A 127,743-nucleotide genomic window follows, 5' to 3' on the forward strand; every position below is an offset into this window, starting at 1 on the left:
TATTTTTGGTAGTGGATGTTGTTAGAGAAGCTGGGTTAAGTTGTATTCGGACTACAATTTGTGGGCAACCAGCCTGTAATACTTGACACATAACTAGCCTTGGATAGTTCCAATCTGCGCATGTTGATGCCTTTTCTGTGTACACAAATAGATAAGGTCGCTTGTTTTGTCCTGAAGCTGAATCTTTGGTATGCTGAGCTAGTAATACCACAGATAAAACCAAGAATGCAGGTCTTGGAGAAAGTGATGTCATACTGAGCTGAGCTTAAAAGTGAGATGATTGTAAGAAAGTGAGGGAAGTTCGGGTTGTCTGTGAGCCCAGCAACTGGAACGGGGGGCCTCCACAATCTTTGCGTTGCTGTCTGTAAGTATCATTCCGAATAAAATCTTTAAGGCTCTCCTGCTCTTACCAGATATTTTAATTGACTAATTGCCAACTAATATCTTAGTAACTTCTGTAGCGCACATGAATAATCTCTGTAATTACAAAAAAAGACTTGCATTTATCATCATCATGAATAATCTCTGTAATTAGAAAAAACGACCGCAAGACATCCCAAAGTGCTTTACAGCCAATGAATTTTACTAGGGCTCCTTTGTGCCACACTCAGTCAAATGCTGCTTTGATGTCAAGGGCAGTCACTCTCACCTTACCTCTAGATTTCAGCTCTTTTGTCCACGATTGGACCAAGGCTGTAATGAGGTCTGGCAGAACCGAAACTGAGCATCGGTGAGCAGGTTATTCGTGAGTAAGTGTCACTTGCTAGCACAGTTGATGACACCTTCCATCACTTTGCTTATGATTGAGAGTAGACTGATGCGGCGGTTCCCTGGGAGGACAGACGCACCAACATTAGCGTCCTCGACCAGGCCAACATCCCCAGCATTGAAGCACCGACCGCATTTAATCAGCTCCATTGGGCAGGCCACATTGTCCGCATGCCAGACACGAAACTCCCAAAGCAAGCGCTCTACTCGGAACTCCTTCACGGCAAACGAGCCAAAGGTGGGCAGAGGAAACGTTACAGGGACACACTCAAAACCTCCCTGATAAAGTGCAACATCCCCACCGACACCTGGGAGTCCCTGGCCAAAGACCGCCCTAAATGGAGGAAGTGCACCGGGAGAGCGCTTAGCACCTCGAGTCTCATCTTCGAGAGTATGCAGAAATCAAGCCCTTTCCCTTAACGACTATCTGTGCCACCTGTGACAGGGACTGTGGTTCTCGTATTGGACTGTTCAGCCACCTAAGGACTCATTTTTAGAGTGGAAGCAAGTCTTCCTCGATTCCGAGGGACTGCCTATGAAGATGATGATGATAATGAATGTGGCGGTAATTAGCTGGATTGGATTTGTCCTGCTTTTTGTGAACAGGACATACCTGGGCAATTTTCCACTTTGTCGGGTAGGTGCCAATGTTGTAACTGTACTGGAACAGCTTGGCTAGAAGTGCGGCTAGATCTGGAGCATAAACCTTCAGCATGGCAACCAGGGATGTTGTCGGGACCCATAGCCTTTGCTGTATCCAGTGTGCTCAGTCATTTCTTGATATCATGTGGAGTGAATTGAATTGGCTGAAGACTGGCTTCTGTGATGGTGGGGACCTTAGAAGGAGGCCAAGATGGATTATCCACTCGGCACGACTGGCTGAAGATGGTTGCGAGCGCCTCAGCCTTGTCTTTTGCACTCACGTGCTGGGCTCCACCATCATTGATGGGGGTGTTCATGGAGCCTTCTCCTCCCGTTAATTGTTTAATTGTCCACCATTGATTGGATGTAGCAGGACTGCAGAGCTTTGATCTGATCCATTGTGGAATCGCTTGGCTCTGTCTCTAGCATCCTGCTTCCGTTGTTTAGCATGCATGTTAGTCTAGTGTTGTAGCTTCCCCAGGTTGATACTTCGTTTTTAGGTATGCCTGGTGTTTCTCCAGGCATGCTCTTCTACACTCCTCATTGAACCAGCGTTGGTCCGCTGGCTTGATGGTAATGGTAGAATGAGGGATATGCTGGGCCATGAGGTTACAGATTGTGCTGGAATACAATTCTGATGCTGCTGATGGCCCATAGTGCCTGATGGATGTCCAGTTTTGAGCTGCTAGATCTGTTCTGAATCTGTCTATTAGCACGGTGGGAGGTGGGGGATGTCCTCAGTGTGACGACGGGGCTTCGTCTCCACAAGGACTGTGCAGTGTTCACTCCTACCAATACTGTCATGGACAGATGCATCTTCGACAGGGAGATTGGTGAGGCCAAGGTCAAGTAGGTTTTTCCCCTCGTGTTGGTTCTCTCACCAGCTGTCGCAGGCCCAGTCTGGCAGCTATGTCCTTCAGGACTCGGCCAGCTCGGTCAGTAGTGGTGCTACCGAGCCACTCTATGTGATGCACATTGAAGTCCCCCACCCAGAGTACATTCTGTGCCCTTGCTATTCTCAGTGCTTCTTCCAAGTGGTATTCAACATGGAGGAGCACTGATTCATCAGCTGAGGGAGGGCGGTAGGTGGTAATCAGCAGGAGATTTCCTTGCCCATGCTTCACCTGAGACTTCATGGGGTCCGGAGTAAATATTGAGGACTCCCAGGGCCACTCTCCTCTGACTGTAAACCACTGTGCTGCCATCCCTGGTGGGTCTGTCCTGCCGGTGGAACAGGAGTCTGGTGATAGAGGAGTCTGGAACATTGGCGGAAAGGTATAATTCTGCGATTATGACTATGTCAAGCTCTTGCATGACAGCTCTCCCAATATCGGCACAAGTCCCCAGCTGTTAGTGAGGAGCACTTTGCAGAGTTGATTGGGCTGGGTGTGCCTTTGTCTTGTCCAAATCCAATTCCTTGATCGATGCTGGGTGGTCCGTCCAGTTTTATTCTTATGATGTTTTTTTGTAGTGGTTTGATACAACTGATTGGCTCGCTGGGCCATTTATGAGTCAACCACATTGCTGTGGGTCTGGAGTCACATATAGGCCAGACCGGATAAGGATGGCAGGTTTTCTTCCCGAAAGGACATTAGCGAACCAGTTGGATTTTTATGACAACCCAATAGTTTCATGGTCACCATTCGTGATACCAGCTTTTTAATTAACTGAATGCAAATTCACAAATTGCCATGATGGGATTTGAACATACATCTCTGGATTGCTGTCCAGTAACAAAACTATTATTCTATCGTTCCCTCCAAAGCAGACCGGAACCTCGGGTTAACATCTCATCCAAATGACAGCACCTCCGACAGTGCGGCACTCTCTCAGCACTGCACTAGAGTGTCAGTCTAGAGTTATGTGCTAAAGTCCCTGGAGTGGGACTTGAACCCATGACCTCTAACTCAGAGGCAAGAGTGCTACCCACTGAGCCACAGCTGGCACCTTAGACCTTTATATTTATTAATCACTAAATTTATTTATTTCCTAAAATCAAGTTCTCTCTTTTAAATACGAAAGTTGATTTCACGGCTTTTACGTGCAAAGTGGCCATTTTATAATATTCATAATATTTCAAATGTAAAACCTTCACCGCGGAGAGTGGTGGACCCAACAACAGTTGGTTCAAAGCACTTCGCCTGCTTTCGTAACATCTTGAGATTGTGCTTTCCTCCATGTCTCCCACCTTAATAATACGAGTTCTGTCTGCAGGTGCCAATTGTTGGGTAACACTGCTGGAGAGACCATTGTCCCTGTGCCAGGAGTTAAGGTTCTAAAAGCAGAGTCTTAGTTGTACAGGTTTTATTATGAATGATGCCCACAACATCATGGAGACCCACACCTTCCAGTCACTGAGCCCAAGCTGCAAGACAGCACCTGCTCGATTGCCCTCACTTCCTTGCAATGATCGTGCTTTTTAAGCTCAGCTAAAAGGCTTTCTCCATGACCGCCACTCTTGGTTTTGCATTCAGTATTATTAGCACAACATAACAAAGACTTAAGGGGAGAAATTCGGGAGCGCCCCGTTTGGAGCACCAACTTTTAACAGTTGAAAAAATTAGCGGCAGGCGCTAATGATTTTCAACTGAAAAAAAATGAGGTGTTTGCGCTCCAGGAAGGAAGTGGAGCGCTAAATCAAGCCATCCACTTCCATCCTGGAGCGCTACAGGCCGCAGGCGGGGCGGTCATGGTGCAGCGCTGCACAATGGGCCGTGCAGTGCTGTCGTGTTCCGAGGCTGCTTCCCTCCCTTAAAGGGAAGGCCCATTGCTGCCAGCTCTGTATTGGGCACAGTGAGCTGGTCCCCGACGGCAGCCACGATCCGGCCCGATCAGCAGAGTGCCAGGCTGATCAGTCCCATGCACTGCAGCAGAGTGCCAGGCTGATCAGCCCCATGCACCGCAGCAGAGTGCCAGGCTGATCAGCCCCATGCACTGCAGCAGAGTGTCAGGCTGATCAGTCCCATGCACTGCAGCAGAGTGCCAGGCTGATCAGTCCCATGCACTGCAGCAGAGTGTCAGGCTGATCAGTCCCATGCACTGCAGCAGAGTGCCAGGCTGATCAGTCCCATGCACTGCAGCAGAGTGCCAGGCTGATCAGTCCCATGCACTGCAGCAGAGTGCCAGGCTGATCAGTCCCATGCACTGCAGCAGAGTGCCAGGCTGATCAGTCCCATGCACTGCAGCAGAGTGCCGGGCTGATCAGTCCCATGCACTGTAGCGGAGTGCCGGGCTGATCAGTCCCATGCACTGTAGCGGAGTGCCAGGCTGATCAGCCCCATGCACTGCAGCAGAGTGCCAGGCTGATCAGTCCCATGCACTGTAGCGGAGTGCCAGGCTGATCAGCCCCATGCACTGCAGCAGAGTGCCAGGCTGATCAGCCCCATGCACTGCAGCAGAGTGCCAGGCTGATCAGCCCCATGCACTGCAGCAGAGTGCCAGGTTGATCAGCCCCAGGCACTGCAGCAGAGTACCGGGCGGATGGATCGCGGCCAAAACAAAATCGCCCAAAAAGTGAAAAACAGAAGTACAAAATTTTTTCCACGTATCTTGGCCACCTCCCCTTTAAACTTCACCCCAAAGCACCCGGTCTCCCGATCCATACCTCCTGCAGCTGCCGGTGTTTTTGCCTGGCGCTGTTGCAGGGGCTGGAACCCAAGTTCGGGTCCTGGGTGTTACCGGGGCGATGCGCAAGGCAATGATGTCACAATTTCCGGGCGCAGGAGATCGAGGCGCAACGCCCTCCCGCCGCGTGCTAATTTCCCGCCGAAGTTAGCGGGAGTTGTTCATCTCACGGCGCCCGGTCGGTTGGTCATTAGTGTCCTGTTAGCGCCCCCCGGAGGCGGTAATGGGAGGCACTAAGGAGGCCAATTTCTAAGCCAAACTTTCTCGTGGTATCAGAAGCTTAAAAGGCTACACAGTATGGTCTCGGGACATATCATAAACGACATATATATTTACATGTACAGAAAAGAATAAGTCTGTAGATGCATCCATGAAAATAATAGAACTAACCTATGTTATGACTGATATCAATGGTCAGGACTCAGAAATCATAAAATCTTTGAAATTTATGGCACAGAAGGAGGTCATTTGGCCCATCGTGTCCGCGCCGTCAAAAAAGAACCATCCAGCTGAATCCCACTTTCCAGCTCTTGGTCCATAGCCCTGCAGGTTACGGCACTTCAAGTGTACATCCAAGTACTTTTTAAATGTGGTGAGGGTGTCTGCCTCTACCATCCTTTCAGGTAGTGTGTTCCAGACCCCCACCACCCTCTGGGTGAAAACATTTCCTCTCAAATCCCCTCTAAACATCCTACCAATTATTTTAAATCGATGCCCCCTGGTTATTGACCTCTCTGCTAAAGGAGCTTCCTATCCACTCTATCTAGGCCCCTCATAATTGTATACACTTCAATTAAATCTCTCCTCAGCCTTCTCTGTTCCAAAGAAAACAACCCCAGCCTATCCAATCTTTCCTCACAGCTAAAATTCTCCAGCCCTGGCAATATCCTCGTAAATCTCCTCTCTAGCCTCTCTAGTGCAATCACATCTTTCCTGTAATGCGGTGACCAGAACTGCATCCAGTACTCTAGCTGTGGCCTAACTAGTGTTTTATACAGTTCAAGCATAACCTTTCTGCTCTTATATTCTATGCCATGATGAATAAAAGAAAGTATACCAGTCTTGCTACCTTCAGAAATCTGTGGACATGCACTCCAATGTCCCTCTGTTCCTCTAAATTTCTTAGCTACCATTTATTGTGTATTCACTTGCTTTGCTGACCCTCCCCAAATGCATTATCTCACACTTCTCCGGATTGAATTCCATTTGCTACTGTTCTGCCCACCTGACCAGTCACTTGATATCTTCCTGCAGTCCACAGCTTTCTTCCTCACTATCAATCACATGGCCAATTTTTGCATCATCTACATACTTCTTTATCAAGCCCCCTACATTGACGTCTAATTAATTGATATATAGCACTAAAGCAAGGGAGCTAGTACTGAGCCTTGTGGAACCCCACTGAAAACAGCCTTCCTGTCACAAAAACACCCATTGGATGTTAGCTTCCTACCACTGAGCCAATTTTGGATCCAGCTTGCCACTTTCCCTTGGATCTTGTGGGTTTTTACTTTTTTGACCAACCTGCCATGTGGGACCTTGTCAAAGGCCTTGGTAAAATCCTTGTAGACAACATCAAATGCACGACCATCATCGACCCTCCTTGCTACCTCCTCAAAAGTGTCAATCAAGTTAGTCAGACACGACCTTCCTTCAACAAATCCTAAGAGGGAGAAATTCATTATCGCCCTGTTTGGGAGCGGTAACTTTTGAAAGCCGGGAAACTTAACGCCAGGTCTTTCGTGCTCCAGGAAGGAAGGGGAGCACTAAATCAAGCATTCCACTTCCTTCTTGGAGTGCTACAGGACGCAGGTGCGGTGGACACCTCGGCAGTGTTGCACACTGGGCCGTGCAGCGCTGCCGCTTTCAAAGGGCCCCTCCGCTCCTTATAGGGAAGGGCGATTGGTGCAGGCTCTGCAATTTAGAACACACCTTCCTGGCCCACCAAGGGAGCGGGGCACCCGTGCGATCAGCCCGACACTCAAGCAGAGCATCGGGCTGAACGATCGCGGCAGGAACCCGCTAAGAAAACGGTATCAACAAATGCACGTTCTTTTTTACCTACCTCAGCCACCTCGCCTTTAACCATCGCCCCGGTAGTGGCCGGCCGCTGCACGACTCCTGCAGCTGTCGGTGTTTTCACCGGCGCTGCTGCAGGGGGCGGAAGTGAATTTTGGGGCCGGGATGCTAACGGGACGATGAGCACGCCGGTGATTTCACGATCTCCGGGCGCAGGAGATCGGGGCGCAACGCTGTAGCGCCGTCGCTAAACTCACGCCCGATATGGCGGGAGTCGTTAACAGCGTAGATTCCTCCATTTCATTACGTGGGATATACGACACAGAAACAAGCCATTCGGCCCAAACAGTCCATGACCGCGTTTATTCTTCACTCGAGCCTCCTCCCATCTTTCCTCATCTAAATCTATCAGCATAATTCTCAATTCCCTTCTCCTTCATATGCTTGTCTAGCGTCCCATTTAATGCATCTATACTACTCGCTTCAACCACTCCCTGTGGTAGCGAGTTCCACATTCTCATCGCTCTCTGGGTAAAGAAGTTTCTTCTGAATTCCCTATTGGATTTCTTGGCGACTATCTTATATTGATGGCCTCTAGTTGTGCTCGTCCCCACAAATGGAAGCATTCTCTCTGTACCCATTCTTTCAAAACCTTTCATAATTTTAAAGACCTCTATTAGGTCACCCCTCAGCCTTCTCTTTTCAAGAGAAAAGTGACCCAGCCTGTTCATCCTTTCTTGATAGGTATAATCTTGCATTTCTAGTATCACAGAAGATGATTGGTGCAAAGAAGATGATTCAGCCCATTGTATCTGTGCTGGCTGAAAAGGAGCCTGATTATTAAGTGACTTTTTAAATATTTTTCACAGGCAATGGCTTCCATTAAGATCGAGTGTGTCGTGAAGGACAAGAGTAGAATTGGAGAGAGCCCAGTTTGGGAAGAAAAGCACGGTTGCCTTGTGTATGTGGATATCACAGGACAGAAGGTGTGCTGCTGGAATGCAGCCACCAAACAAGTAAAAACCGTACACGTTGGTAAGCAAAGGTTGTCTTCACATGGGACAGTTCCATTCCTAGCCATATATATGGCAATTGTTACTTCCTTTTATTAAAATGTGCATAAACCTTCCCCTTCAGAAAGAAAGAAAGACTTACATTTATATAGCGCCTTTCACGACCACCGGATGTCCCAAAGCACTTTACAGCCAATGAAGTACTTTTTAAGTGTAGTCACTGTTGTAATGTAAGAAACGCGGCAGCCAATTTGCGCACAGCAAGTTCCCACAAACAGCAATGTGATAATGACCAGATAAGCTGTTTTCGTTATGTTGATTGAGGGATAAATATTGGCCAGGACACGGTGAGATATAGGAGCCCAGTTATTGCCCGTGATAGAAATTTAGATTTTTTTTTCCTCTAAAATGAAGAATAGGAGGACTAACCAAACTGCCTGGGACATTCTCTCCATTGAATTCTCTCCTCTCTATAGCTGCTAGACGATAAAAGTATTGCATCTAAAATGCATTTTTCCCATCAAACTTTTGATGTCCTCATTTTCTGTCACACTGGCACCTGATTGGTTGAGATTTCATATTCACAAAACAGCAGTAAATCATACATGGAGAAGTAGGTAACATAATTATTAAACATGCAGAGTGTGGGTAAATGGGCTTGAACCCAGCTATTTACAATATATATAAATGATTTAGACGAAGGCATTGAATGTAATATCTCCAAATTTGCAGATGATACTTTGGTGGCAAAAACAGGAAGGCAGATTATTATCTGAATGGTGACAGATTAGTAAAGGGGAAGTGCAACGAGACCTGGGTGTCATGGTACATCAGTCATTGAAAGTAGGCATGCAAGTACAGCAGGCAGTTATGTTGGCCTTCATAGGAGCAGGGAGGTCTTGCTGCAGTTGTACAGGGCCTTGGTGAGACCACACCTTGAGTATTGTGTGCAGAGATGGTCTCCTAATCTGAGGAAGGACGTTCTTGATAGTGAAGGTTCACCAGACTGATTCCCGGGATGGCAAGACTGACAAATGAAGAAAGACTGGATCGACTAGGCTTATATTCACTGGAATTTAGAAGAATGAGAGAATATGTGGAGAGAGAAAGAGAATTGTTCCGATGGAAGGTCATCGAGCTGAAACATTAAATCTGTTTCTCTTTCCACAGATGCTGCCTGACGTACTGAGTGTTTCCCGCATTTTCTGTTTCAAAAAAAACTTTAACCGATTTCACACATTTCCGAAGCAGAGAGTGGCCTTTGTGTTCCACCGGGCGATCAGTCCGTCGTACTCAAGGCTGTTGCATCTTCTTCCATTCTCCTGCCGCTCTAACCTCCGACTGCAGTGCTCTTTCGTCCCCGACGCCCTCTCCTTATACATTCTTCCTGGTTGGGGCGTGAGTACCATTCGTTCTGCCTCAATGATTGGTAGAGTAGGCTTCGATCATGAGCTTACCTTAAATGATTGACAGGTCAGGCGATTGAGGCCTGGTGCACCAATTCCATGTGACTCATCAAACTGACATGTCAAACCCATCTTTCGTTTAGGCACTCAACATCGAGTCCAACAATTTCAAACCAGAACTACTTCCCATATTTTTTTCCCCATTCCTCTTTTTTTTACAAACGCCATCTTTTTATTCTCTTTCCTGGGGCAGCAGGTGATAATTCCGCCATTCACACCCCCTCTTGACTCATCTTTTGTTGCCTAACTTGTACCATTACCATCTCATTTTTGCCCATCTACCCTTTTGTCTCTCTGATCTCTCCTGCCTTCCACCCTATCACAGACCTTCCCTTTTGTTCTTTCCTCCCCTCTCCTTTTCCCTGCCCCTGCACTTCCTTCAGAATCTGTTACATCTCGAACTTTTCCAGTTCTGAAAAAAGGCTCACAGACCCAAAACGTTAACTCTGTTTCTCTCCACAGATGCTGCCTGACCTGCTGAGATTTCCAGCATTTTCTGTTTTTATTTCAGATTCCAGCGTCCGCAGTATTTTGCTCTTGTGGTAGGTCCTGCCTCTGTTTCACATTTCTACAGCCCAATCATTCTTTTCAATCACCTTTTTTTGTTGACTATTTCTGTGGCCTCTTAATCGATGCTTGCCTCATCATTCCTTTTGTTATTTAATCACTCCTGCCTTCCTTCCCTTCCCCACTTTCCCTGCCTCTGTACACTTGCTTATCATCATAGGCAATCCCTCGAATCGAGGATGACTTGCTTCCACGTCAAAAAGTTCACAGGTGTTTCAATGAAGGACCTAATAGTCCAGATCCCGAACTGAATCTTGAAGGATGGAAGATGCTTGTGCGGGGATTATTTTTAACGTGTGGTGACTGTTGCACACCAGCCACCACACGGGCTTGACAGAGCTAGGCCTTGGTCGAGTGGCAAGGATTACCCTGTACTATGTGGGAAGTCAGGGATGCTTCCGGTGTCCCTGATGACTACATATGCGGGAAGTGCATCCGCCTGCAGCTGCTGACGGACCGCATTGCGGCACTGGAGTTGCAGGTGGATTCATTCTGGAGAATCCACGATGCTGAGAATGACGTGAATGGCACATTTAACGAGTTGGTCACACCGCAGGTAAAGGGTACTCAGCCAGATAGTAAATGGGTGACCAGCAGGAAGAGCAGTGTAAGGAAGGTAGGGCAGGGGTCCCCTGCGGTCATCCCCCTGCAAAACAGATACACCGCTTTGGGTACTGTTGAGGGGGATGACTCTTCAGGGGAGGGCAGCAGCAGCCAAGTTCATGGCACCGTGGGGGGCTCTGCTGCACAGGAGAGCAGGAAAAAGAGTGGGAGAGCGATAGTGATAGGGGATTCGATTGTAAGGGGAATAGATAGGCGTTTCTGCGGCCGCAACCGAGACTCCAGGATGGTATGTTGCCTCCCTGGTGGAAGGGTCAAGGATATCTCGGAGTGGGTGCAAGACATTCTGAAAAGGGAGGGTGAAAAGCCAGTTGTCGTTGTACACATAGGTACCAACGATATAGGTCCTACGAGACGAATTTAGGGAGCTAGGAGCTAAAGTAAAAAGTAGGACCTCAAAAGTAGTAATCTCAAGATTGCAACCAGTGCTACATGCTAGTCAGAGTAGGAATCGCAGGATAACTCAGATGGATACGTGGCTTGAGCAGTGGTGCAGAAGGGAACGATTCAAATTCCTGGGGCATTGGAACCGGTTCTGGGGGAGGTGGGACCAGTACAAACCGGACGGTCTACACCTGGGCAGGACCGGAACCAATGTCCTAGGGGGAGTGTTTGCTCGTGCTGTTGGGGAGGAGTTGAACTAATATGGCAGGGGGATGGGAACCTATGCAGGGAGGCAGAGGGAAATAAAAGGGAGACAGAGGCAAAAGATAGAAAAGAGAATAGTAAAAGTGGAGGGCAGAGAATCCCAAGGCAAAAAACAAAAAGGGCCACATTACAGCAAAATTCTAAAGGCACAAAGTGTGTTTAAAAGACAAGCCTGAAGGCTCTGTATCTTAATGCAAGGAGTATCCGTAATAAGGTGGATGAATTAACTGTGCAAATAGATGTTAACAGATATGATGTGATTGGGATTACAGAGACGTGGCTCCAGGATGATCAGGGCTGGGAACTCAATATCCAAGGGTATTCAACATTCAGAAAGGATAGAATAAAAGGAAAAGGAGATGGGGTAGCATTGCTGGTTAAAGAGGAGATTAATGCATAGTTAGGAAGGACATTAGCTTGAATGATGTGGAATCTATATGGGTAGAGCTGCAGAACACCAAAGGGCAGAAGACTTTAGTGGGAATTGTGTACAGACCTCCAAACAGTAGTAGTGATGTTGGGCAGGGCATCAAACAGGAAATTAGGGGTACATGCAATAAAGGTGCAGCAGTTATCATGGGTGACTTTAATACGCATATAGATTGGGCTAACCAAACTGGAAGCAATACGGTGGAGGAGAATTTCCTGGCGTGCATAAGGGATGGTTGTCTAGACCAATATGTCGAGGAACCAACTAGGGAGGAGGCCACCTTAGACTGGGTGTTGTGTAATGAGAGAGGATCTCATGTGCGAGGTCCTTTGGGGAAGAGTGACCATAATATGGTGGAATTCTACATTAGGATGGAGAATGAAACAGTTAATTCAGAGACCATGGTCCAGAACTTAAAGAAGGATAACTTTGAAGGTATGAGGCGTGAATTGGCAAGGATAGATTGGCGAATGATACTTAAGGGGTTGACAGTGGATGGGCAATGGCAGACATTTAGAGAACGCATGGATGAACTGCAACAATTATACATCCCTGTCTGGCGTAAAAATAAAAAAGGGAAGGTGGCTCAACCGTGGCTATCAAGGGAAATCAGAGATAGTATTAAAGCCAAGGAAGTGGCATAAAAATTGGCCAGAAATAGCAGTGAACCTGGGGACTGGGAGAAATTTAGAACTCAGCAGAGGAGGACAAAGCGTTTGATTAGGGCAGGGAAAATAGAGTACGAGAGGAAGCTTGCAGGGAACATTAAGATGGACTGCAAAAGCTTCGATAGCTATGTAAAGAGAAAGAGGTTAGTAAAGACAAACGTAGGTCCCCTAAAGTCAGAATCAGGGGAAGTCATAATGGGGAACAAAGAAATGGCAGACCAATTGAACAAGTACTTTGGTTTGGTATTCACTAAGGAGGACATAAACAACCTTCCGGATATAAAAGGGGTCAGAGGGTCTTGTAAGAAGGAGGAACTGAGGGAATCCTTCTTAGTCGGGAAATTGTGTTCGGGAAATTGATGGGATTGAAGGCCGATAAATCCCCAGGGCCTTATGGTCTGCATCCCAGAGTACGAAAAGAAGGTGGCCTTGGAAATAGCAGATGCATTGACAGTCATTTTCCAACATTCCATTGACTCTGGATCAGTTCCTCTGGAGTGGAGGGTAGCCAATGTAACCCCACTTTTTAAAAAAAGGAGGGAGAGAGAAAACAGGGAATTATAGACTGGTCAGCTTGACATCGGTAGTGGGTAAAATGGTGGCATCAATTATTAAGGATGTCATAGCAGCGCATTTGGAAGAGGTGACATGATAGGTCCAAGTCAGCATGGATTTGTGAAAGGGAAATCATGCTTGACAAATCTTCTGGAATTTTTTGAGGATGTTTCCAGTAGAGTGGACAAGGGCGAACCAGTTGATGTGGTGTATTTGGACTTTCAGAAGGCTTTCGACAAGGTCCCACACAAGAGATTAATGTGCAAAGTTAAAGCACAAGGGATTGGGGGTAGTGTGCTGACGTGGATTGAGACTGGTTGGCAGACAGGAAGCAAAGAGTAGGAGTAAATGGGTACTTTTCAGAATGGCAGGCAGTGACTAGTGGGATACCGCAAGGTTCTGTGCTGGGGCCCCAGCTGTTTACATTGTGCATTAATGATTTAGACGAGGGGATTAAATGTAGTATCTCCAAATTTGCGGATGACACTAAGTTGGGTGGCAGTGTGAGCTGCGAGGAGGATGCTATGAGGCAGCAGAGTGACTTAGATAGGTTTGGAGAGTGGGCAAATACATGGCAGATGAAGTATAATGTGGATAAAAGTGAGGTTATCCACTTTGGTGGTAAAAACAGAGAGACAGACTATTATCTGAATGGTGACAGATTAGGAAGAGGGGAGGTGCAACGAGACCTGGGTGTCATGGTACATCAGTCATTGAAGGTTGGCATGCAGGTACAGCAGGCGGTTAAAAAGAAAATGGCATGTTGGCCTTCATAGCAAGGGGATTTGAGTACAGGGGCAGGGAGGTGTTACTATAAGTTGTACAGGGCCTTGGTGAGGCCACACTTGGAGTATTGTGTACAGTTTTGGTCTCCTAACTTGAGGAAGGACATTCTTGCTATTGAGGGAGTGCAGCGAAGGTTCACCAGACTGATTCCCGGGCTGGCAGGACTGACATATCAAGAAAGACTGGATCAACTGGGCTTGTATTCACTGGAGTTAAGAAGAATGAGAGGGGATCTCATAGAAACATTTAAAATTCTGACGGGTTTAGACAGGTTAGATGCAGGAAGAATATTCCCAATGTTGGGGAAGTCCAGAACCAGGGGTCACAGTCTAAGGATAAGGGGTAAGCCATTTAGAACCGAGATGAGGAGAAACTTCTTCACCCAGAGAGTGGTGAACCTGTGGAATTCTCTACCACAGAAAGTTGTTGAGGCCAATTCACTAAATATATTCAAAAAGGAGTTAGATGTAGTCCTTACTACTAGGGGAATCAAGGGGTATGGCGAGAAAGCAGGAATGGGGTACTGAAGTTGCGTGTTCAGCCATGATCTCATTGAATGGCAGTGCAGGCTCGAAGGGCCAAATGGCCTACTCCTGCACCTATTTTCTGTGTTTCTATGTTTCTTAGATGATTGGAGACCTTCTGTGACTTGCTTAAAACCTGTTACATCTCTAACTTTTCCCAGTTCTCATGAAAGGTCATCGACCTGAAACGTTAACTCTGTTTCTCTCAGATGCTACCTGGCCTGCTGAGTATTTCCAGCATTTTCTGTTTTTATAATTGCAATCTCTGAATTGCTTCACCTGGTGGCCCCCTATGGCGACGGCATCAAAACCTGTTAGAGCACGACTGGTAGTCTCTGTTGGCAGTTTTGAATTGGCTGTAGCCTGTAGGCATGTCTCGCTTTCAACAGCATTGTCTGGTTTTGAGATGGCTGTTCCTTTGTTCAATCTGTGCACCAGACGAACAGTCTGCATGCGAGCCATTGTCTATTGTGATCGGGGCTGCTTCTTAATTGTCTGCACCTTGAGTGATGTTGCTGCATCTATAACAGCATCAGTATTTGCAGGATGAGCCACGTTATTGAATTGTACACGTCTATCTTCCCTCAGATGCTCCTGTTGGATCAGTGGTCCCTCGGAGATCAGGGGGATATGTTCTGGCAGTTGGAAAAAGGTTTGCCTTTCTCGACTTTGAAAAGGAAACCGTTACTGACATAGCCCTGGTCGACCAAGATAAAGCAAACAACAGATTTAATGATGGCAAAGTGGACCCTGCTGGACGTTTCTTTGCAGGTTAGTCACAACCAATTTTGCATTTTACATCTCCGTCCACATACAGCTTTGCTGAAATTGGCTTTCACCATTTTACCCTTGTGTTGATCAGGTCTACTTTAATCTACCTTAGGTAAGGTACTTTAGACTTAAAAAGGCAGTTGGATGACGGCGGAATGGATCACCAATTTAGGACTGAGATGTGGAGACATTTCTTCACTCAGAGGGTGGTGAATCTTTGAAATTCTCTATCCCAGAGGGCTGTGGAAGCTCAATTGTTGAGTGTATTCACCACAGAGATCGATAAATTTTTGGACATTAAGGGAATCAAGGGATGTGGGAATAGTGCGGGAAAGTGGAGTTGAGGTAGAAGATCTGTCATGATCTTATTGAATGGTGATGCAGGCTTATGGGGCCCTATGACCTACTCCTGCTCCTATTTCTTAGTAAGGTGTGTGACTTGAAGGTGGTGGTGTTCTCATGCACCTGCTGCCCATGTCCTTCTAGATGGTGGAGGTTGCCGGTTTGGGCAGTAAACGAATCAAGAGGTTTCGAAGATTTATCCATAGAATTTAATCATCATAGACATTCCTCGAATTCGAGGAAGACTTGCTTCCACTCTAAAAGTGAGTTCTTAGGTGACTGAACAGTCCAATTTAAAAGGCAGTAATGAAAGGGTACAAGTGATATCCTAAAGCACAACTCTGAAGATCAAGTAAATTACAAAGCTTGCTAGATTTTCTACCCATTGACTATGAATATCTCGACTAATAACTAGATTATGTGACAGACTTGAAATTATGTTCTGATATTTTAACTTAAAAAAAGGTATCATACACACAAGGGGTACGATAGCATAGTGGTAATGTTGCTGGACTAGTAATCCATAGGTCTGGATTAATGATCCAGAGACATGAGTTCAAATCCCACCAGGGCAGCTGGGGAATTTAAATTTAGATAAATCTGGAATAAAAAGTGAATTTCAGTAATGGTGACCAGGAAACTACTGGACTGTTGTAAAAACCCATCTGGTTCACTAATGTCCTTTAGCGAAGAAAATCTGCTGTCGTTATCCAGTCTGGCCCATCATCATCAGAGGCAGTCCCTTGAAATCGAAGAAGACTTGCTTCAACTCTAAAAGTGAGTTCTCAGGTGACTGTACAGTCCAATATGGGAATTACAGTCTCTGTCACAGGTGGGAAAGGGTGGGGTGGGTAGTCTGGTTTTCCGCACACTCCTTCCGCTGCCTGCGCTTGTTTTCTGCATGCTCTCGGCGACGAGACTCGAGGTGCTCAGCACCCTCCCAGATGCTCTTCCTCCACTTAGGGCGATCTTTGGCCAGGGACTCCCAGGTGTCAGTGGGGATGTTGCACTTTATCAAGGAGGCTTTGAGGGTGTCCTTAAAATGTTTCCTCTGCCCACCTGGGGCTCGCTTGCCATGTAGGAGTTCTGAATAGAGCGCTTGCTTTGGGAGTCTCGTGTTGGGATGCGGACATTGTGGCCCGCCCAACCAAGCTGGTCGTGTGTGGACAGTGCTTCGATGGTGGGGATGTTGGCCTGATTGAGAACACTGACGTTGATTTGCCTACCCTCCCAGTGGATTTGCAAGAGGTTGTAGGTAGGTGACCCCAGACCCACAGCAATGTGGTTGACTCTTTACTGCTCTCTGAAATGGCCTACCAAGCCACACGGTTATGTTCAAGAAGGTGATTCACTGCCACCTTCTCAAGGGCAATTAGGGATGGGTAATAAACTTTGGCCTTGTTGACAAAACCCACATCCCGTGAATGAATACAAAATATGATTTAATTTAATTTTTATATGTTCTTAAGTCTTGAATCCATTTTTTTGCTGGTGGTGATATGACCCTTTTTGATATATCAAGAAATGCAAGGGTATACCTATTTGGAAAGGATGAACAGGCTGGGTTTCTTTTCTCTTGAAAGTGACCTAGTATGACCTAATAGAGGTCTTTAAAATTATGAAAGGTTTTGATAGAGTAGATACAGCAAGTGTTTCCACTTGAGGGGAAGAGCAAACCTAGAGGCCATCAGTATAAGATAGTCAGCAAGAAATCCAATCGGGAATTCAGAAGAAACTTCTTTACCCAGAGAGTGGCGAGAATGTGGAACTCACTACCACAGGGAGTGGTTGAAGCGAATAGTATAGATGCATTTAAGGGGAGGCTAGACAAGCACATGAGGGAGAAGGGAATAGAGAGTTAAGCTGATAGAGTTAGGTGAGGAAAGATGGGAGGAGGCTCGAGTGGAGCATAAACTCCGACATGGACTGATTGGGCCGAATGGCCAGTTTCTGTGATTATGACATATTATAGAATATAATGGAGTTATTCTGTGATCCCAACTTATATTATCTCTACCTCACACTCCCTATGAATGTGACTCCTCTATTGGAAGCATGGAATTGTGGAATCATCCCTATATTCTCAATATCAGAAATTACTGCATACTCTTTGCATGTGCTATTAATGTATTAGGAAAACTTCAATGGTTAGTATTTACAGGGCTAACACTGACTTCTGCTACAGGGACCATGGCAATGGAGACTCGTCCAGCTGAAGTCGAAAGGCAGCAGGGATCTCTCTATGCTCTGCAGTCTGATCACTCTGTGGTCAAGCACTTTGACCAAGTGAACATTTCTAATGGTCTGGACTGGTCACTGGATCACAAGACCTTTTATTATATAGACAGCTTATCTTTTGCTGTGGATGCGTTTGACTATGACCTACACTCAGGAAAGATCTGTAAGTATATTTTAAAACGTACTTGGTCACATGTTGGAATGAGCCATTTTGTGATGTGTACATTTTTTTCTAGAAAGGTATATTCTTGGCCTCTCTGTTGCTGTGCAATAAATTATAGTTGGCTGCAAGGACAAATGGGCAAAGCTATTCCTGAGCCTCTCTCTGTGCTGACAGGGTGTGTGTGGGAAAGGCACTGGGTTGACTCTTCCTCTGATTTGCCCCTCCATGCCCAGGGAGAAATGCCCGATTGCCTCTTGGTGTCTCGCTATAGTGACACAGATGAGATAGGGAAGTCAACAATGCAAAGTTAGTGTGTAGGAACCTGAGTCCTACCGATCTCAGGCAGCACATTGAGACTCCAGCACCCTGTGCTGCTCCCTAATATTGCTTATATTCATTGATTTGGTCCATGACTAACGTTCATCTTTTGTTAATGGCAATAGGGTTTTAACTAAAGACTTGCATTTATATAGCGCCTTTCACGACCACTGGACATCGCAAAGTGCTTTACAGACAATTAAGTACTTTTGAAGTGTAGTCACTGTTGTAATGTGGGAAACACGGCAGCCAATTTGCGCATAGCAAGCTCCCAAAAACAGCAATGTGATAATGATCAGATAATCTGTTTTGTTATGTTGACTGAGGGATAAATATTGGCCAGGACACCAGGGATAAGACCCCTACTTATCTTTGAAATATTGCAATGGGATCTTTTACATCCACCTGAGAGAGCAGTTGGGGCCTCGGTTTAACATCTCATCTGGCACCTCTGACAGTACAGCATTCGTTCAGTACTGCACTGGAGAGTCAGCCTAGCTTTAAGTGCTCAAGTTCCTGGAGTGGGACTTGAGCCCACCACCTTTTGACTCAGAGGTAAGTGTACTACTCACTGAGCCACAGCAGACACATACATGTAAACACTTTTTAGACAAACTTTTGTTGAAGTTTCTTTTGCTTACTTGCCCCCACTTCAGCCCTGCCATGTTATGTCAGCTTGGCTCCGTTAGTAGCACTCGTATCTCAGGTTGTGGGCCCGGGACTTTAGTATATGATCTAGGCTGGGATTCCAGTGCAGGACTGAGGGAGTGCTATACTTCCAGCGGTGCTATCCTTTGATTAGGTGTTGAACCAAAATCCTGTCTTGTTTGTTCCAGTGGTTCAGGTAGATGATAATGGCTCCATGGCACTAATCTCAGAAGAATAGGCAGTTCTGCCAGAGTTTAGGCCAACTTTCATCCCTCAACCAACATCACTAAAACAGATTGCGCCGCTGTGTTTGCTGATGTGACAACGGCGGTTGAAATTCTTCTACGCGGTATAATTAGCGACGTGCTTATTTGTACTGCAAAAATGGCCAACATGCTCCATCCTTTGTTTCTGATTGGTCCCCTTGGAAGATAAGCCACACCCTGAGGTTTCACAGGAATGTGTAACTGGAACTGTCCATCCCAAGATCTCACTGACTTTGCAAATTGTAACTCGATTCACATTGACTTTCTGAAGCGACAGGGGACAGAGCTCCCCAGAAGACAGCAAGGGCCAGCCAAAGTGCCTTATCTCAGTGCAAGTGCATCCTCCTGCCCCCCTCCACCCCAACATTGATGGGCAGGCATTGTGTACGGATTGTTAACAGGTTTATTGGGTATGAAGTGAATAGTGACAGTGTCATGACTTCTGGATATCATCCACTCGAACGATGTCCCTTATAGAGGTTTGGATGAACGTGATCCGTCATCCCCCCCACCTGTGTCTCACCCCCCCAACCCCCCCACCAGTATTTCTCTCTCTCTCCCCCCAGTCTCTCTCTCCCCTCCAGACTCTCTTTCTCTCTTACCCCCCAGCCTCTCTCTCCACCCCCCTGCCTCTCTCTTCCCTCGTCTCACTCTCCCCCCCCCGCCCCTCCCCCGCAGCCTCTCTCTCCCCCACAGCCTCTCTCTCTACCCCCAGCCTCTCTCCCCTCCCCCCAGCCTCTCTTTCCTCCTCCCCCCAGCCTCTCTTTCGCTGGCGGGCCCAGGCCGGCCGGGGTGGTGGGTTGAGTCAGAGCTTCAGGTCCTGCTTCTCGGCACCACGCACATGGAATGATTCAGGCCGGGAGGTGGAGGGGGGGGGGGGGGCGGAGTTTGAGGGGGCGGGGCTTGTCGCCTCTCAGTCAAAAAGGTGCAGTACAAATAGTTACATCGTATAATTAGTGCACCAGTTAACGCATTTACATCAAGCTCTCGTGTCCGTTATTTTAATAACATCATTAACCCGTAGCACGCACAGGAATTTGACGGTAAATGGTCAAAATAATACACGGGCATTTCTACCCCCATGAAGGAGGCAACTTGTAATTTCTCCAATTGAATATTGGGAAGACCGAAGCCATTGTTTTCAGTCCCCGCCACAAACTACGTTCCTTAGGCACTGACACCATCCCTCTCCCCAACTTCTGTCTGAGGCTGAACCAGACTGTTCAGAACCTTGGTGTCATATTTGAACCTGAAATGAGCTTTCGACCACATATCCGCAGCATAACTAAGACCGCCCATTTCCACCTCCGTCTCATCACCCGTCTCCGCTCTTGCTTCAGCTAATCCATTGCTGAAACCCTCATCCATGTCTTTGTTACCTGTAGACTTGACTATTCTAACGCACTCTTGGCTGGCCTTCCACATTCTATTCTATGTAAACTAGAGGTGATCCAAAACTCGGCTGCCCGTGTCCTAACTCGCACCAAGTCCTGTTCATCCATCACCTCTGTGCTCGCTGACCTACATTGGCTTCCCGTTAAGCAACACCTCGATTTCAAAATTCTCATCCTTATTTTCAAATCCCTCCATGGCCTCGCCCCTCCCTATCTCTCCCCTCAGCACCACAACTCCCCAAGATGTCTGCGCTCCACTAATTCTGCCCTCTTGAGTATCCCTGATTATAATTGGTCGACCATTGGTGGCCGTGCCTTCTGTTGCCTCGGCCCCAAGCTCTGGAGCTCCCTCTCAAAACCTCTCCACCTCTCTCCCTCTCTTTCCTCCTTCAAGACACTCTAAAACCTACCTCTTTGACCAAGCTTTTGGTCACCTGCACTAATTTGTACATATGCGGCTCGATGTCAAATTTTTTGTCTTATAATACTCCTGTGAAGTGCCTTGGGAAGTTTCACTACGTTAAAGGCGCTATATAAATACAAGTTGTTGTTGTTGTCATCTATGTTCCCTTTAATTATTTTTTGTGGGCAAGTAGCCCATTCAAATTTCCACGCATGCACAGCTTTTCCCATTGTGAAGCTGGCAAGCGACCTGCATGGGACCTGCAGAGCACTGCTCGGCCGCACAGTTTAACAGGAACATTGCTCATCGCCACCTTGTTCATGGATGCCATGTTTCAGATTGTAATTCTTTAAAGGAAGGGATGTGCGTTCGTAATGAATAAGACTTTATTTTTTTACATTACTGTATAGCAAATCGAAGACTTATGTACAAGCTTGAACAAGCGGAGGCTATTCCAGATGGACAATGCATCGATGCAGAGGGAAAACTTTGGGTTGCCTGTTACAAGGGTGGACGAGTCCTGCGTATTGACCCAGAAACAGGTAAATCAATTAAATATGTAAACGGCGATGTCCAATTTTGTGCTTGAAAAAACTATAATTTCCCATTTTGACACTTCAATACCAGTATCAGAATTCATTATTATATTTTTTACACCAGTCTATTGTTATCTTTTTCCTTTAATCTTCTGCATAACATTCTCTAGCCAGCAATGCATCTGTTGGTCTGATGCAGAATGTTATTAGTGCTGAGGGTGAGCCACTCACAAGCCACTTTTGAACCACATGTCAATGTCCAATATCTCTTCCCATCATCCCCACTAGGAAAATTCTCCGGTTAACTTGGCTGAGATCATTAACTCACCGTGTGGGCTATTGTGGATTCTAACCCAAGTTCTACCACACCATGGTAGCTTCATACATCCCTCCGTACTACCAGACAAGGCAAATCTACAATTACAACAACAATGCCTTTTGTAGTTCATCAGAATTACTTCATGCATATATATCTATAGACCATGCCCTACTTTAAGATCATAATCTATAGGATCGCCATTTTAACCCCGGTTTTGACTGTCTGCATTGGGTATGTTTTGCCAATTCCTGCATGATTGCAATACCGAGTACCACAGCGTCCTCAAATGCAGGAAGGAAAGATAATTGGTAAAACATGTCGTTCATTATATAAGTCAGTCATGAAAATTGGATTTATATAAGTGCCATTAATGAAAAAAATGTCTGAAGACATTTCACAAATGGAAGTCGCTATGGGGAATGGATGCTTTGCCATAGAAGATTAGGAAGGATAATTTAAAAAAAGATGGGTTGAAGAAAGGTTTTCAAAGGCGGAGAGAGAAAATGAAAGGTTTAGGGAGGGAGATACTGAGAGAAGGTCTGAGAGGCTTAAAACTCCACCACCATGGTAGACGAAGGCTACAAAAGTCAGAGGGCTGAAGGATATGTGAGGGTTACAAGACTGGAGGACGTTGCAGAGAGAAGATGAGGAAAAACCATGGAAAAGATATGAAGATAAGGATGAGTATTTTAAATTTAATGTATTGGGGACCGAGAGCCAATGTAGGCCAGCAAAAATGGGGAGATTGGGACTAGAGGTTATGTACTTTGGCAGAAAAAAAATCAAAGAGCAAGTTATTATTTAAATGGAGAAAGATTGCAAAGTGCCACAATACAGCGGGATCTGGGGGTACTTGTGCATGAAACACAAAAGGATAGTATGCAGGTACAGCAAGTGATCAGAAAGGCCAATGGTATCTTGGCCCTTATTGCAAAGGGATGGAGTATAAAAGCAGTGAAATCTTGCTACAGCTGTACAAGGTATTGGTGAGGCCACACCTAGAATACTGCGTGCAGTTTTGGTTTCCATATTTACGAAAGGATATACTTGCTTTGGAGGTAGTTCAGAGAAGGTTCACTCGGTTGATTCTGAGGATGAGGGGAGGAAAGGTTGAGTAGGTTGGGCCTCTACTCATTGGAATTCAGAAGAATGAGAGGTGACCTTATCGAAACGTATAAGATTATGAGGGGGCTTGACAGGGTGGATGCAGAGAGGATGTTTCCACTGAAGGGGGAGCCTAGAACTAGAGGGCATGATCTTAGAATAAGGGGTCGCCCATTTAAAACAGAGATGAGGAGAAATTTCTTCTCTGAGGGTTGTAAATCTTTGGAATTCGCTGCCTCAGAGAGCTGTGGAAGCTGGGACATTGAATAAACGTAAGAAAGAAATAGACAGTTTCATAAACAACAAGGGGATAAGGGGTTATGGGGAGCGGGCAGGAAAGTGGATCTGAGTCCATGATCGGATCAGCCATGATCTTATTGAATGGCGGTGCAGGCTCGAGGGGCCGTATGGCCTACTCCTGTTCCTATTTCTTATGTTCTTATGTTCTTATATTCTAGAACAGGAGATGGGTGTCTTAGTTTTGGATAAGTTGTAATTTCTGGATGTTAAAGGATGGGGGACCAACAAGGAGGGCTTTGGAATAATCAAATGTGGAAGTGATGAAAGGATAAGTGTTTCGGTGGAAGGACTGACATGGAGCATTGTTGCAGAGGTGAATTAAGTGATCTTGGTAATGGTTAAGAGGTAGGGTTCGAAGCTCAGCTCTGTGTTGAACAGACACTTTGGGCTGGATTTTCATTTTGATTGCGCCTCTGTTTGCGCCCCAGAGGGGGCGGTAATGGGTCACAAAATGCTGAGCACCTGGACGGCCAGCTTCCAGCACCCCACCGGCAAATTTGGTGGCGGTTTTGCGGCTGCACTGAGCAGTACCGCCCAGGAGTGTCACGCCGCTCTGCAACAACCCAGTTTTGACAGCGATGCGATATTTATTTGGAGCGGCACTCGTAGCGCTCCCTAGTGACACCGCCAGAGAAAGCAGGCGGTCCGAGCTGTCCTGGGGCGCTAAGGGAAGAAATGATTGCAAAAGATAAGTGAAATTGATATTGCTTTGTGTTTTTTTTTGCCATCCACATTTATTTGGGGGGAGTAGTTCGTCGGGAATGTTTTATGTGTTTTTTGTCCCGATTTTTTTTTTCTCGCAGGGAGGCCTCTCTTCGGACGGTCCGAAGCTGGCTCTTCAGCAACAGATTTTCAGTTGCTCACCCGGCCTAGCGTCCTAAGAGACGTGTGGAACGCCTCCCTTAGCGCTCCGCTCCAGAATCAGGGCGCAGCAACCGAATTTTCTGGCTGCCGTCGCAAACCATTTCTCGCCGCAAAATTTACCGACCCACCGACATTAGCGCCCGAAGAAGCCTCCAACCAAAAATCCAGCCCAAAGATTTTGCTCAGTCTGACTTAACCAGAGTGAGAGGTTGAGGTAGGGGATGGAATCAGTGGCAAAGGAGGTTGTGGCAGGAGCGGGTGAATACAATCACTCACTAATACTCAGTTGGTGGAAGCTGTGACTCTTCAATGACTTCTTGGTGAACAGTCTGGCTGCTATGGAGTCAAGAGACGTGGTGAAGAGGTCGAGCTGGACATCAGCAGCATATAAATGAAAGCTGATTCTGTGCTGAGGAAGATGTCACCGAGGGGCAGCATGTAGATGAGGATGAGGAGAGGGTCAAGGGAAGCTACTCATAGGATTCAAGAGATGAAAGTGGTAGGTGGGAAGAGAAGCCATTGCTGAAGATGTCGGGTTGCAGTGGAATCACATGAGGTCTACCTTAAGGAGCTAGACAACGGAGTTCTCTAGTAACTTATTATGGCAGATGATTGCAGTCAAAGAAAGTTCATTCCTTGTTTGCGCTCCATTTTAGAATTTTGCACCTGGAATTTCCGTGGTTACTCTTCCGATCTCCCCCTAACACTGAAATAACATAAATATCTAAAAATGGCACTTCATGATATTTCTTCGGGATTACACCTATGTTACGGTGGAGCATGGGAGAACCCAGTGCAACTCCCCTCCCCCTTCACCCTTAGATCCACACTCAGTAAATCCAATGCTAGGAGACTCTGAATCCAGTCTGAATCCATCCAAATCCTCATTTTGCTCATCGTCATCATCATCGACAGTCCCTCGAAATTGAGGGAAGACTTGCTTCCACTCTAAAAGTGAGTTCTCAGGTGACTGAACAGTCCAATACGGGAATTATAGTCTCTGTCACAGGTGGGACAGACAGTCATTGAAGGAAAGGGAGGGTGGGACTAGTTTGCCGCACACTCCTTCCGCTGCCTGCGCTTGATTTCTGCACGCTCTCGACGACGAGACTCGAGAGCTCAGCGCCCTCCTGGATGCACATCTTCCACTTAGGGAGGTCTTTGGTCAGGGACTCCAAGGTATATCTGGGGATGTCGCACTTTATCAAGGAGGCTTTGAGGGCATCCTTGAAATGTTTCCTCTGCCCACCTGGGGCTCGCTTGCCGTGTCGGAGTTCCGAATAGAGCGCTTGCTTTGGGAGTCGTTTTGCTCACAACGACAGTGAAGTCTAAAGCCCAGAAATCACAGATAAGAATCTTTCCTTCAGGTAAGAGGATCCAGACAGTGAAGCTGCCCGTTGACATGACCACATCTTGCTGCTTCGGAGGAAAGGATTACTCCGAACTTTATGTAACATCAGCTGTGGACGGGATGGATGAAGAATGGAAACAGAGACAGCCGCAAGCAGGCGGCATTTTTAAGGTCGGTCGATAGAATGCGATAATTGCCGATAATATCGCGATAGTGCTGGAGCTGTGAATCACAATTGCAAACTTTCTGATCTGCCATGCCACTCCCCTCTCAGCTGGCGAGAGTTCCGCCCAGACCATATGGAGGGCCGACTGGGTAGAATTTCCCGGCTAGCTCTAGAACTCCTTCGGACACAACTCCACAATAGCTTTTAAAAAGGATGTGGATACAAATTTGATAAGTATTCGGTGCTGTAAAATCCTATGATTCTAATATTTTTTGGCAAAGGATACTTTACCAAATTGTGCATGTACAACACAACAACTTGTATTTATATAGCGCCTTTAACGCATTAAAACGTCCCAAGGCGATTCACAAAAGTGTTAGCAGACAAAAATTTGACACTGAGCCACATAAGAAGAAATTACAGCAGATGACCAAAAGCTTGGACAAAGAGGTAGATTTTAAGGAGGAAAGAGAGAAGCAGAGCCGGAGAGGTTTAGGGAGGGAATTCCAGACCTTAGGGCCTAGGCAGTTGAAAGCATGGCCACCAATGGTTGAGTGCTTATAATCAGGGATGCTCAAGAGGGCAGAATTAGAGGAGCGTAGATCTAATTTATTAACAGCCTACATAACAGTACTACTGTTATCTCATGGATACATGTTGATGTTGACAAATGTGCTGACTCCCCAGGGGCCATGTATGAAAACGCAGTCATCCCTGGGAATAACAAAACCGCCTAAGTGTCACGGTCAAGCTTTGTTTACACGCCTTGAGTGTTTAGCAACGGCTCTCCTGTCTGTGTAGTAGCCTGAGGAACTGCTTTCTTTTTCTTTTTCTCCTGAGCTTACGGCTTGTAACTAGCAGATATGCTACAATCAGGAGTTGGCCGATTACTAAGGCATGCGATCCCACCCGGATCCATGCAGGTATGTCTGCCCGTATCCCCAAATCCCACCATGCTGGGGGTTTAATCTGGGCAATCTCCCCTGCTAGAATTTCAGTTTTCTGCTCCATGGTGTAAAAATGTTTTTGCGACAAATCCACTGCCTGGAGGAGGGCTGTAAGTTTCTCAGGTAGTGGGGCAGTGGGATAGCCAAACTGGGCGGCATATTGTTGTAGGTGGCTGAGGTTGTTTTGTACCGTGAGGTGAATCGTGGAAGGTTCAGGGATGGGTGTGATTCTGGTGTGTGCCACTTGAACCTCTGCCCTGGGTTTAAAGCAAAAGCTGCTGTACGGTATTGGACACCACCTTCCCAGTCCGTGTTCATACCATTGGGCACTTGTGGTGACACAATATGTCCCATCGCCTACATATGCTACCTGTGGAGGCATGTGGTTAGGGGCCATTAACTCCATTGTGCAATTGATAGGCTCTGCCCCAGCAGTGCTGAACCCGCATTGTGGCCTTGCAAAAGCGTTCAAGTGCTGGGGGCACAGGATTACCTGTGCTCCCCTGCTCCGACAACCCGAGAGGTCTGTACCTGTCACAGTGTGCTCCCACATTGTGACATAAGGTGGGACCTCTTGGAATCGCCCATACCACCCCATCCCCGACATCCTGCCACCACCTATAGAAAGCAATGGAGACCCCCTCTGAACACACGCGAGTGGATCCCCACATACACAAATAAATTCCTTGGTCGTACGCCCACCATTTCTCCCAGCACACCATTACCCCGCCAGATGACCCCATGATGGTTCGGTAGGTATCATTATCCAGACGTTTCCAGTCCGAGTGTCGGTCTCCCTCGTCCCTCTTGAGCTTTCTGAGCCACCACCACCGTCTCAGAGGTATGTCCCCTTGCCAAGTTAGGCATACCTTCCTGCCTTCTGACACTCTCACTCTGGAAGTGGCCACAGTGATCTCCGGGAATTGGATGGAGACCTCTCCGTAGGTAAAGTCCTTATGGTTGGAGTACTTGGTGGAGTTCGATCCCAACCACCCAGGCCATCTCCCCTCGTGGGAGTAGGTGACCCGGCCATCTGCCGCCGGAGTCCTTTCTCCTGTGGTCACTGTCGGCGCTTTGCCCCCGGAGCATCCGAAAACCAGGGAGTCCTCGGTGTCCCCTCGGTGCCCGGTGCAGATCCTTAGCGATACCAGCATCACTAACGTCCAGTAGGGAGGTGTTGACATCTGAAAGGCAAGAAGAATATGGCCTTGCCTTGAGAGACCTCTCCAGGCTCGGCCCACTTAACATGTTCTGAACATAACATGCTGTACCCAACCGTCACTGCCTTACCTAAACACATATGCACAGAACACAAAGTAACAAAACAGGAAGGGAAAATATATACACCGCCACCCGTCCCTGATTGGCACGGTGCTATTTACCCATGTTGTTGGCCGCCTGCCAGTGAATCTGTTGAAGCTGTTCAAACAGATTCCTGACGAAGTGGTCCCGGTTCACTTCTCGAAGCTGCCCTTCGGTGAGAACCGGCGCCAACACATGCACTGGGGTTCTCATGATCCGGCCTGTCATCAGCTCATGGGGTGAGTACCCTGTGCTCTTTGACTGACTGGCCCGGATTCCCATGAGGACCAACGGTAAGACTTCCACCCACTTGTTCGGTGAGTCTCCCGTCTCCTTCCGCAGCCTTTCCTTTAGGGTCCGGTTCAGGTGTTCTACGGGGCCTGAGGACTGAGGGTTGTTTGCAGTGCAAACCAGACAGCCCGCACAGAAGTTGCGGACGTCTTCCCGGAGGCCTGGCCACCACCCTGCCTTTTCTACCCGTTGCCAGGTAGATTCCGGCCCGGGGTGTCCCGCACCTGGACCCTCATGGGCCAGCTGAAGGAATTCCCTCCGGTGTTGTGGCGGCACTACCCATTTGTCCCCTTTAAACAACATGCCTTCCCGCACTGCAATATCTGCAGCACTGTATGGGCCCTCCGCCTTTTCCTCCTTTTTGATAGCAGCCAAGGCAGCCTTCAGGATCGGATCCTGCATCTGGACTACTTTAAGATCTGGGGCCGCAGCCGCCCCTACGCTCCCTTGTGTCCCTGGCTTGCTTCTTGCTGCTGCTATCCTGCCTGCCTCGTATGGGTCCCATGGGCGACCTGTACGAGCACCTTCCCTTGCCAGCAGGTCTGCCTGCTGGTTACCTTCCCCCCGTGGCTCAGTTTTGGAGTGGGCCTTTACCTTATGGATATATACATCCCCGGTTTCTCCCACTGCAGCCACGATCTTTTCTAGCAGGGGTTTGGTCACAAGGGGCTTCCCATCCGCAGAGGTGTACCCCCGGCGTGACCAAATCGCCAGATACTCTGTTCACGAATTGCAAGTGAACATGCTGTCCGAGCAAATCGTGTATGGGGTAGGGAATTCCTCGGGGTGTGTGACCACATACATCACCGCCGAGAGTTCCGCCTGCTGGGCGCTCAGGGTGCATGGGAGTTTAAGAGCCAAGGCAATCCCTGCCTTGGGATCCCAAACTCCGCAGCCCATGAGTCTTGTACCCGCGGACACTGAACTGGAGCCATCAACGTAGATCTCGCGGCCTGTGGGGTGTATCCCTGTCCGAAATCCAAAGTTGATGTCCCATACCCCCTCCACAGAGCATCTATGCGGCTGCCCTGGATAGATTAAATTTTCTGCGAGCCTGGGCTCACAGAGGCCATTGACCTTTAAAGTCATTTGGGAGAGGAGGAGGGTCCAGTGAGTGATTCTAGCACTGCTCACTGTCCCGTCCTTAATCCTCCCGTCCTACAGCATCTGCGTCGGGGTATGGTGGGTGAGGAGTGTAATGGGGGATATTCCGGTAAAGATCTAAGCTCTCTTTACTGCCCAGTGGGTGGCCAGTAAGTGCCTCTCACAATTGGAGTATCCCTTTTCTACCTCCGTGAGGACCCTGGAAGAGTGCACCACTGGTCTCAGCTGACCGTTTCGCCCCTGGAGCAACACTGCACTTAAGCTGTCGCCACTAGCTGCCACCTCCAGGAAGAATTCCTCCCCCCCATCAATTGCCCCTAGGGCTGGTGCTATCTGCAGGTCTCTCTTAAGACGGACAAATGCTGCCTCACAGCCCTCATCCCATTCCCACTCGACCCCCTTATGTAGGAGTCTGAGCAGAGGGGCGGCTGTGGCTGCATAGTCCTCGATGAAGTCCCTACAGTAGCCAGTGATTCCCAGGAAAGAACTTACCCCCGACACATCCCTAGGGACAGGGAGTTCCTGCACTGCCTTTCTTCTAGCCTCATCAATGGCCCTTTCTCCTGCCCTTATCGTCAGGCCCAGGAATTTTACCTCCATTAGACCTATCTGGGCTTTCTTGGGGTTAACTTTAAAACCCCCTTCCTTCAGTAAGACCAGCAGTTCGGCCAGCAGTGGACCGTGTTCCTCACTGCTGTCTGTGAACAACAACAGGTCGTCCATATACTGGACCAGCTGGTGTGGTTGGCTGAAGCCTTTTAAGCAGTTCGCCATGCATTGGTGAAAGATGCTGGGACTATTATGAAAGCCCTGTGGGAGGCAGCTCCATGTATACTGCTGTTCCCGGAAGATGAAGGCAAACTTGTACTGGTCTTCCCTCCGTACAGGGATAGACCAGAACCCGTTGGATATGTCCAACACTGTGAACGTGGTTGCGGATGCAGGGATTTCCCCTATCAGATCCGCAACCGCCGCTACTGTGGGAGCACAAGCTGGGATGTTTTTATTGAGCACCCTATAATCCACCGTAGCCCTCCAAGAATTGTCCGGTTTCCTAACCGGCCAAAGCGGGGAGTTGACATGGGTGCTATGGGTCTCAAAACACCCTGCTCGACAAGTGAGCTTAAAGCTGTCTCCAAATCTGCTTCTGCCTCTCGGGGAAAGCCATACTGCATTTGCGGGCGGGACATGGAATCCCCATCTATTCTAACCTCCACTCCTGTGACTCTCCCACAATCGTGTTTATGGGTGGCAAATGCTGCAAGATTTGCTTGCACATAGGCCCGGTACTCGGCCGGGGGTTACCGACCAGAACCTCCAGATCGTAACCCACTTTTAGCTTCATTGTACACAGAGTCCCTTTTCCCTGTTTCTTATCAATAACCATGACTTTTCCCTCTGCTCCCGTGCCCACTGTGCCCCATAGACAGTGATTCCTCAAGTCTACTAGGATCTGGCGAGCGATGATGAAATCAGCCCCCAAGATCCCTTTTCCCACCTGCTCCCAGTTCATCAGGACGCACTTCCATTGTGCTCCTAAACGAACTGCGAGCGGGACTGAGAAAAACCCAGCCTTCTCATTTCCTGTGAACCCAACTAGTTGATACGACACCCCGTTTGATAGAGGTGAGGTTGCGGGGTCCTCCGAATGGACTATCGTGCTGGAAGCACCAGTGTCCAAAAGGTAAGTACCCAATACACCCTCAACCTCCATCTTGACCCAGGGCCGTCCCCAGGGGTCGTATTCTAGTGGGCACAGGTATACAGGCTGGGTCTGGGCTAGTCATGGCCTCTGTACTGGCAGGGTTGCTGGTGCTTCCCTGCCTATTGCCGTGGCTACCTTCCCAATCCCCTCCAGCGCTGTCCTCACTGCAGCTACTATCTCATCAAGGAATGGTGAGGAGCTCCCTCTACTACCCCCACTCTGGGCGGCTCCTAAAGAACTTCTCCCCCCATATCTCTTTACTGGGCTCCTGCAATCCCTTTTAAAATGCCCAGCTTTCCCGCACCCGTAGCACACTCCCTCCTTATCAATCGAGCGGCCACTCTCCTTGTGCCATTCCCTTTTGGGAATGGAGTTGGGTTTTACTTCATTTACCCGACCTTTGGAGGTTTTCTCCTCCTCCCCTCCTCCATTCCATTGGACCAGTGCCAGTTGCCTGACCACTGCTTCCTCGGTGAGGTTGGGGTCCCAGGAATCGAACCACAGTTCTGCCCTGGCCTTGAGCCGGGGCAAGCAGTTTGCCACCAGCATCCTCAGCCAGCGGCCAGTCTGTACCGCGGAAAGATTCGCCCGGTCGAGGAGCTCCCCACAGGCTGCGTGGTATACCACCCACAGCCTGTCCGCAAACGACTGCGGGGTTTCCCCTGCGAGCTGCCTTGTCCTTTCGACCCGTTCTGCCCGAGTGAGGGCTTGCACCCAAGGTTTGGTGAGGTTCACCTTGCCAAAAATGTATGAGGAAATTCTCTCCTCCATTTTAGTTTCCTCTCTTATCACCTCTTCTGTTATATTAACATCTCCTGTTTGCTTATGTCTTGCCGCGGTCACCATGTTCTGTAAGGGGTTCCCAGGGAGTGTTGTTGTGCCTTGGGTGTCTCTCTCTGGGCTTCTGCCCTCACAGCTTATGCCTGGCCTGTGAGGTACCCTGAGTGCTGCAAGAGCACCCCTGGAGAGATTGTGTCCACAGCTTATGAACGGGGGTTTTGAGATTCTTGCATCCCCTGTGAGGCACCTGTGAGTGTCAAACACTCCTAACCCCTTCTTCCCTAGCCTGTGACACACAGTTGAGCGTTTTCGAGCCGCTCCTAGCTTCCCTTACACTGTTCTGACATAAGACTCACGATCAGGAGATGTAATACAATAGAACTGAGACAAGGTGATTCCAAGAGGAACTTTAGGCTTCCAATTTATTTGACAAGGTGTATCTCAACAAACAGCAATACATCAACAAAACAATCCCCCTAAATCCTACTAAACGGACACAACGAAAATCTTTACACAAGTTTAGCAGTACAATGTCCAACCTCCCACCTTTCCTGGCCTAACTGAGTTGGGAGTTCCGGGGACCAGAGGTTATACTCACTCCTGTGCCTTTCTGCAGTCTGGTGGTTTGTTTCTTCTATCTTCGGTGTCTTCGGACACTGGTTTTCCTTCAGCGTCGAGAGGCTTGCTGGTTGTTGGATCACGAAAGCACGGAACCACACACACTACGTCAGAAACCCCTTTTTATAGCCAGATTATACAGTCCGCCTCTCCTGCTGAAATCGATTCTTCCCATTGGTGGGCTTTGTGATTTTGAAAAATGCAGCAGTTTTAGATTATTGCGGGTTTTTTCCACTGATGTTAACCTACTCAAGGTTTGAATGGGTGATGATTGCGTTGGCCTCCTGTAGCCATTGTGTAGGCCCTTGGGTTGTTTTGGGTTCCCTGGTTTCTGAAGGTCTGCATAATTTTCCTCCAATTCAGGTTTTCTAACCTACTCAAGGTTTGAGTAGGGGTTGATTGGGTTGGCCTCCTGTAGCCATTGTGTAGGCCCTTGGTTTGTTTTGGGTTCCGTAGTTTTCTGAAGATCTGCATAATTTCCTTCCATAGTGTAAACATGGGGAAGACAATAGCCCAATAATGGCTGTGAGTCAGTCCCAGTTTTCGAGCAAGTGCTCTCCCATTGGCTTGAAAGCCCCATGCTTCGGGCTGACTCTGTCTCACCATTGGCCCTCCGATGTCCTCCCCCGTCCAATCACTGCTCTGCCAAGGTCAAACTGTATCGGTTTCAATTCACAGCACAGACTGATCCCACAGCCCTTTTCCTTCTGGGTAAAATGAGTGGGTTTTCGTCCTCCCCTACATAATCGATGCTGTAAAATGCACGTGTCGATCTGGTTCGGTCCCGACGCTATCACTATCTCTGCTCAGACATAAATAATGATCAGAGAGGTCATGGAGGGCAGCGATGCCCATGGAACAATATCCAGCGCAAATCAGAATCTGTAGCGGCAGACAGGAGATAACTGGACATAAAAATTAACGTTGAGTCCATATTCCTTTCTGTTTCAGATTACTGGACTTGGGGTGAAGGGAATACCACCATATTCATATGCAGGATAAAACACATCTTCAACAACCTTAAGCCTGCATTCCGTGCAGTTATGAGGCTTACTTGATCAACTGCTTTAAGCTACTATAACAGCAAGCTTTACAACATACCATTTTATAGATGCACTGATAAATTGTTAGGCTCTTTTGCCACACAAGATCTTTTTCACGTTTTCCACATTCTAATTATTGTTTAATATTTAATTCTAATTATACTCAAATGTTGGCCATCTGGCTATACTATGAAACAATAAAAATTATTTCTTCAGCACTATGCACTGTGTTGTTTTATGTTTTAATGGCTGATGTTGGACATCCTGGAGAGATGTGTTGGATGCAGAACTTCTTGGGGAGATGAGGGTTAAAAGTCGAACTTCTTTGTGTCTTGAAGGAACAGGCTTTCCAATATAAACAGGAAGAGTTTGACGTGCTTTGAGGAGAAAGCATGCCTTGTCTTCTGATATCTAAAGTGCTTGTGTAAAGAAAGAAACACTATCATTTATATAGCGCCTTTCACGACCACTGGCCGTCCCAAATGCTTTACAGCCAATGAAGTACTTTTGGAGTGTAATAACTGTTGTAATGTGGGAAACACAGCAGCCAATTTGCACACAGCAAGCTCCCACAGTCAGCAATGTGCTAGTGACCAGATAATCTGTTTGTGTTAAGTTGGTTGAGGGATAAATATTGGCCAGGACACCGGGGATAACTCTCCTGCTCTTCTTCGAAATAGTGCCGTGGGACCTTTTACGTTCACCTGAGAGAGCAAATTGGACCTTGGTTTAACGTCTCATCTGAAAGACAGCACTTCCAGCAGTGCAGCGCTCCCTCAGTACTGCTCTGGAGCATCAGCCTAGATTTTTGTGCTCGTCTCTGGAGGGGTGTTAGAACCCACTCAGAGGTGAGGGTGGCAGCAAGTGAGCCACCAGCTGTCACCGAGCCAAGGTCTTGTGTGTGCCTAATACCCATTTAGAACATAAGAACATAAGAAATAGGAACAGGAGTAGGCCATACGGCCCCTCGAGCCTGCTCTGCCATTCAATAAGATCATGGCCGATCCGATCACGGACTCAGGTCCACTTTCCTGCCCGCTCCCCATAATCCCTTATTCCCTTATCATTTAAGAAACTGTCTATTTCTGTCTTAAATTTATTCAACGTCCCAGCTTCCACAGCTCTCTGAGACAGCAAATTCCACAGATTTACAACCCTCTGAGAGAAGAAATTTCTCCTCATCTCAGTTTTAAATGGGCGGCCCCTTACTCTAAGATCATGCCCTCTAGTTCTAGTCTCCCCCATCAGTAGAAACATTCTCTCTGTATCCACCCTGTCAAGCCCCCTCATAGTCTTATATGTTTCGATAAGATCATCTCTCATTCTTCTGAATTCCAATGAATAGAGGCCCAACCTACTCAACTTTCTTCATAAGTCAACCCCCTCATCCCCGGAATCAACCTAGTGAACCTTCTCTGAACTACCTCCAAAGCAAGTATATCCTTTCGTAAATATGGAAACCAAAACTGCACGCAGTATTCCAGGTGTGGCCTCACCAATACCCTGTATAGCTGTAGCAAGACTTCCCTGCTTTTATACTCCATCTCCTATGCAATAAAGGCCAAGATACCTTAGGCCTTCCTGATCACTTGCTGTACCTGCATACTATCCTTTTGTGTTTCATGCACAAGTACCCCGAGGTCCCACTGTACTGCGGCACTTTGCAATCTTTCTCCATTTAAATAATAACTTGCTCTTTAATTTTTTTCTGCCAAAGTGCATGACCTCACACTTTCCAACATTATTCTCTATCTGCCAAATTTTTGCCCACTCACTTAGCCTGTCTATGTCCTTTTGCAGATTTTTTGTGTCCTCATACATTTGAGATCTATTAACTCCTGTTTTTAAAGCCTGTGCTGGTTTCAAACCAAATCCAATTCATAGGGAGGCCTCAAACGAGAAAATGTACAAAAAGTCAAATACTAAACCCTAAGCACATGTGCAAATAAAGATAAGATAAAAAGTTGCTTGCTAAAGCGCACATACTGTGTTGTGATCATGGAGATATAATATATCAACAGCTGTAGACTGGATGGCTTGATGTTGGAGGATTGTCCATATTTGGTTCAGTAAATTATTTTAGCCAGGTTACTGCCTTCTCAGTGAGTATTAGACCAGTAATTTATTAGGCACAATCCAATGTCACCATGGATGTCTACAAGTGCCCCACCTCCTCCAAACAATCAGGACACCAATAAAAAGATAGTCTGCTCAAACTAAAATCCCCCGCAAAAATGGGTGGGAAAACTAATTGTGAGGAGAAGACAAAACATCTGCAGAGGGACATAGACAGACTAAGTGAGTGGGCAAAAATTTGGCAGATGGAGTATAATGTGGGAAAGTGTGAGGTTATCCACTTTGGCAGAAATAATAGAAAAGCAAATTATAATTTAAATGGAGAAAAATTGCAAAGTGCTGCAGTACAGAGGGACGTGGGGGTCCTTGTGCATGAAACACAAAAAGCTAGTATGCAGGTACAGCAAGTAATCAGGAAGGCAATTGGAATGTTGGCCTTTATTACATTTGGGATAAAGTATAAAAACATAGAAGTCCTGCTACAACTTTTCAGGGTATTGGTGAGGCCACACCTAGAGCACTGCGTACAGTTTTGGTCTCCGTATTTAAGGAAGGATATACTTGCAGTGGAGGCAGTTCAGAGAAGGTTCACTAAGTTGATACCAGAGATGAGGAATAGGTTAAGTAGGTTGGGCCTAAACACATTGGAGTTCAAAAGAATGAGAGATGATCTTATCAAAACATATAAGATAATGAGGGCGCTTGACAAGGTGGATGCAGAGAGGATATTTCGACTCACAGGGGAAACTAAAACTAGGGGACATAGTCTTAGAATAAGAAGCCGCCCATTTAAAACGGAGGTTTGTAAATCTGTGGAATTCTTTGCAGAGCTGTGGAGGCTGCGTCATTGAATATATTTAAGGCGGAGATAGACAGATTTTTGAAGGACGAGGGAATAAATGATTATGGGGAGCGGGCAGGGAAGTGGAGCTGAGTCCATGATCGGATCAGCCATGATCTTATTAAGTGGCGGAGCAGGCTCGAGGGGTCAAATGGTCTACTCCTGCTCCTATTTCTTATTTCTTATGAATGTACGACAGCTCCGAAATTGCAAGACTGGGAAGGGTGGAAGATCAGCATGCCCTATTCCTTTTAATGACCAGAAATTGCAAATACTTCAAATCAGGCATGGTAAGCTCCATGTTGTGGGATTATCTGATCAGTTAACTGCCGTCGGGTCTGATTCCACACTGGGAATGGAGTCTCGGGGCGAATAACTAAAATCACAAGTGTCAGTTCAGGTTGGAGGAAATAGTCAATCCCGTGTGGTACTCACTGGTTACCTGGAGCGTTACTGGGACAACCAGTCATAGTGTGCTTGCACTCCAGAGTCATGTGGTCAACAACTATAACTTGCATTTACATAGCGCCTTTAACGTAGCAAAACGTCCCAGTGGCGCTTCACAGGAGCGTTAGTAAATAACATTTGGCACCGAGCCACAGAAGGAGATATGAGGGCAGTTGAAGAGGTAGGTTTTAAGGAGCGTTTTAAAGGAGGAGAGAGAGGCGGAGAGGTTGGGAGGGAATTCCAGACAATTCAAGCTCCAAACATGGGATAATGTGTAAAATTACATTTATAAGAAAAGTCTTTTCAGTTCCAGTTGGACAATAAATGTGCTGTGAGATTTAGGGAGATCCAGCACAGACAGACATAGAATCAGGCCAAGTCACCTATGTCTAAAAGATAATCTAAAGTGCTGACAGGGATAAACGTAACAAAATATTCCCATTAATGATTGACCAACCTCTTCATGGGTTTGTTTTTTCAACTGAAATCTGTTCACATCGATCTAAAGCAGCGGAGGAAACGTACAGCCACCAGGTACTTACCATTATCTTTTCGGTTTTCTTTCCTCCCCTTCTGTAAATGTTCAGGGGCATGTTTCCCCATGTGTTTCCCTTGTAATGTTACTGTGTGGATACTGGTGGGCTGAGGCAGTGTCTATTCTCTGGCTGGGGTCACAACTAAACAACAGTAAAATTGCCCAATGGACTTGAAAGCAAATCTCTGAGTGTCTCGAACAAGGGAGGTTGAAGGCAGCCCCCATCTCTTGAAAAGGGAGTTCCGCATTGGTGGCCTGGGCTCCAAGGAAGATTCGGGGCCAGGTCCAAGCTCTCAGGACGGCCTCTTTGCCACTGTGTGTGTATGTCATCAAAACCCAGGTCGCCGTTTGGAGCGTGGGCAGGAACATTGGTGAAGCCTTGGAACAGCGGAACAGCGGGAAGGTCGGGGCGGATGAGCGGCGAGAGATTGTGGCGAACGTACGGCGAGTGATTGAGGCGGAGGAGCGGTGCGGGATCATGGCGGAGGTACGGCGAGTGATTGAGGCGGAGGGGCGATGAGAGATCGTGGCGGAGGTACAGCGAGTGATTGAGGCGGAGGAGCGGTGCGGGATCATGGCGGAGGTACAGCGAGTGATTGAGGCGGAGGGGCGATGAGAGATCGTGGCTGAGATTCGGCGAGTGTTCGTGGCGGAGGTTCGGCGAATGTTTGATGCGGCAGTGTGGTGAGAGATCGTGGCGGAGGTGCAGCGAATGTTTTCGTGGCAGAGGAGCGGAGAGAGGTCATGGCAGAGATATGGCAAGAGATTGTGGCGGAGGAGCGGAGAGAGGTCATGGCTGAGATATGGCAAGAGATTGTGGCGGAGGAGCGGAGAGAGGTCATGGCTGAGATATGGCAAGAGATTGTGGCGGAGGTGCGGTGAGAGATCATGGCAGAGGTGCGGTGAATGAGGGTATGGGGCCCAGAAGAGCCGAGGGCCCAGGGGCAGCACGGGCCAGCCCACACTGCGATATGTGCGCGCACTAGGTCCGTGCAGCAGAGCAGGTTTCCAGTTGTCCTGGTTATTCCTTGCTACTGGATAAAAGCCTAGCTCTGTCAAGCCCGTGTGGTGGCTGATGTGCAATGGTCACCACATGTTAAAAAAATCCACGCACAGGCATCTTCCACTCCTTCAATTGGAGTTCAGGACTAGAATATCGGGTCCTTCATTGAAACATCTGTGAACTCATGTGAAAGCAAGTCATCCTCGTTCGAGGGACTGCCGATGATGATGACGATGTATTTGTTTGTGAGTGTTTGTGAGTGTTCTCAACTCCATCCCGCAGCATGCGACCCGCCACCACCTCAGTGAAACCCCACCGTTGCACAAGGTAGGAAAAGCCATGAAACAGCTCAAGAATAAGAAGGCTACGGGAGTAGATGGATTCCCTGCTGAGGTGCGAAATGGCAGAGAGGCGCTGTTGGCGCGGATACATGACCTCATCTCTCTCATCTGAGAAAGGAGAACGTGCCAGGAGATCTCAGAGATGCAGTGATCGTGACCATCTTTAAAAAAGGGGGACAAGTCCGACTGCGGCAACTACAGGGGAATCAGCCACTGGGAAAGTTGTCGCTAGAGTTCTCCTCAACCGCCTTCTCCCTGTGGCCGAGGAGCTCCTCCTGGAGTCACAGTGTGGATTTCGTCCCCTGCGGGGCACAATGGACATGATTTTTGCAGCGCAACAGCTGCAGGAAAAATGCAGGGAGCAGCACCAGCCCTTATTCATGGCCTTTTTTGACCTTACAAAGGCGAGGGTCTATGGAGCATCCTCCTCTGTTTCGGATGCCCCCAAAAGTTTGTCAACATCCTTCGCCTGCTCCACGATGACATGCAGGCTGTGATCCTTACCAACGGATCCATTACAGACCCAATCGACGTCCAGACCAGGGTCAAACAGGGCTGCGTCATCGCCCCAACCCTCTTCTCAATCTTCCTCGCTGCCAACAAGCTCCCTGCTGGAGTGGAATTAAACTACATAACCAGTGAGAAGCTGTTTAACCAAGCTGCCTCCAGGCCAGGTCCAAGATCACCCTAACCTCTGTCGTTGAGCTACAGTACGCGGACGACGCCTGCTTCTGCGCACATTCTGAGACTGAACTCCAGGATATAGTCAATGTAGTTACTGAAGGATATGAAAGCACGGGCCTTACGCTAAACATCTGTAAAACAAAGGTCATTCACCAGCCTGACCTCACCGCACAGCACTGCCCCCCAGTCATCAAGATCCATGGCGCAGCACTCGACAACGTGGACCATTTCCCATACCTCGGGAGCCTCTTATCAACAAGAACAAACATTGATGTGGAGATTCAACACTGCCTCCAGTGCACCAGTGCAGCCTTCGGCCGCCTGAGGAAAAGAGTGTTTGAAGGCCAGGCCCTCAAATCTACCATCAAGCTCATGGTCTACAGCGCTGTAGTAATAGCCGCCTCCTGTATGGCTCAGAGGCATGGACGATATACAGAAGACACCTCAAGTCGCTGGAGATATATTACCAACGATGTCTCCACAAGATCCTACAAATCCCCTGGGAGGATAGGCGCACCAACATCCGTATCCTCGTCCAGGCTAACATCCCCAGCATTGAAGCACTGACCACACTCGACCAGCTTCGCTGGGCAGGCCACATAGTTCGCATGCCAGACACGAGACTCTCAAACGAGCCAAATGGGCAGCGAAAATGTTACAAGGACACCCTCAAAGCCTCCCTGATAAAGTATGACATCACCACTGACACCTGGGAATCCCTGGCCAAAGACCACCCTAAGTGGAGGAAGTGCATCCGGGAGGGCATTGAGCATTTCAGTCTCAACGCCGAGAGCATGCAGAGGTCAAGCGCAGGCAGCGGAAGGAGCGTGCGGCAATACAGTCCCACCTACCCCCTTCCCTCGGTGACTCTCTGCCCCACCTGTGACAGTCTGTGGCTCTCGTATTGAACTGTTCAGCCACCAAAGAACTCGCTTCAGGAGTGGAAGCAAGTCTTACTCGATTCCGAGGGACTGCCTATGATGATGAGTAGAGGCAGTTTAATCTGTTTTCAGATCACTCATTCTATAGCAGCTGTTTTCCCTATGAAATGAACTGTGAATACTTCCCTTTCTTTCAGAGAGAAGGGAACCGGGTTGATTGACAAATACCGGGAATGACTTCCCTGAGTAGGGCAATAAAGGCCAGCATTCTGGAGTCATTCAAGATGCTGTTGGGCACTCTGATCATAAGATACATACAGATAAGGAAAAAAGAAAGACTTGTATTTATATAGCACCTTTCATGACCACCGGACATCTCAAAGCACTTTACAGCCAATTAATTACTTTTGGAGTGTAGTCACTGTTGTCATGTGGGAAACAAGGCAGCCAATTTGCACACAGCAAGCTCCCACGAACAGCAATGTGATAATGACCAGATAATCTGTTTTTAGTGATGCTGATTGAGGAATAAATATTGGCCAGGACTCCAGGGATAACTCCAATGTTCTTCTTCAAAATAGTGCCAGAGGATCTTTTACATCCACCTGAGAGGACAGACAGGGCCTTGGTTTAATGGCTCATCCGAAAGACAGCACCTCTGACAGTGCAGCACTCTCTCAGCACTGCACTCGAGTTTCAGCCTAGATTTATATGCTTAAGTACCTGGAGTGGGACTTGAACCCACAATCTTCTGACTCAGAGACGAGGGTGCTACCCACTGAGCCACAGCTGACACACGAGGAGTGCTATTTGGCCTATCATAATCCAAAAAGACGCTACAGCCTCCAACCCCACTGTAGCATCTGATTGTTTCTCAAAAGATCCCAAAGTTTTTGTCTCATAGATCACTCTTTGAGTGAAGAAGGACCTTCTGATATCAGTCCTAAATTGGTCTTTTCCTAGCTTGAACCGCTACCTCCTTATGCTTTTCCCACAGTTGAATTCAAAATAGTATTCCGGATTAACCTTTTCCATTCAGATTGATCACCTGGACTAGTTTCGATTGCCTAGATGGGTCGGACAGGAATTTCCCAGTTTTTCGCCCCCAAATTGGCCTGGGTTTTTAATCTGGTTTTTCACCTCTCCCAGGAGATCACATGGTTTCAGGTGGGGTAGAGGGTATATGTTGTGATACACAAGGTATCGCAATGGGCCAGAGTGTCTTTACCTGTCTGTCATTGTGTGTATGATCGTATTCCCTTTTCCTATATACCTCTATAAGATGTCTTCATCTCATTTCCAGACTGAAAATTGTAGGTTTCTTCTGTCTTATCCTCATGACTCAGACCTTTGAAACTAGGGGTCAGCCTTGTGGTTATTCTCTCTACCATTTCCCTTATTTCTTGGTGACCACATCTGGACACAGTACTCACTCAGTCTGACCAGAGCACTGTATTGTTTTATCTTGATGGTACTCAAAATTATATATTAATGATGGGAATACATCATCCGACATATTGCCCATTACTGACATCCAGTGTTATTAAGGCCGTGGATGGGGTGGGGCAGGGGTTCAAATTTAAAGGGTCTATTACAAGGTGGGAGATTTTATTTTAAAGATTTTTTTCTCTGCCAACTTTGCTAGCCATGCTATGTTGAATCAGTGGTAAAGGTAAATGGTTGCTACTGGTGCTGATTGCCATCAGGGATGTCATTTTGTTCTGGTTGTTAAAGCTGCCCTTTTCACATTATTACAACATAAGAACATAAGAAATAGGAGCAAGAATAGGCCATTCGGTCCCTCGAGCCCGCTCTGCCATTCAATAAGATCATGGCTGATCTTCTACCTCAACTCCACTTTCCTGCACTATCCCCATATCCAAAAATCTATTGATCTCTTTCTTGAATATATTTAAAGACTGAGACTCCACAGCCCTCTGGGGCAGGGAATTCCAAAGATTCACCATCCTCTGAGTGAAGAAATTTCTCCTCGTCTCAGTTCTAAATGACCGACCCCTTATTCTGAGACTGTGATCCTTGGTTCTAGATTCCCCAGCCAGAGGAAACATCCTCCCTGCATCAACCCTGCCAAGCCCTGTAAGAATGTTGTATGCTTCAAAGAGATCACCTCTCATTCTTCTAAAAGCTAGAGAATATAGGCCTAGTCAACGCAATCTCTCCTCATAGGGCAATCCCCCCATCCCAGGAATCAGTCTGGTGAACGTTCGTTGCACTCCTTCGATGGCAAGTATATCCCTCCTTAGGTAAGGAGACCAAAACAGTGCACAATACTCCAGGTGTAGTCTCACCAGGGCCCTATATAATTGCAGTAAGATGTCTTTACTCTTATACTCAAATCCTCTTGTAATAAAGGCGAACATCTTAATTGCTTGCTGCACCCGCACGTTAACTTTCAGTGATTTGTGATATGAACCTTCACCTTCCCTTCCACCCCTCCATCATCATCGCAGAAAGTCTGCAGCTTGAATTGCGGTGTCAAGAAAAATACTTTGTGGTATTTGTGAATGTACAAAATCTTTCAAACGTGCAGTTGTTCTGGTATAAACGCTGGCCTCCAAATCCAACTCACAGTTCCAGGATTTCGGATCAGCTTCTGCGATATCAATGGGGATTGGATTCCAGGGCTGAACACATTGCAAGTGTAAGCCTTTCGGGCAACCCAGAGAGCTCAGCTGCCTGCCTCGGGGGTTTGTTTAATTAACAGTAAGGCTATGACCTGAAAACTTTGAATTTGGTTTGGGATTTGCGGTGATTGACTCCAGTGCCAGTACTGATTCACAAATTGCCATGATGGGATTTGAACATACATCTCCGGATTGCTGTCCAATAACAAAACTACTATTCTACCTTTCCCTCCAGAGCAGACCGGAACCTCAATTTAACATCTCATCTAAATGACGGCACCTCCGACAGTGCGGCACTCTCTCAGCACTGCACTGGAGTGTCAGTCTAGATTTATGTGCTAAAGTCCCTGGAGTGGGACTTGAACCCACGATCTCTAACTCAGAGGCAAGAGTGCTACCCACTGAGCCACAGCTGGCACCTTAGACCTTTATATTTATTAATCACTATATTTATTTATTTCCTAAAATCAAGTTCTCTCTTTTAAATGCTAAAGTTGATTTCACGTTTTGACGTGCAAAGTGGCCATTTTATAATATTAATAATATTTCAAATGTAAAACCTTCACCGCGGAGAGTGGTGGACCCAACAACAGTTGGTTCAAAGCACTTTGCCTGCTTTCGTAACATCTTGAGGTTGTGCTTTCCTCCATGTCTCCCACCTGAATAACACGAGTTCCTATAGTGTTTCTATAGTCCTTACTACTCGGGGGATCAAGGGGTATGGCGAGAAAGCAGGAATGGGGTACTGAGGTTGCATGTTCAGCCATGAACTCATTGAATGGCGGTGCAGGCTCGAAGGGCCGAATGGCCTACTCCTGCACCTATTTTCTATGTTTCTATGTTTCGATGTTTCTGACTGCAGGTGCCAATTGTTGGGTAACACTGCTGGAGAGACCATTGTCCCTGTGCCAGGAGTTAAGGTTCTAAAAGCAGAGGCTTAGTTGTTCATGTTTTATAATGAATGATGCCCACAACATCATGGAGACTCACACCTTCCAGTCACTGAGCCCAAGCTGCAAGACAGCACCTGCTCGATTTCCCTCACTTCCTTACAATGGTCGTGCTTTTTAAGCTCAGCTAAAAGGCTTTCTCCATGACCGCCACACTTGGTTTTGCATTCAGTATTATTAGCACAACATAACAAAGACTTAAGGGGAGAAATTCGGGAGCGCCCCGTTTGGAGCACCAACTTTTAACAGTTGAAAAAATTAGCGGCAGGCGCTAATGATTTTCAACTGAAAAAAAATGAGGTGTTTGCGCTCCAGGAAGGAAGTGGAGCGCTAAATCAAGCCATCCACTTCCATCCTGGAGCGCTACAGGCCGCAGGCGGGACGGTCATGGTGCAGCGCTGCACAATGGGCCGTGCAGTGCTGTCGTGTTCCGAGGCTGCTTCCCTCCCTTAAAGGGAAGGCCCATTGCTGCCAGCTCTGTATTGGGCACAGTGAGCTGGTCCCCGACGGCAGCCACGATCCAGCCCGATCAGCAGAGTGCCAGGCTGATCAGTCCCATGCACCGCAGCAGAGTGCCAGGTTGATCAGCCCCATGCACCGCAGCAGAGTGCCAGGTTGATCAGTCCCATGCACCGCAGCAGAGTGCCAGGCTGATCAGCCCCATGCACTGCAGCAGAGTGCCAGGCTGATCAGCCCCATGCACTGCAGCCGGGCCGATCAGCCCCATGCACTGCAGCAGAGTGCCAGGCTGATCAGCCCCATGCACTGCAGCCGGGCTGATCAGCCCCATGCACTGCAGCAGAGTGCCAGGCTGATCAGCCCCATGCACTGCAGCAGAGTGCCAGGTTGATCAGCCCCAGGCACTGCAGCAGAGTACCGGGCGGATGGATCGCGGCCAAAATAAAATCCCCCATAAAGTGAAAAACAGAAGTTCAACATTTTTTCCACTTATCTTGGCCACCTCCCCTTTAAACTTCACCCCCAAAGCACCCGGTCTCCTGATCCATGCCTCCTGCAGCTGCCGGTGTTTTCGCCTGGCGCTGTTGCAGGGGCTGGAACCCAAGTTCGGGTCCTGGGTGTTACCGGGGCGATGCGCAAGGCAATGATGTCACAATTTCCGGGCGCAGGAGATCGAGGCGCAACGCCCTCCCGCCGCGTGCTAATTTCCTGCCAAAGTTAGCGGGAGTTGTTCATCTCACGGCGCCCGGTCGGTTGGTCATTAGTGTCCTGTTAGCGCCCCCCGGAGGCGGTAATGGGAGGCACTAAGGAGGCCAATTTCTAAGCCAAACTTTCTCGTGGTGTCAGAAGCTTAAAAGGCTACACAGTATGGTCTCGGGACGTATCATAAACGACATATATATTTACATGTACAGAAAAGAATAAGTCTGTAGATGCATCCATGAAAATAATAGAACTAACCTATGTTATGACTGATATCAATGGTCAGGACTCAGAAATCATAAACTCTTTGAAATTTAAGGCACAGAAGGAAGTCATTTGGCCCATTGTGTCCGCGCCGGTCAAAAAAGAACCATCCAGCTGAATCCCACTTTCCAGCTCTTGGTCCATAGCCCTGCAGGTTACGGCACTTCAAGTGTACATCCAAATACTTTTTAAATGTGGTGAGGGTGTCTGCCTCTACCATCCTTTCAGGTAGTGTGTTCCAGACCCCCACCACCCTCTGGGTGAAAACATTTCCCCTCAAATCCCCTCTAAACATCCTACCAATTATTTTAAATCTATTCCCCCTGGTTATTGACCTCTCTGCTAAAGGAGCTTCCTATCCACTCTATCTAGGCCCCTCATAATTGTATACACTTCAATTAAATCTCTCCTCAGCCTTCTCTGTTCCAAAGAATATAACCCCAGCCTATCCAATCTTTCCTCACAGCTAAAAGTCTCCAGCCCTGACAACATCCTCGTAAATCTCCTCTCTAGCCTCTCTAGTGCAATCACATCTTTCCTGTAATGCGGTGACCAGAACTGCATCCAGTACTCTAGCTGTGGCCTAACTAGTGTTTTATACAGTTCAAGCATAACCTTTCTGCTCTTATATTCTATGCCATGATGAATAAAAGAAAGTATACCTGTCTTGCTACCTTCAGAGATCTGTGGACATGCACTCCAATGTCCCTCTGTTCCTCTAAATTTCTTAGCTACCATTTATTGTGTATTCATTTGCTTTGCTGACCCTCCCCAAATGCATTACCTCACACTTCTCCGGATTGAATTCCATTTGCTACTGTTCTGCCCACCTGACCAGTCACTTGATATCTTCCTGCAGTCCATAGCTTTCTTCCTCACTATCAATCACATGGCCAATTTTTGCATCATCTACATACTTCTTTATCAAGCCCCCTACATTGATGTCTAATTAATTGATATATAGCACTAAAGCAAGGGACCTAGTACTGAGCCTTGTGGAACCCCACTCAAGCAGAACGATCGCGGGCAGGAACCCGCTAAGAAAACGGTATCAACAAATGCACGTTCTTTTTTACCTACCTTGGCCACCTCGCCTTTAACCATCGCCCCGGTAGTGGCCGGCCGCTCCACGACTCCTGCAGCTGTCGGTGTTTTCACCGGCGCTGCTGCAGGGGGCGGAAGTGAATTTTGGGGCCGGGATGCTAACGGGACGATGAGCACGCCGGTGATTTCACGATCTCCGGGCGCAGGAGATCGGGGCGCAACGCTGTAGCGCCGTCGCTAAACTCACGCCCGATATGGCGGGAGTCGTTAACAGCGCCACGCCTGGTCACAAAGGCATTTGCGCCCCGTTACCCCTTCCCGGGGGTGTTAACGGGAGGTGCAAATGCACCCAATTTTAGTCCTAAACGTACTCACAAACTATTTACTGAAAGGCCACACCTGGAACACTAACTGTAGGATCATCAGAATTAAGTCTGTGCTGGATTCGTGGAAAAGTAGATTCCTCCATTTCATTACGTAGGATATACGACACAGAAACAAGCCATTCGGCCCAAACAGTCCATGACTCGTTTATTCTTCACTCGAGTCTCCTCCCATCTTTCCTCATCTAAATCTATCAGCATAATTCTCAATTCCCTTCTCCCTCATATGCTTGTCTAGCCTCCCATTTAATGCATCTATACTACTCGCTTCAACCACTCCCTGTGGTAGCGAGTTCCACATTCTCTTCGCTCTCTGGGTAAAGAAGTTTCTTCTGAATTCCCTATTGGATTTCTTGGCGACTATCTTATATTGATGGCCTCTAGTTGTGCTCGTCCCCACAAATGGAAGCATTCTCTCTGTACCCATTCTTTCAAAACCTTTCATAATTTTAAAGACCTCTATTAGGTCACCCCTCAGCCTTCTCTTTTCAAGAGAAAAGTGACCCAGCCTGTTCATCCTTTCTTGATAGGTATAATCTTGCATTTCTAGTATCACAGAAGATGATTGGTGCAAAGAAGATGATTCAGCCCATTGTGTCTGTGCTGGCTGAAAAGGAGCCTGATTATTAAGTGACTTTTTAAATATTTTTCACAGGCAATGGCTTCCATTAAGATCGAGTGTGTCGTGAAGGACAAGAGCAGAATTGGAGAGAGCCCAGTTTGGGAAGAAAAGCACGGTTGCCTTGTGTATGTGGATATCACAGGACAGAAGGTGTGCTGCTGGAATGCAGCCACTAAACAAGTAAAAACCGTACACGTTGGTAAGCAAAGGTTGTCTTAACATGGGACAGTTCCATTCCTAGCCTTATATATGGCAATTGTTATTTCCTTTTATTAAAATGTGCATAAACCGTCACCTTCAGAAAGAAAGAAAGACTTACATTTATATAGCGCCTTTCACGACCACCGGATGTCCCAAAGCACTTTACAGCCAATGAAGTACTTTTTAAGTGTAGTCACTGTTGTAATGTAGGAAACGCGGCAGCCAATTTGCGCACAGCAAGTTCCCACAAACAGCAATGTGATAATGACCAGATAAGCTGTTTTCGTTATGTTGATTGAGGGATAAATATTGGCCAGGACACGGTGAGATATAGGAGCCCAGTTATTGCCCGTGATAGAAATTTAGATTTTTTTCCCTCTAAAATGAAGAATAGGAGGACTAACCAAACTGCCTGGGACATTCTCTCCATTGAATTCTCTCCTCTCTATAGCTGCTAGACGATAAAAGTATTGCATCTAAAATGCATTTTTCCCATCAAACTTTTTATATCCTCATTTTGTGTCACACTGGCACCTGATTGGTTGAAATTTCATATTCACAAAACAGCAGTAAATCATGCATGGAGAAGTAGGTAACATAATTATTAAACATGCAGAGTGTGGGTATATGGGCTTGAACCCAGCTATTTACGATATATATAAATGATTTAGACGAAGGCATTGAATGTAATATCTCCAAATTTGCAGATGATACTTTGGTGGCAAAAACAGGAAGGCAGATTATTATCTGAATGGTGACAGATGAGTAAAGGGGAAGTGCAACAAGACCTGGGTGTCATGGTACATCAGTCATTGAAAGTAGGCATGCAAGTACGGCAGGCAGTTATGTTGGCCTTCATAGGAGCAGGGAGGTCTTGCTGCAGTTGTACAGGGACTTGGTGAGACCACACCTTGAGTATTGTGTGCAGTTTTGGTCTCCTAATCTGAGGAAGGACGTTCTTGATAGTGAAGGTTCACCAGACTGATTCCCGGGATGGCAGGACTGACAAATGAAGAAAGACTGGATCGACTAGGCTTATATTCACTGGAATTTAGAAGAATGAGAGGGGATCTCATAGAAACATATAAAATTCTGATGGGATTGGACAGGTTAGATGCAGGAAGAATGTTCCCGATGTTGGGGAAGTCCAGAACTAGGGGTCACAGTCTAAGGATAAGGGGTAAGCCATATAGGACTGAGATGAGGAGAAACTTTTTCACCCAGAGAATTGTGAACCTGTGGAATTCTCTACCACAGAAAGTTGTTGAGTCCAGTTCGTTGGATATATTCAAAGGGGAGTTAGATGTGGGCCTTACAGCTAAAGAGATCAGTGGGTATGGAGAGAAGGCAGGAGTGGGGTACTGAAGTTGCATGATCAGCCACGATTATATTGAATGGTGGTCCAGGCTCGAAGGGCCGAATGGCCTGCTCCTGCACCAATTTTCTATGTTTTTATGTTTCTATGTTGAACCCACAACCTTCTGACTCAGAGGCGAGAGTGCTACCCACTGAGCCACTGCTGACATAATTCGAGGTTCTGGAGGGCTGCCAATACCCATGGAAAGGGAAGAACATGAGGTGGGGAAGAGGGCAGGATGAGTCACGTTATAGAATTGTACACGTCTATCGTCCCGCAGATGCTCCTGTTGGCTCTGTGGTCCCTCGGCGATCAGGGGATATGTTCTGGCAGTTGGAAAAAGGTTTACCTTGCTAGATGGGGAGAAGGAAACCGTTACCAACTGTAGGGCTTGTCTTCACAATCCAAATACCAGCCCTTATAAAGGGTTGATAATCTCTGGTCGGGTAACTTCGGACAAGTACTACACAAACAAATCAGATTAAGGCTAAACATCTTTCTTTAAATACGAAAGCAAAATAATGCCGATGCTGGAAATCTGAAATACAAACAGAAAATGCTGTAAATGCACAGCATATGTGGAGAGAGAAAGAGAATTGTTCCGATGGAAGGTCATCGAGCTGAAACATTAAATCTGTTTCTCTTTCCACAGATGCTGCCTGACGTACTGAGTGTTTCCCGCATTTTCTGTTTTAAAAAAAACTTTAACCGATTTCACACATTTCCGAAGCAGAGAGTGGTCTTTGAGTTCCACCGGGCGATCAGTCCGTCGTACTCAAGGCTGTTGCATCTTCTTCCATTCTCCTGCCGCTCTAACCTCCGACTGCAGTGCTCTTTCGTCCCCGACGCCCTCTCCTTATACATTCTTCCTGGTTGGGGCGTGAGTACCATTCGTTCTGCCTCAATGATTGGTAGAGTAGGCTTCGATCATGAGCTTACCTTAAATGATTGACAGGTCAGGCGATTGAGGCCTGGTGCACCAATTCCATGTGACTCATCAAACTGACATGTCAAACCCATCTTTCGTTTAGGCACTCAACATCGAGTCCAACAATTTCAAACCAGAACTACTTCCCATATTTTTTTCCCCATTCCTCTTTTCTTTTTACAAACGCCATCTTTTTATTCTCTTTCCTGGGGCAGCAGGTGATAATTCCGCCATTCACACCCCCTCTTGACTCATCTTTTGTTGCCTAACTTGTGCCATTACCATCTCATTTTTACCCATCTACCCTTTTGTCTCTCTAATCTCTCCTGCCTTCCACCCTATCACAGACCTTCCCTTTTGTTCTTTCCTCCCCTCTCCTTTTCCCTGCCCCTGCACTTCCTTAAGAATCTGTGCATCTCGAACTTTTCCAGTTCTGAAAAAAGGCTCACAGACCCAAAACGTTAACTCTGTTTCTCTCCACAGATGCTGCCTGACCTGCTGAGATTTCCAGCATTTTCTGTTTTTATTTCAGATTCCAGCGTCCGCAGTATTTTGCTCTTGTGGTAGGTCCTGCCTCTGTTTCACATTTCTACAGCCTAATCATTCTTTTCAATCACCTTTTTTTGTTGACAGACTCCACTATTTCTGTGGCCTCTTAATCGATGCTTGCCTCATCATTCCTTTTGTTATTTAATCACTCCTGCCTTCCTTCCCTTCCCCACTTTCCCTGCCTCTGTACACTTGCTTATCATCATAGGCAATCCCTCGAATCGAGGATGACTTGCTTCCACGTCAAAAAGTTCACAGGTGTTTCAATGAAGGACCTAATAGTCCAGATCCCGAACTGAATCTTGAAGGATGGAAGATGCTTGTGCGTGGATTTTTGTTAACGTGTGGTGACCGTTGCACACCAGCCACCACACGGGCTTGACAGAGCTAGGCCTTGTTCGAGTGGCAAGGATTACCCTGTACTATGTGGGAAGTCAGGGACGCTGACGACTACATATGTGGGAAGTGCATCCGCCTGCAGCTCCTGACGGACTGCATTGCGGCACTGGAGTTGCAGGTGGATTCATTCTGAAGAATCCACGATGCTGAGAATGACGTGAATAGCATGTTTAGCGAGTTGCTCACACCGCAGGTAAAGGGTACTCAGCCAGATTGCAAATGCGTGACCAGCAGGAGGAGCAGTGTAAGGAAGGTAGGGCAGGGGTCCCCTGCGGTCATCCCCCTGCAACACAGATACACCGCTTTGGGTACTGTTGAGGGGATGACTCATCAGGGGAGGGCAGCAGCAGCCAAGTTCATGGCACCGTGTGGGGCTCTGCTGCACAGGAGGGCAGGAAAAAGAGTGGGAGAGCTATAGTGATAGGGGATTCAATTGTAAGGGGAATAGATAGGCATTTCTGCGGCCGCAACCGAGACTCCAGGATGGTATGTTGCCTCCCTGGTGCAAGGGTCAAGGATGTCTCGGAGTGGGTGCAAGACATTCTGAAAAGGGAGGGTGAAAAGCCAATTGTCGTTGTACACATAGGTACCAACGATATAGGTAAAAAACAGGATGAGGTCCTACGAGACGAATTTAGGGAGCTAGGAGCAAAAGTAAAAAGTAAGACCTCAAAAGTAGTAATCTCAGGATTGCTACCAGTGCCACATGCTAGTCAGAGTAGGAATCGCAGGATAGCTCAGATGAATATGTGGCTTGAGGAGTGGTGCAGAAGGGAACGATTTAAATTCCTGGGTCATTGGAACCGGTTCTGGGGGAGTTGGGACCAGAACAAACCGGACGGTCTACACCTGGGCAGGACCGGAACCAATGTCCTAGGGGGAGTGTTTGCTCGTGCTGTTGGGGAGGAGTTGAACTAATATGGCAGGGGGATGGGAACCTATGCAGGCCGCAGAAATGCCTATCTATTCCCCTTACAATCGAATCCCCTATCACTATAGCTCTCCCACTCTTTTTCCTGCCCTCCTGTGCAGCAGAGCCCCCCACTGTGCCATGAACTTGGCTGCTGCTGCCCTCCCCTGATGAGTCATCCCCTCAACAGTACCCAAAGCAGTGTATCTGTGTTGCAGGGGTTGACCGCAGGGGACCCCTGCCCTATCTTCCTTACACTGCTCTTCCTGCTGGTCACGCATTTGCAATCTGGCTGAGTACCCTTTACCTGCGGTGTGAGCAACTCGCTAAACGTGCTATTCACGTCATTCTCAGCATCGTGGATTCTCCAGAATGAATCTACCTGCAACTCCAGTGCCGCAATGCGGTCCGTCAGGAGCTGCAGGCGGATGCACTTCCCGCATATGTAGTCGTCAGCGTCCCTGACTTCCCACATAGTACAGGGTAATCCTTGCCATTCGACCAAGGCCTAGCTCTGTCAAGCCCGTGTGGTGGCTGGTGTGCAGAGGGAAATAAAAGGGAGACAGAGGTAAAAGATAGAAAAGAGAATAGTAAAAGTGGAGGGCAGAGAATCCCAAGGCAAAAAAGAAAAAGGGCCACATTACAGCAAAATTCTAAAGGAACAAAGTGTGTTAAAAAGACAAGCCTGAAGGCTTTGTGTCTTAGTGCAAGGAGTATCCGTAATAAGGTGGATGAATTAACTGTGCAAATAGATGTTAACAAATATGATGTGATTGGGATTACAGAGACGTGGCTCCAGGATGATCAGGGCTGGGAACTCAACATCCAAGGGTATTCAACATTCAGAAAGGATAGAATAAAAGGAAAAGGAGGTTGGGTAGCATTGCTGGTTAAAGAGGAGATTAATGCAATAGTTAGGAAGGACATTAGCTTGGATGATGTGGAATCTATATGGGTAGAGCTGCAGAACACCAAAGGGCAGAAGACGTTAGTGGGAGTTGTGTACAGACCTCCAAACAATAGTGGTGATGTTGAGGAGGGCATCAAACAGGAAATTAGGGGTGCATGCAATGAAGGTGCAGCAGTTATCATGGGTAACTTTAATACGCATACCGATTGGGCTAACCAAACTGGAAGCAATACGGTGGAGGAGGATTTCCTGGAGTGCATAAGGGATGGTTTTCCAGACCAATATGTCGAGGAACCAACTAGGGGGGAGGCCACCTTAGACTGGGTGTTGTGTAATGAGAGAGGATTAATTAGCAATCTCGTTGTGCGAGGCCCTTTGGGGAAGAGTGACCATAATATGGTGAAATTCTACATTAGGATGGAGAATGAAACAGTTAATTCAGAGACCATGGTCCAGAACTTAAAGAAGGGTAACTTTGAAGGTATGAGGCGTGACTTGGCTAGGATAGATTGGCAAATGATACTTAAGGGGTTGACAGTGGATGGGCAATGGCAGTCATTTAGAGAACGCATGGATGAACTACAACAAATGTACATCCCTGTCTGGCGTAAAAATAAAAAAGGGAAGGTGGCTCAACCGTGGCTATCAAGGGAAATCAGAGATAGTATTAAAGCCAAGGAAGTGGCATACAAATTGTCCAGAAATAGCAGCGAACCCGGGGACTGGGAGAAATTTAGAACTCAGCAGAGGAGAACAAACGGTTTGATTAGGGCAGGGAAAATAGAGTACGAGAGGAAGCAGCAGGGAACATTAAGACGGACTACAAAAGCTTCTATAGATATGTAAAGAGAAAGAGGTTAGTAAAGACAAATGTAGGTCCCCTGCAGTCAGAATCAGGGGAAGTCATAACGGGGAACAAAGAAATGCAGACCAATTGAACAAGTACTTTGGTTCGGTATTCACTGAGGAGGACACAAACAACCTACCGGATATCAAAAGGGTCAGAGGGTCTTGTAAGAAGGAGGAACTGAGGGAAATCCATATTAGTCGGGAAATTGTGTTGGGGAAATTGATGGGATTGAAGGCCGATAAATCCCCAGGGCCTAATGGTCTGCATCCCAGAGTACTTAAGGAGGTGGCCTTGGAAATAGCAGATGCATTGACAGTCATTTTCCAACATTCCATTGACTCTGGATCAGTTCCTATGGATTGGAGGGTACCCAATGTAACACCACTTTTTAAAAAAAGAGGGAGAGAGAAAACAGGGAATTATAGACCGGTCAGCTTGACATCGGTAGTGGGTAAAATGGTGGCATCAATTATTAAGGATGTCATAGCAGCGCATTTGGAAAGAGGTGACATGATAGGTCCAAGTCAGCATGGATTTGTGAAAGGGAAATCATGCTTGACAAATCTGGAATTTTTTGAGGATGTTTCCAGTAGAGTGGACAAGGGCGAACCAGTTGATGTGGTATATTTGAACTTTCAGAAGGCTTTCGACAAGGTCCCACACAAGAGATTAATGTGCAAAGTTAAAGCACAAGGGATTGGGGGTAGTGTGCTGACGTGGATTGAGACTGGTTGGCAGACAGGAAGCAAAGAGTAGGAGTAAATGGGTACTTTTCAGAATGGCAGGCAGTGACTAGTGGGGTATCGCAAGGTTCTGTGCTGGGGCCCCAGCTGTTCACTTTGTACATTAATGATTTAGACGAGGGGATTAAATGTAGTATCTCCAAATTTCGGATGACACTAAGTTGGGTGACAGTGTGAGCTGCAAGGAGGATGCTATGAGGCAGCAGAGTGACTTGGATAGATTAGGAGAGTGGGCAAATGCATGGCAGATGAAGTATAATGTGGATAAATGTGAGGTTATCCACTTTGGTGGTAAAAACAGAGAGACAGACTATTATCTGAATGGTGACAGATTAGGAAGAGGGGAGGTGCAACGAAACCTGGGTGTCATGGCACATCAGTCATTGAAGGTTGGCATGCAGGTACAGCAGACGGTTAAGAAAGCAAATGGCATGTTGGCCTTCATAGCGAGGGGATTTGAGTACAGGGGCAGGGAAGTGTTACTATAAGTTGTACAGGGCCTTGGTGAGGCCTTGGAGTATTGTGTCTCCTAACTTGAGGAAGGACATTCTTGCTATTGAGGGAGTGCAGCGAAGGTTCACCAGACTGATTCCCGGGATGGCGAGACTGACATATCAAGAAAGACTGGATCAACTGGGCTTGTATTCACTGGAGTTCAGAAGAATGAGAGGGGATCTCATAGAAACGTTTAAAATTCTGATGGGTTTAGACAGGTTAGATGCAGGAAGAATGTTCCCAATGTTGGGGAAGTCCAGAACCAAGGGTCACAGTCTAAGGATAAGGGGTAAGCTATTTAGGACCGAGATGAGGAGAAACTTCTTCACCCAGAGAGTGGCGAACCTGTGGAATTCTCCACCACAGAAAGTTGTTGAGGCCAATTCACTAAATATATTCAAAAAGGAGTTAGATGTAGTCCTTACTACTAGGGGGATCAAGGGGTATGGCGAGAAAGCAGGAATGGGGTACTGAAGTTGCGTGTTCAGCCATGAACTCATTGAATGGCGGTGCAGGCTAGAAGGGCCGAATGCCTTACTCCTGCACCTATTTTCTATGTTTCTATGTTTCTAAGCCGATTGGAGACCTGCTCTGACTTGCTTAAAACCTGTTACATCTCTAACTTTTTCCAGTTCTCATGAAAGGTCATCGACCTGAAACGTTAACTCTGTTTCTCTCAGATGCTACCTGACCTGCTGAGTATTTCCAGCATTTTCTGTTTTTATAATCGCAATCTCTGAATTGCTTCACCTGGTGGCCCCCTATGGCGACGGCACCAAAACCTGTTAGAGCACGACTGGTAGTCTCTGTTGGCAGTTTTGAATTGGCTGTAGCCTGTAGGCATGTCTCGCTTTCAACAGCATTGTCTGGTTTCGAGATGGCTGTTCCTTTGTTCAATCTGTGCACCAGACGAACAGTCTGCATGCGAGCCATTGTCTATTGTGATCAGGGCTGCTTCTTAATCGTCTGCACCTTGAGTGATGTTGCTGCATCTATAACAGCATCAGTATTTGCAGGATGAGCCACGTTATTGAATTGTACACGTCTATCTTCCCTCAGATGCTCCTGTTGGATCAGTGGTCCCTCGGAGATCAGGGGGATATGTTCTGGCAGTTGGAAAAAGGTTTGCCTTTCTAGACTTTGAAAAGGAAACCGTTACTGACATAGCCCTGGTCGACCAAGATAAAGCAAACAACAGATTTAATGATGGCAAAGTGGACCCTGCTGGACGTTTCTTTGCAGGTTAGTCACAACCAATTTTGCATTTTACATCTCTGTCCACATACAGCTTTGCTGAAATTGGCTTTCACCATTTTACCCTTGTGTTGATCAGGTCTACTTTAATCTACCTTAGGTAAGGTACTTTAGACTTAAAAAGGCAGTTGGATGACGGCGGAATGGATCACCAATTTAGGACTGAGATGTGGAGACATTTCTTCACTCAGAGGGTGGTGAATCTTTGAAATTCTCTATCCCAGAGGGCTGTGGAAGCTCAATTGTTGAGTGTATTCACCACAGAGATCGATAAATTTTTGGACATTAAGGGAATCAAGGGATGTGGGAATAGTGCGGGAAAGTGGAGTTGAGGTAGAAGATCTGTCATGATCTTATTGAATGGTGATGCAGGCTTATGGGGCCCTATGGCCTGCTCCTGCTCCTATTTCTTAGTAAGGTGTGTGACTTGAAGGTGGTGGTGTTCTCATGCACCTGCTGCCCATGTCCTTCTAGATGGTGGAGGTTGCCGGTTTGGGCAGTAAACGAATCAAGAGGTTTCGAAGATTTATCCATAGAATTTAATCATCATAGACATTCCTCGAATTCGAGGAAGACTTGCTTCCACTCTAAAAGTGAGTTCTTAGGTGACTGAACAGTCCAATTTAAAAGGCAGTAATGAAAGGGTACAAGTGATATCCTAAAGCACAACTCTGAAGATCAAGTAAATTACAAAGCTTGCTAGATTTTCTACCCATTGACTATGAATATCTAGACTAATAACTAGATTATGTGACAGACTTGAAATTATGTTCTGATATTTTAACTTAAAAAAAGGTATCATACACACAAGGGGTACGATAGCATAGTGGTAATGTTGCTGGACTAGTAATCCATAGGTCTGGATTAATGATCCAGAGACATGAGTTCAAATCCCACCACGGCAGCTGGGGAATTTAAATTTAGATAAATCTGGAATAAAAAGTGAATGTCAGTAATGGTGACCAGGAAGCTACTGGACTGTTGTAAAAACCCATCTGGTTCACTAATGTCCTTTAGCGAAGAAAATCTGCTGTCGTTACCCAGTCTGGCCCATCATCATCAGAGGCAGTCCCTTGAAATCGAAGAAGACTTGCTTCAACTCTAAAAGTGAGTTCTCAGGTGACTGTACAGTCCAATATGGGAATTACAGTCTCTGTCACAGGTGGGAAAGGGTGGGGTGGGTAGTCTGGTTTTCCGCACACTCCTTCTGCTGCCTGCGCTTGTTTTCTGCATGCTCTCGGCGACGAGACTCGAGGTGCTCAGCACCCTCCCAGATGCTCTTCCTCCACTTAGGGCGATCTTTGGCCAGGGACTCCCAGGTGTCAGTGGGGATGTTGCACTTTATCAAGGAGGCTTTGAGGGTGTCCTTAAAATGTTTCCTCTGCCCACCTGGGGCTCGCTTGCCATGTAGGAGTTCTGAATAGAGCGCTTGCTTTGGGAGTCTCGTGTTGGGATGCGGACATTGTGGCCCGCCCAACGGAGCTGGTCGTGTGTGGTCAGTGCTTCGATGGTGGGGATGTTGGCCTGATTGAGAACACTGACGTTGATTTGCCTACCCTCCCAGTGGATTTGCAAGAGGTTGTAGGTAGGTGACCCCAGACCCACAGCAATGTGGTTGACTCTTTACTGCACTCTGAAATGGCCTACCAAGCCACACGGTTATGTTCAAGAAGGTGATTCACTGCCACCTTCTCAAGGGCAATTAGGGATGGGTAATAAACTTTGGCCTTGTTGACAAAACCCACATCCCGTGAATGAATACAAAATATGATTTAATTTAATTTTTATATGTTCTTAAGTCTTGAATCCATTTTTTTGCTGGTGGTGATATGACCCTTTTTGATATATCAAGAAATGCAAGGGTATACCTATTTGGAAAGGATGAACAGGCTGGGTTTCTTTTCTCTTGAAAGTGACCTAGTATGACCTAATAGAGGTCTTTAAAATTATGAAAGGTTTTGATAGAGTAGATACAGCAAGTGTTTCCACTTGAGGGGAAGAGCAAACCTAGAGGCCATCAGTATAAGATAGTCAGCAAGAAATCCAATCGGGAATTCAGAAGAAACTTCTTTACCCAGAGAGTGGCGAGAATGTGGAACTCACTACCACAGGGAGTGGTTGAAGCGAATAGTATAGATGCATTTAAGGGGAGGCTAGACAAGCACATGAGGGAGAAGGGAATATAGAGTTAAGCTGATAGAGTTAGGTGAGGAAAGATGGGAGGAGGCTCGAGTGGAGCATAAACACCGACATGGACTGATTGGGCCGAATGGCCAGTTTCTGTGATTATGACATATTATAGAATATAATGGAGTTATTCTGTGATCCCAACTTATATTATCTCTACCTCACACTCCCTATGAATGTGACTCCTCTATTGGAAGCATGGAATTGTGGAATCATCCCTATATTCTCAATATCAGAAATTACTGCATACTCTTTGCATGTGCTATTAATGTATTAGGAAAACTTCAATGGTTAGTATTTACAGGGCTAACACTGACTTCTGCTACAGGGACCATGGCAATGGAGACTCGTCCAGCTGAAGTCGAAAGGCAGCAGGGATCTCTCTATGCTCTGCAGTCTGATCACTCTGTGGTCAAGCACTTTGACCAAGTGAACATTTCTAATGGTCTGGACTGGTCACTGGATCACAAGACCTTTTATTATATAGACAGCTTATCTTTTGCTGTGGATGCGTTTGACTATGACCTACACTCAGGAAAGATCTGTAAGTATATTTTAAAACGTACTTGGTCACATGTTGGAATGAGCCATTTTGTGATGTGTACATTTTTTTCTAGAAAGGTATATTCTTGGCCTCTCTGTTGCTGTGCAATAAATTATAGTTGGCTGCAAGGACAAATGGGCAAAGCTATTCCTGAGCCTCTCTCTGTGCTGACAGGGTGTGTGTGGCAAAGGCACTGGGTTGACTCTTCCTCTGATTTGCCCCTCCATGCCCAGGGAGAAATGCCCGATTGCCTCTTGGTGTCTCGCTATAGTGACACAGCTGAGATAGGGAAGTCAACAATGCAAGGTTAGTGTGTAGGAACCTGAGTCCTACCGATCTCAGGCAGCACATTGAGACTCCAGCACCCTGTGCTGCTCCCTAATATTGCTTATATTCATTGATTTGGTCCATGACTAATGTTCATCTTTTGTTAATGGCAATAGGGTTTTAACTAAAGACTTGTATTTATATAGCGCCTTTCACGACCACCGGACATCGCAAAGTGCTTTACAGCCAATTAAGTACTTTTGAAGTGTAGTCACTGTTGTAATGTGGGAAACACGGCAGCCAATTTGCGCACAGCAAGCTCCCAAAAACAGCAATGTGATAATGATCAGATAATCTGTTTTGTTATGTTGATTGAGGGATAAATATTGGCCAGGACACCAGAGATAACTCCGCTACTTATCTTTGAAATAGTGCAATGGGATATTTTACATCCACCTGAGAGAGCAGTTGGGGCCTCGGTTTAACATCTCATCTGGTACCTCTGACAGTACAGCATTTGTTCAGTACTGCACTGGAGAGTCAGCCTAGTTTTAAGTGCTCGAGTTCCTGGAGTGGGACTTGAGCCCACCACCTTCTGACTCAGAGGTAAGTGCACTACTCACTGAACCACAGCTGACACATACATGTAAATGCTTTTTAGACAAATTTTTGTTCAAGTTTTCTTTGCTTACTTGCCCCCACTTCAGCCCTGCCATGTTATGTCAGCTTGGCTCCATTAGTAGCACTCGTATCAGGTTGTGGGCCCGGGACTTTAGTATATGATCTCGGCTGGGATTCCAGTGCAGTACTGAGGGAGTGCTATACTTCCAGCGGTGCTATCCTTTGATTAGGTGTTAAACCAAAATCCTGTCTTGTTTGTTCCAGTGGTTCAGGTAGATGATAATGGCTCCATGGCACTAATCTCAGAAGAATAGGCAATTCTGCCAGAGTTTAGGCCAACTTTCATCCCTCAACCAACATCACTAAAACAGATTGCGCCGCTGTGTTTGCTGATGTGACAACGGCGGTTGAAATTCTTCTACGCGGTATAATTAGCGACGTGCTTATTTGTACTGCAAAATGGCCAACATGCTCCACGCTTTGTTTCTGATTGGTTCCCTTGGAAGATAAGCCACAACCTGAGGTTTCACAGGAATGTGTAACTGGAACTGTCCATCCCAAGATCTCACTGACTTTGCAAATTGTAACTCGATCCACGTTCAGTTTCTGAAGCAACAGAGGGCAGAGCTCCCCAGAAGACAGCAAGGGCCAGCCAAAGTGCCTTACCCCAGTCCAAATACATCCCTCCCCCAGCCGAAGTGCCTTACCCCAGTCCAAGTACATCCCTCCCCCAGCCAAAGTGCCTTACCCCAGTCCAAGTACATCCCTCCCCCAGCCGAAGTGCCTTATCCCAGTCCAAGTACATCCCTCCCCCAGCCAAAGTGCCTTACCCCAGTCCAAGTACATCCCTCCCCCAGCCGAAGTGTCTTATCCCAGTCCAAGTACATCCCTCCCCCAGCCGAAGTGCCTTACCCCAGACTAACTACATCCCTCCCCCAGCCGAAGTGCCTTACCCCAGACTAACTACATCCCTCCCCCAGCCAAAGTGCCTTACCCCAGTCCAAGTACATTCCTCCCCCAGCCGAAGTGCCTTATCTCAGCTCAAGTGCATCCTCCCTCCAACCCACCATAGATGGGGCATTGTGTATGGATTGTTAACAGGTTTATTGGTTATGAAGTGAATAGTGACAGTGTCATGACTTCTGGATATCATCCACTCCAACGATGTCCCTTATACCTGTGTCTCACCCCCCCATCCCCCCACCAGTGTCTCTCTCTCTCCCCCCAGTCTCTCTCTCCCCCCAGTCTCTCTCTCCCCACCCAGCCTCTCTCTCTCTCCCCCCCAAGCCTCTCTGTCCATCCCCCTGCCTCTCTTTTCCCTCGTCTCTCTCCCCCACAGCCTCTCTCTCCCCACAACCTCTCTCTCGATCTGACAGCCTCTCTCTCTACCCCCAGCCTCTCTCCCCTCCCCCCAGCCTCTTTTTCCTCCTCCCTGCCTCCCCCAGCCTCTCTCTCGCTATCGGGCGGGCCCAGGCCGGCTGGCGGGCGGGGGGGGGGGGTCGATGGGAAGAGTCAGAGCCTCAGGTCCTGCTTCTCGGCACCACGCGCATGGAATGATTCAGGCCGGGAGTGGGGGGGGGGGGGGGGGCGGAGTTTGAGGGGGGTGGGGCTTGTCACCTGTCAGTCAAAAAGGTGCAGTACAAATAGGTACATTGTATAATTAGTGCACCAGTTAACGCATTTACATCAAGCTCTAGTGTCCATTATTTTCATAACATTATTAACCCGTAGCACGCACAGGAATTTGATGGTAAATGGTCAAAATAATACACGGGCATTTCTACCCCCATGGAGGAGGCAACTTGTAATTTCTCCAATTGAATATTGGGAAGACCGAAGCCATTGTTTTCAGTCCCCACCACAAACTACGTTCCTTAGGCACTGACACCATCCCTCTCCCCAACTTCTGTCTGAGGCTGAACCAGACTGTTCGGAACCTTGGTGTCATATTTGAACCTGAAATGAGCTTTCGACCACATATCCGCAGCATAACTAAGACCGCCCATTTCCACCTCCGCTCATCACCCGTCTCCGCTCTTGCTTCAGCTAATCCACTGCTGAAACCCTCATCCATGTCTTTGTTACCTGTAGACTTGACTATTCTAACGCACTCTTGGCTGGCCTTCCACACTCTACTCTATGTAAACTCGAGGTGATCCAAAACTCGGCTGCCCGTGTCCTAACTCGCACCAAGTCCTGTTCATCCATCACCTCTGTGCTCGCTGACCTACATTGGCTTCCCGTTAAGCAACACCTCGATTTCAAAATAAAGGAAGGGATGTGCGTTCGTAATGAATAAGACTTTATTTTTTTACATTACTGTATAGCAAATCGAAGACTTATGTACAAGCTTGAACAAGCGGAGGCTATTCCAGATGGACAGTGCATCGATGCAGAGGGAAAACTTTGGGTTGCCTGTTACAAGGGTGGACGAGTCCTGCGTATTGACCCAGAAACAGGTAAATCAATTAAATATGTAAACGGCGATGTCCAATTTTGTGCTTGAAAAAACTATAATTTCCCATTTTGACACTTCAATACCAGTATCAGAATTCATTATTATATTTTTTACACCAGTCTATTGTTATCTTTTTCCTTTAATCTTCTGCATAACATTCTCTAGCCAGCAATGCATCTGTTGGTCTGATGCAGAATGTTATTAGTGCTGAGGGTGAGCCACTCACAAGCCACTTTTGAACCACATGTCAATGTCCAATATCTCTTCCCATCATCCCCACTAGGAAAATTCTCCGGTTAACTTGGCTGAGATCATTAACTCACCGTGTGGGCTATCGTGGATTCTAACCCAAGTTCTACCACACCATGGTAGCTTCATACATCCCTCCGTACTACCAGACAAGGCAAATCTACAATTACAACAACAATGCCTTTTGTAGTTCATCAGAATTACTTCATGCATACAGTCCAGGCCAGAATATATCTATAGACCATGTCCTATTTTAAGATCATAATCTATAGGATCGCCATTTTAACCCCGGTTTTGACTGTCTGCATTGGGTATGTTTTGCCAATTCCTGCATGATTGCAATACCGAGTACCACAGCGTCCTCAAATGCAGGAAGGAAAGATAATTGGTAAAACATGTCGTTCATTATATAAGTCAGTCATGAAAATTGGATTTATATAAGTGCCATTAATGAAAAAAATGTCTGAAGACATTTCACAAATGGAAGTCGCTATGGGGAATGGATGCTTTGCCATAGAAGATTAGGAAGGATAATTTAAAAAAAGATGGGTTGAAGAAAGGTTTTCAAAGGCGGAGAGAGAAAATGAAAGGTTTAGGGAGGGAGATACAGAGAGAAGGTCTGAGAGGCTTAAAACTCCACCACCATGGTAGACGAAGGCTACAAAAGTCAGAGGGCTGAAGGATATGTGAGGGTTACAAGACTGGAGGACGTTGCAGAGAGAAGATGAGGAAAAACCATGGAAAAGATATGAAGATAAGGATGAGTATTTTAAATTTAATGTATTGGGGACCGAGAGCCAATGTAGGCCAGCAAAAATGGGGAGATTGGGACTAGAGGTTATGTACTTTGGCAGAAAAAAAATCAAAGAGCAAGTTATTATTTAAATGGAGAAAGATTGCAAAGTGCCACAATACAGCGGGATCTGGGGGTACTTGTGCATGAAACACAAAAGGATAGTATGCAGGTACAGCAAGTGATCAGAAAGGCCAATGGTATCTTGGCCCTTATTGCAAAGGGATGGAGTATAAAAGCAGTGAAATCTTGCTACAGCTGTACAAGGTATTGGTGAGGCCACACCTAGAATACTGCGTGCAGTTTTGGTTTCCATATTTACGAAAGGATATACTTGCTTTGGAGGTAGTTCAGAGAAGGTTCACTCGGTTGATTCTGAGGATGAGGGGAGGAAAGGTTGAGTAGGTTGGGCCTCTACTCATTGGAATTCAGAAGAATGAGAGGTGACCTTATCGAAACGTATAAGATTATGAGGGGGCTTGACAGGGTGGATGCAGAGAGGATGTTTCCACTGAAGGGGGAGCCTAGAACTAGAGGGCATGATCTTAGAATAAGGGGTCGCCCATTTAAAACAGAGATGAGGAGAAATTTCTTCTCTGAGGGTTGTAAATCTGTGGAATTCGCTGCCTCAGAGAGCTGTGGAAGCTGGGACATTGAATAAACGTAAGAAAGAAATAGACAGTTTCATAAACAACAAGGGGATAAGGGGTTATGGGGAGCGGGCAGGAAAGTGGATCTGAGTCCATGATCGGATCAGCCATGATCTTATTGAATGGCGGTGCAGGCTCGAGGGGCCGTATGGCCTACTCCTGTTCCTATTTCTTATGTTCTTATGTTCTTATATTCTAGAACAGGAGATGGGTGTCTTAGTTTTGGATAAGTTGTAATTTCTGGATGTTAAAGGATGGGGGACCAACAAGGAGGGCTTTGGAATAATCAAATGTGGAAGTGATGAAAGGGTAAGTGTTTCGGTGGAAGGACTGACATGGAGCATTGTTGCAGAGGTGAATTAAGTGGTCTTGGTAATGGTTAAGAGGTAGGGTTCGAAGCTCAGCTCTGTGTTGAACAGACACTTTGGGCTGGATTTTCATTTTGATTGCGCCTCTGTTTGCGCCCCAGAGGGGGCGGTAATGGGTCACAAAATGCTGAGCACCTGGACGGCCAGCTTCCAGCACCCCACCGGCAAATTTGGTGGCGGTTTTGCGGCTGCACTGAGCAGTACCGCCCAGGAGTGTCACGCCGCTCTGCAACAACCCAGTTTTGACAGCGATGCGATATTTATTTGGAGCGGCACTCGTAGCGCTCCCTAGTGACACCGCCAGAGAAAGCAGGCGGTCCGAGCTGTCCTGGGGCGCTAAGGGAAGAAATGATTGCAAAAGATAAGTGAAATTGATATTGCTTTGTGTTTTTTTTTGCCATCCACCTTTATTTGGGGGGAGTAGTTCGTCGGGAATGTTTTATGTGTTTTTTGTCCCGATTTTTTTTTTCTCGCAGGGAGGCCTCTCTTCGGACGGTCCGAAGCTGGCTCTTCAGCAACAGATTTTCAGTTGCTCACCCGGCCTAGCGTCCTAAGAGACGTGTGGAACGCCTCCCTTAGCGCTCCGCTCCAGAATCAGGGCGCAGCAACCGAATTTTCTGGCTGCCGTCGCAAACCATTTCTCGCCGCAAAATTTACCGACCCACCGACATTAGCGCCCGAAGAAGCCTCCAACCAAAAATCCAGCCCAAAGATTTTGCTCAGTCTGACTTAACCAGAGTGAGAGGTTGAGGTAGGGGATGGAATCAGTGGCAAAGGAGGTTGTGGCAGGAGCGGGTGAATACAATCACTCACTAATACTCAGTTGGTGGAAGCTGTGACTCATCAATGACTTCATGGTGAACAGTCTGGCTGCTATGGAGTCAAGAGACGTGGTGAAGAGGTCGAGCTGGACATCAGCAGCATATAAATGAAAGCTGATTCTGTGCTGAGGAAGATGTCACCGAGGGGCAGCATGTAGATGAGGATGAGGAGAGGGTCAAGGGAAGCTACTCATAGGATTCAAGAGATGAAAGTGGTAGGTGGGAAGAGAAGCCATTGCTGAAGATGTCGGGTTGCAGTGGAATCACATGAGGTCTACCTTAAGGAGCTAGACAACGGAGTTCTCTAGTAACTTATTATGGCAGATGATTGCAGTCAAAGAAAGTTCATTCCTTGTTTGCGCTCCATTTTAGAATTTTGCACCTGGAATTTCCGTGGTTACTCTTCCGATCTCCCCCGTAACACTGAAATAACATAAATATCTAAAAATGGCATTTCATGATATTTCTTCGGGATTACACCTATGTTATGGTGGAGCATGGGAGAACCCAGTGCAACTCCCCTCCCCCTTCACCCTTAGATCCACACTCAGTAAATCCAATGCTAGGAGACTCTGAATCCAGTCTGAATCCATCCAAATCCTCATTTTGCTCATCGTCATCATCATCGACAGTCCCTCGAAATTGAGGGAAGACTTGCTTCCACTCTAAAAGTGAGTTCTCAGGTGACTGAACAGTCCAATACGGGAATTATAGTCTCTGTCACAGGTGGGACAGACAGTCATTGAAGGAAAGGGAGGGTGGGACTAGTTTGCCGCACGCTCCTTCCGCTGCCTGCGCTTGATTTCTGCACGCTCTCGACGACGAGACTCGAGAGCTCAGCGCCCTCCTGGATGCACATCTTCCACTTAGGGAGGTCTTTGGTCAGGGACTCCAAGGTATATCTGGGGATGTCGCACTTTATCAAGGAGGCTTTGAGGGCATCCTTGAAATGTTTCCTCTGCCCACCTGGGGCTCGCTTGCCGTGTCGGAGTTCCGAATAGAGCGCTTGCTTTGGGAGTCGTTTTGCTCACAACGACAGTGAAGTCTAAAGCCCAGAAATCACAGATAAGAATCTTTCCTTCAGGTAAGAGGATCCAGACAGTGAAGCTGCCCGTTGACATGACCACATCTTGCTGCTTCGGAGGAAAGGATTACTCCGAACTTTATGTAACATCAGCTGTGGACGGGATGGATGAAGAATGGAAACAGAGACAGCCGCAAGCAGGCGGCATTTTTAAGGTCGGTCGATAGAATGCGATAATTGCCGATAATATCGCGATAGTGCTGGAGCTGTGAATCACAATTGCAAACTTTCTGATCTGCCATGCCACTCCCCTCTCAGCTGGCGAGAGTTCCGCCCAGACCATATGGAGGGCCGACTGGGTAGAATTTCCCGGCTAGCTCTAGAACTCCTTCGGACACAACTCCACAATAGCTTTTAAAAAGGATGTGGATACAAATTTGATAAGTATTCGGTGCTGTAAAATCCTATGATTCTAATATTTTTTGGCAAAGGATACTTTACCAAATTGTGCATGTACAACACAACAACTTGTATTTATATAGCGCCTTTAACGCATTAAAACGTCCCAAGGCGATTCACAAAAGTGTTAGCAGACAAAAATTTGACACTGAGCCACATAAGAAGAAATTACAGCAGATGACCAAAAGCTTGGACAAAGAGGTAGATTTTAAGGAGGAAAGAGAGAAGCAGAGCCGGAGAGGTTTAGGGAGGGAATTCCAGACCTTAGGGCCTAGGCAGTTGAAAGCATGGCCACCAATGGTTGAGTGCTTATAATCAGGGATGCTCAAGAGGGCAGAATTAGAGGAGCGTAGATCTAATTTATTAACAGCCTACATAACAGTACTACTGTTATCTCATGGATACATGTTGATGTTGACAAATGTGCTGACTCCCCAGGGGCCATGTATGAAAACGCAGTCATCCCTGGGAATAACAAAACCGCCTAAGTGTCGCGGTCAAGCTTTGTTTACACGCCTTGAGTGTTTAGCAACGGCTCTCCTGTCTGTGTAGTAGCCTGAGGAACTGCTTTCTTTTTCTTTTTCTTTTTCTCCTGAGCTTACGGCTTGTAACTAGCAGATATGCTACAATCAGGAGTTGGCCGATTACTAAGGCATGCGATCCCACCCGGATCCATGCAGGTATGTCTGCCCGTATCCCCAAATCCCACCATGCTGGGGGTTTAATCTGGGCAATCTCCCCTGCTAGAATTTCAGTTTTCTGCTCCATGGTGTAAAAATGTTTTTGCGACAAATCCACTGCCTGGAGGAGGGCTGTAAGTTTCTCAGGTAGTGGGGCAGTGGGATAGCCAAACTGGGCGGCATATTGTTGTAGGTGGCTGAGGTTGTTTTGTACCGTGAGGTGAATCGTGGAAGGTTCAGGGATGGGTGTGATTCTGGTGTGTGCCACTTGAACCTCTGCCCTGGGTTTAAAGCAAAAGCTGCTGTACGGTATTGGACACCACCTTCCCGGTCCGTGTTCATACCATTGGGCACTTGTGGTGACACAATATGTCCCATCGCCTACATATGCTACCTGTGGAGGCATGTGGTTAGGGGCCATTAACTCCATTGTGCAATTGATAGGCTCTGCCCCAGCAGTGCTGAACCCGCATTGTGGCCTTGCAAAAGCGTTCAAGTGCTGGGGGCACAGGATTACCTGTGCTCCCCTGCTCCGACAACCCGAGAGGTCTGTACCTGTCACAGTGTGCTCCCACATTGTGACATAAGGTGGGACCTCTTGGAATCGCCCATACCACCCCATCCCCGACATCCTGCCACCACCTATAGAAAGCAATGGAGATCCCCTCTGAACACACGCGATTGGATCCCCACATACACAAATAAATTCCTTGGTCGTACGCCCACCATTTCTCCCAGCACACCATTACCCCGCCAGATGACCCCATGATGGTTCGGTAGGTATCATTATCCAGACGTTTCCAGTCCGAGTGTCGGTCTCCCACGTCCCTCTTGAGCTTTCTGAGCCACCACCACCGTCCCAGAGGTATGTCCCCTTGGCAAGTTAGGCATACCTTCCTGCCTTCTGACACTCTCACTCTGGAAGTGGCCACAGTGATCTCCGGGCAGGGGATGGAGACCTCTCCGTGGGTAAAGTCCTTATGGTTGGAGTACTTGGTGGAGTTCGATCCCAACCACCCAGGCCATCTCCCCTCGTGGGAGTAGGTGACCCGGCCATCTGCCGCCGGAGTCCTTTCTCCTGTGGTCACTGTCGGCGCTTTGTCCCCGGAGCATCCGAAAACCAGGGAGTCCTCGGTGTCCCCTCGGTGCCCGGTGCAGATCCTTAGCGATACCAGCATCACTAACGTCCAGTAGGGAGGTGTTGACATCTGAAAGGCAAGAAGAACATGGCCTTGCCTTGAGAGACCTCTCCAGGCTCGGCCCACTTAACATGTTCTGAACATAACATGCTGTACCCAACCGTCACTGCCTTACCTAAACACATATGCACAGAACACAAAGTAACAAAACAGGAAGGGAAAATATATACACCGCCACCCGTCCCTGATTGGCACGGTGCTGTTTATCCATGTTGTTGGCCGCCTGCCAGTGAATCTGTTGAAGCTGTTCAAACAGATTCCTGACGAAGTGGTCCCGGTTCACCTCTCGAAGCTGCCCTTCGGTGAGAACCAGCGCCAACACATGCACTGGGGTTCTCATGATCCGGCCTGTCATCAGCTCATGGGGTGAGTACCCTGTGCTCTTTGACTGACTGGCCCGGATTCCCATGAGGACCAACGGTAAGACTTCCACCCACTTGTTCGGTGAGTCTCCCGTCTCCTTCCGCAGCCTTTCCTTTAGGGTCCGGTTCAGGTGTTCTACGGGGCCTGAGGACTGAGGGTTGTTTGCAGTGCAAACCAGACAGCCCGCACAGAAGTTGCGGACGTCTTTCCGGAGGCCTGGCCACCACCCTGCCTTTTCTACCCGTTGCCAGGTAGATTCCGGCCCAGGCTGTCCCGCACCTGGACCCGCATGGGCCAGCTGAAGGAATTCCCTCCAGTGTTGTGGCGGCACTACCCATTTGTCCCCTTTAAACAACATGCCTTCCCGCACAGCAATATCTGCAGCACTGTATGGGCCCTCCGCCTTTTCCCCCTTTTTGATAGCAGCCAAGGCAGCCTTCAGGATCGGATCCTGCATCTGGACTACTTTAAGGTCCGGGGCCGCAGCCGCCCCTACGCTCCCTTGTGTCCCTGGCTTGCTTCTTGCTGCTGCTATCCTGCCTGCCTCGTATGGGTCCCATGGGCGACCTGTACGAGCACCTTCCCTTGCCAGCAGGTCTGCCTGCTGGTTACCTTCCCCCCGTGGCTCAGTTTTGGAGTGGGCCTTTACCTTCTGGATATATACATCCCCGGTTTCTCCCACTGCAGCCACGATCTTTTCTAGCAGGGGTTTGGTCACAAGGGGCTTTCCATCCACAGAGGTGTACCCCCGGCGTGACCAAATCGCCAGATACTCTGTTCACGAATTGCAAGTGAACATGCTGTCCGAGCAAATCGTGTATGAGGTAGGGAATTCCTCGGGGTGTGTGACCACATACATCACCGCCGAGAGTTCCGCCTGCTGGGCGCTCAGGGTGCATGGGAGTTTAAGAGCCAAGGCAATCCCTGCCTTGGGATCCCAAACTCCGCAGCCCATGAGTCTTGTACCCGCGGACACTGAACTGGAGCCATCAACGTAGATCTCGCGGCCTGTGGGGTGTATCCCTGTCCGAAATCCAAAGTTGATGTCCCATACCCCCTCCACAGAGCATCTATGCGGCTGCCCTGGATAGATTAAATTTTCTGCGAGCCTGGGCTCACAGAGGCCCTTGACCTTTAAAGTCATTTGGGAGAGGAGGAGGGTCCAGCGAGTGATTCTAGCACTGCTCACTGTCCCGTCCTTAATCCTCCCGTCCTACAGCATCTGCGTCGGGGTATGGTGGGTGAGGAGTGTAATGGGGGATATTCCGGTAAAGATCTAAGCTCTCTTTACTGCCCAGTGGGTGGCCAGTAAGTGCCTCTCACAATTGTAGTATTCCTTTTCTACCTCCGTGAGGACCCTGGAGGAGTACACCACTGGTCTCAGCTGACCGTTTCGCCCCTGGAGCAACACTGCACTTAAGCTGTCGCCACTAGCTGCCACCTCCAGGAAGAATTCCTCCCCCCCATCAATTGCCCCTAGGGCTGGTGCTATCTGCAGGTCTCTCTTAAGACGGACAAATGCTGCCTCACAGCCCTCATCCCATTCCCGCTCGACCCCCTTATGTAGGAGTCTGAGCAGAGGGGCGGCTGTGGCTGCATAGTCCTCGATGAAGTCCCGACAGTAGCCAGTGATTCCCAGGAAAGAACTTACCCCCGACACATCCCTAGGGACAGGGAGTTCCTGCACTGCCTTTCTTCTAGCCTCATCAATGGCCCTTTCTCCTGCCCTTATCGTCAGGCCCAGGAATTTTACCTCCATTAGACCTATCTGGGCTTTCTTGGGGTTAACTTTAAAACCCCCTTCCTTCAGTAAGACCAGCAGTTCGGCCAGCAGTGGACCGTGTTCCTCACTGCTGTCTGTGAACAACAACAGGTCGTCCATATACTGGACCAGCTGGTGTGGTTGGCTGAAGCCTTTTAAGCAGTTCGCCATGCATTGGTGAAAGATGCTGGGACTATTATGAAAGCCCTGTGGGAGGCAGCTCCATGTATACTGCTGTTCCCGGAAGATGAAGGCAAACTTGTACTGGTCTTCCCTCCGTACAGGGATAGACCAGAACCCGTTGGATATGTCCAACACTGTGAACGTGGTTGCGGATGCAGGGATTTCCCCTATCAGATCCGCAACCGCCGCTACTGTGGGAGCACAAGCTGGGATGTTTTTATTGAGCACCCTATAATCCACCGTAGCCCTCCAAGAATTGTCCGGTTTCCTAACCGGCCAAAGCGGGGAGTTGACATGGATGCTATGGGTCTCAAAACACCCTGCTCGACAAGTGAGCTTAAAGCTGTCTCCAAATCTGCTTCTGCCTCTCGGGGAAAACCATACTGCATTTGCGGGTGGGACATGGAATCCCCATCTATTCTAACCTCCACTCCTGTGACTCTCCCACAATCGTGTTTATGGGTGGCAAATGCTGCAAGATTTGCTTGCACATAGGCCCGGTACTCGGCCGGGGGTTACCGACCAGAACCTCCAGGTCGTAACCCACTTTTAGCTTCATTGTACACAGAGTCCCTTTTCCCTGTTTCTTATCAATAACCATGACTTTTCCCTCTGCTCCCGTGCCCACTGTGCCCCATAGACAGTGATTCCTCAAGTCTACTAGGATCTGGCGAGCGATGATGAAATCAGCCCCCAAGATCCCTTTTCCCACCTGCTCCCAGTTCATCAGGACGCACTTCCATTGTGCTCCTAAACGAACTGCGAGCGGGACTGAGAAAAACCCAGCCTTCTCATTTCCTGTGAACCCAACGACACCCCGTTTGATAGAGGTGAGGTTGCGGGGTCCTCCGAATGGACTATCGTGCTGGAAGCACCAGTGTCCAAAAGGTAAGTACCCAATACACCCTCAACCTCCATCTTGACCCAGGGCCGTCCCCAGGGGTCGTATTCTAGTGGGCACAGGTATACAGGCTGGGTCTGGGCTAGTCATGGCCTCTGTACTGGCAGGGTTGCTGGTGCTTCCCTGCCTATTGCCGTGGCTACCTTCCCAATCCCCTCCAGCGCTGTCCTCACTGCAGCTACTATCTCATCAAGGAATGGTGAGGAGCTCCCTCTACTACCTCCACTCTGGGCGGCTCCTAAAGAACTTCTCCCCCCATATCTCTTTACTGGGCTCCTGCAATCCCTTTTAAAATGCCCAGCTTTCCCGCACCCGTAGCACACTCCCTCCTTATCAATCGAGCGACCACTCTCCTTGTGCCATTCCCTTTTGGGAATGGAGTTGGGTTTTACTTCATTTACCCGACCTTTGGAGGTTTTCTCCTCCTCCCCTCCTCCATTCCATTGGACCAGTGCCAGTTGCCTGACCACTGCTTCCTCGGTGAGGTTGGGGTCCCAGAAATCGAACCACAGTTCTGCCCTGGCCTTGAGCCGGGGCAAGCAGTTTGCCACCAGCATCCTCAGCCAGCGGCCAGTCTGTACCGCGGAAAGATTCGCCCGGTCGAGGAGCTCCCCACAGGCTGCGTGGTATACCACCCACAGCCTGTCCGCAAACGACTGCAGGGTTTCCCCTGCGAGCTGCCTTGTCCTTTCGACCCGTTCTGCCCGAGTGAGGGCTTGCACCCAAGGTTTGGTGAGGTTCACCTTGCCAAAAATGTATGAGGAAATTCTCTCCTCCATTTTAGTTTCCTCTCTTATCACCTCATCTGTTATATTAACATCTCCTGTTTGCTTATGTCTTGCCGCGGTCACCATGTTCTGTAAGGGGTTCCCAGGGAGTGTTGTTGTGCCTTGGGTGTCTCTCTCTGGGCTTCTGCCCTCACAGCTTATGCCTGGCCTGTGAGGTACCCTGAGTGCTGCAAGAGCACCCCTGGAGAGACTGTGTCCACAGCTTATGAAGGGGGGTTTTGAGATTCGTGCATCCCCACAGCTTATGCCTAGCCTGTGAGGCACCTGTGAGTGTCAAACACTCCTAACCCCTTCTTCCCTAGCCTGTGACACACAGTTGAGCGTTTTTGAGCCGCTCCTAGCTTCCCTTACACTGTTCTGACATAAGACTCACGATCAGGAGATGTAATACAATAGAACTGAGACAAGGTGATTCCAAGAGGAACTTTAGGCTTCCAATTTATTTGACAAGGTGTATCTCAACAAACAGCAATACATCAACAAAACAATCCCCCTAAATCCTACTAAACGGACACAACGAAAATCTTTACACAAGTTTAGCAGTACAATGTCCAACCTCCCACCTTTCCTGGCCTAACTGAGTTGGGAGCTCCGGGGACCAGAGGTTATACTCACTCCTGTGCCTTTCTGCAGTCTGGTGGTTTGTTTCTTCTATCTTCGGTGTCTTCGGACACTGGTTTTCCTTCAGCGTCGAGAGGCTTGCTGGTTGTTGGATCACGAAAGCACGGAACCACACACACTACGTCAGAAACCCCTTTTTATAGCCAGATTATACAGTCCGCCTCTCCTGCTGAAATCGATTCTTCCCATTGGTGGGCTTTGTGATTTTGAAAAATGCAGCAGTTTTAGATTATTGCGGGTTTTTTCCACTGATGTTAACCTACTCAAGGTTTGAATGGGTGATGATTGCGTTGGCCTCCTGTAGCCATTGTGTAGGCCCTTGGGTTGTTTTGGGTTCCCTGGTTTCTGAAGGTCTGCATAATTTTCCTCCAATTCAGGTTTTCTAACCTACTCAAGGTTTGAGTAGGGGTTGATTGGGTTGGCCTCCTGTAGCCATTGTGTAGGCCCTTGGTTTGTTTTGGGTTCCCTAGTTTTCTGAAGATCTGCATAATTTCCTTCCATAGTGTAAACATGGGGAAGACAATAGCCCAATAATGGCTGTGAGTCAGTCCCAGTTTTCGAGCAAGTGCTCTCCCATTGGCTTGAAAGCCCCATGCTTCGGGCTGACTCTGTCTCACCATTGGCCCTCCGATGTCCTCCCCCGTCCAATCACTGCTCTGCCAAGGTCAAACCGTATCGGTTTCAATTCACAGCACAGACTGATCCCACAGCCCTTTTCCTTCTGGGTAAAATGAGGGGGGTTTTCGTCCTCCCCTACATAATCGATGCTGTAAAATGCACGTGTCGATCTGGTTCGGTCCCGACGCTATCACTATCTCTGCTCAGACATAAATAATGATCAGAGAGGTCATGGAGGGCAGCGATGCCCATGGAACAATATCCAGCGCAAATCAGAATCTGTAGCGGCAGACAGGAGATAACTGGACATAAAAATTAACATTGAGTCCATATTCCTTTCTGTTTCAGATTACTGGACTTGGGGTGAAGGGAATACCACCATATTCATATGCAGGATAAAACACATCTTCAACAACCTTAAGCCTGCATTCCGTGCAGTTATGAGGCTTACTTGATCAACTGCTTTAAGCTACTATAACAGCAAGCTTTACAACATACCATTTTATAGATGCACTGATAAATTGTTAAGCTCTTTTGCCACACAAGATCTTTTTCACGTTTTCCACATTCTAATTATTGTTTAATATTTAATTCTAATTATACTCAAATGTTGGCCATCTGGCTATACTATGAAACAATAAAAATTATTTCTTCAGCACTATGCACTGTGTTGTTTTATGTTTTAATGGCTGATGTTGGACATCCTGGAGAGATGTGTTGGATGCAGAACTTCTTGGGGAGATGAGGGTTAAAAGTCGAACTTCTTTGTGTCTTGAAGGAACAGGCTTTCCAATATAAACAGGAAGAGTTTGACGTGCTTTGAGGAGAAAGCATGCCTTGTCTTCTGATATCTAAAGTGCTTGTGTAAAGAAAGAAACATTATCATTTAAATAGCGCCTTTCACGACCACTGGCCGTCCCAAATGCTTTACAGCCAATGAAGTACTTTTGGAGTGTAATAACTGTTGTAATGTGGGAAACACAGCAGCCAATTTGCACACAGCAAGCTCCCACAGTCAGCAATGTGCTAGTGACCAGATAATCTGTTTGTGTTAAGTTGGTTGAGGGATAAATATTGGCCAGGACACCGGGGATAACTCCCCTGCTCTTCTTCGAAATAGTGCCGTGGGACCTTTTACGTTCACCTGAGAGAGCAAATTGGACCTTGGTTTAACGTCTCATCTGAAAGACAGCACTTCCAGCAGTGCAGCGCTCCCTCAGTACTGCTCTGGAGCATCAGCCTAGATTTTTGTGCTCGTCTCTGGAGGGGTGTTAGAACCCACTCAGAGGTGAGGGTGGCAGCAAGTGATCCACCAGCTGTCACCGAGTCAAGGTCTTGTGTGTGCCTAATACCCATTTAGAACATAAGAACATAAGAAATAGGAACAGGAGTAGGCCATACGGCCCCTCGAGCCTGCTCTGCCATTCAATAAGATCATGGCCGATCCGATCACGGACTCAGGTCCACTTTCCTGCCCGCTCCCCATAATCCCTTATTCCCTTATCATTTAAGAAACTGTCTATTTCTGTCTTAAATTTATTCAACGTCCCAGCTTCCACAGCTCTCTGAGACAGCAAATTCCACAGATTTACAACCCTCTGAGAGAAGAAATTTCTCCTCATCTCAGTTTTAAATGGGCGGCCCCTTACTCTAAGATCATGCCCTCTAGTTCTAGTCTCCCCCATCAGTAGAAACATTCTCTCTGTATCCACCCTGTCAAGCCCCCTCATAATCTTATATGTTTCGATAAGATCATCTCTCATTCTTCTGAATTCCAATGAATAGAGGCCCAACCTACTCAACTTTCTTCATAAGTCAACCCCCTCATCCCCGGAATCAACCTAGTGAACCTTCTCTGAACTACCTCCAAAGCAAGTATATCCTTTCGTAAATATGGAAACCAAAACTGCACGCAGTATTCCAGGTGTGGCCTCACCAATACCCTGTATAGCTGTAGCAAGACTTCCCTGCTTTTATACTCCATCTCCTATGCAATAAAGGCCAAGATACCTTCGGCCTTCCTGATCACTTGCTGTACCTGCATACTATCCTTTTGAGTTTCATGCACAAGTACCCCGAGGTCCCACTGTACTGCGGCACTTTGCAATCTTTCTCCATTTAAATAATAACTTGCTCTTTAATTTTTTTCTGCCAAAGTGCATGACCTCACATTTTCCAACATTATTCTCTATCTGCCAAATTTTTGCCCACTCACTTAGCCTGTCTATGTCCTTTTGCAGATTTTTTGTGTCCTCATACATTTGAGATCTATTAACTCCTGTTTTTAAAGCCTGTGCTGGTTTCAAACCAAATCCAATTCATAGGGAGGCCTCAAACGAGAAAATGTACAAAAAGTCAAATACTAAACCCTAAGCACATGTGCAAATAAAGATAAGATAAAAAGTTGCTTGCTAAAGTGCACATACTGTGTTGTGATCATGGAGATATAATATATCAACAGCTGTAGACTGGATGGCTTGATGTTGGAGGATTGTCCATATTTGGTTCAGTAAATTATTTTAGCCAGGTTACTGCCTTCTCAGTGAGTATTAGACCAGTAATTTATTAGGCACAATCCAATGTCACCATGGATGTCTACAAGTGCCCCACCTCCTCCAAACAATCAGGACACCAATAAAAAGATAGTCTGCTCAAACTAAAATCCCCCGCAAAAATGGGTGGGAAAACTAATTGTGAGGAGAAGACAAAACATCTGCAGAGGGACATAGACAGACTAAGTGAGTGGGCAAAAATTTGGCAGATGGAGTATAATGTGGGAAAGTGTGAGGTTATCCACTTTGGCAGAAATAATAGAAAAGCAAATTATAATTTAAATGGAGAAAAATTGCAAAGTGCTGCAGTACAGAGGGACGTGGGGGTCCTTGTGCATGAAACACAAAAAGCTAGTATGCAGGTACAGCAAGTAATCAGGAAGGCAATTGGAATGTTGGCCTTTATTACATTTGGGATAAAGTATAAAAACATAGAAGTCCTGCTACAACTTTTCAGGGTATTGGTGAGGCCACACCTAGAGCACTGCGTACAGTTTTGGTCTCCGTATTTAAGGAAGGATATACTTGCAGTGGAGGCAGTTCAGAGAAGGTTCACTAAGTTGATACCAGAGATGAGGAATAGGTTAAGTAGGTTGGGCCTAAACACATTGGAGTTCAAAAGAATGAGAGATGATCTTATCAAAACATATAAGATAATGAGGGCGCTTGACAAGGTGGATGCAGAGAGGATATTTCGACTCACAGGGGAAACTAAAACTAGGGGACATAGTCTTAGAATAAGAAGCCGCCCATTTAAAACGGAGGTTTGTAAATCTGTGGAATTCTTTGCAGAGTTGTGGAGGCTGCGTCATTGAATATATTTAAGGCGGAGATAGACAGATTTTTGAAGGACGAGGGAATAAAGGATTATGGGGAGCGGGCAGGGAAGTGGAGCTGAGTCCATGATCGGATCAGCCATGATCTTATTAAGTGGCGGAGCAGGCTCGAGGGGTCAAATGGTCTACTCCTGCTCCTATTTCTTATTTCTTATGAATGTACGACAGCTCCGAAATTGCAAGACTGGGAAGGGTGGAAGATCAGCATGCCCTATTCCTTTTAATGACCAGAAATTGCAAATACTTCAAATCAGGCATGGTAAGCTCCATGTTGTGGGATTATCTGATCAGTTAACTGCCGTCGGGTCTGATTCCACACTGGGAATGGAGTCTCGGGGCGAATAACTAAAATCACAAGTGTCAGTTCAGGTTGGAGGAAATAGTCAATCCCGTGTGGTACTCACTGGTTACCTGGAGCGTTACTGGGACAACCGGTCATAGTGTGCTTGCACTCCAGAGTCATGTGGTCAACAACTATAACTTGCATTTACATAGCGCCTTTAACGTAGCAAAACGTCCCAGTGGCGCTTCACAGGAGCGTTAGTAAATAACATTTGGCACCGAGCCACAGAAGGAGATATGAGGGCAGTTGAAGAGGTAGGTTTTAAGGAGCGTTTTAAAGGAGGAGAGAGAGGCGGAGAGGTTGGGAGGGAATTCCAGACAATTCAAGCTCCAAACATGGGATAATGTGTAAAATTACATTTATAAGAAAAGTCTTTTCAGTTCCAGTTGGACAATAAATGTGCTGTGAGATTTAGGGAGATCCAGCACAGACAGACATAGAATCAGGCCAAGTCACCTATGTCTAAAAGATAATCTAAAGTGCTGACAGGGATAAACGTAACAAAATATTCCCATTAATGATTGACCAACCTCTTCATGGGTTTGTTTTTTCAACTGAAATCTGTTCACATCGATCTAAAGCAGCGGAGGAAACGTACAGCCACCAGGTACTTACCATTATCTTTTCGGTTTTCTTTCCTCCCCTTCTGTAAATGTTCAGGGGCATGTTTCCCCATGTGTTTCCCTTGTAATGTTACTGTGTGGATACTGGTGGGCTGAGGCAGTGTCTATTCTCTGGCTGGGGTCACAACTAAACAACAGTAAAATTGCCCAATGGACTTGAAAGCAAATCTCTGAGTGTATCGAACAAGGGAGGTTGAAGGCAGCCCCCATCTCTTGAAAAGGGAGTTCCGCATTGGTGGCCTGGGCTCCAAGGAAGATTCGGGGCCAGGTCCAAGCTCTCAGGACGGCCTCTTTGCCACTGTGTGTGTATGTCATCAAAACCCAGGTCGCCGTTTGGAGCGTGGGCAGGAACATTGGTGAAGCCTTGGAACAGCGGAACAGCGGGAAGGTCGGGGCGGATGAGCGGCGAGAGATTGTGGCGAACGTACGGCGAGTGATTGAGGCGGAGGAGCGGTGCGGGATCATGGCGGAGGTACGGCGAGTGATTGAGGCGGAGGAGCGGTGCGGGATCATGGCGGAGGTACGGCGAGTGATTGAGGCGGAGGGGCGATGAGAGATCGTGGCTGAGATTCGGCGAGTGTTCGTGGCGGAGGTTCGGCGAATGTTTGATGCGGCGGTGTGGTGAGAGATCGTGGCGGAGGTGCAGCGAATGTTTTCGTGGCAGAGGAGCGGCGAGAGATCATGGCAGAGATATGGCAAGAGATTGTGGCGGAGGAGCGGAGAGAGGTCATGGCTGAGATATGGCAAGAGATTGTGGCGGAGGAGCGGAGAGAGGTCATGGCTGAGATATGGCAAGAGATTGTGGCGGAGGTGCGGTGAGAGATCATGGCAGAGGTGCGGTGAATGAGGGTATGGGGCCCAGAAGAGCCGAGGGCCCAGGGGCAGCACGGGCCAGCCCACACTGCGATATGTGAGCGCACTAGGTCCGTGCAGCAGAGCAGGTTTCCAGTTGTCCTGGTTATTCTTTGCTACTGGATAAAAGCCTAGCTCTGTCAAGCCCGTGTGGTGGCTGATGTGCAATGGTCACCACATGTTAAAAAAATCCACGCACAGGCATCTTCCACTCCTTCAATTGGAGTTCAGGACTAGAATATCGGGCCCTTCATTGAAACATCTGTGAACTCATGTGAAAGCAAGTCATCCTCGTTCGAGGGACTGCCGATGATGATGACGATGTATTTGTTTGTGAGTGTTTGTGAGTGTTCTCAACTCCATCCCGCAGCATGCGACCCGCCACCACCTCAGTGAAACCCCACCGTTGCACAAGGTAGGAAAAGCCATGAAACAGCTCAAGAATAAGAAAGCTACGGAGTGGATGGATTCCCTGCTGAGGTGTGAAATGGCGGAGAGGCGCTGTTGGCGCGGATACATGACCTCATCTCTCTCATCTGAGAAAGGAGAACGTGCCAGGAGATCTCAGAGATGCAGTGATCGTGACCATCTTTAAAAAAGGGGGACAAGTCCGACTGCGGCAACTACAGGGGAATCAGCCACTGGGAAAGTTGTCGCTAGAGTTCTCCTCAACCGCCTTCTCCCTGTGGCCGAGGAGCTCCTCCTGGAGTCACAGTGTGGATTTCGTCCCCTGCGGGGCACAATGGACATGATTTTTGCAGCGCAACAGCTGCAGGAAAAATGCAGGGAGCAGCACCAGCCCTTATTCATGGCCTTTTTCGACCTTACAAAGGCGAGGGTCTATGGAGCATCCTCCTCTGTTTCGGATGCCCCCAAAAGTTTGTCAACATCCTTCGCCTGCTCCACGATGACATGCAGGCTGTGATCCTTACCAACGGATCCATTACAGACCCAATCGACGTCCGGACCAGGGTCAAACAGGGCTGCGTCATCACCCCAACCCTCTTCTCAATCTTCCTCGCTGCCAACAAGCTCCCCGCTGGAGTGGAATTAAACTACATAACCAGTGAGAAGCTGTTTAACCAAGCTGCCTCCAGGCCAGGTCCAAGATCACCCTAACCTCTGTCGTTGAGCTACAGTACGCGGACGACGCCTGCTTCTGCGCACATTCTGAGACTGAACTCCAGGATATAGTCAATGTTGTTACTGAAGGATATGAAAGCACGGGCCTTACGCTAAACATCTGTAAAACAAAGGTCATTCACCAGCCTGACCTCACCGCACAGCACTGCCCCCCAGTCATCAAGATCCATGGCGCAGCACTCGACAACGTGGACCATTTCCCATACCTCGGGAGCCTCTTATCAACAAGAACAAACATTGATGTGGAGATTCAACACTGCCTCCAGTGCACCAGTGCAGCCTTCGGCCGCCTGAGGAAAAGAGTGTTTGAAGGCCAGGCCCTCAAATCTACCATCAAGCTCATGGTCTACAGCGCTGTAGTAATAGCCGCCTCCTGTATGGCTCAGAGGCATGGACGATATACAGAAGACACCTCAAGTCGCTGGAGATATATTACCAACGATGTCTCCGCAAGATCCTACAAATCCCCTGGGAGGACAGGCGCACCAACATCCGTATCCTCGTCCAGGCTAACATCCCCAGCATTGAAGCACTGACCACACTCGATCAGCTTCGCTGGGCAGGCCACATAGTTCGCATGCCAGACACGAGACTCTCAAACGAGCCAAAGGGGCAGCGAAAATGTTACAAGGACACCCTCAAAGCCTCCCTGATAAAGTATGACATCACCACTGACACCTGGGAATCCCTGGCCAAAGACCACCCTAAGTGGAGGAAGTGCATCCGGGAGGGCATTGAGCATTTCGAGTCTCAACGCCGAGAGCATGCAGAGGTCAAGCGCAGGCAGCGGAAGGAGCGTGCGGCAATACAGTCCCACCTACCCCCTTCCCTCGGTGACTCTCTGCCCCACCTGTGACAGTCTGTGGCTCTCGTATTGAACTGTTCAGCCACCAAAGAACTCGCTTCAGGAGTGGAAGCAAGTCTTCCTCGATTCCGAGGGACTGCCTATGATGATGAGTAGAGGCAGTTTAATCTGTTTTCAGATCACTCATTCTATAGCAGCTGTTTTCCCTATGAAATGAACTGTGAATACTTCCCTTTCTTTCAGAGAGAAGGGAACCGGGTTGATTGACAAATACCAGGAATGACTTCCCTGAGTAGGGCAATAAAGGCCAGCATTCTGGAGTCATTCAAGATGCTGTTGGGCACTCTGATCATAAGATACATACAGATAAGGAAAAAAGAAAGACTTGTATTTATATAGCACCTTTCATGACCACCGGACATCTCAAAGCACTTTACAGCCAATTAATTACTTTTGGAGTGTAGTCACTGTTGTCATGTGGGAAACAAGGCAGCCAATTTGCACACAGCAAGCTCCCACGAACAGCAATGTGATAATGACCAGATAATCTGTTTTTAGTGATGCTGATTGAGGGATAAATATTGGCCAGGACTCCAGGGATAACTCCAATGTTCTTCTTCGAAATAGTGCCAGAGGATCTTTTACATCCACCTGAGAGGACAGACAGGGCCTTGGTTTAATGGCTCATCCGAAAGACAGCACCTCTGACAGTGCAGCACTCTCTCAGCACTGCACTCGAGTTTCAGCCTAGATTTATAAGCTTAAGTACCTGGAGTGGGACTTGAACCCACAATCTTCTCAGAGACGAGGGTGCTACCCACTGAGCCACAGCTGACACACGAGGAGTGCTATTTGGCCTATCATAATCCAAAAAGACGCTACAGCCTCCAACCCCACTGTAGCATCTGATTGTTTCTCAAAAGATCCCAAAGTTTTTGTCTCATAGATCACTCTTTGAGTGAAGAAGGACCTTCTGATATCAGTCCTAAATTGGTCTTTTCCTAGCTTGAACCGCTACCTCCTTATGCTTTTCCCACAGTTGAATTCAAAATAGTATTCCGGATTAACCTTTTCCATTCAGATTGATCACCTGGACTAGTTTCGATTGCCTAGATGGGTCGGACAGGAATTTACCAGTTTCCCCCCCCCAAATTGGCCTGGGTTTTTTTATCTGGTTTTTCACCTCTCCCAGGAGATCACATGGTTTCAGGTGGGGTAGAGGGTATATGTTGTAATACACAAGGTATCGCAATGGGCCAGAGTGTCTTTACCTGTCTGTCATTGTGTGTATGATCGTATTCCCTTATCCTATATACCTCTATAAGATGTCTTCATCTCATTTCCAGACTGAAAATTGTAGGTTTCTTCTGTCTTATCCTCATGACTCAGACCTTTGAAACTAGGGGTCAGCCTTGTGGTTATTCTCTCTACCATTTCCCTTATTTCTTGGTGACCACATCTGGACACAGTACTCACTCAGTCTGACCAGAGCACTGTATTGTTTTATCTTGATGGTACTCAAAATTATATATTAATGATGGGAATACATCATCCGACATATTGCCCATTACTGACATCCAGTGTTATTAAGGCCGTGGATGGGGTGGGGCAGGGGTTCAAATGTAAAGGGTCTATTACAAGGTGGGAGATTTTATTTTAAAGATTTTTTTCTCTGCCAACTTTGCTAGCCATGCTATGTTGAATCAGTGGTAAAGGTAAATGGTTGCTACTGGTGCTGATTGCCATCAGGGATGTCATTTTGTTCTGTTTGTTAAAGCTGCCCTTTTCACATTATTACAACATAAGAACATAAGAAATAGGAGCAAGAATAGGCCATTTGGTCCCTCGAGCCCGCTCTGCCATTCAATAAGATCATGGCTGATCTTCTACCTCAACTCCACTTTCCTGCACTATCCCCATATCCAAAAATCTATTGATCTCTTTCTTGAATATATTTAAAGACTGAGACTCCACAGCCCTCTGGGGCAGGGAATTCCAAAGATTCACCATCCTCTGAGTGAAGAAATTTCTCCTCGTCTCAGTTCTAAATGACCGACCCCTTATTCTGAGACTGTGATCCTTGGTTCTAGATTCCCCAGCCAGAGGAAACATCCTCCCTGCATCAACCCTGCCAAGCCCTGTAAGAATGTTGGATGCTTCAAAGAGATCACCTCTCATTCTTCTAAAAGCTAGAGAATATAGGCCTTGTCAACGCAATCTCTCCTCATAGGGCAATCCCCCCATCCCAGGAATCAGTCTGGTGAACGTTCGTTGCACTCCTTCGATGGCAAGTATATCCCTCCTTAGGTAAGGAGACCAAAACAGTGCACAATACTCCAGGTGTAGTCTCACCAGGGCCCTATATAATTGCAGTAAGATGTCTTTACTCTTATACTCAAATCCTCTTGTAATAAAGGCGAACATCTTAATTGCTTGCTGCACCCGCACGTTAACTTTCAGTGATTTGTGATATGAACCTTCACCTTCCCTTCCACCCCTCCATCATCATCGCAGAAAGTCTGCAGCTTGAATTGCGGTGTCAAGAAAAATACTTTGTGGTATTTGTGAATGTACAAAATCTTTCAAACGTGCAGTTGTTCTGGTATAAACGCTGGCCTCCAAATCCAACTCACAGTTCCAGGATTTCGGATCAGCTTCTGCGATATCAATGGGGATTGGATTCCAGGGCTGAACACATTGCAAGTGTAAGCCTTTCGGGCAACCCAGAGAGCTCAGCTGCCTGCCTCGGGGGTTTGTTTAATTAACAGTAAGGCTATGACCTGAAAACTTTGAATTTGGTTTGGGATTTGCGGTGATTGACTCCAGTGCCAGTACTGATTCACAAATTGCCATGATGGGATTTGAACATACATCTCCGGATTGCTGTCCAATAACAAAACTACTATTCTACCTTTCCCTCCAGAGCAGACCGGAACCTCAATTTAACATCTCATCTAAATGACGGCACCTCCGACAGTGCGGCACTCTCTCAGCACTGCACTGGAGTGTCAGTCTAGATTTATGTGCTAAAGTCCCTGGAGTGGGACTTGAACCCACGACCTCTAACTCAGAGGCAAGAGTGCTACCCACTGAGCCACAGCTGGCACCTTAGACCTTTATATTTATTAATCACTATATTTATTTATTTCCTAAAATCAAGTTCTCTCTTTTAAATGCTAAAGTTGATTTCACGTTTTGACGTGCAAAGTGGCCATTTTATAATATTAATAATATTTCAAATGTAAAACCTTCACCGCGGAGAGTGGTGGACCCAACAACAGTTGGTTCAAAGCACTTTGCCTGCTTTCGTAACATCTTGAGGTTGTGCTTTCCTCCATGTCTCCCACCTGAATAACACGAGTTCCTATAGTGTTTCTATAGTCCTTACTACTCGGGGGATCAAGGGGTATGGCGAGAAAGCAGGAATGGGGTACTGAGGTTGCATGTTCAGCCATGAACTCATTGAATGGCGGTGCAGGCTCGAAGGGCCGAATGGCCTACTCCTGCACCTATTTTCTATGTTTCTATGTTTCGATGTTTCTGACTGCAGGTGCCAATTGTTGGGTAACACTGCTGGACAGACCATTGTCCCTGTGCCAGGAGTTAAGGTTCTAAAAGCAGAGGCTTAGTTGTTCATGTTTTATAATGAATGATGCCCACAACATCATGGAGACTCACACCTTCCAGTCACTGAGCCCAAGCTGCAAGACAGCACCTGCTCGATTTCCCTCACTTCCTTACAATGGTCGTGCTTTTTAAGCTCAGCTAAAAGGCTTTCTCCATGACCGCCACTCTTGGTTTTGCATTCAGTATTATTAGCACAACATAACAAAGACTTAAGGGGAGAAATTCGGGAGCGCCCCGTTTGGAGCATCAACTTTTAACAGTTGAAAAAATTAGCGGCAGGCGCGAATGATTTTCAACTGAAAAAAAATGAGGTGTTTGCGCTCCAGGAAGGAAGTGGAGCGCTAAATCAAGCCTTCCACTTCCATCCTGGAGCGCTACAGGCCGCAGGCGGGACGGTCATGGTGCAGCGCTGTACAATGGGCCGTGCAGTGCTGTCGTGTTCCGAGGCTGCTTCCCTCCCTTAAAGGGAAGGCCCATTGCTGCCAGCTCTGTATTGGGCACAGTGAGCTGGTCCCCGACGGCAGCCACGATCCAGCCCGATCAGCAGCGTGCCGGGCTGATCAGTCCCATGCACTGCAGCAGAGTGCCAGGCTGATCAGCCCCATGCACTGCAGCAGAGTGCCAGGTTGATCAGCCCCATGCACTGCAGCAGAGTGCCGGGCTGATCAGTCCCATGCACTGCAGCAGAGTGTCAGGCTGATCAGTCCCATGCACTGCAGCAGAGTGCCAGGCTGATCAGTCCCATGCACTGCAGCAGAGTGCCAGGCTGATCAGTCCCATGCACTGCAGCAGAGTGCCAGGCTGATCAGTCCCATGCAATGCAGCAGAGTGCCGGGCTGATCAGTCCCATGCACTGTAGCGGAGTGCCGGGCTGATCAGTCCCATGCACTGCAGCAGAGTGCCAGATTGATCAGCCCCATGCACTGCAGCAGAGTGCCAGGCTGATCAGTCCCATGCACTGTAGCGGAGTGCCAGGCTGATCAGCCCCATGCACTGCAGCAGAGTGCCAGGCTGATCAGTCCCATGCACTGTAGCGGAGTGCCAGGCTGATCAGCCCCATGCACTGCAGCAGAGTGCCAGGCTGATCAGCCCCATGCACTGCAGCAGAGTGCGAGGCTGATCAGCCCCATGCACTGCAGCAGAGTGCCAGGTTGATCAGCCCCAGGCACTGCAGCAGAGTACCGGGCGGATGGATCGCGGCCAAAACAAAATCGCCCAAAAAGTGAAAAACAGAAGTACAACATTTTTTCCACTTATCTTGGCCACCTCCCCTTTAAACTTCACCCCAAAGCACCCGGTCTCCCGATCCATACCTCCTGCAGCTGCCGGTGTTTTTGCCTGGCGCTGTTGCAGGGGCTGGAACCCAAGTTCGGGTCCTGGGTGTTACCGGGGCGATGCGCAAGGCAATGATGTCACAATTTCCGGGCGCAGGAGATCGAGGCGCAACGCCCTCCCGCCGCGTGCTAATTTCCTGCCGAAGTTAGCGGGAGTTGTTCATCTCATCGCCCGATCGGTTGGTCATTAGTGTCCTGTTAGCGCCCCCCGGAGGCGGTAACGGGAGGCACTAAGGAGGCCAATTTCTAAGCCAAACTTTCTCGTGGTGTCAGAAGCTTAAAAGGCTACACAGTATGGTCTCGGGACGTATCATAAACGACATATATATTTACATGTACAGAAAAGAATAAGTCTGTAGATGCATCCATGAAAATAATAGAACTAACCTATGTTATGACTGATATCAATGGTCAGGACTCAGAAATCATAAAATCTTTGAAATTTATGGCACAGAAGGAGGTCATTTGGCCCATCGTGTCCGCGCCGGTCAAAAAAGAACCATCCAGCTGAATCCCACTTTCCAGCTCTTGGTCCATAGCCCTGCAGGTTACGGCACTTCAAGTGTACATCCAAGTACTTTTTAAATGTGGTGAGGGTGTCTGCCTCTACCATCCTTTCAGGTAGTGTGTTCCAGACCCCCACCACCCTCTGGGTGAAAACATTTCCTCTCAAATCCCCTCTAAACATCCTACCAATTATTTTAAATCGATGCCCCCTGGTTATTGACCTCTCTGCTAAAGGAGCTTCCTATCCACTCTATCTAGGCCCCTCATAATTGTATACACTTCAATTAAATCTCTCCTCAGCCTTCTCTGTTCCAAAGAAAACAACCCCAGCCTATCCAATCTTTCCTCACAGCTAAAATTCTCCAGCCCTGGCAATATCCTCGTAAATCTCCTCTCTAGCCTCTCTAGTGCAATCACATCTTTCCTGTAATGCGGTGACCAGAACTGCATCCAGTACTCTAGCTGTGGCCTAACTAGTGTTTTATACAGTTCAAGCATAACCTTTCTGCTCTTATATTCTATGCCATGATGAATAAAAGAAAGTATACCAGTCTTGCTACCTTCAGAAATCTGTGGACATGCACTCCAATGTCCCTCTGTTCCTCTAAATTTCTTAGCTACCATTTATTGTGTATTCACTTGCTTTGCTGACCCTCCCCAAATGCATTATCTCACACTTCTCCGGATTGAATTCCATTTGCTACTGTTCTGCCCACCTGACCAGTCACTTGATATCTTCCTGCAGTCCACAGCTTTCTTCCTCACTATCAATCACATGGCCAATTTTTGCATCATCTACATACTTCTTTATCAAGCCCCCTACATTGACGTCTAATTAATTGATATATAGCACTAAAGCAAGGGACCTAGTACTGAGCCTTGTGGAACCCCACTGAAAACAGCCTTCCTGTCACAAAAACACCCATTGGATGTTAGCTTCCTACCACTGAGCCAATTTTGGATCCAGCTTGCCACTTTCCCTTGGATCTTGTGGGTTTTTACTTTTTTGACCAACCTGCCATGTGGGACCTTGTCAAAGGCCTTGGTAAAATCCTTGTAGACAACATCAAATGCACGACCATCATCGACCCTCCTTGCTACCTCCTCAAAAGTGTCAATCAAGTTAGTCAGACACGACCTTCCTTCAACAAATCCTAAGAGGGAGAAATTCATTATCGCCCTGTTTGGGAGCGGTAACTTTTGAAAGCCGGGAAACTTAACGCCAGGTCTTTCGTGCTCCAGGAAGGAAGGGGAGCACTAAATCAAGCATTCCACTTCCTTCTTGGAGTGCTACAGGACGCAGGTGCGGTGGACACCTCGGCAGTGTTGCACACTGGGCCGTGCAGCGCTGCCGCTTTCAAAGGGCCCCTCCGCTCCTTATAGGGAAGGGCGATTGGTGCAGGCTCTGCAATTTAGAACACACCTTCCTGGCCCACCAAGGGAGCGGGGCACCCGTGCGATCAGCCCGACACTCAAGCAGAGCATCGGGCTGAACGATCGCGGCAGGAACCCGCTAAGAAAACGGTATCAACAAATGCACGTTCTTTTTTACCTACCTCAGCCACCTCGCCTTTAACCATCGCCCCGGTAGTGGCCGGCCGCTGCACGACTCCTGCAGCTGTCGGTGTTTTCACCGGCGCTGCTGCAGGGGGCGGAAGTGAATTTTGGGGCCGGGATGCTAACGGGACGATGAGCACGCCGGTGATTTCACGATCTCCGGGCGCAGGAGATCGGGGCGCAACGCTGTAGCGCCGTCGCTAAACTCACGCCCGATATGGCGGGAGTCGTTAACAGCGTAGATTCCTCCATTTCATTACGTGGGATATACGACACAGAAACAAGCCATTCGGCCCAAACAGTCCATGACCGCGTTTATTCTTCACTCGAGCCTCCTCCCATCTTTCCTCATCTAAATCTATCAGCATAATTCTCAATTCCCTTCTCCTTCATATGCTTGTCTAGCGTCCCATAAAATGCATCTATACTACTCGCTTCAACCACTCCCTGTGGTAGCGAGTTCCACATTCTCATCGCTCTCTGGGTAAAGAAGTTTCTTCTGAATTCCCTATTGGATTTCTTGGCGACTATCTTATATTGATGGCCTCTAGTTGTGCTCGTCCCCACAAATGGAAGCATTCTCTCTGTACCCATTCTTTCAAAACCTTTCATAATTTTAAAGACCTCTATTAGGTCACCCCTCAGCCTTCTCTTTTCAAGAGAAAAGTGACCCAGCCTGTTCATCCTTTCTTGATAGGTATAATCTTGCATTTCTAGTATCACAGAAGATGATTGGTGCAAAGAAGATGATTCAGCCCATTGTATCTGTGCTGGCTGAAAAGGAGCCTGATTATTAAGTGACTTTTTAAATATTTTTCACAGGCAATGGCTTCCATTAAGATCGAGTGTGTCGTGAAGGACAAGAGTAGAATTGGAGAGAGCCCAGTTTGGGAAGAAAAGCACGGTTGCCTTGTGTATGTGGATATCACAGGACAGAAGGTGTGCTGCTGGAATGCAGCCACCAAACAAGTAAAAACCGTACACGTTGGTAAGCAAAGGTTGTCTTCACATGGGACAGTTCCATTCCTAGCCATATATATGGCAATTGTTACTTCCTTTTATTAAAATGTGCATAAACCTTCCCCTTCAGAAAGAAAGAAAGACTTACATTTATATAGCGCCTTTCACGACCACCGGATGTCCCAAAGCACTTTACAGCCAATGAAGTACTTTTTAAGTGTAGTCACTGTTGTAATGTAAGAAACGCGGCAGCCAATTTGCGCACAGCAAGTTCCCACAAACAGCAATGTGATAATGACCAGATAAGCTGTTTTCGTTATGTTGATTGAGGGATAAATATTGGCCAGGACACGGTGAGATATAGGAGCCCAGTTATTGCCCGTGATAGAAATTTAGATTTTTTTTTCCTCTAAAATGAAGAATAGGAGGACTAACCAAACTGCCTGGGACATTCTCTCCATTGAATTCTCTCCTCTCTATAGCTGCTAGACGATAAAAGTATTGCATCTAAAATGCATTTTTCCCATCAAACTTTTGATGTCCTCATTTTCTGTCACACTGGCACCTGATTGGTTGAGATTTCATATTCACAAAACAGCAGTAAATCATACATGGAGAAGTAGGTAACATAATTATTAAACATGCAGAGTGTGGGTAAATGGGCTTGAACCCAGCTATTTACAATATATATAAATGATTTAGACGAAGGCATTGAATGTAATATCTCCAAATTTGCAGATGATACTTTGGTGGCAAAAACAGGAAGGCAGATTATTATCTGAATGGTGACAGATTAGTAAAGGGGAAGTGCAACGAGACCTGGGTGTCATGGTACATCAGTCATTGAAAGTAGGCATGCAAGTACAGCAGGCAGTTAAGAAAGCAAATGGCATGTTGGCCTTCATAGGAGCAGGGAGGTCTTGCTGCAGTTGTACAGGGCCTTGGTGAGACCACACCTTGAGTATTGTGTGCAGAGATGGTCTCCTAATCTGAGGAAGGACGTTCTTGATAGTGAAGGTTCACCAGACTGATTCCCGGGATGGCAAGACTGACAAATGAAGAAAGACTGGATCGACTAGGCTTATATTCACTGGAATTTAGAAGAATGAGAGAATAAGTGGAGAGAGAAAGAGAATTGTTCCGATGGAAGGTCATCGAGCTGAAACATTAAATCTGTTTCTCTTTCCACAGATGCTGCCTGACGTACTGAGTGTTTCCCGCATTTTCTGTTTCAAAAAAAACTTTAACCGATTTCACACATTTCCGAAGCAGAGAGTGGCCTTTGTGTTCCACCGGGCGATCAGTCCGTCGTACTCAAGGCTGTTGCATCTTCTTCCATTCTCCTGCCGCTCTAACCTCCGACTGCAGTGCTCTTTCGTCCCCGACGCCCTCTCCTTATACATTCTTCCTGGTTGGGGCGTGAGTACCATTCGTTCTGCCTCAATGATTGGTAGAGTAGGCTTCGATCATGAGCTTACCTTAAATGATTGACAGGTCAGGCGATTGAGGCCTGGTGCACCAATTCCATGTGACTCATCAAACTGACATGTCAAACCCATCTTTCGTTTAGGCACTCAACATCGAGTCCAACAATTTCAAACCAGAACTACTTCCCATATTTTTTTCCCCATTCCTCTTTTTTTTACAAACGCCATCTTTTTATTCTCTTTCCTGGGGCAGCAGGTGATAATTCCGCCATTCACACCCCCTCTTGACTCATCTTTTGTTGCCTAACTTGTACCATTACCATCTCATTTTTGCCCATCTACCCTTTTGTCTCTCTGATCTCTCCTGCCTTCCACCCTATCACAGACCTTCCCTTTTGTTCTTTCCTCCCCTCTCCTTTTCCCTGCCCCTGCACTTCCTTAAGAATCTGTGCATCTCGAACTTTTCCAGTTCTGAAAAAAGGCTCACAGACCCAAAACGTTAACTCTGTTTCTCTCCACAGATGCTGCCTGACCTGCTGAGATTTCCAGCATTTTCTGTTTTTATTTCAGATTCCAGCGTCCGCAGTATTTTGCTCTTGTGGTAGGTCCTGCCTCTGTTTCACATTTCTACAGCCCAATCATTCTTTTCAATCACCTTTTTTTGTTGACTATTTCTGTGGCCTCTTAATCGATGCTTGCCTCATCATTCCTTTTGTTATTTAATCACTCCTGCCTTCCTTCCCTTCCCCACTTTCCCTGCCTCTGTACACTTGCTTATCATCATAGGCAATCCCTCGAATCGAGGATGACTTGCTTCCACGTCAAAAAGTTCACAGGTGTTTCAATGAAGGACCTAATAGTCCAGATCCCGAACTGAATCTTGAAGGATGGAAGATGCTTGTGCGTGGATTTTTTTTAACGTGTGGTGACCGTTGCACACCAGCCACCACACGGGCTTGACAGAGCTAGGCCTTGTTCGAGTGGCAAGGATTACCCTGTACTATGTGGGAAGTCAGGGATGCTTCCGGTGTCCCTGATGACTACATATGCGGGAAGTGCATCCGCCTGCAGCTGCTGACGGACCGCATTGCGGCACTGGAGTTGCAGGTGGATTCATTCTGGAGAATCCACGATGCTGAGAATGACGTGAATGGCACATTTAACGAGTTGGTCACACCGCAGGTAAAGGGTACTCAGCCAGATAGTAAATGGGTGACCAGCAGGAAGAGCAGTGTAAGGAAGGTAGGGCAGGGGTCCCCTGCGGTCATCCCCCTGCAAAACAGATACACCGCTTTGGGTACTGTTGAGGGGGATGACTCATCAGGGGAGGGCAGCAGCAGCCAAGTTCATGGCACCGTGGGGGGCTCTGCTGCACAGGAGAGCAGGAAAAAGAGTGGGAGAGCGATAGTGATAGGGGATTCGATTGTAAGGGGAATAGATAGGCATTTCTGCGGCCGCAACCGAGACTCCAGGATGGTATGTTGCCTCCCTGGTGGAAGGGTCAAGGATATCTCGGAGTGGGTGCAAGACATTCTGAAAAGGGAGGGTGAAAAGCCAGTTGTCGTTGTACACATAGGTACCAACGATATAGGTCCTACGAGACGAATTTAGGGAGCTAGGAGCTAAAGTAAAAAGTAGGACCTCAAAAGTAGTAATCTCAAGATTGCAACCAGTGCTACATGCTAGTCAGAGTAGGAATCGCAGGATAACTCAGATGGATACGTGGCTTGAGCAGTGGTGCAGAAGGGAACGATTCAAATTCCTGGGGCATTGGAACCGGTTCTGGGGGAGGTGGGACCAGTACAAACCGGACGGTCTACACCTGGGCAGGACCGGAACCAATGTCCTAGGGGGAGTGTTTGCTCGTGCTGTTGGGGAGGAGTTGAACTAATATGGCAGGGGGATGGGAACCTATGCAGGGAGGCAGAGGGAAATAAAAGGGAGACAGAGGCAAAAGATAGAAAAGAGAATAGTAAAAGTGGAGGGCAGAGAATCCCAAGGCAAAAAACAAAAAGGGCCACATTACAGCAAAATTCTAAAGGCACAAAGTGTGTTTAAAAGACAAGCCTGAAGGCTCTGTATCTTAATGCAAGGAGTATCCGTAATAAGGTGGATGAATTAACTGTGCAAATAGATGTTAACAGATATGATGTGATTGGGATTACAGAGACGTGGCTCCAGGATGATCAGGGCTGGGAACTCAATATCCAAGGGTATTCAACTTTCAGAAAGGATAGAATAAAAGGAAAAGGAGATGGGGTAGCATTGCTGGTTAAAGAGGAGATTAATGCATAGTTAGGAAGGACATTAGCTTGAATGATGTGGAATCTATATGGGTAGAGCTGCAGAACACCAAAGGGCAGAAGACTTTAGTGGGAATTGTGTACAGACCTCCAAACAGTAGTAGTGATGTTGGGCAGGGCATCAAACAGGAAATTAGGGGTACATGCAATAAAGGTGCAGCAGTTATCATGGGTGACTTTAATACGCATATAGATTGGGCTAACCAAACTGGAAGCAATACGGTGGAGGAGAATTTCCTGGCGTGCATAAGGGATGGTTGTCTAGACCAATATGTCGAGGAACCAACTAGGGAGGAGGCCACCTTAGACTGGGTGTTGTGTAATGAGAGAGGATCTCATGTGCGAGGTCCTTTGGGGAAGAGTGACCATAATATGGTGGAATTCTACATTAGGATGGAGAATGAAACAGTTAATTCAGAGACCATGGTCCAGAACTTAAAGAAGGATAACTTTGAAGGTATGAGGCGTGAATTGGCAAGGATAGATTGGCGAATGATACTTAAGGGGTTGACAGTGGATGGGCAATGGCAGACATTTAGAGAACGCATGGATGAACTGCAACAATTATACATCCCTGTCTGGCGTAAAAATAAAAAAGGGAAGGTGGCTCAACCGTGGCTATCAAGGGAAATCAGAGATAGTATTAAAGCCAAGGAAGTGGCATAAAAATTGGCCAGAAATAGCAGTGAACCTGGGGACTGGGAGAAATTTAGAACTCAGCAGAGGAGGACAAAGCGTTTGATTAGGGCAGGGAAAATAGAGTACGAGAGGAAGCTTGCAGGGAACATTAAGATGGACTGCAAAAGCTTCGATAGCTATGTAAAGAGAAAGAGGTTAGTAAAGACAAACGTAGGTCCCCTAAAGTCAGAATCAGGGGAAGTCATAATGGGGAACAAAGAAATGGCAGACCAATTGAACAAGTACTTTGGTTTGGTATTCACTAAGGAGGACATAAACAACCTTCCGGATATAAAAGGGGTCAGAGGGTCTTGTAAGAAGGAGGAACTGAGGGAATCCTTCTTAGTCGGGAAATTGTGTTCGGGAAATTGATGGGATTGAAGGCCGATAAATCCCCAGGGCCTTATGGTCTGTATCCCAGAGTACGAAAAGAAGGTGGCCTTGGAAATAGCAGATGCATTGACAGTCATTTTCCAACATTCCATTGACTCTGGATCAGTTCCTCTGGAGTGGAGGGTAGCCAATGTAACCCCACTTTTTAAAAAAAGGAGGGAGAGAGAAAACAGGGAATTATAGACTGGTCAGCTTGACATCGGTAGTGGGTAAAATGGTGGCATCAATTATTAAGGATGTCATAGCAGCGCATTTGGAAGAGGTGACATGATAGGTCCAAGTCAGCATGGATTTGTGAAAGGGAAATCATGCTTGACAAATCTTCTGGAATTTTTTGAGGATGTTTCCAGTAGAGTGGACAAGGGCGAACCAGTTGATGTGGTGTATTTGGACTTTCAGAAGGCTTTCGACAAGGTCCCACACAAGAGATTAATGTGCAAAGTTAAAGCACAAGGGATTGGGGGTAGTGTGCTGACGTGGATTGAGACTGGTTGGCAGACAGGAAGCAAAGAGTAGGAGTAAATGGGTACTTTTCAGAATGGCAGGCAGTGACTAGTGGGGTACCGCAAGGTTCTGTGCTGGGGCCCCAGCTGTTTACATTGTGCATTAATGATTTAGACGAGGGGATTAAATGTAGTATCTCCAAATTTGCGGATGACACTAAGTTGGGTGGCAGTGTGAGCTGCGAGGAGGATGCTATGAGGCAGCAGAGTGACTTAGATAGGTTTGGAGAGTGGGCAAATACATGGCAGATGAAGTATAATGTGGATAAAAGTGAGGTTATCCACTTTGGTGGTAAAAACAGAGAGACAGACTATTATCTGAATGGTGACAGATTAGGAAGAGGGGAGGTGCAACGAGACCTGGGTGTCATGGTACATCAGTCATTGAAGGTTGGCATGCAGGTACAGCAGGCGGTTAAAAAGAAAATGGCATGTTGGCCTTCATAGCAAGGGGATTTGAGTACAGGGGCAGGGAGGTGTTACTATAAGTTGTACAGGGCCTTGGTGAGGCCACACTTGGAGTATTGTGTACAGTTTTGGTCTCCTAACTTGAGGAAGGACATTCTTGCTATTGAGGGAGTGCAGCGAAGGTTCACCAGACTGATTCCCGGGCTGGCAGGACTGACATATCAAGAAAGACTGGATCAACTGGGCTTGTATTCACTGGAGTTAAGAAGAATGAGAGGGGATCTCATAGAAACATTTAAAATTCTGACGGGTTTAGACAGGTTAGATGCAGGAAGAATATTCCCAATGTTGGGGAAGTCCAGAACCAGGGGTCACAGTCTAAGGATAAGGGGTAAGCCATTTAGAACCGAGATGAGGAGAAACTTCTTCACCCAGAGAGTGGTGAACCTGTGGAATTCTCTACCACAGAAAGTTGTTGAGGCCAATTCACTAAATATATTCAAAAAGGAGTTAGATGTAGTCCTTACTACTAGGGGAATCAAGGGGTATGGCGAGAAAGCAGGAATGGGGTACTGAAGTTGCGTGTTCAGCCATGATCTCATTGAATGGCAGTGCAGGCTCGAAGGGCCAAATGGCCTACTCCTGCACCTATTTTCTGTGTTTCTATGTTTCTTAGATGATTGGAGACCTTCTGTGACTTGCTTAAAACCTGTTACATCTCTAACTTTTCCCAGTTCTCATGAAAGGTCATCGACCTGAAACGTTAACTCTGTTTCTCTCAGATGCTACCTGGCCTGCTGAGTATTTCCAGCATTTTCTGTTTTTATAATTGCAATCTCTGAATTGCTTCACCTGGTGGCCCCCTATGGCGACGGCATCAAAACCTGTTAGAGCACGACTGGTAGTCTCTGTTGGCAGTTTTGAATTGGCTGTAGCCTGTAGGCATGTCTCGCTTTCAACAGCATTGTCTGGTTTCGAGATGGCTGTTCCTTTGTTCAATCTGTGCACCAGACGAACAGTCTGCATGCGAGCCATTGTCTATTGTGATCGGGGCTGCTTCTTAATTGTCTGCACCTTGAGTGATGTTGCTGCATCTATAACAGCATCAGTATTTGCAGGATGAGCCACGTTATTGAATTGTACACGTCTATCTTCCCTCAGATGCTCCTGTTGGATCAGTGGTCCCTCGGAGATCAGGGGGATATGTTCTGGCAGTTGGAAAAAGGTTTGCCTTTCTCGACTTTGAAAAGGAAACCGTTACTGACATAGCCCTGGTCGACCAAGATAAAGCAAACAACAGATTTAATGATGGCAAAGTGGACCCTGCTGGACGTTTCTTTGCAGGTTAGTCACAACCAATTTTGCATTTTACATCTCCGTCCACATACAGCTTTGCTGAAATTGGCTTTCACCATTTTACCCTTGTGTTGATCAGGTCTACTTTAATCTACCTTAGGTAAGGTATTTTAGACTTAAAAAGGCAGTTGGATGACGGCGGAATGGATCACCAATTTAGGACTGAGATGTGGAGACATTTCTTCACTAAGAGGGTGGTGAATCTTTGAAATTCTCTATCCCAGAGGGCTGTGGAAGCTCAATTGTTGAGTGTATTCACCACAGAGATCGATAAATTTTTGGACATTAAGGGAATCAAGGGATGTGGGAATAGTGCGGGAAAGTGGAGTTGAGGTAGAAGATCTGTCATGATCTTATTGAATGGTGATGCAGGCTTATGGGGCCCTATGACCTACTCCTGCTCCTATTTCTTAGTAAGGTGTGTGACTTGAAGGTGGTGGTGTTCTCATGCACCTGCTGCCCATGTCCTTCTAGATGGTGGAGGTTGCCGGTTTGGGCAGTAAACTAATCAAGAGGTTTCGAAGATTTATCCATAGAATTTAATCATCATAGACATTCCTCGAATTCGAGGAAGACTTGCTTCCACTCTAAAAGTGAGTTCTTAGGTGACTGAACAGTCCAATTTAAAAGGCAGTAATGAAAGGGTACAAGTGATATCCTAAAGCACAACTCTGAAGATCAAGTAAATTACAAAGCTTGCTAGATTTTCTACCCATTGACTATGAATATCTCGACTAATAACTAGATTATGTGACAGACTTGAAATTATGTTCTGATATTTTAACTTAAAAAAAGGTATCATACACACAAGGGGTACGATAGCATAGTGGTAATGTTGCTGGACTAGTAATCCATAGGTCTGGATTAATGATCCAGAGACATGAGTTCAAATCCCACCAGGGCAGCTGGGGAATTTAAATTTAGATAAATCTGGAATAAAAAGTGAATTTCAGTAATGGTGACCAGGAAACTACTGGACTGTTGTAAAAACCCATCTGGTTCACTAATGTCCTTTAGCGAAGAAAATCTGCTGTCGTTATCCAGTCTGGCCCATCATCATCAGAGGCAGTCCCTTGAAATCGAAGAAGACTTGCTTCAACTCTAAAAGTGAGTTCTCAGGTGACTGTACAGTCCAATATGGGAATTACAGTCTCTGTCACAGGTGGGAAAGGGTGGGGTGGGTAGTCTGGTTTTCCGCACACTCCTTCCGCTGCCTGCGCTTGTTTTCTGCATGCTCTCGGCGACGAGACTCGAGGTGCTCAGCACCCTCCCAGATGCTCTTCCTCCACTTAGGGCGATCTTTGGCCAGGGACTCCCAGGTGTCAGTGGGGATGTTGCACTTTATCAAGGAGGCTTTGAGGGTGTCCTTAAAATGTTTCCTCTGCCCACCTGGGGCTCGCTTGCCATGTAGGAGTTCTGAATAGAGCGCTTGCTTTGGGAGTCTCGTGTTGGGATGCGGACATTGTGGCCCGCCCAACCAAGCTGGTCGTGTGTGGACAGTGCTTCGATGGTGGGGATGTTGGCCTGATTGAGAACACTGACGTTGATTTGCCTACCCTCCCAGTGGATTTGCAAGAGGTTGTAGGTAGGTGACCCCAGACCCACAGCAATGTGGTTGACTCTTTACTGCTCTCTGAAATGGCCTACCAAGCCACACGGTTATGTTCAAGAAGGTGATTCACTGCCACCTTCTCAAGGGCAATTAGGGATGGGTAATAAACTTTGGCCTTGTTGACAAAACCCACATCCCGTGAATGAATACAAAATATGATTAATTTAATTTTTATATGTTCTTAAGTCTTGAATCCATTTTTTTGCTGGTGGTGATATGACCCTTTTTGATATATCAAGAAATGCAAGGGTATACCTATTTGGAAAGGATGAACAGGCTGGGTTTCTTTTCTCTTGAAAGTGACCTAATATGACCTAATAGAGGTCTTTAAAATGATGAAAGGTTTTGATAGAGTAGATACAGCAAGTGTTTCCACTTGAGGGGAAGAGCAAACCTAGAGGCCATCAGTATAAGATAGTCAGCAAGAAATCCAATCGGGAATTCAGAAGAAACTTCTTTACCCAGAGAGTGGCGAGAATGTGGAACTCACTACCACAGGGAGTGGTTGAAGCGAATAGTATAGATGCATTTAAGGGGAGGCTAGACAAGCACATGAGGGAGAAGGGAATAGAGAGTTAAGCTGATAGAGTTAGGTGAGGAAAGATGGGAGGAGGCTCGAGTGGAGCATAAACTCCGACATGGACTGATTGGGCCGAATGGCCAGTTTCTGTGATTATGACATATTATAGAATATAATGGAGTTATTCTGTGATCCCAACTTATATTATCTCTACCTCACACTCCCTATGAATGTGACTCCTCTATTGGAAGCATGGAATTGTGGAATCATCCCTATATTCTCAATATCAGAAATTACTGCATACTCTTTGCATGTGCTATTAATGTATTAGGAAAACTTCAATGGTTAGTATTTACAGGGCTAACACTGACTTCTGCTACAGGGACCATGGCAATGGAGACTCGTCCAGCTGAAGTCGAAAGGCAGCAGGGATCTCTCTATGCTCTGCAGTCTGATCACTCTGTGGTCAAGCACTTTGACCAAGTGAACATTTCTAATGGTCTGGACTGGTCACTGGATCACAAGACCTTTTATTATATAGACAGCTTATCTTTTGCTGTGGATGCGTTTGACTATGACCTACACTCAGGAAAGATCTGTAAGTATATTTTAAAACGTACTTGGTCACATGTTGGAATGAGCCATTTTGTGATGTGTACATTTTTTTCTAGAAAGGTATATTCTTGGCCTCTCTGTTGCTGTGCAATAAATTATAGTTGGCTGCAAGGACAAATGGGCAAAGCTATTCCTGAGCCTCTCTCTGTGCTGACAGGGTGTGTGTGGGAAAGGCACTGGGTTGACTCTTCCTCTGATTTGCCCCTCCATGCCCAGGGAGAAATGCCCAATTGCCTCTTGGTGTCTCGCTATAGTGACACAGATGAGATAGGGAAGTCAACAATGCAAAGTTAGTGTGTAGGAACCTGAGTCCTACCGATCTCAGGCAGCACATTGAGACTCCAGCACCCTGTGCTGCTCCCTAATATTGCTTATATTCATTGATTTGGTCCATGACTAACGTTCATCTTTTGTTAATGGCAATAGGGTTTTAACTAAAGACTTGCATTTATATAGCGCCTTTCACGACCACTGGACATCGCAAAGTGCTTTACAGACAATTAAGTACTTTTGAAGTGTAGTCACTGTTGTAATGTGGGAAACACGGCAGCCAATTTGCGCATAGCAAGCTCCCAAAAACAGCAATGTGATAATGATCAGATAATCTGTTTTGTTATGTTGACTGAGGGATAAATATTGGCCAGGACACCAGGGATAACTCCCCTACTTATCTTTGAAATATTGCAATGGGATCTTTTACATCCACCTGAGAGAGCAGTTGGGGCCTCGGTTTAACATCTCATCTGGCACCTCTGACAGTACAGCATTCGTTCAGTACTGCACTGGAGAGTCAGCCTAGCTTTAAGTGCTCAAGTTCCTGGAGTGGGACTTGAGCCCACCACCTTTTGACTCAGAGGTAAGTGTACTACTCACTGAGCCACAGCAGACACATACATGTAAACACTTTTTAGACAAACTTTTGTTGAAGTTTCTTTTGCTTACTTGCCCCCACTTCAGCCCTGCCATGTTATGTCAGCTTGGCTCCGTTAGTAGCACTCGTATCTCAGGTTGTGGGCCCGGGACTTTAGTATATGATCTAGGCTGGGATTCCAGTGCAGGACTGAGGGAGTGCTATACTTCCAGCGGTGCTATCCTTTGATTAGGTGTTGAACCAAAATCCTGTCTTGTTTGTTCCAGTGGTTCAGGTAGATGATAATGGCTCCATGGCACTAATCTCAGAAGAATAGGCAGTTCTGCCAGAGTTTAGGCCAACTTTCATCCCTCAACCAACATCACTAAAACAGATTGCGCCGCTGTGTTTGCTGATGTGACAACGGCGGTTGAAATTCTTCTACGCGGTATAATTAGCGACGTGCTTATTTGTACTGCAAAAATGGCCAACATGCTCCATCCTTTGTTTCTGATTGGTCCCCTTGGAAGATAAGCCACACCCTGAGGTTTCACAGGAATGTGTAACTGGAACTGTCCATCCCAAGATCTCACTGACTTTGCAAATTGTAACTCGATCCACATTGACTTTCTGAAGCGACAGGGGACAGAGCTCCCCAGAAGACAGCAAGGGCCAGCCAAAGTGCCTTATCTCAGTGCAAGTGCATCCTCCTGCCCCCCTCCACCCCAACATTGATGGGCAGGCATTGTGTACGGATTGTTAACAGGTTTATTGGGTATGAAGTGAATAGTGACAGTGTCATGACTTCTGGATATCATCTACTCCAACGATGTCCCTTATAGAGGTTTGGATGAACGTGATCCGTCATCCCCCCCACCTGTGTCTCACCCCCCCAACCCCCCCACCAGTATTTCTCTCTCTCTCCCCCCAGTCTCTCTCTCCCCTCCAGCCTCTCTTTCTCTCTTACCCCCCAGCCTCTCTCTCCACCCCCCTGCCTCTCTCTTCCCTCGTCTCACTCTCCCCCCCCCGCCCCTCCCCCGCAGCCTCTCTCTCCCCCACAGCCTCTCTCTCTACCCCCAGCCTCTCTCCCCTCCCCCCAGCCTCTCTTTCCTCCTCCCCCCAGCCTCTCTTTCGCTGGCGGGCCCAGGCCGGCCGGGGTGGTGGGTTGAGTCAGAGCTTCAGGTCCTGCTTCTCGGCACCACGCACATGGAATGATTCAGGCCGGGAGGTGGAGGGGGGGGGGGGGGCGGAGTTTGAGGGGGCGGGGCTTGTCGCCTCTCAGTCAAAAAGGTGCAGTACAAATAGTTACATCGTATAATTAGTGCACCAGTTAACGCATTTACATCAAGCTCTCGTGTCCGTTATTTTAATAACATCATTAACCCGTAGCACGCACAGGAATTTGACGGTAAATGGTCAAAATAATACACGGGCATTTCTACCCCCATGAAGGAGGCAACTTGTAATTTCTCCAATTGAATATTGGGAAGACCGAAGCCATTGTTTTCAGTCCCCGCCACAAACTACGTTCCTTAGGCACTGACACCATCCCTCTCCCCAACTTCTGTCTGAGGCTGAACCAGACTGTTCAGAACCTTGGTGTCATATTTGAACCTGAAATGAGCTTTCGACCACATATCCGCAGCATAACTAAGACCGCCCATTTCCACCTCCGTCTCATCACCCGTCTCCGCTCTTGCTTCAGCTAATCCATTGCTGAAACCCTCATCCATGTCTTTGTTACCTGTAGACTTGACTATTCTAACGCACTCTTGGCTGGCCTTCCACATTCTATTCTATGTAAACTAGAGGTGATCCAAAACTCGGCTGCCCGTGTCCTAACTCGCACCAAGTCCTGTTCATCCATCACCTCTGTGCTCGCTGACCTACATTGGCTTCCCGTTAAGCAACACCTCGATTTCAAAATTCTCATCCTTATTTTCAAATCCCTCCATGGCCTCGCCCCTCCCTATCTCTCCCCTCAGCACCACAACTCCCCAAGATGTCTGCGCTCCACTAATTCTGCCCTCTTGAGTATCCCTGATTATAATTGCTCGACCATTGGTGGCCGTGCCTTCTGTTGCCTCGGCCCCAAGCTCTGGAGCTCCCTCTCTAAACCTCTCCACCTCTCTCCCTCTCTTTCCTCCTTCAAGACACTCTAAAACCTACCTCTTTGACCAAGCTTTTGGTCACCTGCACTAATTTGTACATATGCGGCTCGATGTCAAATTTTTTGTCTTATAATACTCCTGTGAAGTGCCTTGGGAAGTTTCACTACGTTAAAGGCGCTATATAAATACAAGTTGTTGTTGTTGTCATCTATGTTCCCTTTAATTATTTTTTGTGGGCAAGTAGCCCATTCAAATTTCCACGCATGCACAGCTTTTCCCATTGTGAAGCTGGCAAGCGACCTGCATGGGACCTGCAGAGCACTGCTCGGCCGCACAGCTTAACAGGAACATTGCTCATCGCCACCTTGTTCATGGATGCCATGTTTCAGATTGTAATTCTTTAAAGGAAGGGATGTGCGTTCGTAATGAATAAGACTTTATTTTTTTACATTACTGTATAGCAAATCGAAGACTTATGTACAAGCTTGAACAAGCGGAGGCTATTCCAGATGGACAATGCATCGATGCAGAGGGAAAACTTTGGGTTGCCTGTTACAAGGGTGGACGAGTCCTGCGTATTGACCCAGAAACAGGTAAATCAATTAAATATGTAAACGGCGATGTCCAATTTTGTGCTTGAAAAAACTATAATTTCCCATTTTGACACTTCAATACCAGTATCAGAATTCATTATTATATTTTTTACACCAGTCTATTGTTATCTTTTTCCTTTAATCTTCTGCATAACATTCTCTAGCCAGCAATGCATCTGTTGGTCTGATGCAGAATGTTATTAGTGCTGAGGGTGAGCCACTCACAAGCCACTTTTGAACCACATGTCAATGTCCAATATCTCTTCCCATCATCCCCACTAGGAAAATTCTCCGGTTAACTTGGCTGAGATCATTAACTCACCGTGTGGGCTATTGTGGATTCTAACCCAAGTTCTACCACACCATGGTAGCTTCATACATCCCTCCGTACTACCAGACAAGGCAAATCTACAATTACAACAACAATGCCTTTTGTAGTTCATCAGAATTACTTCATGCATATATATCTATAGACCATGCCCTACTTTAAGATCATAATCTATAGGATCGCCATTTTAACCCCGGTTTTGACTGTCTGCATTGGGTATGTTTTGCCAATTCCTGCATGATTGCAATACCGAGTACCACAGCGTCCTCAAATGCAGGAAGGAAAGATAATTGGTAAAACATGTCGTTCATTATATAAGTCAGTCATGAAAATTGGATTTATATAAGTGCCATTAATGAAAAAAATGTCTGAAGACATTTCACAAATGGAAGTCGCTATGGGGAATGGATGCTTTGCCATAGAAGATTAGGAAGGATAATTTAAAAAAAGATGGGTTGAAGAAAGGTTTTCAAAGGCGGAGAGAGAAAATGAAAGGTTTAGGGAGGGAGATACTGAGAGAAGGTCTGAGAGGCTTAAAACTCCACCACCATGGTAGACGAAGGCTACAAAAGTCAGAGGGCTGAAGGATATGTGAGGGTTACAAGACTGGAGGACGTTGCAGAGAGAAGATGAGGAAAAACCATGGAAAAGATATGAAGATAAGGATGAGTATTTTAAATTTAATGTATTGGGGACCGAGAGCCAATGTAGGCCAGCAAAAATGGGGAGATTGGGACTAGAGGTTATGTACTTTGGCAGAAAAAAAATCAAAGAGCAAGTTATTATTTAAATGGAGAAAGATTGCAAAGTGCCACAATACAGCGGGATCTGGGGGTACTTGTGCATGAAACACAAAAGGATAGTATGCAGGTACAGCAAGTGATCAGAAAGGCCAATGGTATCTTGGCCCTTATTGCAAAGGGATGGAGTATAAAAGCAGTGAAATCTTGCTACAGCTGTACAAGGTATTGGTGAGGCCACACCTAGAATACTGCGTGCAGTTTTGGTTTCCATATTTACGAAAGGATATACTTGCTTTGGAGGTAGTTCAGAGAAGGTTCACTCGGTTGATTCTGAGGATGAGGGGAGGAAAGGTTGAGTAGGTTGGGCCTCTACTCATTGGAATTCAGAAGAATGAGAGGTGACCTTATCGAAACGTATAAGATTATGAGGGGGCTTGACAGGGTGGATGCAGAGAGGATGTTTCCACTGAAGGGGGAGCCTAGAACTAGAGGGCATGATCTTAGAATAAGGGGTCGCCCATTTAAAACAGAGATGAGGAGAAATTTCTTCTCTGAGGGTTGTAAATCTTTGGAATTCGCTGCCTCAGAGAGCTGTGGAAGCTGGGACATTGAATAAACGTAAGAAAGAAATAGACAGTTTCATAAACAACAAGGGGATAAGGGGTTATGGGGAGCGGGCAGGAAAGTGGATCTGAGTCCATGATCGGATCAGCCATGATCTTATTGAATGGCGGTGCAGGCTCGAGGGGCCGTATGGCCTACTCCTGTTCCTATTTCTTATGTTCTTATGTTCTTATATTCTAGAACAGGAGATGGGTGTCTTAGTTTTGGATAAGTTGTAATTTCTGGATGTTAAAGGATGGGGGACCAACAAGGAGGGCTTTGGAATAATCAAATGTGGAAGTGATGAAAGGATAAGTGTTTCGGTGGAAGGACTGACATGGAGCATTGTTGCAGAGGTGAATTAAGTGGTCTTGGTAATGGTTAAGAGGTAGGGTTCGAAGCTCAGCTCTGTGTTGAACAGACACTTTGGGCTGGATTTTCATTTTGATTGCGCCTCTGTTTGCGCCCCAGAGGGGGCGGTAATGGGTCACAAAATGCTGAGCACCTGGACGGCCAGCTTCCAGCACCCCACCGGCAAATTTGGTGGCGGTTTTGCGGCTGCACTGAGCAGTACCGCCCAGGAGTGTCACGCCGCTCTGCAACAACCCAGTTTTGACAGCGATGCGATATTTATTTGGAGCGGCACTCGTAGCGCTCCCTAGTGACACCGCCAGAGAAAGCAGGCGGTCCGAGCTGTCCTGGGGCGCTAAGGGAAGAAATGATTGCAAAAGATAAGTGAAATTGATATTGCTTTGTGTTTTTTTTTGCCATCCACATTTATTTGGGGGGAGTAGTTCGTCGGGAATGTTTTATGTGTTTTTTGTCCCGATTTTTTTTTTCTCGCAGGGAGGCCTCTCTTCGGACGGTCCGAAGCTGGCTCTTCAGCAACAGATTTTCAGTTGCTCACCCGGCCTAGCGTCCTAAGAGACGTGTGGAACGCCTCCCTTAGCGCTCCGCTCCAGAATCAGGGCGCAGCAACCGAATTTTCTGGCTGCCGTCGCAAACCATTTCTCGCCGCAAAATTTACCGACCCACCGACATTAGCGCCCGAAGAAGCCTCCAACCAAAAATCCAGCCCAAAGATTTTGCTCAGTCTGACTTAACCAGAGTGAGAGGTTGAGGTAGGGGATGGAATCAGTGGCAAAGGAGGTTGTGGCAGGAGCGGGTGAATACAATCACTCACTAATACTCAGTTGGTGGAAGCTGTGACTCTTCAATGACTTCTTGGTGAACAGTCTGGCTGCTATGGAGTCAAGAGACGTGGTGAAGAGGTCGAGCTGGACATCAGCAGCATATAAATGAAAGCTGATTCTGTGCTGAGGAAGATGTCACCGAGGGGCAGCATGTAGATGAGGATGAGGAGAGGGTCAAGGGAAGCTACTCATAGGATTCAAGAGATGAAAGTGGTAGGTGGGAAGAGAAGCCATTGCTGAAGATGTCGGGTTGCAGTGGAATCACATGAGGTCTACCTTAAGGAGCTAGACAACGGAGTTCTCTAGTAACTTATTATGGCAGATGATTGCAGTCAAAGAAAGTTCATTCCTTGTTTGCGCTCCATTTTAGAATTTTGCACCTGGAATTTCCGTGGTTACTCTTCCGATCTCCCCCTAACACTGAAATAACATAAATATCTAAAAATGGCACTTCATGATATTTCTTCGGGATTACACCTATGTTACGGTGGAGCATGGGAGAACCCAGTGCAACTCCCCTCCCCCTTCACCCTTAGATCCACACTCAGTAAATCCAATGCTAGGAGACTCTGAATCCAGTCTGAATCCATCCAAATCCTCATTTTGCTCATCGTCATCATCATCGACAGTCCCTCGAAATTGAGGGAAGACTTGCTTCCACTCTAAAAGTGAGTTCTCAGGTGACTGAACAGTCCAATACGGGAATTATAGTCTCTGTCACAGGTGGGACAGACAGTCATTGAAGGAAAGGGAGGGTGGGACTAGTTTGCCGCACACTCCTTCCGCTGCCTGCGCTTGATTTCTGCACGCTCTCGACGACGAGACTCGAGAGCTCAGCGCCCTCCTGGATGCACATCTTCCACTTAGGGAGGTCTTTGGTCAGGGACTCCAAGGTATATCTGGGGATGTTGCACTTTATCAAGGAGGCTTTGAGGGCATCCTTGAAATGTTTTCTCTGCCCACCTGGGGCTCGCTTGCCGTGTCGGAGTTCCGAATAGAGCGCTTGCTTTGGGAGTCGTTTTGCTCACAACGACAGTGAAGTCTAAAGCCCAGAAATCACAGATAAGAATCTTTCCTTCAGGTAAGAGGATCCAGACAGTGAAGCTGCCCGTTGACATGACCACATCTTGCTGCTTCGGAGGAAAGGATTACTCCGAACTTTATGTAACATCAGCTGTGGACGGGATGGATGAAGAATGGAAACAGAGACAGCCGCAAGCAGGCGGCATTTTTAAGGTCGGTCGATAGAATGCGATAATTGCCGATAATATCGCGATAGTGCTGGAGCTGTGAATCACAATTGCAAACTTTCTGATCTGCCATGCCACTCCCCTCTCAGCTGGCGAGAGTTCCGCCCAGACCATATGGAGGGCCGACTGGGTAGAATTTCCCGGCTAGCTCTAGAACTCCTTCGGACACAACTCCACAATAGCTTTTAAAAAGGATGTGGATACAAATTTGATAAGTATTCGGTGCTGTAAAATCCTATGATTCTAATATTTTTTGGCAAAGGATACTTTACCAAATTGTGCATGTACAACACAACAACTTGTATTTATATAGCGCCTTTAACGCATTAAAACGTCCCAAGGCGATTCACAAAAGTGTTAGCAGACAAAAATTTGACACTGAGCCACATAAGAAGAAATTACAGCAGATGACCAAAAGCTTGGACAAAGAGGTAGATTTTAAGGAGGAAAGAGAGAAGCAGAGCCGGAGAGGTTTAGGGAGGGAATTCCAGACCTTAGGGCCTAGGCAGTTGAAAGCATGGCCACCAATGGTTGAGTGCTTATAATCAGGGATGCTCAAGAGGGCAGAATTAGAGGAGCGTAGATCTAATTTATTAACAGCCTACATAACAGTACTACTGTTATCTCATGGATACATGTTGATGTTGACAAATGTGCTGACTCCCCAGGGGCCATGTATGAAAACGCAGTCATCCCTGGGAATAACAAAACCGCCTAAGTGTCACGGTCAAGCTTTGTTTACACGCCTTGAGTGTTTAGCAACGGCTCTCCTGTCTGTGTAGTAGCCTGAGGAACTGCTTTCTTTTTCTTTTTCTCCTGAGCTTACGGCTTGTAACTAGCAGATATGCTACAATCAGGAGTTGGCCGATTACTAAGGCATGCGATCCCACCCGGATCCATGCAGGTATGTCTGCCCGTATCCCCAAATCCCACCATGCTGGGGGTTTAATCTGGGCAATCTCCCCTGCTAGAATTTCAGTTTTCTGCTCCATGGTGTAAAAATGTTTTTGCGACAAATCCACTGCCTGGAGGAGGGCTGTAAGTTTCTCAGGTAGTGGGGCAGTGGGATAGCCAAACTGGGCGACATATTGTTGTAGGTGGCTGAGGTTGTTTTGTACCGTGAGGTGAATCGTGGAAGGTTCAGGAATGGGTGTGATTCTGGTGTGTGCCACTTGAACCTCTGCCCTGGGTTTAAAGCAAAAGCTGCTATACGGTATTGGACACCACCTTCCCGGTCCGTGTTCATACCATTGGGCACTTGTGGTGACACAATATGTCCCATCGCCTACATATGCTACCTGTGGAGGCATGTGGTTAGGGGCCATTAACTCCATTGTGCAATTGATAGGCTCTGCCCCAGCAGTGCTGAACCCGCATTGTGGCCTTGCAAAAGCGTTCAAGTGCTGGGGGCACAGGATTACCTGTGCTCCCCTGCTCCGACAACCCGAGAGGTCTGTACCTGTCACAGTGTGCTCCCACATTGTGACATAAGGTGGGACCTCTTGGAATCGCCCATACCACCCCATCCCCGACATCCTGCCACCACCTATAGAAAGCAATGGAGACCCCCTCTGAACACACGCGAGTGGATCCCCACATACACAAATAAATTCCTTGGTCGTACGCCCACCATTTCTCCCAGCACACCATTACCCTGCCAGATGACCCCATGATGGTTCGGTAGGTATCATTATCCAGACGTTTCCAGTCCGAGTGTCGGTCTCCCACGTCCCTCTTGAGCTTTCTGAGCCACCACCACCGTCCCAGAGGTATGTCCCCTTGGCAAGTTAGGCATACCTTCCTGCCTTCTGACACTCTCACTCTGGAAGTGGCCGCAGTGATCTCCGGGCAGGGGATGGAGACCTCTCCGTGGGTAAAGTCCTTATGGTTGGAGTACTTGGTGGAGTTCGATCCCAACCACCCAGGCCATCTCCCCTCGTGGGAGTAGGTGACCCGGCCATCTGCCGCCGGAGTCCTTTCTCCTGTGGTCACTGTCGGCGCTTTGTCCCCGGAGCATCCGAAAACCAGGGAGTCCTCGGTGTCCCCTCGGTGCCCGGTGCAGATCCTTAGCGATACCAGCATCACTAACGTCCAGTAGGGAGGTGTTGACATCTGAAAGGCAAGAAGAACATGGCCTTGCCTTGAGAGACCTCTCCAGGCTCGGCCCACTTAACATGTTCTGAACATAACATGCTGTACCCAACCGTCACTGCCTTACCTAAACACATATGCACAGAACACAAAGTAACAAAACAGGAAGGGAAAATATATACACCGCCACCCGTCCCTGATTGGCACGGTGCTGTTTATCCATGTTGTTGGCCGCCTGCCAGTGAATCTGTTGAAGCTGTTCAAACAGATTCCTGACGAAGTGGTCCCGGTTCACTTCTCGAAGCTGCCCTTCGGTGAGAACCGGCGCCAACACATGCACTGGGGTTCTCATGATCCGGCCTGTCATCAGCTCATGGGGTGAGTACCCTGTGCTCTTTGACTGACTGGCCCGGATTCTCATGAGAACCAACGGTAAGACTTCCACCCACTTGTTCGGTGAGTCTCCCGTCTCCTTCCGCAGCCTTTCCTTTAGGGTCCGGTTCAGGTGTTCTACGGGGCCTGAGGACTGAGGGTTGTTTGCAGTGCAAACCAGACAGCCCGCACAGAAGTTGCGGACGTCTTCCCGGAGGCCTGGCCACCACCCTGCCTTTTCTACCCGTTGCCAGGTAGATTCCGGCCCAGGGTGTCCCGCACCTGGACCCGCATGGGCCAGCTGAAGGAATTCCCTCCAGTGTTGTGGCGGCACTACCCATTTGTCCCCTTTAAACAACATGCCTTCCCGCACAGCAATATCTGCAGCACTGTATGGGCCCTCCGCCTTTTCCCCCTTTTTGATAGCAGCCAAGGCAGCCTTCAGGATCGGATCCTGCATCTGGACTACTTTAAGGTCCGGGGCCGCAGCTGCCCCTACGCTCCCTTGTGTCCCTGGCTTGCTTCTTGCTGCTGCTATCCTGCCTGCCTCGTATGGGTCCCATGGGCGACCTGTACGAGCACCTTCCCTTGCCAGCAGGTCTGCCTACTGGTTACCTTCCCCCCGTGGCTCAGTTTTGGAGTGGGCCTTTACCTTCTGGATATATACATCCCCGGTTTCTCCCACTGCAGCCACGATCTTTTCTAGCAGGGGTTTGGTCACAAGGGGCTTTCCATCCACAGAGGTGTACCCCCGGCGTGACCAAATCGCCAGATACTCTGTTCACGAATTGCAAGTGAACATGCTGTCCGAGCAAATCGTGTATGGGGTAGGGAATTCCTCGGGGTGTGTGACCACATACATCACCGCCGAGAGTTCCGCCTGCTGGGCGCTCAGGGTGCATGGGAGTTTAAGAGCCAAGGCAATCCCTGCCTTGGGATCCCAAACTCCGCAGCCCATGAGTCTTGTACCCGCGGACACTGAACTGGAGCCATCAACGTAGATCTCGCGGCCTGTGGGGTGTATCCCTGTCCGAAATCCAAAGTTGATGTCCCATACCCCCTCCACAGAGCATCTATGCGGCTGCCCTGGATAGATTAAATTTTCTGCGAGCCTGGGCTCACAGAGGCCATTGACCTTTAAAGTCATTTGGGAGAGGAGGAGGGTCCAGTGAGTGATTCTAGCACTGCTCACTGTCCCGTCCTTAATCCTCCCGTCCTACAGCATCTGCGTCGGGGTATGGTGGGTGAGGAGTGTAATGGGGGATATTCCGGTAAAGATCTAAGCTCTCTTTACTGCCCAGTGGGTGGCCAGTAAGTGCCTCTCACAATTGGAGTATCCCTTTTCTACCTCCGTGAGGACCCTGGAAGAGTGCACCACTGGTCTCAGCTGACCGTTTCGCCCCTGGAGCAACACTGCACTTAAGCTGTCGCCACTAGCTGCCACCTCCAGGAAGAATTCCTCCCCCCCATCAATTGCCCCTAGGGCTGGTGCTATCTGCAGGTCTCTCTTAAGACGGACAAATGCTGCCTCACAGCCCTCATCCCATTCCCACTCGACCCCCTTATGTAGGAGTCTGAGCAGAGGGGCGGCTGTGGCTGCATAGTCCTCGATGAAGTCCCTACAGTAGCCAGTGATTCCCAGGAAAGAACTTACCCCCGACACATCCCTAGGGACAGGGAGTTCCTGCACTGCCTTTCTTCTAGCCTCATCAATGGCCCTTTCTCCTGCCCTTATCGTCAGGCCCAGGAATTTTACCTCCATTAGACCTATCTGGGCTTTCTTGGGGTTAACTTTAAAACCCCCTTCCTTCAGTAAGACCAGCAGTTCGGCCAGCAGTGGACCGTGTTCCTCACTGCTGTCTGTGAACAACAACAGGTCGTCCATATACTGGACCAGCTGGTGTGGTTGGCTGAAGCCTTTTAAGCAGTTCGCCATGCATTGGTGAAAGATGCTGGGACTATTATGAAAGCCCTGTGGGAGGCAGCTCCATGTATACTGCTGTTCCCGGAAGATGAAGGCAAACTTGTACTGGTCTTCCCTCCGTACAGGGATAGACCAGAACCCGTTGGATATGTCCAACACTGTGAACGTGGTTGCGGATGCAGGGATTTCCCCTATCAGATCCGCAACCGCCGCTACTGTGGGAGCACAAGCTGGGATGTTTTTATTGAGCACCCTATAATCCACCGTAGCCCTCCAAGAATTGTCCGGTTTCCTAACCGGCCAAAGCGGGGAGTTGACATGGGTGCTATGGGTCTCAAAACACCCTGCTCGACAAGTGAGCTTAAAGCTGTCTCCAAATCTGCTTCTGCCTCTCGGGGAAAGCCATACTGCATTTGCGGGCGGGACATGGAATCCCCATCTATTCTAACCTCCACTCCTGTGACTCTCCCACAATCGTGTTTATGGGTGGCAAATGCTGCAAGATTTGCTTGCACATAGGCCCGGTACTCGGCCGGGGGTTACCGACCAGAACCTCCAGATCGTAACCCACTTTTAGCTTCATTGTACACAGAGTCCCTTTTCCCTGTTTCTTATCAATAACCATGACTTTTCCCTCTGCTCCCGTGCCCACTGTGCCCCATAGACAGTGATTCCTCAAGTCTACTAGGATCTGGCGAGCGATGATGAAATCAGCCCCCAAGATCCCTTTTCCCACCTGCTCCCAGTTCATCAGGACGCACTTCCATTGTGCTCCTAAACGAACTGCGAGCGGGACTGAGAAAAACCCAGCCTTCTCATTTCCTGTGAACCCAACTAGTTGATACGACACCCCGTTTGATAGAGGTGAGGTTGCGGGGTCCTCCGAATGGACTATCGTGCTGGAAGCACCAGTGTCCAAAAGGTAAGTACCCAATACACCCTCAACCTCCATCTTGACCCAGGGCCGTCCCCAGGGGTCGTATTCTAGTGGGCACAGGTATACAGGCTGGGTCTGGGCTAGTCATGGCCTCTGTACTGGCAGGGTTGCTGGTGCTTCCCTGCCTATTGCCGTGGCTACCTTCCCAATCCCCTCCAGCGCTGTCCTCACTGCAGCTACTATCTCATCAAGGAATGGTGAGGAGCTCCCTCTACTACCCCCACTCTGGGCGGCTCCTAAAGAACTTCTCCCCCCATATCTCTTTACTGGGCTCCTGCAATCCCTTTTAAAATGCCCAGCTTTCCCGCACCCGTAGCACACTCCCTCCTTATCAATCGAGCGGCCACTCTCCTTGTGCCATTCCCTTTTGGGAATGGAGTTGGGTTTTACTTCATTTACCCGACCTTTGGAGGTTTTCTCCTCCTCCCCTCCTCCATTCCATTGGACCAGTGCCAGTTGCCTGACCACTGCTTCCTCGGTGAGGTTGGGGTCCCAGGAATCGAACCACAGTTCTGCCCTGGCCTTGAGCCGGGGCAAGCAGTTTGCCACCAGCATCCTCAGCCAGCGGCCAGTCTGTACCGCGGAAAGATTCGCCCGGTCGAGGAGCTCCCCACAGGCTGCGTGGTATACCACCCACAGCCTGTCCGCAAACGACTGCGGGGTTTCCCCTGCGAGCTGCCTTGTCCTTTCGACCCGTTCTGCCCGAGTGAGGGCTTGCACCCAAGGTTTGGTGAGGTTCACCTTGCCAAAAATGTATGAGGAAATTCTCTCCTCCATTTTAGTTTCCTCTCTTATCACCTCTTCTGTTATATTAACATCTCCTGTTTGCTTATGTCTTGCCGCGGTCACCATGTTCTGTAAGGGGTTCCCAGGGAGTGTTGTTGTGCCTTGGGTGTCTCTCTCTGGGCTTCTGCCCTCACAGCTTATGCCTGGCCTGTGAGGTACCCTGAGTGCTGCAAGAGCACCCCTGGAGAGATTGTGTCCACAGCTTATGAACGGGGGTTTTGAGATTCTTGCATCCCCTGTGAGGCACCTGTGAGTGTCAAACACTCCTAACCCCTTCTTCCCTAGCCTGTGACACACAGTTGAGCGTTTTCGAGCCGCTCCTAGCTTCCCTTACACTGTTCTGACATAAGACTCACGATCAGGAGATGTAATACAATAGAACTGAGACAAGGTGATTCCAAGAGGAACTTTAGGCTTCCAATTTATTTGACAAGGTGTATCTCAACAAACAGCAATACATCAACAAAACAATCCCCCTAAATCCTACTAAACGGACACAACGAAAATCTTTACACAAGTTTAGCAGTACAATGTCCAACCTCCCACCTTTCCTGGCCTAACTGAGTTGGGAGTTCCGGGGACCAGAGGTTATACTCACTCCTGTGCCTTTCTGCAGTCTGGTGGTTTGTTTCTTCTATCTTCGGTGTCTTCGGACACTGGTTTTCCTTCAGCGTCGAGAGGCTTGCTGGTTGTTGGATCACGAAAGCACGGAACCACACACACTACGTCAGAAACCCCTTTTTATAGCCAGATTATACAGTCCGCCTCTCCTGCTGAAATCGATTCTTCCCATTGGTGGGCTTTGTGATTTTGAAAAATGCAGCAGTTTTAGATTATTGCGGGTTTTTTCCACTGATGTTAACCTACTCAAGGTTTGAATGGGTGATGATTGCGTTGGCCTCCTGTAGCCATTGTGTAGGCCCTTGGGTTGTTTTGGGTTCCCTGGTTTCTGAAGGTCTGCATAATTTTCCTCCAATTCAGGTTTTCTAACCTACTCAAAGTTTGAGTAGGGGTTGATTGGGTTGGCCTCCTGTAGCCATTGTGTAGGCCCTTGGTTTGTTTTGGGTTCCGTAGTTTTCTGAAGATCTGCATAATTTCCTTCCATAGTGTAAACATGGGGAAGACAATAGCCCAATAATGGCTGTGAGTCAGTCCCAGTTTTCGAGCAAGTGCTCTCCCATTGGCTTGAAAGCCCCATGCTTCGGGCTGACTCTGTCTCACCATTGGCCCTCCGATGTCCTCCCCCGTCCAATCACTGCTCTGCCAAGGTCAAACTGTATCGGTTTCAATTCACAGCACAGACTGATCCCACAGCCCTTTTCCTTCTGGGTAAAATGAGTGGGTTTTCGTCCTCCCCTACATAATCGATGCTGTAAAATGCACGTGTCGATCTGGTTCGGTCCCGACGCTATCACTATCTCTGCTCAGACATAAATAATGATCAGAGAGGTCATGGAGGGCAGCGATGCCCATGGAACAATATCCAGCGCAAATCAGAATCTGTAGCGGCAGACAGGAGATAACTGGACATAAAAATTAACGTTGAGTCCATATTCCTTTCTGTTTCAGATTACTGGACTTGGGGTGAAGGGAATACCACCATATTCATATGCAGGATAAAACACATCTTCAACAACCTTAAGCCTGCATTCCGTGCAGTTATGAGGCTTACTTGATCAACTGCTTTAAGCTACTATAACAGCAAGCTTTACAACATACCATTTTATAGATGCACTGATAAATTGTTAGGCTCTTTTGCCACACAAGATCTTTTTCACGTTTTCCACATTCTAATTATTGTTTAATATTTAATTCTAATTATACTCAAATGTTGGCCATCTGGCTATACTATGAAACAATAAAAATTATTTCTTCAGCACTATGCACTGTGTTGTTTTATGTTTTAATGGCTGATGTTGGACATCCTGGAGAGATGTGTTGGATGCAGAACTTCTTGGGGAGATGAGGGTTAAAAGTCGAACTTCTTTGTGTCTTGAAGGAACAGGCTTTCCAATATAAACAGGAAGAGTTTGACGTGCTTTGAGGAGAAAGCATGCCTTGTCTTCTGATATCTAAAGTGCTTGTGTAAAGAAAGAAACACTATCATTTATATAGCGCCTTTCACGACCACTGGCCGTCCCAAATGCTTTACAGCCAATGAAGTACTTTTGGAGTGTAATAACTGTTGTAATGTGGGAAACACAGCAGCCAATTTGCACACAGCAAGCTCCCACAGTCAGCAATGTGCTAGTGACCAGATAATCTGTTTGTGTTAAGTTGGTTGAGGGATAAATATTGGCCAGGACACCGGGGATAACTCTCCTGCTCTTCTTCGAAATAGTGCCGTGGGACCTTTTACGTTCACCTGAGAGAGCAAATTGGACCTTGGTTTAACGTCTCATCTGAAAGACAGCACTTCCAGCAGTGCAGCGCTCCCTCAGTACTGCTCTGGAGCATCAGCCTAGATTTTTGTGCTCGTCTCTGGAGGGGTGTTAGAACCCACTCAGAGGTGAGGGTGGCAGCAAGTGAGCCACCAGCTGTCACCGAGCCAAGGTCTTGTGTGTGCCTAATACCCATTTAGAACATAAGAACATAAGAAATAGGAGCAGGAGTAGGCCATACAGCCCCTCGAGCCTGCTCTGCCATTCAATAAGATCATGGCCGATCCGATCACGGACTCAGGTCCACTTTCCTGCCCGCTCCCCATAATCCCTTATTCCCTTATCATTTAAGAAACTGTCTATTTCTGTCTTAAATTTATTCAACGTCCCAGCTTCCACAGCTCTCTGAGACAGCAAATTCCACAGATTTACAACCCTCTGAGAGAAGAAATTTCTCCTCATCTCAGTTTTAAATGGGCGGCCCCTTACTCTAAGATCATGCCCTCTAGTTCTAGTCTCCCCCATCAGTAGAAACATTCTCTCTGTATCCACCCTGTCAAGCCCCCTCATAATCTTATATGTTTCGATAAGATCATCTCTCATTCTTCTGAATTCCAATGAATAGAGGCCCAACCTACTCAACTTTCTTCATAAGTCAACCCCCTCATCCCCGGAATCAACCTAGTGAACCTTCTCTGAACTACCTCCAAAGCAAGTATATCCTTTCGTAAATATGGAAACCAAAACTGCACGCAGTATTCCAGGTGTGGCCTCACCAATACCCTGTATAGCTGTAGCAAGACTTCCCTGCTTTTATACTCCATCTCCTATGCAATAAAGGCCAAGATACCTTCGGCCTTCCTGATCACTTGCTGTACCTGCATACTATTCTTTTGAGTTTCATGCACAAGTACCCCGAGGTCCCACTGTACTGCGGCACTTTGCAATCTTTCTCCATTTAAATAATAACTTGCTCTTTAATTTTTTTCTGCCAAAGTGCATGACCTCACATTTTCCAACATTATTCTCTATCTGCCAAATTTTTGCCCACTCACTTAGCCTGTCTATGTCCTTTTGCAGATTTTTTGTGTCCTCATACATTTGAGATCTATTAACTCCTGTTTTTAAAGCCTGTGCTGGTTTCAAACCAAATCCAATTCATAGGGAGGCCTCAAACGAGAAAATGTACAAAAAGTCAAATACTAAACCCTAAGCACATGTGCAAATAAAGATAAGATAAAAAGTTGCTTGCTAAAGTGCACATACTGTGTTGTGATCATGGAGATATAATATATCAACAGCTGTAGACTGGATGGCTTGATGTTGGAGGATTGTCCATATTTGGTTCAGTAAATTATTTTAGCCAGGTTACTGCCTTCTCAGTGAGTATTAGACCAGTAATTTATTAGGCACAATCCAATGTCACCATGGATGTCTACAAGTGCCCCACCTCCTCCAAACAATCAGGACACCAATAAAAAGATAGTCTGCTCAAACTAAAATCCCCCGCAAAAATGGGTGGGAAAACTAATTGTGAGGAGAAGACAAAACATCTGCAGAGGGACATAGACAGACTAAGTGAGTGGGCAAAAATTTGGCAGATGGAGTATAATGTGGGAAAGTGTGAGGTTATCCACTTTGGCAGAAATAATAGAAAAGCAAATTATAATTTAAATGGAGAAAAATTGCAAAGTGCTGCAGTACAGAGGGACGTGGGGGTCCTTGTGCATGAAACACAAAAAGCTCGTATGCAGGTACAGCAAGTAATCAGGAAGGCAATTGGAATGTTGGCCTTTATTACATTTGGGATAAAGTATAAAAACATAGAAGTCCTGCTACAACTTTTCAGGGTATTGGTGAGGCCACACCTAGAGCACTGCGTACAGTTTTGGTCTCCGTATTTAAGGAAGGATATACTTGCAGTGGAGGCAGTTCAGAGAAGGTTCACTAAGTTGATACCAGAGATGAGGAATAGGTTAAGTAGGTTGGGCCTAAACACATTGGAGTTCAAAAGAATGAGAGATGATCTTATCAAAACATATAAGATAATGAGGGCGCTTGACAAGGTGGATGCAGAGAGGATATTTCGACTCACAGGGGAAACTAAAACTAGGGGACATAGTCTTAGAATAAGAAGCCGCCCATTTAAAACGGAGGTTTGTAAATCTGTGGAATTCTTTGCAGAGTTGTGGAGGCTGCGTCATTGAATATATTTAAGGCGGAGATAGACAGATTTTTGAAGGACGAGGGAATAAAGGATTATGGGGAGCGGGCAGGGAAGTGGAGCTGAGTCCATGATCGGATCAGCCATGATCTTATTAAGTGGCGGAGCAGGCTCGAGGGGTCAAATGGTCTACTCCTGCTCCTATTTCTTATTTCTTATGAATGTACGACAGCTCCGAAATTGCAAGACTGGGAAGGGTGGAAGATCAGCATGCCCTATTCCTTTTAATGACCAGAAATTGCAAATACTTCAAATCAGGCATGGTAAGCTCCATGTTGTGGGATTATCTGATCAGTTAACTGCCGTCGGGTCTGATTCCACACTGGGAATGGAGTCTCGGGGCGAATAACTAAAATCACAAGTGTCAGTTCAGGTTGGAGGAAATAGTCAATCCCGTGTGGTACTCACTGGTTACCTGGAGCGTTACTGGGACAACCGGTCATAGTGTGCTTGCACTCCAGAGTCATGTGGTCAACAACTATAACTTGCATTTACATAGCGCCTTTAACGTAGCAAAACGTCCCAGTGGCGCTTCACAGGAGCGTTAGTAAATAACATTTGGCACCGAGCCACAGAAGGAGATATGAGGGCAGTTGAAGAGGTAGGTTTTAAGGAGCGTTTTAAAGGAGGAGAGAGAGGCGGAGAGGTTGGGAGGGAATTCCAGACAATTCAAGCTCCAAACATGGGATAATGTGTAAAATTACATTTATAAGAAAAGTCTTTTCAGTTCCAGTTGGACAATAAATGTGCTGTGAGATTTAGGGAGATCCAGCACAGACAGACATAGAATCAGGCCAAGTCACCTATGTCTAAAAGATAATCTAAAGTGCTGACAGGGATAAACGTAACAAAATATTCCCATTAATGATTGACCAACCTCTTCATGGGTTTGTTTTTTCAACTGAAATCTGTTCACATCGATCTAAAGCAGCGGAGGAAACGTACAGCCACCAGGTACTTACCATTATCTTTTCGGTTTTCTTTCCTCCCCTTCTGTAAATGTTCAGGGGCATGTTTCCCCATGTGTTTCCCTTGTAATGTTACTGTGTGGATACTGGTGGGCTGAGGCAGTGTCTATTCTCTGGCTGGGGTCACAACTAAACAACAGTAAAATTGCCCAATGGACTTGAAAGCAAATCTCTGAGTGTCTCGAACAAGGGAGGTTGAAGGCAGCCCCCATCTCTTGAAAAGGGAGTTCCGCATTGGTGGCCTGGGCTCCAAGGAAGATTCGGGGCCAGGTCCAAGCTCTCAGGACGGCCTCTTTGCCACTGTGTGTGTATGTCATCAAAACCCAGGTCGCCGTTTGGAGCGTGGGCAGGAACATTGGTGAAGCCTTGGAACAGCGGAACAGCGGGAAGGTCGGGGCGGATGAGCGGCGAGAGATTGTGGCGAACGTACGGCGAGTGATTGAGGCGGAGGAGCGGTGCGGGATCATGGCGGAGGTACGGCGAGTGATTGAGGCGGAGGGGCGATGAGAGATCGTGGCTGAGATTCGGCGAGTGTTCGTGGCGGAGGTTCGGCGAATGTTTGATGCGGCGGTGTGGTGAGAGATCGTGGCGGAGGTGCAGCGAATGTTTATGTGGCGGAGGAATGGCGAGAGATCGTGGCAGAGATATGGCGAGAGATTGTGGCGGAGGAGCGGAGAGAGGTCATGGCTGAGATTCGGCGAGTAATCGTGACAGAGGTTCGGCGAATGTTTGATGCGGAGGTGCGGTGAGAGATCATGGCAGAGGTGCGGTGAATGAGGGTATGGGGCCCAGAAGAGCCGAGGGCCCAGGGGCAGCACGGGCCAGCCCACACTGCGATATGTGCGCGCACTAGGTCTTTGCAGCAGAGCAGGTTTCCAGTTGTCCTGGTTATTCCTTGCTACTGAATAAAAGCCTAGCTCTGTCAAGCCCGTGTGGTGGCTGATGTGCAATGGTCACCACATGTTAAAAAAATCCACGCACAGGCATCTTCCACTCCTTCAATTGGAGTTCAGGACTGGAATATCGGGCCCTTCATTGAAACATCTGTGAACTCATGTGAAAGCAAGTCATCCTCGTTCGAGGGACTGCCGATGATGATGACGATGTATTTGTTTGTGAGTGTTTGTGAGTGTTCTCAACTCCATCCCGCAGCATGCGACCCGCCACCACCTCAGTGAAACCCCACCGTTGCACAAGGTAGGAAAAGCCATGAAACAGCTCAAGAATAAGAAGGCTACGGGAGTGGATGGATTCCCTGCTGAGGTGCGAAATGGCGGAGAGGCGCTGTTGGCGCGGATACATGACCTCATCTCTCTCATCTGAGAAAGGAGAACGTGCCAGGAGATCTCAGAGATGCAGTGATCGTGACCATCTTTAAAAAAGGGGGACAAGTCCGACTGCGGCAACTACAGGGGAATCAGCCACTGGGAAAGTTGTCGCTAGAGTTCTCCTCAACCGCCTTCTCCCTGTGGCCGAGGAGCTCCTCCTGGAGTCACAGTGTGGATTTCGTCCCCTGCGGGGCACAATGGACATGATTTTTGCAGCGCAACAGCTGCAGGAAAAATGCAGGGAGCAGCACCAGCCCTTATTCACGGCCTTTTTCGACCTTACAAAGGCGAGGGTCTATGGAGCATCCTCCTCTGTTTCGGATGCCCCCAAAAGTTTGTCAACATCCTTCGCCTGCTCCACGATGACATGCAGGCTGTGATCCTTACCAACGGATCCATTACAGACCCAATCGACGTCCGGACCAGGGTCAAACAGGGCTTCGTCATCGCCCCAACCCTCTTCTCAATCTTCCTCGCTGCCAACAAGCTCCCCGCTGGAGTGGAATTAAACTACATAACCAGTGAGAAGCTGTTTAACCAAGCTGCCTCCAGGCCAGGTCCAAGATCACCCTAACCTCTGTCGTTGAGCTACAGTACGCGGACGACGCCTGTTTCTGCGCACATTCTGAGACTGAACTCCAGGATATAGTCAATGTAGTTACTGAAGGATATGAAAGCACGGGCCTTACGCTAAACATCTGTAAAACAAAGGTCATTCACCAGCCTGACCTCACCGCACAGCACTGCCCCCCAGTCATCAAGATCCATGGCGCAGCACTCGACAACGTGGACCATTTCCCATACCTCGGGAGCCTCTTATCAACAAGAACAAACATTGATGTGGAGATTCAACACTGCCTCCAGTGCACCAGTGCAGCCTTCGGCCGCCTGAGGAAAAGAGTGTTTGAAGGCCAGGCCCTCAAATCTACCATCAAGCTCATGGTCTACAGCGCTGTCGTAATAGCCGCCTCCTCTATGGCTCAGAGGCATGGACGATATACAGAAGACACCTCAAGTCGCTGGAGATATATTACCAACGATGTTTCCGCAAGATCCTACAAATCCCCTGGGAGGACAGGCGCACCAACATCCGTATCCTCGTCCAGGCTAACATCCCCAGCATTGAAGCACTGACCACACTCGATCAGCTTCGCTGGGCAGGCCACATAGTTCGCATGCCAGACACGAGACTCTCAAACGAGCCAAAGGGGCAGCGAAAATGTTACAAGGACACCCTCAAAGCCTCCCTGATAAAGTATGACATCACCACTGACACCTGGGAATCCCTGGCCAAAGACCACCCTAAGTGGAGGAAGTGCATCCGGGAGGGCATTGAGCATTTCAGTCTCAACGCCGAGAGCATGCAGAGGTCAAGCGCAGGCAGTGGAAGGAGCGTGCGGCAATACAGTCCCACCTACCCCCTTCCCTCGGTGACTCTCTGCCCCACCTGTGACAGTCTGTGGCTCTCGTATTGAACTGTTCAGCCACCAAAGAACTCGCTTCAGGAGTGGAAGCAAGTCTTACTCGATTCCGAGGGACTGCCTATGATGATGAGTAGAGGCAGTTTAATCTGTTTTCAGATCACTCATTCTATAGCAGCTGTTTTCCCTATGAAATGAACTGTGAATACTTCCCTTTCTTTCAGAGAGAAGGGAACCGGGTTGATTGACAAATACCGGGAATGACTTCCCTGAGTAGGGCAATAAAGGCCAGCATTCTGGAGTCATTCAAGATGCTGTTGGGCACTCTGATCATAAGATACATACAGATAAGGAAAAAAGAAAGACTTGTATTTATATAGCACCTTTCATGACCACCGGACATCTCAAAGCACTTTACAGCCAATTAATTACTTTTGGAGTGTAGTCACTGTTGTCATGTGGGAAACAAGGCAGCCAATTTGCACACAGCAAGCTCCCACGAACAGCAATGTGATAATGACCAGATAATCTGTTTTTAGTGATGCTGATTGAGGGATAAATATTGGCCAGGACTCCAGGGATAACTCCAATGTTCTTCTTCGAAATAGTGCCAGAGGATCTTTTACATCCACCTGAGAGGACAGACAGGGCCTTGGTTTAATGGCTCATCCGAAAGACAGCACCTCTGACAGTGCAGCACTCTCTCAGCACTGCACTCGAGTTTCAGCCTAGATTTATATGCTTAAGTACCTGGAGTGGGACTTGAACCCACAATCTTCTCAGAGACGAGGGTGCTACTCACTGAGCCACAGCTGACACACGAGGAGTGCTATTTGGCCTATCATAATCCAAAAAGACGCTACAGCCTCCAACCCCACTGTAGCATCTGATTGTTTCTCAAAAGATCCCAAAGTTTTTGTCTCATAGATCACTCTTTGAGTGAAGAAGGACCTTCTGATATCAGTCCTAAATTGGTCTTTTCCTAGCTTGAACCGCTACCTCCTTATGCTTTTCCCACAGTTGAATTCAAAATAGTATTCCGGATTAACCTTTTCCATTCAGATTGATCACCTGGACTAGTTTCGATTGCCTAGATGGGTCGGACAGGAATTTCCCAGTTTTTCGCCCCCAAATTGGCCTGGGTTTTTTATCTGGTTTTTCACCTCTCCCAGGAGATCACATGGTTTCAGGTGGGGTAGAGGGTATATGTTGTGATACACAAGGTATCGCAATGGGCCAGAGTGTCTTTACCTGTCTGTCATTGTGTGTATGATCGTATTCCCTTATCCTATATACCTCTATAAGATGTCTTCATCTCATTTCCAGACTGAAAATTGTAGGTTTCTTCTGTCTTATCCTCATGACTCAGACCTTTGAAACTAGGGGTCAGCCTTGTGGTTATTCTCTCTACCATTTCCCTTATTTCTTGGTGACCACATCTGGACACAGTACTCACTCAGTCTGACCAGAGCACTGTATTGTTTTATCTTGATGGTACTCAAAATTATATATTAATGATGGGAATACATCATCCGACATATTGCCCATTACTGACATCCAGTGTTATTAAGGCCGTGGATGGGGTGGGGCAGGGGTTCAAATGTAAAGGGTCTATTACAAGGTGGGAGATTTTATTTTAAAGATTTTTTTCTCTGCCAACTTTGCTAGCCATGCTATGTTGAATCAGTGGTAAAGGTAAATGGTTGCTACTGGTGCTGATTGCCATCAGGGATGTCATTTTGTTCTGTTTGTTAAAGCTGCCCTTTTCACATTATTACAACATAAGAACATAAGAAATAGGAGCAAGAATAGGCCATTCGGTCCCTCGAGCCCGCTCTGCCATTCAATAAGATCATGGCTGATCTTCTACCTCAACTCCACTTTCCTGCACTATCCCCATATCCAAAAATCTATTGATCTCTTTCTTGAATATATTTAAAGACTGAGACTCCACAACCCTCTGGGGCAGGGAATTCCAAAGATTCACCATCCTCTGAGTGAAGAAATTTCTCCTCGTCTCAGTTCTAAATGACCGACCCCTTATTCTGAGACTGTGATCCTTGGTTCCAGATTCCCCAGCCAGAGGAAACATCCTCCCTGCATCAACCCTGCCAAGCCTTGTAAGAATGTTGTATGCTTCAAAGAGATCACCTCTCATTCTTCTAAAAGCTAGAGAATATAGGCCTAGTCAACGCAATCTCTCCTCATAGGGCAATCCCCCCATCCCAGGAATCAGTCTGGTGAACGTTCGTTGCACTCCTTCGATGGCAAGTATATCCCTCCTTAGGTAAGGAGACCAAAACAGTGCACAATACTCCAGGTGTAGTCTCACCAGGGCCCTATATAATTGCAGTAAGATGTCTTTACTCTTATACTCAAATCCTCTTGTAATAAAGGCGAACATCTTAATTGCTTGCTGCACCCGCACGTTAACTTTCAGTGATTTGTGATATGAACCTTCACCTTCCCTTCCACCCCTCCATCATCATCGCAGAAAGTCTGCAGCTTGAATTGCGGTGTCAAGAAAAATACTTTGTGGTATTTGTGAATGTACAAAATCTTTCAAACGTGCAGTTGTTCTGGTATAAACGCTGGCCTCCAAATCCAACTCACAGTTCCAGGATTTCGGATCAGCTTCTGCGATATCAATGGGGATTGGATTCCAGGGCTGAACACATTGCAAGTGTAAGCCTTTCGGGCAACCCAGAGAGCTCAGCTGCCTGCCTCGGGGGTTTGTTTAATTAACGGTAAGGCTATGACCTGAAAACTTTGAATTTGGTTTGGGATTTGCGGTGATTGACTCCAGTGCCAGTACTGATTCACAAATTGCCATGATGGGATTTGAACATACATCTCCGGATTACTGTCCAATAACAAAACTACTATTCTACCTTTCCCTCCAGAGCAGACCGGAACCTCAATTTAACATCTCATCTAAATGACGGCACCTCCGACAGTGCGGCACTCTCTCAGCACTGCACTGGAGTGTCAGTCTAGATTTATGTGCTAAAGTCCCTGGAGTGGGACTTGAACCCACGACCTCTAACTCAGAGGCAAGAGTGCTACCCACTGAGCCACAGCTGGCACCTTAAACCTTTATATTTATTAATCACTATATTTATTTATTTCCTAAAATCAAGTTCTCTCTTTTAAATGCTAAAGTTGATTTCACGTTTTGACGTGCAAAGTGGCCATTTTATAATATTAATAATATTTCAAATGTAAAACCTTCACCGCGGAGAGTGGTGGACCCAACAACAGTTGGTTCAAAGCACTTCGCCTGCTTTCGTAACATCTTGAGGTTGTGCTTTCCTCCATGTCTCCCATCTGAATAACACGAGTTCCTATAGTGTTTCTATAGTCCTTACTACTCGGGGGATCAAGGGGTATGGCGAGAAAGCAGGAATGGGGTACTGAGGTTGCATGTTCAGCCATGAACTCATTGAATGGCGGTGCAGGCTCGAAGGGCCGAATGGCCTACTCCTGCACCTATTTTCTATGTTTCTATGTTTCGATGTTTCTGACTGCAGGTGCCAATTGTTGGGTAACACTGCTGGAGAGACCATTGTCCCTGTGCCAGGAGTTAAGGTTCTAAAAGCAGAGGTTTAGTTGTTCATGTTTTATTATGAATGATGCCCACAACATCATGGAGACTCACACCTTCCAGTCACTGAGCCCAAGCTGCAAGACAGCACCTGCTCGATTTCCCTCACTTCCTTACAATGGTCGTGCTTTTTAAGCTCAGCTAAAAGGCTTTCTCCATGACCGCCACTCTTGGTTTTGCATTCAGTATTATTAGCACAACATAACAAAGGCTTAAGGGGAGAAATTCGGGAGCGCCCCGTTTGGAGCACCAACTTTTAACAGTTGAAAAAATTAGCGGCAGGCGCTAATGATTTTCAACTGAAAAAAAATGAGGTGTTTGCGCTCCAGGAAGGAAGTGGAGCGCTAAATCAAGCCATCCACTTCCATCCTGGAGCGCTACAGGCCGCAGGCGGGACGGTCATGGTGCAGCGCTGCACAATGGGCCGTGCAGTGCTGTCGTGTTCCGAGGCTGCTTCCCTCCCTTAAAGGGAAGGCCCATTGCTGCCAGCTCTGTATTGGGCACAGTGAGCTGGTCCCCGACGGCAGCCACGATCCGGCCCGATCAGCAGAGTGCCGGGCTGATCAGTCCCATGCACTGCAGCAGAGTGCCAGGCTGATCAGTCCCATGCACTGCAGCAGAGTGCCAGGCTGATCAGCCCCATGCACTGCAGCAGAGTGCCAGGCTGATCAGCCCCATGCACTGCAGCAGAGTGCCAGGTTGATCAGCCCCATGCACTGCAGCAGAGTGCCAGGCTGATCAGCCCCATGCACCGCAGCAGAGTGCCAGGCTGATCAGCCCCATGCACTGCAGCAGAGTGCCAGGTTCATCAGCCCCATGCACTGCAGCAGAGTGCCAGGCTGATCAGCCCCATGCACCGCAGCAGAGTGCCAGGCTGATCAGCCCCATGCACTGCAGCAGAGTGCCAGGTTGATCAGCCCCATGCACTGCAGCAGAGTGCCAGGCTGATCAGCCCCATGCACTGCAGCAGAGTGCCAAGTTGATCAGCCCCATGCACTGCAGCAGAGTGCCAGGCTGATCAGCCCCATGCACTGCAGCAGAGTGCCGGGCCAATCAGCCCCATGCACTGCAGCAGAGTGCCAGGCTGATCAGCCCCATGCACTGCAGCAGAGTGCCAGGCTGATCAGCCCCATGCACTGCAGCAGAGTGCCGGGCCGATCAGCCCCATGCACTGCAGCAGAGTGCCAGGCTGATCAGCCCCATGCACTGCAGCAGAGTGCCAGGCTGATCAGCCCCATGCACTGCAGCAGAGTGCCAGGCTGATCAGCCCCATGCACTGCAGCAGAGTGCCAGGCTGATCAGCCCCATGCACTGCAGCAGAGTGCCGGGCCGATCAGCCCCATGCACTGTAGCCGGCCCGATCAGCCCCATGCACTGCAGCAGAGTGCCGGGCCGATCAGCCCCATGCACTGTAGCCGGCCCGATCAGCCCCATGCAGTGCAGCAGAGTGCCAGGCTGATCAGCCCCATGCACTGCAGCAGAGTGCCAGGCTGATCAGCCCCATGCACTGCAGCAGAGTGCCAGGCTGATCAGCCCCATGCACTGCAGCAGAGTGCCAGGTTGATCAGCCCCAGGCACTGCAGCAGAGTACCGGGCGGATGGATCGCGGCCAAAATAAAATCCCCCATAAAGTGAAAAACAGAAGTTCAACATTTTTTCCACTTATCTTGGCCACCTCCCCTTTAAACTTCACCCCCAAAGCACCCGGTCTCCTGATCCATGCCTCCTGCAGCTGCCGGTATTTTCGCCTGGCGCTGTTGCAGGGGCTGGAACCCAAGTTCGGGTCCTGGGTGTTACCGGGGCGATGCGCAAGGCAATGATGTCACAATTTCCGGGCGCAGGAGATCGAGGCGCAACGCCCTCCCGCCGCGTGCTAATTTCCCGCCGAAGTTAGCGGGAGTTGTTCATCTCACGGCGCCCGGTCGGTTGGTCATTAGTGTCCTGTTAGCGCCCCCCGGAGGCGGTAACGGGAGGCACTAAGGAGGCCAATTTCTAAGCCAAACTTTCTCGTGGTGTCAGAAGCTTAAAAGGCTACACAGTATGGTCTCGGGACGTATCATAAACGACATATATATTTACATGTACAGAAAAGAATAAGTCTGTAGATGCATCCATGAAAATAATAGAACTAACCTATGTTATGACTGATATCAATGGTCAGGACTCAGAAATCATAAAATCTTTGAAATTTATGGCACAGAAGGAGGTCATTTGGCCCATTGTGTCCGCGCCGATCAAAAAAGAACCATTCAGCTGAATCCCACTTTCCAGCTCTTGGTCCATAGCCCTGCAGGTTACGGCACTTCAAGTGTACATCCAAATACTTTTTAAATGTGGTGAGGGTGTCTGCCTCTACCATCCTTTCAGGTAGTGTGTTCCAGACCCCCACCATCCTCTGGGTGAAAACATTTCCCCTCAAATCCCTTCTAAACATCCTACCAATTATTTTAAATCTATTCCCCCTGGTTATTGACCTCTCTGCTAAAGGAGCTTCCTATCCACTCTATCTAGGCCCCTCATAATTGTATACACTTCAATTAAATCTCTCCTCAGCCTTCTCTGTTCCAAAGAATATAACCCCAGCCTATCCAATCTTTCCTCACAGCTAAAAGTCTCCAGCCCTGACAACATCCTCGTAAATCTCCTCTCTAGCCTCTCTAGTGCAATCACATCTTTCCTGTAATGCGGTGACCAGAACTGCATCCAGTACTCTAGCTGTGGCCTAACTAGTGTTTTATACAGTTCAAGCATAACCTTTCTGCTCTTATATTCTATGCCTTGATGAATAAAAGAAAGTATACCTGTCTTGCTACCTTCAGAGATCTGTGGACATGCACTCCAATGTCCCTCTGTTCCTCTAAATTTCTTAGCTACCATTTATTGTGTATTCATTTGCTTTGCTGACCCTCCCCAAATGCATTATCTCACACTTCTCCGGATTGAATTCCATTTGCTACTGTTCTGCCCACCTGACAAGTCACTTGATATCTTCCTGCAGTCCACAGCTTTCTTCCTCACTATCAATCACATGGCCAATTTTTGCATCATCTACATACTTCTTTATCAAGCCCCCTACATTGATGTCTAATTAATTGATATATAGCACTAAAGCAAGGGACCTAGTACTGAGCCTTGTGGAACCCCACTCAAGCAGAACGATCGCGGGCAGGAACCCGCTAAGAAAACGGTATCAACAAATGCACGTTCTTTTTTACCAACCTTGGCCACCTCGCCTTTAACCATCGCCCCGGTAGTGGCCGGCCGCACCACGACTCCTGCAGCTGTCGGTGTTTTCACCGGCGCTGCTGCAGGGGGCGGAAGTGAATTTTGGGGCCGGGATGCTAACGGGATGATGAGCAGGCCGGTGATTTCACGATCTCCGGGCGCAGGAGATCGGGGCGCAACGCTGTAGCGCCGTCGCTAAACTCACGCCCGATATGGCGGGAGTCGTTAACAGCGCCACGCCTGGTCACAAAGGCATTTGCGCCCCGTTACCCCTTCCCGGGGGTGTTAACGGGAGGTGCAAATGCACCCAATTTTAGTCCTAAACGTACTCACAAACTATTTACTGAAAGGCCACACCTGGAACACTAACTGTAGGATCATCAGAATTAAGTCTGTGCTGGATTCGTGGAAAAGTAGGTTCCTCCATTTCATTACGTAGGATATACGACACAGAAACAAGCCATTCGGCCCAAACAGTCCATGACTCGTTTATTCTTCACTCGAGTCTCCTCCCATCTTTCCTC

At 47.5% G+C, this 127,743-nt stretch overlaps 3 protein-coding genes across 3 annotated transcripts; all 3 read left to right on the plus strand.

Annotated features, from left to right (window-relative positions):
* The first annotated feature begins 256 nt into the window (after nt 1-256).
* On the plus strand, nt 257-33,525 carry LOC139275264 (regucalcin-like). The gene is made up of 7 exons (XM_070892492.1): nt 257-364; nt 7,923-8,088; nt 14,920-15,102; nt 17,630-17,845; nt 21,285-21,416; nt 25,365-25,519; nt 33,213-33,525. The coding sequence occupies exons 2-7, from the start codon at nt 7,926-7,928 to the stop codon at nt 33,261-33,263; spliced, it is 900 nt and encodes a 299-aa protein (XP_070748593.1). The 5' UTR covers nt 257-364; nt 7,923-7,925; the 3' UTR covers nt 33,264-33,525.
* Nucleotides 33,526-47,217: 13,692 nt separating this feature from the next.
* LOC139274893 (regucalcin-like) lies at nt 47,218-73,994 on the plus strand. The gene is made up of 6 exons (XM_070891617.1): nt 47,218-47,380; nt 55,583-55,765; nt 58,293-58,508; nt 61,724-61,855; nt 65,820-65,974; nt 73,682-73,994. Exons 1-6 carry the CDS (start codon nt 47,218-47,220, stop codon nt 73,730-73,732), a joined length of 900 nt encoding a protein of 299 aa, XP_070747718.1. The 3' UTR covers nt 73,733-73,994.
* A 3,659-nt stretch (nt 73,995-77,653) lies between these two features.
* Nucleotides 77,654-113,950, plus strand: LOC139274894 (regucalcin-like). Its single transcript, XM_070891618.1, has 7 exons — nt 77,654-77,671; nt 88,335-88,500; nt 95,346-95,528; nt 98,055-98,270; nt 101,710-101,841; nt 105,790-105,944; nt 113,638-113,950. Exons 2-7 carry the CDS (start codon nt 88,338-88,340, stop codon nt 113,686-113,688), a joined length of 900 nt encoding a protein of 299 aa, XP_070747719.1. The 5' UTR covers nt 77,654-77,671; nt 88,335-88,337; the 3' UTR covers nt 113,689-113,950.
* The last annotated feature ends 13,793 nt before the right edge of the window (nt 113,951-127,743 follow it).

Source organism: Pristiophorus japonicus, chromosome 10 (assembly GCF_044704955.1).
Source record: "Pristiophorus japonicus isolate sPriJap1 chromosome 10, sPriJap1.hap1, whole genome shotgun sequence".
In the NCBI taxonomy this organism is placed as follows: Eukaryota; Metazoa; Chordata; class Chondrichthyes; family Pristiophoridae; genus Pristiophorus; species Pristiophorus japonicus.

What these genes read in the sequence shown, in the direction of transcription:
- LOC139275264 (XM_070892492.1), top strand. Translation starts at nt 7,926, where the DNA reads ATGGCTTCCATTAAGATCGAGTGTGTCGTGAAGGACAAGAGTAGAATT. An exon ending in TGCTGGACGTTTCTTTGCAG is followed by an intron (nt 15,103 to 17,629) that starts GTTAGTCACAAC and finishes CTTCTGCTACAG; the next exon opens with GGACCATGGCAATGGAGACT. An exon ending in AAGCAGGCGGCATTTTTAAG is followed by an intron (nt 25,520 to 33,212) that starts GTCGGTCGATAG and finishes TTTCTGTTTCAG; the next exon opens with ATTACTGGACTTGGGGTGAA.
- LOC139274893 (XM_070891617.1), top strand. Translation starts at nt 47,218, where the DNA reads ATGGCTTCCATTAAGATCGAGTGTGTCGTGAAGGACAAGAGCAGAATT. An exon ending in GCGTATTGACCCAGAAACAG is followed by an intron (nt 61,856 to 65,819) that starts GTAAATCAATTA and finishes TCTTTCCTTCAG; the next exon opens with GTAAGAGGATCCAGACAGTG. An exon ending in AAGCAGGCGGCATTTTTAAG is followed by an intron (nt 65,975 to 73,681) that starts GTCGGTCGATAG and finishes TTTCTGTTTCAG; the next exon opens with ATTACTGGACTTGGGGTGAA.
- LOC139274894 (XM_070891618.1), top strand. Translation starts at nt 88,338, where the DNA reads ATGGCTTCCATTAAGATCGAGTGTGTCGTGAAGGACAAGAGTAGAATT. An exon ending in AGTAAAAACCGTACACGTTG is followed by an intron (nt 88,501 to 95,345) that starts GTAAGCAAAGGT and finishes ATCTTCCCTCAG; the next exon opens with ATGCTCCTGTTGGATCAGTG. An exon ending in GCGTATTGACCCAGAAACAG is followed by an intron (nt 101,842 to 105,789) that starts GTAAATCAATTA and finishes TCTTTCCTTCAG; the next exon opens with GTAAGAGGATCCAGACAGTG.